The 142,360-nt window shown below is 43.6% G+C and overlaps 4 protein-coding genes and 1 pseudogene across 16 annotated transcripts; 4 read left to right on the plus strand and 1 right to left on the minus strand.

The window, feature by feature from the left end:
* The first annotated feature begins 2,552 nt into the window (after positions 1 to 2,552).
* LOC114100440 (S-phase kinase-associated protein 2 pseudogene) lies at positions 2,553 to 3,827 on the plus strand (annotated as a pseudogene).
* Positions 3,828 to 7,798: 3,971 nt separating this feature from the next.
* On the plus strand, positions 7,799 to 32,953 carry Sgk2 (serum/glucocorticoid regulated kinase 2). 11 transcript variants are annotated; one of them, XM_071608942.1, is made up of 15 exons: positions 7,844 to 7,920; positions 12,362 to 12,602; positions 13,725 to 13,783; positions 14,342 to 14,391; positions 14,886 to 14,943; positions 15,111 to 15,194; positions 16,332 to 16,463; positions 17,457 to 17,569; positions 17,836 to 17,872; positions 18,750 to 18,836; positions 22,448 to 22,543; positions 23,441 to 23,596; positions 25,113 to 25,202; positions 29,459 to 29,656; positions 29,922 to 29,984. In XM_071608942.1, the coding sequence occupies exons 3-14, from the start codon at positions 13,748 to 13,750 to the stop codon at positions 29,621 to 29,623; spliced, it is 1,104 nt and encodes a 367-aa protein (XP_071465043.1). In that variant the 5' UTR covers positions 7,844 to 7,920; positions 12,362 to 12,602; positions 13,725 to 13,747; the 3' UTR covers positions 29,624 to 29,656; positions 29,922 to 29,984. The 11 variants fall into 11 exon arrangements, with proteins under 11 accessions (XP_027801080.1, XP_071465043.1, XP_071465044.1 ...); XM_071608943.1 differs by lacking the exon at positions 29,459 to 29,656 and having other exon boundaries at positions 29,922 to 32,953; XM_071608941.1 differs by having other exon boundaries at positions 29,459 to 30,013.
* A 935-nt stretch (positions 32,954 to 33,888) lies between these two features.
* On the plus strand, positions 33,889 to 72,673 carry Ift52 (intraflagellar transport 52). Of its 3 annotated transcripts, XM_027945326.3 has the most exons (14): positions 33,889 to 34,038; positions 36,052 to 36,176; positions 38,067 to 38,154; positions 44,531 to 44,660; positions 44,954 to 45,029; positions 48,865 to 48,936; positions 52,940 to 53,066; positions 55,002 to 55,088; positions 56,581 to 56,649; positions 61,131 to 61,285; positions 66,179 to 66,266; positions 67,479 to 67,587; positions 70,609 to 70,754; positions 72,419 to 72,673. In XM_027945326.3, exons 1-14 carry the CDS (start codon positions 34,018 to 34,020, stop codon positions 72,464 to 72,466), a joined length of 1,341 nt encoding a protein of 446 aa, XP_027801127.1. In that variant the 5' UTR covers positions 33,889 to 34,017; the 3' UTR covers positions 72,467 to 72,673. The 3 variants fall into 3 exon arrangements, with proteins under 3 accessions (XP_027801127.1, XP_027801128.1, XP_071465047.1); XM_027945327.3 differs by lacking the exons at positions 33,889 to 34,038; positions 36,052 to 36,176 and adding an exon at positions 43,106 to 43,182 and having other exon boundaries at positions 38,068 to 38,154; XM_071608946.1 differs by lacking the exons at positions 33,889 to 34,038; positions 36,052 to 36,176; positions 38,067 to 38,154; ... (1 more) ...; positions 44,954 to 45,029; positions 48,865 to 48,936 and having other exon boundaries at positions 52,994 to 53,066; positions 54,999 to 55,088.
* Positions 72,674 to 84,907: 12,234 nt separating this feature from the next.
* On the plus strand, positions 84,908 to 119,378 carry Mybl2 (MYB proto-oncogene like 2). Its single transcript, XM_034636445.2, has 14 exons — positions 84,908 to 85,121; positions 88,788 to 88,881; positions 93,812 to 93,883; positions 94,662 to 94,754; positions 96,335 to 96,555; positions 101,619 to 101,781; positions 105,766 to 106,053; positions 107,306 to 107,731; positions 109,726 to 109,865; positions 114,452 to 114,551; positions 115,852 to 115,965; positions 116,863 to 116,967; positions 118,238 to 118,384; positions 118,852 to 119,378. The coding sequence occupies exons 1-14, from the start codon at positions 85,102 to 85,104 to the stop codon at positions 118,978 to 118,980; spliced, it is 2,112 nt and encodes a 703-aa protein (XP_034492336.1). The 5' UTR covers positions 84,908 to 85,101; the 3' UTR covers positions 118,981 to 119,378.
* Positions 119,379 to 129,388: 10,010 nt separating this feature from the next.
* On the minus strand, positions 129,389 to 129,838 carry Gtsf1l (gametocyte specific factor 1 like). The gene is made up of 2 exons (XM_027945140.1): positions 129,560 to 129,838; positions 129,389 to 129,484 (listed from the first exon to the last, which is right to left on the minus strand). Exons 1-2 carry the CDS (start codon positions 129,836 to 129,838, stop codon positions 129,389 to 129,391), a joined length of 375 nt encoding a protein of 124 aa, XP_027800941.1.
* Between the last annotated feature and the right edge of the window lie 12,522 nt (positions 129,839 to 142,360).

The following is a 142,360-nucleotide window of genomic DNA, read 5'->3' on the forward strand; positions in this document are numbered from 1 at the left end:
CCTCTGCATGACCCTCTGGCCCGCATTCATCCTTCCCTCTTGCTCTCCTATCACAGCAGAAGAGCTGATCATCCCACTCCTCAGAAGCTAATCTTTTATCAGCCATGGCTGCCACAAAAATGGAGGGCGAGGCACTGGAATGTATGAAAGGGCTTAAAATGTGATTGCAGAAATGAAAACACATTTTTTTTTTCTTTTTTTGTACGAGGAATTGAACTCGGGGGCACTCAGCCACTGAGCCACACCCCCAGCCCTATTTTGTATTTTATTTAGAGATAGGGTCTCACTGAGTTGCTTAGCGCCTCGTTTTTGCAGAAGATGGCTTTGAACTTGTGATGCTCCTGCCTCAGCCTCCCCAGCTGCTGGGATTATAGGCATGTTCCACCATGCCTGGCAAAATACAAGTTTTGTAAGATTAAAAAAATGAAAAATAGGAAAGAGTTAAAAAATTCCAAAAACTAGTTGGAAATCTAATACACAACAAATAGGAATTCCAGTGATAGAAAATAGAAAGCAAATTATTATTTTTTTTTCTCAGTACTCCAAACCCAGGACTTGGGAACATGTTAGGCATTCTACTACTGAGCTCCATGTCCAGCACAGAGAAAGCAAATTATGTTAATTAAAAACCAATGTAGGGGCTGGGACCGGGTCGCTCAGTGGTAGAGCGCTTACCTAGCACATGTGAGGCACTAGGCTTAATCCTCAGCACTGCATATAAATAAATAAAGATATGTGTCCATCTACAACTAAAAAAATTTAAAAACAAATGTAAAGCTGGAGGTGCACACCTGAATCCCAGAGACTTGGGAGGCTGAGGCAGGAGAATGTCAAGTTCAAAGCCAGCCTCAGCAACTTAGTGAGACCCTGTCTCAAATTTAGAAAATAAAATAAAAAGGGGTGGGAAGGCTGGGGATGTAGCTTGGTGGCAGAGTGCTTGCCTAGCATGCATGAGGCTCTGGGTTTGATCTCCATCACCACAAAAAAAAGTAAATAAAAAGGGCTGGGGATGTAACTAAGTGGTGGAGTCCCCTGAGTTCAATTTACAGTACCAGAAAGAAAAAGAAGAAAGTAAAAAAAAAAAAAAAAAAAACTCCTCCAAATTGAGAGATCACTCTGAATGCCTAGTAAAGATATGAAAGGAATGACACCAAGATACACTGTTGTGAAATGTCAGAGTAATGAGAATAGAAGATCCTAAAAGCTCTCATAATAAAGGGACATGAAGTACAATGACCCTGTACAATCCTAAAGGAAGAGATAAGCCAAGTTGTCAACCAAGTGTGAAAGTAGAGCATTTTCAAACACAAGATTTGAGACCTTGTATGCATCTTTCCTTGGGAAGCCACAGAAGAATGTGCTACATCAAAATGATTTTTATTTTTTATTTTTTGCAGGGCTGGGTTTGAACCCAAGGCCTTGCACATGCTGACAAATGCTCGACCTCTGTGCTACATCCCTAGTACCCCCATTTTACATTTTATTTTGAGACAGGGTCTCACTAAGTTGCCAAGGTGGTCTTGAACTTGTGATACTCCTGCCTCAGCATCTAGAGTATTCAAGAAAATTGAATATACAATCATGCATCCTATAATGACTCTCCAGTCAATATTGGACTGCACAGAAGACGGTTGGTCCCGTAAGATTAAATCAGCTTATGACATCACGGCCATCTAGTTTGTATAAATGCTCTCTATGACATTTGTATGACAAAAATCCCCTAATGTCTCACTATTCAACATATACCCCCATTGTTAAGCAACACACGACTATTTATGTATGTTCTATGTATGTACTGAATATGTATTTATGTTCTGTATACATATGCATTTTCTCAAACCTCCAAATGAGGCAATTATAAATTAACTGCAGGGAAAGCAGAAGTGTGTGTTTGGATGGGCAAGATCTAAATATTCTCTCCTGGGTAGGAAGGAAAGCCTTTGAAAATATATTAAACTGTATTAAATTGAAAGATGGAAGAATACAAGGATAAGCATATTATTTAGACACATGGAGGTAAATACCAAAAGAAACATCTAAAAAAGTTGAGGGATGACTGCTGGGCACAGTGGCTCAGATCTATAACTCCAGCAACTCAAGAGGCTGAGACAGGAGGATCATAACTTCAAAGCCAACCTGGGCAACTTAGCAAGTAAGACCCTCTGTCAAAAATAGAAAGGACTGGGGATGAAGCTCAGTGGTAGAGCACCTCTGGGTTCAGACCCCAGTCTCTCTCTCTCTCCTCATTCTCTCTTTCATAAGTGTGCTTGTGTGTGCGCATGCATGTACACACACATTCAAGGAATGAACAAAGGACTGATTTTTTCATTATCTACCTAGTAGGCCTATTTGATTTTTAACTTTATGCATTTTTCACTTTCTAAAATCTTTTCTTTTTTAAAAAGAAAACTCGGGGCATGCTGCAGGGATGGAACGTTGCTAGAGTTCGCGGGTCTGGCTGCTGGGGGCTGGAACCCCCAAAGCGGGAATCTGGGAGGCAGGCAATTGTGCAATTAATGCAGGTATTTAAAACTCCTGAACCTGTGGACGCCATGCACAGGAAGCACCTCCAGGAGATTCCGGACCAGAGTAGCAAAGTTACCACCAGCTTCACGTGAGGATGGGATTCCAGCAAGACATCTGAGCTGCTGTCAGGCATGGGGGTCTCCGTCCTAGAGAAGGAGGAGGTGGACAGTGAGAACATCCCCCAGGAACTACTCTCTAACCTGGGCCACCCTCAGAGCCCCACACAGAAATGGCTGAAATGCAGAGGGAGTGACAAAGACTTTGTGGTCACCCGCAGGCCTAAACTCAATTGAGAGAACTTCCCCAGTGTTTCGTGGGACTCCCTCCCACATCAGTTGCTCCTGGGGATCTTCTCTTGTCTCTGCCTCTCATCTGCTGAAAGTCTCTGGTGTTTGTAAGAGGTGGTACTGCGTTGCGTTTGACGAATCTCTCTGGCAAACCTTGGATCGCACAGGTAAAAATCTGCACTCAGATGTGATTGTTCGTCTGTTGTCTGGAGGCTTGGTGGCCTTCCGCTGCCCCCGATCATTTGTGGGCCAACCCTTGGTTGAACATTGCAGCCCTTTTCATGTTCAGCATTTGGATCTGTCGAACTCAGTTATAAACATATCTACCCTCCATGGCATTCTGTCTCAGTGCTCCAAGTTGCAGAATCTAAGCCTGGAAGGCCCTATAGCTTTCTGATCCCATTATCAATAATCTTGCACAGAACTCAAATTTAGTATGACTCGACCTTTGTGGGTGTTCTGGATTTTCTGAGTTGGCCCTGAAGACTCTGCTAAGCAGCTGTTCCAGACAGGATGAGCTGAACCTCTCCTGGTGCTATGAGTTCACTGAAAAGCACGTGCAGGTGGCTGTCGCATATATGTCAGAGACCATCGCCCAGCTGAATCTTAGTGGCTACCGAAAGAATCTTCAGAAATCAGATGTCTCTACCTTAGTTAGAAGATGCCCCCAACCTTGTCCATCTGGACTTAAATGACAGTGTCAAGCTAAAGCATGACTGCTTTCCAGAATTTCTCCAGCTCAGCTACCTCCAACATCTGTCACTCAGTCGGTGCTATGATATAATTCCTGAAACTCTACTTGAACTTAGAGAAATTTCCACACTAAAAACACTATAAGTTTTTGGAATCATGCCAGATGGTATCCTTCAACTGTTAGGGGAAGCCCTTCCTCATCTGCAAATTAATTGCTCCTCTTTCACCACCATTCCCAGGCTTACTGTTGGGAACAAAAAGAACCAGGAGATATGGGGCATCAGGTACCAACTGACACTGTAAAAGCCCAGCTGTCTATGAAGTTATTTCTTGCAGGATGGTGTCTCCTCTTTCTTTGGAATGGGGAAAGTAGGCAGGAAGCCCAATTACTGGAGCACTGGGCTAGTTTTTATTATTCGTTTTCCCTTAACCTTTATCCTGCAAGTAAATTAGGAAACCGTTTTCAAGGAAAAAAAAAATGAAGTATTACCCTTTTTTAAATGACTATAAAAGCTTCTGTCAATGCTATGCCCTTAAGAGCCTAAGTTGTAGGCCATCAGAAAGTTTAGGAGTTTGAGCCTATGATTTCAATTTACTTTTTTACATAGCAAAATTTATGCCATCTTTTCCAAGTGCTCTTTGGATTAAGTCTTATGTAGAATCAAGCTTAAAAAATGACTTAAGGCTAATGATTTTTAAAGCCTTTGTGATAACTTTTATCTATTTAATTTTTCAGTATTGTTTAATAAGACATAGTTTGGAAGAACAATAAGCTATGTGTAGGGTAGGCTGAACAGAAAGAGTCATAAGATAGTAGCATTTAAGGTATCTGGGAATTAAAAAAAAAACATTTCATTTTATCTTAAGATTTGAAATTAGCTTAACAGAAACATAGCCCCACATCTTAAACCCTCAAACAAATTAAACATACGGCCAGAGGTATAGAGTTGGTATAGGATGTAAAGGCTCAAGAAGTAATTTTCTATGCCAGATTAATCAGAAGTATCCTTTAATATCACTAAGGTACTGTGTTCCTGAAATATAATTATGGTTTCTAATTTTATAATCAACTTACATTAACATGAGTTGTTTACCTTTTAAATGAGTTGCTTTGTTTCAGGAAGGTGATATTAACCTAATCAGTCTCTATTCTTGAAAAATTGGAAGAGTTCTGAACTGATACTGCCTGCTGTTTTCCTTTAGTGCTAAGTTTATTTGTATATTACTCTGGAATCAAGTATTTTAAATTGCCTTTTTAAAAAGCGGTCTTTCTCAATAATTGTTTGAAACTACCCCTTTATAGGGTTACTGATCCTAAGAATTGCTTGTTCCTATAAATCAGAAGTACACACTAGAAGCGCGTGTATTTTCCATACAGTTTCAGGACAGTCTGCACTGGCACGTATGTAAGAGTTAGTACTCAGGTGTTGAACCTTTTGGTAATATGAGTGGGTTTGTTTTTTAAAAAAACCTCTCATCGAGGCAAAAAAGATCAAGTTCTGCTTTTTAAAAATCACAAAAACACTAGTTTTAAGTCAGTGACCTCCCCATATGTGCAAAATGTTACAAAAAGCCAAAATCCATCATTTTTTCTCTTAACTGGTTTTACTTAAATCAAAGATTTTAAATGTTAGAAACAGTAGCATGATGTGCCCTTATCTGCTCAGACCTAAGGAAGAAAATTTTAAAGTAGTGTTACACAAGGAGATGATTATGTGTCTATTTCTTATTAGTTTAAAAGTGCTAAATACTACTTGAAATTATTGTTTACAGATTAGTGACAAGGGCTGGTGTAGGATCCGGTTGGACTTACTTCCAGGTGCCCTCAAACATACAGTGCCTGTACTTCCAAACTCAAGTCCAGCCATAGGCTATTTTGCCAACGTGTCGGAGTAATCTGTATTTTTGTATATGATTTCTACTTTTATAAACTTGTTTTAAAATAAAACACATTTTTATTAAAAATAAAGTAAATAAAAAAGAAAACTCGGGCCATGTCTCACCTCTCTGTGAGTCTGTTGACTCAAGGGTCCTGCTTCCAGCTCATATGAGTAGCACATTTTTCTGTTCTGACCCCAAGCCTGCTATTTACTCTGCCTATGGACAAATTCACAGGTGGGGACAGTGGTGGGGTCAGAGGACAGAAAAGTGGGCTGAGAATGTCAAGGTGGAGGGAATCTTCATGGAGGTGGGTTCCCAGTGGTTCAGTCCTTTGGCATCCTTCTTCTCATCCCAGAGAATGTATTTGACCTTCAATATTCAAACAACGGAGTCTGTCCAAGACCCAGACATCCATCAGAAAAGGAACAAAACACAAGGGTAGTGAGTTAATCCCACTCTATCCAGTGCAATGTGGCTGTTAAAAAAATAAAGTGAATCACTCTGTGTTAACATGGAAAAATGTGAGAAAAAGAGTTGCTGAAACTATGTGTCATAAAGCCCTATTTTCTGGGGGGGAAAACATTCCAATGTGTAGATCAGGGCATAGACCAAAGTCTGCAAGGATTGGTACTTACCTCTGGAAATGAGATTGAAGGTGGGTTTGGGGAAGGGAAGGTTTCACTTGTTATTTGACATTCTTCTGTCTATTGAAATTCTTTGATACAATTTGTGCAATCACACCATTGTGTGGGTTTGTTAAAACCAACTCTGGAAGTTCAGGGAGGAGGAGCTTGGTGGAGTGCCAGTGCAGAGGCAATGAAAGGTATGGGACCCTGGCTGTTGTCCTCATTTGCTCTGTGCACTTGGGCCAGTCACCTCCCCTCTCCAGGCCAGGGCCAGACACGTGCTTATGTGTGTGTTGGTGGAGGTGGAGAATTCAACCCTGCAGGACATCAGAGCGGTCCATTTTAAAAATAACAGACTTGACCATGAAAATTTACTGAAAAGTCACTGGTGGAAGCAGAGTGAAAGTCAAACTCTGAGTTGCTTAGAGCAGAAGTTACTGGGCGAGGCTTTTCCCACGTGTCCAGGGGGCCAGCCCTGCCCCTGCCCTGAGTTAGAACACTTGACCCGCACATCTCTCGGTCATCACAAGAAAGCCTTCCTCCCATGTGAGCTGGGACTAGCTGTGCACTGGTTTCTAAGCCTCAGTCTCCAAAGAGCAGAGCAGGGCATCAATCTCGACTCAGCTGTGATTCTCCTCCCAGGATAATAACAGGGCAGGGGCAGGGCAGGTGAACTCTGGATGTCAGGCATTGACTCAACACAAGAGAATGCCAGCTCAGGAGGGAAGGAGCTTCCTGTCTCTGCAAGTGTCCATGGGAGGGCCATCTAGAGACTTGTACCACTCACAGCCCAGTTGTGCAAGGGCAGGGGAACAGGTTGCCGAGAGAACAAAGAAAGTACTCGGAGCCAGTGTGTAAGACTTAAGAGCTATTATTTTCACAGGGAAGGCCCCATGGTGACAGGCTGGACAGATTACACCTCCATCCCTCACTGGGCTTCACCAACTAGCAATGCCATCCCCCACAACACCTTGTCCAGTGGCAACTGGCTGGACAAGTGGTACTTGTCCTCTCCACAGTGCCCTCGATCCCACACCAGTTACTGCTGGGAGAGGAGTTTTATAAGCTAGTCTACAGAAGCAGTGACATCATTAGCTTAGCTTGCTTTGTCCCACTGTATGACCAGCATCCCAAAGAACCTGACACCAGGCAAGAAAGCAGCTCTCCACGGATAACACTGACTTGCCCTCATTCCCAGTGTACATGAGAAAAAGTCAGTGTCCTTCAAGATATTTATGGACATCCCAATCCAGGCGTAACTTGTTTGGGTTCATGGGACAGAGAGGGACACTTTGAGGACATGGTGTTTTACGTCCTTCCATTTCTCCAAGGTGGCCCCCATCAGGGAAGCAGCGTGAGAGAGAGTTGTATGAGTCTTTCGATTATCAGTCCTCTGGACTCTGAGAGAAGAGTGGTTCAGCCACTACGTGGCTACGTGGAAGTCGGCCTTGAAGCAGAGCTTGGGAGGACATTTCAGAGAATGGACATATGACAGTGTTGAAGGGGCTTCAGAGACCTTCCTTCAGGAGGTGCATACACCATCCCCAGTCCACATGAGGCTCTGAGAGCTAAGTCACTTGCCCAAGGTGACACACCTTAAGTTGTGCAGTAGCTTTTAAAAGGTCAGAAGATCCCCAGGGCGGGATTGTCCAGTAGCCAGTGGGCGCAGCCAGCATGATAATTCTGTCCAGTGGTTAATTAATAACCAAAGGCCCCAAAGCCAGCTCCCAACTGGCAAGGCTGGGAAGTTGAACTCCAGCCTGTTTGAGAGTCAGGCGAGTGGGTGACAGGTCGCTCTTGCCAGGGAAGGGTGCTCACTCGGCAAGTTGGAACTGAGTTTCAGAAGGACCATGCCAAGAGAGAGGGCAGAGCTTCCCAGAAGCAGCACCGGGACCCAGAGTCTTCAGGTGAGAGGCGGCCCCTGAGCAGACGCCTGCCTGCTGGCTTGTTGATCTGCCGAATGGACTAACTAGCTACTAACTAGTTTCCTCCCTAACTACCTGTTTCCTTTCCTTTGTTCCTTAGGCCCTCCCCTCTTTTTTTCCTTTCTAACCTCTCTCCTCCCTCCCTTTCTTCCTTCCTTTCTTTTTCCCTCGTTTTCTTTCCTAACCTCTTTCCTCCCCCTTTCGTCCTGTCTAAGCTAGCCGCCTAATTTCAGCTGCCTGCTTTCTTCTTCCCTCACGAACCTTTTACACCCTCACGAACCTTTTACACCCTCACTTCTTCCCCACTTTCATTCCACCCTTTTCTCTTTGGAAAGTCCAGACCACGGTTGGGAGTGGGGACTGACCCGATTCAAATTCTAGTTACATAATTTATTGACTTCGCGTCTTGATCAAATCACTTCCCTTCTCCATGCCTCAGTTTCCTCCTTCGAGCAGGGACAATGACATCTTCTAACCCACAGGGTTGTGGGGACAACATAAGAGCCAGCTGGCCTTGAGCTGGACAGGGAGGCAAATGAATAAATGATAGTGGGGGGCGGGGGGCAGGTGCAGAAAAACAGAAGGAAGGAAGCGCTGGTGAGGCTTCTGGTAAGGCCATCAGGCCCTCGACAGGGTTACCCAAACAGACCAGGTGGAGGGGAATGTTCCAAGGAAAGAGAACTCTGTGATGCCCCTGCCCCACCCCATTCTGCGGCCCACAGTGTGATAGGACAGAGGAAGGCAGGTCTCCGCTGTGGCAAGTCGGGGGGGGGGGGGGCGGGCAACAGGCTTAAGGGCTCACGGGGCCCTTCATAGCAGCTGCCACAGGACAGAGTCAGGAGATCTCAGTGCCTGACCTCCAGCCAAATAATCAGATGGTGGTGCAGCCAGGAAGTAAGCTTAGGCAGAGAGAGATGCCCAGGAGTGGGAGTCATGGTCAAGGCGATGGGAGAGGATGGTGGTGGGCAATGGGTGTGTCCAGGTTCCCACAGGGACTTCATATTTAAATGTTAACTGAACAGTAACATCTGGAGAAACTTTACACAATCGGTCAAAAGTAAAAGTAAAACAACCTAGGAATCTACAGTCATAGCCTCCCACCTTCATGTGTGCGTGAAGTTAGACACACAGATATCCATGGACGTACTTGTATATATGGGTCATTTTGAAACTTGCTTTTTTGCTTGAGATTGCATCAGTTACAGGTTCCCATTTCGATTTATGTAGCTTATATGGAGTTTTTGATTGTGGAATTTTCCACTTTATGTATATACCATGATTTATCAAGCCATTCCTGATTTCCTTAGTTGAATATGTCCTGAGCATCTATTAGTTCCAGGCCTATTCTAAATGACGAGGATTCAATAGTGAACAAAAAAAGTATTTGCCCTTGTGAAACTGATGTTCCAGTTTGATACAGAAAATAAAACCATTTAAATAGTGGCTTGATAAGGTGCCAGTGAGATGAGTGTGCTACAAAGCAAAATATAAACAGAAAAAGAATGTAGGGAAGAGGTGGCCCTGCTATTGTTAGTGACCAACCACCCTCGTGTGCCCAGGACTATACTAGTTTTAGCACTGACAGCCCGGAGTCTCAGAAAAACCATGACAACCTGGCATCTATAATCAGCACAGGCCTCTCTGGGAGGTGATCCTAAAGCAGAGACCTCTGTGATGTCTCGACATGCAGATGTCTTGGGGAAGAACTTCCTAGGCAGAGGGAAAAGTAAGTGCAAGGGGCCAGAGACCAGAGGGCACTTTGTGTGTTTGAGGGACAGAGAGAGGGAGCCAGAGCAGCTGGGTAGGATGAATGAGGCAGGTGGATGCCCTGAGGATAGTCAGGGGGTGGGGGGAATGGGAAGCAATGAAGACAAGCTGGAGATGTGGAATCTCTTAAGAACTTGGCAGAGACTCAGAACTTTAATTCTAAGTTCAATGGGAAGATACTGGAGTTTTTAGCAATGAAGACACGTGATCTGATTTCCTTTTTTTGGTGATATTGGGGATCAAACCCAGGGGTGCTGTACCCCTAAGCTATACCCCCATGAGTCTCACTAAGTCACTGAGGCTGGCCTCCGATTTATGATCCTCCTGCCTCAGCCACCACACCAGGCTTGGTAGCCACTATTCTACTCTCTATTCTCTAACTCTTATGACAACTTTTAAAAATTTCACAAATGAGTGAGATCATGCACTATTTGTCTCCCAGTGCCTGCCTTATTTCACTTAACATAATGTCTGCCAAGTTCATCAGTGTTGCCAGAAATAACAGGATTTCAACCTTTTTATGGCTGAATAGTATTCTATTATACATAATCCATTCATCCACTGATGGACCCGTAGGCCGATTCCGTATGTTGGCTAATCATGAATAATGCCACCATTCACATGAAGCGCAGGTGTCTCCTCCCCTGCAGGTATTATTTCTGGACATATTTTGATGGGATTCCATGAGAGAGTGGGATTGGGATGAGGGTGCTAAGTTTCCCGGATGACTTCCGAGTTGCTAACTTGAACTTTTAAATAGGCAGTAGAACCCAATGGGAGGAGCAGGCTGGGGCAGAGTAGAAGGAATGGAAGTCCTGACTTTTTTGGGCCATTTTAAGACTGAGTTCCCTCTGGATAGCTAACTAATGAAGTGTCAAGGAAGCAATTGGTTCAGAGTTCAAGGGAGAATCAAAGCTAAAAAGAGAAATTTGGGAGCCTCCGAATATAATCAGTGAAGCCATTAAACTGGTTTTGATCAACTAAGAAATGAGTACAGATAAAGATCCAAGGCTAAGACAGGGTTGAAGGATAAAGAGGAAGGAATTCAGTGTCAGAGACGGAGAAGGAGCAGGCAGGAAGCTAGAAGGAGCCCCAGGACCTCTGAGGTCAACTTCTCTCAACGGCGGAGAAGTCGAGGAAGAGGAGGACCCAGGATTCCTCTCTGGCTTTGGCACATGGAGGCCTCTGTCCACCAATTTACTGGACTGTTGGGACGGAAGCCTGTTTGGAGTGGGTTCAAGACTGAAAAGAAAAGGGAGCAGAGACGCTGAGTCAAGACAGCTCCTTTGACGAGTTTAACTGAGAGAACGGAGAGATGGGCAGTCTCTGGACAGAGGTGGAAGGTCAGGAGCAGGAGCCTGAAGTGCCCGTGGGAACATTTAGGCTGCTGCTGTCACAGTTATTTTGTTCTGATAACTAGTGCTGCTGAATGAAGGGCCATCAGGGTCCTATTATTGGAAAGAAATGCCCTTGTTCCGGCTTAGTGTTTTGTCAACGCGGCCTCCTGCAGGTCTGTGTGTCGGGTCCACGTTTCTATTTTGTGGGAGATGAAAGACTTTGATACTATTCACTGGTGTTTTCCTGGGTCAACACCTGCATTTCACAGCTTGCAGAGAGCTCCTGAGGCCACTGGGCTTAGTTCCCTTCCTGACCAACAACCCCTCTGCCCAGCTCTGTGGGTCCCTCTCTTGGAGTAGGTTATAGCCACACAGAAAGTTCCAGAAGGACAGGGGCTGTGTTGGGCTCATCAGCTCCTTCATTCCCTAGAACATCAGCTCCCCCTTCAGGAGCCCCAGGGAGCAGATATTGTCCTGTGAGAACCCAATGATCACCCCTGACAGCAAGGCCTGTGTGTGCCAGGGTGCCCCCGGGACACTTTTTTACACATCAGGAGAGCTATGGGCCAAGCAGCCCTGGCCTGGCAGGGGTGACTCAAGGGCCACATGCTCAGCAGTAAAAGCAGGAAATCAGCTCTGCCTCTCTGAAACAGCTGCAAGTTCCTCGGTGGCAGAGCACTGTCAGCTGCCAGGGCCCAGGTCTCTGGGACCTCGTCTTCAGCCCACGTGATCTACACAGTGCCTGGTTAGGCTGCTGGACCATATGTTCTTACAGACAGGCCCCCTGTACATGTGTGCACACGTGCATATACACACAGAAATGTACTGCTCTCCACAAGTATGGAAGTCCACAGATGTTACCTGGTTATATCGTCACATAAACACACATAGGGATACAAACTTATACTCATCTGCAGACAAACAAGGAGACCCCACATAGAGACTCCCATCCACCCCCCCACAAACACACACAAGCACACTAACATGTATACAAATACACATGGACGCACACGACACGGTCATGTGGAAGCATACCACACACAAACACAAATGATACACTGACAAACTGACAAACAGACACACTGACAAAAATGTACAACTGCAGTCACATCAACACACACATTCTTACACACACACACACACACACATACACACACACGTACCTGAAAGACAGGGCCACATTGACGCACAGAGACACACGGGTGCACATCAATGCCCAGTACAATTCCTCATGCACATGACACAGTCCCATATATTCCAATAAGCCCCATGTCCAGGCTCTTCTGGGGCTGCTGCCCACCCCCTGCTTTCCCCCCCAGGGGAGATGGTGTCCATGAGGGAATAGAAGTCTCCTGTCTTGTCTTAAGCTCTGCTGGATCCCGTGTGACGTCAGCCAGCCCCTTCGCTGCTGCTGGGAGTTCTGAGCTCCCTGCTGGGCCCGGTCGGCACCAGGCACTGACACATCGGCCCTTGTTGGGAGAACAGTGTGGGCTCTCTTGTCCGCTGTGGTCCTCGGCTCTAGCCGCTGCTTCTCCCCGAGGCCTCTCCTCAGCTGCACAGGTATGTGGGGCCAGGGAGGCCAAGGGCTGGCAAAGGAGCCACCAGGGTGATCAGGGAAGGTGTGGCCCCGTCGTGGGCTGTCCTGGGGAACTCAGCCCTGGGTGTGGGCTGAAGTCGCTGCACTCCCTGTTCTGCAGCTCCCTCTCTCGGGGCATGGCAGGACGGGCTTCTCAGAGCAGCCTGGCTGGAGGAGTCCCTCCTTCCCCTATGGTCACTCTCCAGGGCCTCTCTTATACAGATGGGTGGTTTCTACTCAGAGAGACCAGGCTGTGGCCCAGGCCCCTCAGCAGGCCAAAGCTATGGTCTTGGCATGCACAATTTCCAACAACCCCCAGGAACAACTAACTGGGCTCTCAGGAGAGATCTTGGCTCTAAGCCTTGACCGTCCAGGTAGGAGGTGCAGGGGCTGTGGGGTCCGAGCACCCTGAGCTGGGTCTGAATGTGCTGGCTTCTTCCGTGCTGCAGTGTAAGGGCGGGGAGGACACTGCTGGTCACTCCATCCGTGGCCTGATCTCAAATCAACTGACTGGCCAGTCTTGCACCTCTCCATGGATTCAGTCCAAGGTCCCCAGGACAACTGCTGTTCCTGGGCACTGGGCAGAAGTCCTTGTGGCAAGGGGGTAATAGTCAGTATAGAGCCCAGTCTGGAACTATCCACAGAATCCAGGGTCGCCAACCTGCCTATATGGGAGTCTGGGGAGCACAGCCTGCCCCTCACAAACTGTACGACTCTAGAAAGTCCTTTGCTAGGCCTCAGGTGTCCACCTGAGAGGTGGGGGAAGATTTAAACGTGGGGCCTACTTGCGGCCCTGGCCATCCTGGATTTCCGGAGCTGCCATGACTTGCAGGGGTCTTGCTGCTCTAGCTGTCCCTGACCTTTGAAAAGACCCAGCCTGGAAGGGGCCACCCTGACCACCCCTACCCCTTCTGAGGTGTTTGGTGAGAAAGGCTGGGCCCAGGGGATGTCACTTCTTGCCGTCTCCAGGTAGGGGCTGCTGGACTCCGGGAAAGGAGCCACTCAGGCTGTGGCAGGGATTCAGGGTTGGGGAGGAGGGAGAAGGCAGCCAGGCCTGATGCTTGGGATGGGGCCTCTCTCACACCTGTCCCTCCCTGTGCCCCCAGAGCCACCTGATCACACCCTCAGAATGGCCTCTAGCCCTGACGGGATGCCTAGCCCACAGGTGAGTGTTCCTGGCCTCCCACCCAGCACTGGGAAGCTCACTTCCTCCCAAGGCTCAGGGAATCTGTAGGGACACCAGCCAGCCCTATGGGCTGTCCTAGACCAGGACTGGGAGGTGACAGGGTCATCGTGAGCTCATGGAGGTGGGCCATTTGCAGAGTGAACTGAGGAGAGATTGGGGCAAGGGCTTCAAGAAGTGTATGAGGTGGAGGAATTACGGCATTGATAGAGAAGACAGGGGGTTCAAGTCCCAGCCTGTTGCCTGTAAGACCTTGACCACAGCTCTTTGGCCTCGTTTTCTCACCCTTACATTAGCACACAATAGCCAGCACCTGTCCAAGGTTCTTGTGAAAAGCAGGTGGGATGGTGGCTATCTGGCTGGGGTGGACAGGGAGGTACATAGGTGAGTAGAATGGTGGAAGGGAACTGAAGAAAGGATGGAGGGAGAGATGGAGGGAGGGAGGGAGGCTGGTAGCGATGTTGGAGAAGGGACCAGAGCCAGGGCTGGGGAAAGGGAGGAGGTTGACCAATCTTACCCACCTCTTCCTTTAAATGTCAGCCCTCCAGAGCCAATGGGAATATCAACCTGGGACCTTCAGCCAACCCAAAGTGAGTTCTGGTCTCTCAAGTGGCTTTCCTGCCTGGCTCCCCTCAGAGCTGGCTCCTCATGTCTTGGGAATACAATCCAAACTCTCTGGTCTGGTGTTGAAGACCCTCTGCCATCAGGGCCCAGGGCCTCCCCCAGCATTGTCTTCTGCTAGTTCTCCAGCCTTTGCCTGTATTGAACCTTCCATCTGGAAAGCCCCCAGGACTTGCCCTGTTAGCAGCTCCCCAACTTCATGCCCTTCCTGGGCTGGGGGCCAGATGCCTGCCTTCTCTGCAGGGTGCCTGCTTTCTCTCCCTGCCTATTGTTAACTAGACCACGAGCTCCCAGCTCCGTGGGGTGAAGGGTGAGTCTTGCAAGCCTCTCTTGGCAGGGAGGACAGGATGTTCTCAGGGTCAAGGAGGTGTGGCTCCAAAGTTAAAAAGAAGCCTGGGTTTGCCCTTAGGAACTAGATTTCCTGAGCTTGCAAATGCCGATCATGTTCTTCCCTTGTCCCCAGTGCCAGGCCCACAGACTTCGACTTCCTCAAAGTCATTGGCAAGGGGAACTATGGGAAGGTGAGTGGGGAGATGGGGGTGGGAGGCCTCCTGCACCCCTGCCTGCCACTTGCATGATCAGAGAGAGAGAGCTTGCATACTGCAGAATGCAAGTAGGGTGAGGGCTGGAGGTCACCCTGGGGGCGTCCAGAGTCACCCAGAGGGCTTGTATTCCTGCTTCTGCTCAGGTCCTACTAGCCAAGCGCAAGTCCGACGGGATGTTCTACGCAGTGAAGGTGTTGCAGAAAAAATCCATCTTAAAGAATAAAGAGGTACTGGAGCTCGGGCAGGCATTTCTTCTCCTGCTTCTTGACCTCCTGAGTAGCTTCCAAAGATGGCTTCCACCTCCAAGGGGTCCAAGAACATTTGTGCTGAGGTGGTTACAATAGGGGGTCCAGCTGGTGTCCAGGATTATGGCCATTCTCCAGAAAGGCAGGTGAGGCTATGCACCTATAGGGCTTTTAGGAGAACCAGCCCAAGCCTCTGACTCCCCATGGAAACACAGGGCTCCATGACAGATACCTTTTCTTCCCTCTCTGGGCTCATACTTTATGTGGGGCCACACCTTATATTCTCCAAAGGCCCTTCAAGTCATGGCCAGCCTGGATTTCTAGGTACCTCAGCCGACTTGAGTCCCTTTAACACCCAACCCCATTAGGAGAACAGAGAGAGAGGATTGAGTATCCAGTTAGGAGACTCAGGGAGAAGAGTGATTAATGCACACAAGGATGTCGTGGGGGTTCAAGGGGAGGTCTTCTGGAAAAAGAAGTATTGAGTTGGCCTTGTCAGTAGCATTCTAGTAGTCTAAAAAAAGGATGGCTGTCCAGGGAGGGAAAATAGTAAGAGCAAAGATGTGACTATAGATAACACGTGGCTTTTTTTTTCCTTAAGGATTTTTCCCTGTAACTCATTTATGAAGGTCTCACATATAGTTTGCTTTCCACCCCGGGAGCAACATTTTTTGTTTGTTTTTGGTGATGAGGATCGAACCCAGAGGTTGCTCCACCATTGAGCCACAATCCCAGCCCTTTTAATTTTTTATTTTGAGACAGGGTCTTGCTAAGTTTCTTAGGGCCTCACTAAGTCGCTGAGACTGGCCTTGACCTTGTGATCCTCCTGCCTCAGCCTCCCTGTTGGCTGGAATGGGTCAGGAATTGCTGATTCAGGGGTTGAAGTTATTATACCAATAGGTATAATAGGTGGGAATGAAGCTAACCATGCTGAAGCCTGAATATTAGGCAAGGAGACTGGGCTTGGCTTGAAGGGCACTAGGGAGTCTTTGAGGGTGTTTGATAAAGAGCTTAAGAAAGTCCTAGGCAGGACAACCCCAATAACAAGGCCATGCTGGCTGTGCCAGTGAGGTAAGAGAGGCCTGGCGAGCTGTGACATGGACCCATCTGACCCCACAGCAGAGCCATATCATGGCAGAGCGCAACGTGCTGCTGAAGAACGTGCGGCACCCCTTCCTCGTGGGCCTGCGCTATTCTTTCCAGACGCCTGAGAAGCTCTACTTTGTACTCGACTATGTCAATGGAGGAGAGGTAAGGGGCCAGCTGTCGGCTGGAAGGCATCCACCCACACGCCCACTGTGTGCCAAGAATGGTCTCACCTCATCCTTACAACAGACCCATTTTGTAGCTGAAGAAACTGAGGCCCAGGGAGGCCGGTCACTTGCTCAAGGCCATCCAGCCCGCGCCAGGATGTGAACGTAGATCTGACTCCCAGCCATGCTGCTTTCTTGTCTTTCTCTCACAAAGCTGCCCGTAGACTCCCTTCCGTCAACCTGGGAAAGGTCAATGCTAAGAGATGCTCTGTGGTCAAGGTTTCCAACTCTCCCTTTGATACCACAGGCCACAGGATAGGAGGTAGCTTGTCACCATCATAAATGGAGCCAATGGTGACCCAGAAGCATGGCCGAGCATAAGCTGGGCTCCCTCTTGGACTTTACTCTGTTTCACTGGGCAAGTTGGCAAGATTTAGTGGGACTTGCCTCCATGACCCCAGATTGAACCTGTGACTGAATGACTTTGGGTCGATCTTCATCACCAAGCCAAGAGGGGAGTTTTTATCCTGCAACCCTAAGTAAAGGGCTTTGCGTGCCAATAAAATAGACAAAGCGTTGGTCCACGGGGAGATGTAACCTGGCCTCAGTGTGACCGCCATAATCATTGTATTGCTTGGGTTGGAGGAAAGGCACATCTTTAAACCACCCAGTTTCAAATTCCAGCTCTGCCAATTATGAGCTACATGACCTTGAGCAAGTCCCCTAACTGTTCTGACTCCTCCCATTTTCCTCTTACGTGAAACTGGCATCACATGGGTACCTTGGCTGTTGTCATGAGGATTAAATGAGATAAGATGTGAAGTGCCCGACTTGGAGCCTGTGCTTAATCAATGCTGGGAAATCTCTCCTTCCACGGTCACTTTGGACATGGTGACTACCCTGTGGGAAGGAACTGGCCTGCAGCTCAGGTGGGGTGACTGTGCCCTAGAAGTGGAACCAGGATCCCCCTCACACACCTCCTTCTCCTCAGCTCTTCTTCCACCTGCAGCGGGAGCGTAGGTTCCTGGAGCCCCGGGCCAGATTCTATACTGCTGAGGTGGCCAGCGCCATCGGCTACCTGCACTCCCTCAACATCATTTACAGGTGAGGACGGCCTGTGGCTCAGAGCCGGGCCCAGGCCCTTCCTGTCCCAACAGCCAGGGGGTGTATGGACCTCTAAACTCCAATGAGATCCCAGAGGACAAGGGCTAGGTGTCCTCCTCCCGGGAGCCAAGTGCCCAGCCTCCCTGGGCTTTCCCTCTACACCCTGGGAGCCTGCATGAATAGTCCTCCTGCCAGGACCCAGGGTCCCCAACTCTCTCATTATATAGTCAAGACTCCACCAGGCTATTTTCTCTTATTTTCTGCAGGGACCTAAAACCGGAGAACATTCTCTTGGACTGCGAGGTTGGTGTGTGTGTGTGTGCGCGTGCACATGTGAGCGCTCTGTGTGTCTGTGTGTGTGTATTGCACATGCATGCACACGGGGAGAGGGTGCACTTCTGTACGCATGTGCATGGGTGCCCACACATATGTACACGTGTATATATATGTGCACTATGTGTGCATGTGTGTGTGTGTGCACATGTGTACACAAGGTCTGTGAGACAGGAGGACTGGTGGATTTTATAGTCCTTCCTTGTCTTGGATCAGGAGGGCAGTCTGCCAGAAGGTTCATTGGGGAGATACAGGTTTAAGGGGTGAAGAAGACAGGACTGGGCAGAGGAAAAGCTCACCTGCATGGTGGCTGCAAGCAAGGTCTCACTGATTTCAGAGGGATGGAGACCCAGGCTGGGATGGATCATAAGGATTGTCGTAAGGGTTGTCCCAAATCGAGGCCCAGAGGCTGGACTTTAATGCCCTGCCTCAATCTATCACTGGATATGAATGTCTCTGGGGGGAAGAAGCAGGTCCCAGCTGTGGGGGTGGCAGCTTCTGCAGGGGAGATCTGGGCAGTTGCAGTACCCACCCACTCCACCCTCCCACCCAGCTGTCACAGGTCCCTCTCTCACGGGGCTGCTGTCCAGCCAGGACATCCTGGAGCTTTCACTGTCGTGAGTCTGGGGCTGAGTCCACGATGAACTAGGAAGACAGTAGAATGCCATGTGTCCACCCAGTGCCCCATGGTACTCTCCAAGCCCTGGGTCTGAGTGGAGTCTCCAGCCCATGTCTGGGCCTCAGACCCACAGCCACGGCCTGCTCGGTGGCATCTGGGCTTTGGGGTTTGGCCTGGACCTCCCTCGGCTTAGACCACCCTCCCATCCCTGCCGTCTCTCATCCTCAGGGACATGTGGTGCTGACAGACTTCGGCCTTTGTAAGGAAGGCGTGGAGCCCGAGGACACCACGTCCACATTCTGTGGCACCCCCGAGGTAAGTGTGTATGTCCTAAGAGAGTGCAGGCCATGAACAGCCAAGGCCACAGCTCCTAAGTAGAGCCATCAGGTTACAGCTGAGGGGCTGCTGCCATCCCCCCAGGCTCCCCTCCCCCCAGCCAGATGTGTGCAGAGCCTTGGTTTCCTCCTCTGTATAGTGAGAGATGCTGGAATAGGCCCCAGCCAGTTCTGGTGCCGCTCTGTGGCAGTGCTCTCCAAAGGAAATAAAATTCAAATCACATACGCAATTTAAAACTTCGCTGCAGCTTCATTTAAAAAGTCAAATGACAAGGCTGAGGGTGTAGCTCAGTGGTATAGCCCTTGGCCAGCATGTGTGAGGCTCTGGGATCAATCCCAGCACTGCAAAAATAAACCAAAATAAAAAGAAGCAGGTGAGCACTAAGCACAATAGTGTGTGTCTGCGATCCCTGCTACTTGGGAGGCTGAGGCTGGGTGGTCACAAGTTCAAGCCCAGCCTGGGCAACATAGTGCGGCCCCATCTCAAAAACAAAAATAAGCCTGGCATGGTGGTACATGCCTGTAATCCCAGTGACTCAGAAGGCTGAGGCAGAAGATTTCAAGTTTGAGGCCAGCCTCAGCAACTTTGCGAGGTCCTAAGCAAAATTAATGAGATCCTGTCTCAAAATTTAAAATAAATAAATAAAAAGGAATGGGGAGGTAGCTCAGTGGTAAAGTAACCCTGGGTTAAATCCCTAGTACAAACAAACCAAAGCCCCACCAACAAAAAATCCCCAGGAACATTGAAATTAATTTTAACTATATTTTATTTAACCCACTATGTCCCAAATATCCTCATTTCAACATACAATAAATATAAAAATTATTGAACAGTTCATGTTTCTAAGGCTTTGAGATCAAGCACATGTTTTACATTTGTCACACATCTGATTTGGATTAGCCACATTTCAACTGTCCAGTAGCCACACATGGCTAGTGGCTGCTGTACTGAACGGCCCTGCTTCATAGGGCAAAGTCCACATGCCACAGGCGGCCTGGCCTGAGAGTTAAGATCAGGGCTCACAAGAGTCAGGCACAGATCCACCTCCGTCTCTGGCCAATGAGAGCCTGGAGGGTTAAAAGTTGTGGGTCGCAGCAGTAATTTCACCTGTCTTCCATACACAGGAGGCCCAGGCCTCCCTGCAGCTGTGGGGTTGAGAACTTTCCTTGAACTTCCACCAGTCTTGGACCTTGGACTTTGGACCTTGGACCTGAAGGAGACCCCAGTGGCTTGGACAGGCATAAGGACTGAGGCTGTAAAGCTGGGCAGCTCCTCCTGACCTGAAGTGGGCCAAGACTTGAGCTGCTCTGGTCTACCCCATTTGCTTGGAAACCTGGGCCTCAAATCTCAGGTGAACCTCCTTGGTCTGGCACAGATGCCCTCTCTGAGCAGGAGCTATTGTTTATGTTTTGCATGGAAAGTGTTCCCTGAATAACGCTTGCCCTTCAAAGCCTGATAGCCAAGCCATCCAGTCCCGGACATGGCCGGGAGCTGGCAGCTGGTCACTGCTGATTCCTGAAGGAGACATATGGCCTCAACACATCCCTTCTTCCACAACTCCGCCACCACTGTGGTTTCAGAGAGTGCAGACAAGAGTAACCACTGTTGCTCCCATTGTTCAAGGGCCTGTAGGTAGCCTTAAATCAGCCACCAGGAGGGATTCTGCATCCCCCCCTTTTTTTTTCAATATATTTTTAGTTGTATATGGTCACAATACCTTTTTTTTCTTCCATTTTTTATGTGGTGCTGGGGATTGAACCCAGTGCCTCATACATGCTAGGCAAGTGCTCTACCACTGAGCCACAACCCCAGCCCTCTGCATCCCCTTTTATAGATGAGGAAACCAAAGTTCTGAGAGGTTAAATGACCTGTCTGAGACCACACCAAGGAGGGCTCAGGTCTGTGTGACTCTCTGCCCTTCTGCTGACCCACACAGTCTCTCAGGGTAGCTTGGCATGATGCTGAGATCACTCTCATCATTAGCATAGATTCCATGTTAAGAGGTCACCAAGCTCTGGGGTTCAGTAGAAGGTACAGCCTGGATTCTCTCTTTATGCCAGGCACAGATGCATGGCAAGCATTCCGAAGTGCCACCTCTTTCCTGACCTCTTCTCTGCCACTCAGGTTTCCAGTCCAAGTGTGTGCAACATGGCTTAGACTTTGTCCATTATTCTCCCCACCCCGTGAATACTCCCTGGTGCTCTTATTCCTAGGACACCAATAGCTCATTAAATAACTCTGTGCAAATTAGAAGGCACCTGCTCTGGGCCGACTAAGTAGAAAAGTCACCCCTGAAGCAAAATAAAGTTGCCAGATAAACTTCTGAACTAGTGTTATAGCTTGGTGAGTGGACCATGGCCAGGATTGCAGCCCTGTCCACATCTTTGGCTGGTAAAACTGTGCAGCTGTGCAGGACAGTCTTGCTTGATCTCTCTGTCCCCAGTACATGGCACAAGTCCCTGCACTACCCAGGCCTTTGGTGAATGGATGCCACATGAACACGGCACACCCCGTGAATATCACAGCAAGCTCCACCCCTGCTCATCTTCTCCTTTAAGTGCTTTGCTTACAGATGGAAACACTGAGGCTGAGCATCTTTTCTTATCTACATTTTTATTGGTGCATTTTAGTTGTCTGTAATGATGAGATTTGTTGTTAATTAGCATAGGCACACAGTATAACAATATAAATTGGCCAACATTGGTCCCGGCACTTCCCCTTCCTTCCTTTCTCCCACTTCCCGGTCCCTTTCCCCTATTCTACTGATCTCCCTTTGCTCTTCATGGGATCACCTGCCACCTTTCTTTTCCTTTTTCCTCTTTAGTTTCCACATATGAGAGAAAACATGCAACCCTGACCTTCTGAGTAGGAATTATTTCATTTAACATGATGGTCTCAAGCTCCATCCATTTTATTGCAAATGACATAATTTCATTTTCTTTATGACTGAATAAAACTCTATGGCATATATACATATCACATTTTCTTTATTCATTCCTCTATTGATGGGCACCTAAGCTGGTTTCCACAGTTTGGCTATTGTGAATTGTGCTGCTATAAGCATGGGTATGCATGGATCTCTATAGCATATGGTATTTATTTATTTACTTTTGGTACTGGGGATTGAACCCAGGGGTGCTTTACTACTGAATTACATCCTGGTCCTTTTTATTTTAAGTTTGTTAGGGCCTCATTAAGTTGCTGAGGCTGTAACTTGCAATCCTCCTGCCTCAGCCTCCAGAGTGCTGGGATTACAGATAGGTATGTGCCACTGTGTCTGGCGGTATGCTGACTTTAATTCTTTTTTTTTTTTCTTTGTGGTGCTGGGGACTGAACCCAGAGCCTTGTGCATGCAATGCAGGCACTCTACCAACTGAGCTATATCCCCAGCCCTGATTTTAATACTAAAGGCTAAATATGGAGGAGTGGTGTAGCTGGCTCATATGGTGGTTCCATGCCTAGTCTTCTGAGGTGCTTCCACACTGATTCCCAAAGTGGTTGGACTACTTTATAATCCTACCAACTGTGTAAAAGGGTTCCTTTTCCCCCACATCATGAGCATCTTTTAAATAAGTGTGTTTCCCCAACAGTACTTGGCTCCTGAAGTGCTTCGTAAGGAGCCTTACGATCGGGCGGTGGACTGGTGGTGCTTAGGAGCAGTCCTCTACGAGATGCTGCATGGCCTGGTGAGTGGGGAGCCCCTGTCTACAGGGGACATGTGTCTCTGGGGAGAGCTGAGGGGGGGGAAGTCTCTCCTTCATGTGGCTTGCTCAAGCTGTGTTCAGGGAACTAAATGAACCATCTCTCACCCCAGGTGAAAAACGGTGATGCCAAAGTGAATATGAAGATTCGATCTATTTTTTTCAATAACGTTAGTTCAGCACTTTACAGTTTATTACACACCATCTCACCTTGGCCATGTCGATACCATCTGGGAGCCTGATACCATAGAGCACAGAGTTGTTCTTATTTTACTGAGTGTGAAACTGAGGCCAAAGAGGTCACAGTCCTTCTGGAAAGATTGTGAACCCAGCTTAACTGCCTGGGTAGGTCTCCGCCTGTGTGGAGCGGGGGGTTCACCAGCACAGCATGGTGAAGCAGGAAGCTGTGGGGGTCAGGAGAAAGACCAGCTGGGAGGGGAACAGGAGGAAGAGCGGCAAGGAAGAGAAGCGGACCCCAAGTAGGGTTTGGGGCCTCTCTGTCTTCCTAGCTGTGCGGGTTATTGCTCTGAACTTTGTCTTCTCATCCGAAAAATCAGAGCCTCAGAGGATGGTTGTGAGCTGGCAGGAAGTGCCAAAGGTCCAGGTGTAAGCTTGGTGCACAGCTGGATTAGCAGAGCTGGGATGGGAGATGCCCCTGGGAGGTCCACGAACTTCCCACTGGTGGGAAGAGCTGTGTGACCTTCTCAGCAGCCCTGACTGTCGCCTGTGATGGGTTCCTAGAGGTCCTGTCTTTCCACATCTGCCATGTGAGCCATTGCACAGGATGCCATGGGTCCTCCTGGCAACCTGGTTGCTCTGGTTCCCTGAGACCCAATTCCACATTCTCATGGGTGATCTTCCAGCTTCTCCCTCTCTTACCAGCCACCCTTCTACAGCCAAGACGTGTCCCAGATGTATGAGAACATTCTGCACCAGCCACTACAGATTCCTGGAGGCCGGACAGTGGCTGCCTGCGACCTCCTGCAAGGCCTTCTCCACAAAGACCAGAGGCAGAGGCTGGGCTCCAAGGCAGACTTTGTAGGTGACCTGCCAGCTACAGCATAGGCCTCTTTGGGGGCTCTCAACTCCCTGAAGAGGCAGCTCAGTGGTACATCACCACGCTTCCTGCTCCCCTCTAAAATCAGCCTGCTAACACCTCCATTGGAAATTCACTACAGCTACCAGCTGTCTACTTTCTTTAATCCAGTTCCTTTAGTAAACCAATGTTTACTGAGCACCTACTACGTGCCAGACATTGAGCTAGGTGCTAAAAATTTAATAGTCTAGGTCTCTGCCCTTATTAAGTGGGGGTGGGGGGTAAAGGAGGCTGACAACAAAACAAAAATAAAAGCAAAGATTATATGCAATTATCACAAATGTAAGGAAGGAAATGATACCACAGGTGGACAATAATGGGAGGAAAAGGCTTCTAAGTGTTCACACCAAAGCTCGATGTGCCAGAGCCAGTGAATGTAACTTCTGGGGCATTTGCCTACCTTTCCTTGCTCCGCTTAAAGAACTGGAAGCTTCTTTCCCAGAAATTAGGTTCTCTCCTTCTAAGGGGAAGTTTGCATCTTCAAATTTATGTGTAATTTTTAAGATAAATTATTCATTCACACAGATTAAAATTCAAAATCTACAAAATGGTATCCAGAAAAAGTCCTTCTGCCTACCCGGTACCTACCTCAATTTAGAGGAAGCACAAATTACTAATTTCTTGGGTATTCTTCTGGAGATTTTGAGTCTGGCTTTTTAACTAGCTCAGAGGGCAGTCCTGATACAGGAGACTGGAGAATCATTTTTTGAGAAACAGCGTTAGAATTCGGATCCTGCTGGGAGGAAAGTTGGTGCCAATGTTTTTTCTGTTTGATCTTTTTCTTTTTGCTGCTGGGGATTGAACCCGGGGTACTTTACTACTGAGCTCCTCCCCCAGTCCTTATTACATTTTATTTTGAGACAGGGACTTGCTACATTGCTGAGGGTCTCACTAACTTGCTGAGGCTGGCCCGGAACTTGTGATCTTCCTGCCTCAACCTCCCCAGTCTCTGGGGATTACAGGCGTGTGCCACCACATTGGCCCAGTGTTGATTTTGATAAGGAAAGAGGTGGTGAAGCATGCCTAGGGCTGAGTCCTCACTTCTGGGTCTCTGGGAATTTGTGGCTTTTCTTGGGGCTTTATTTCTCAAACCTTCCTCTGGATTGCATTCTGGGAAGTCTCAAGATGTACTGATGCATCAGGGGTGGATCCCCAACTCCCTGCTCACTTTCTCACCACCACCCCCCACCTCACGGAACCAGTTCTCATTCCTTGACATTCCATTCAGACCCTAGAATGGTGTAAGTATTTAGAGAGGTACCCAGTTGCGGATGTACTTTAATGGGGGGTTTTGGATGATGGGGGGGGGGGGCGAGGCCACAGCCAGGCTGCAGAACACCCAGGAAAACAGCCAGAACTTCAAGGACTGTGCAGTTAAAAGCCAGTTGCTATAGAGTTGGGAGGATGTGGGGGTGGGGGAGAGGAGAGCTACTTCTGATCAGAACCTTCTTCTTGCAGCTGGAGATAAAGAACCATGTATTCTTCAGTCCCATAAACTGGGATGACTTGTACCACAAGAGGCTGACTCCGCCCTTCAACCCAAATGTGGTAAGAGGTCACAGTATTCTAGATTTTGTACTCCCAGCACTGGTCAGAGTTTGGAGAGTATCTGCCCCCCAATTCCCTCCCTCCTTCCCTCTCCCTTTCATTTGGTACCAGGGATTGATCCCAGAGGTAATTTACCACATCCCCAGTCTTTTTATTTTTTATTTTAAGGCAGGGTCTTGCTAAGTTGCTTAGGGCCTCACCAAATTGCAGAGGCTGGTCTGAAACTTGTGATCCTCCTGCCTCAGCCTCCCTAGCCACTGCAATTACAGGCGTGCTCCACTATGCCTGGCCCAACTCTCTTTATGCCAACGGAGACACTGAGTGTTCAAAAGGTTCAATGATTTATCCGAGTCACATGCTAAAATTAGAGGCAGAACCCTTTCAGGCACTTCCAAGTCCGGTCAGCAAGCTCAGCTCTGAGGCAGAAGCCACACTGCTGCATCTTCAGGACCAATAACCCTCATGGCAGGTCCCTTTCCAGTTTGTAAGCTCTGTGTCACACTGCATACCCAGGCAGAGCCACACCCTATGGAGATGTCTTTAGACATTTCCCTGATAATAAAAACGGCCTATATTTCTTGTGGAAAGTATGGAGAGCAGAGAAATTCAAAGTAGTAGGGAGGAAATGCTTTGTATCTCACCACCCAGGGACTTCCAGCCTTTGTGTGTGTGTGTGTGTGTGTGTTTCCATAGTTAAATCATACATTTTTTTGGGTGTGTGTATATGTATTGGTCTGTCTCTCTCTCTACTCACAGTTGCCCCTGTGGGATGCTCAAGTTCCTTATATAAAATAGCATAGTATTTACATATGACCTATGTACAGCCTCTTATGTACTTTAATTCATATAGTTTTTCTTACAATGTAATTTCTATGAAAATACTTGTTATGCTATATTATTTAGGAAATAAGTCTGTACATATTCAGTACCAATAGTATTTCCCCCAAATATTTTTACTCTTCAGTTGTTTAAATCCATGGCTAAGGATTCCCATGAATGTAGAGGCCTAACTATATACAAGTGTGTGTATATCTTTTCCCTTTTTATTGCTTATAGGCTATGCTATTATTTTTTCCACACAATATAAAACTTTATACAAACACCATTTTTAACGGCTGCATAATATTTCCATCCTATGTTAATAACCAGACTTACTTGGGGCTGAAGTTGTGGCTCAGTGGTAGAGCACTTGCTTAGCATGTGTGAGGCACTGGGTTCAATCCTCAGCACCACATAAAAATAAATAAAGATACTGTTTATTCATTTACAACTAAATAAATATTAAAAAGAAAATCCAAGGGGTGGCGGGGGTGGGGGAGGAACTTACTCAGCTGTGCTCCACATGGTGAACTTTAGGCCATTACCATTCATTTTAGTCAGCTTTTCACTGCTGTGACTAAAAGACCCAACCAGAACAACTTTAGAGGAGGAAAAGTTTATTTGGGGAATTGTGGTTTCAGAGGTCTCAATCCACAGACAGCAGGCTCCATTCCTTGGGGCTCAAGGTGAGGCAGAGCATCATATGGCAGAAGAGTGTAGTGGATGGAAGCAGCTCACATGATGATCAGAAAGCAGAGAGACACCACTTGCCAGATCCAAATGCATCCCCCAAGCCTCGCCCCCAATGCCCCACCTCCAGCCACACCCTACCAGCCTTCAGTTACCACTCAATTGATCCCATCGTGTGATTAAGTCACTGACTGGGTTAAGGTTCTGGTAACCCAATCATTTCTTCTCGGAACCTTCTTGTATTGTCTCACATGAGAGCTTTTGAGGGACACTTCACATCCAAACTATAACATCATTTTTTTCTTTCATAATGTGCTGATGAACATCTTCTAAGTATGTATCTTTGCCCAGAATTCTGGTTATTTTCTGAAGGTGGGTTTCAGAAGGTAACTGCACAGTTAAAGACCACCACCGTTTCCAGGCCCTTGGTTTGCACTCGCCTATTCACCACGCACAAGGGAGAACTATCTTCTTCCTCCTGTTCTGTCTTCTGGTGGGTTTTCATCTTCCTCACCCTCTGCAGCATGCTGTTCTTAACTCTTTATCACTTTGCAAATCTGATAAAAAGTGGCATCTCTTAGTGTTTTAATCATGTTTCTTTGATCCACAGTGGAGGTGTCGAGCGTTTAAATGTAACTTATGGTGGTCCCATGACTGAAAGGAGCTGTGTTCGAGGTGGATGAGGGAGGTTCTCTGCGTCACCTGTGCAGCACAGGGTCCCACTTTCTCTACCAGGCTGCATACTGAATACAGCCAATGTTAGTTCATTATTTACTTTTTCTCTTTGGTACCTGTTCATGAATGTGTCTTCGAGCACCAAATTCTTAACAATGGTTGTCATATAGGATACATTCAGTTCAGCACTTGAAAAGTTTTTTTTTTTTTCTTTTCCCCTTTGGATTTTTCTAACTTTGTGGTGCTGGGGTTCAATCCAGGGCTAGCCATGCTCTCTACCAGAGTCCTTTGCTAACCTCCAGCGCTCTTTCCTTGGGATTTTAACAGTAAGAATGATATCACCCATATACCTTAGAGAACGATACACAGAATTCTAGAAAGGAATGCAAAATGATGTAGCAATACAGGGACATCAGAGTGAGACGTACTGGAAATGGATTCCTGGTTCTGCTACCTACCACTCGTGAGACCTTGAAGAATTTTCTTTGGCATCAAATTCTTCATTTGTGAAAAACAGAAAATATCTGCTTATCTTGGGCTACAGGGCTAACAAGGGCCAGAGCTAGGATCCACATTCTGGTCTTGGAGCTCTGAGACCTATGGCTTTCTTTCTTTTTTTTTTTTTTTTTTTTTTTTTTTGTACTGGGGATTGAGCCCAAGGACACTCTACCACTGAGCTACATTCCCAATCCTTTAAAAAAAATTTTTTTTAGTTGTAGATGGGCACAATACCTTTATTTATTTTTATGAGGGGCTGAGGATTAAACTCAGTGCCTCACATGTGCAAGGCAAGCGCTTTACCACTGAGTCACAACCCCAGTACCTCCCAACCCTTTTTATTTTGAGACAGGGTCTTGCTAATTTGCCCAGGCTGCCCTTGAACTTGTGATTCCCCTGCGTCAGCCTCCCAAGTAGCTGGGATTATAGGTATGTGCCACTGCATATGGCCTGTGACCTTTTTGAGAAGTTGGAAGGTATGGCATGTTTATTTGCAGAGCCCAAGACTTACACGTGAAAGTAGATCTGCAGACCCCTCCACTTGCTCACCTGCTTACTTCATAACATCCAGAGGGTGTTATCTTCTCCTCTGACTGGGTCACCTCTGCAGACTGTATTTGTTAGTTCTAACTGCATAGCAAGTCACCCCAAAAGTAGGTGTCTTCAAATAATATTCTTTTCTTATGGGGTGCTGGAGATTGAACCCAGGGCCTCACACATACCAAGAAAGTGCTCTACCACTGAGCTATACCCGCAGCCCTAAACAACAATATTTTATCTTGTTCATATTCCATGGGTTGGCTAGTGTTTTTAAATCTGGGCCAGGCCAGTTATTCTCTGTAGAGCTCTCTCATATCTGTGGTCAGCAGTCAATTGATCTAGAACTGCCTCGTGTGTCTGGGAGTTGGCAGGCTGCCAGGGCACCTGGGTTCTCCTTCCTGCAGCCTCTCACCTTGATTCCCAAGGCACATTTTTTCAAGCCTCCACTCGAATCATTTGTCAGTGTTCCATTGGCATAAGCAAGTCACGTGGCTAACCCATATTTAAAAGATAGAGAACCTCCACCTCTGGATGGTAAATGGAGAATTTGTGATCATTTTTACAATTACTCAAATGGCTCTTCCTGCAAAATAGTTAGAGCAGCCCCAGTCCCTCTCTACCATATTACCCTCTTTTATCTCCTCCATCTGGGACCCTGAACGTTCTACTTGTATAAATGCTTTGTTCAATCCTCCTACCCTCCACATACTGCAAGTTCCTATAAGCAGAGGCTCACTCTATTTTGTTCTCCCTTATTTCCAGTGCCATAAACAATGCCTGGCAAGCATTCAGTGAATATAGGTTAACTGACAGACTTGTCTGAGGATTGGTGTAGAGCAGGCAGGGTGCCTGGGGGTTAGAGAAATCAGCCACGTGGAATAAGATGATTAATGGAGATGCATGGGAAAGTGACAGTTAAGTGTGGATCACCAAGAGGTACTGAGGGGAGGCCTGGCATCCCTCTCCTGGGCTTTCGGTTCCTTTGGCAGCTCTGATCCCAGTGCCCTCTCCTCATCATTGGCTTCTGTTGACAGGCAGGACCTGCTGACTTGAAACACTTTGACCCAGAGTTCACCCAAGAAGCAGTCTCCAAGTCTATTGGCTGCACCCCTGATACTATGGCTAGCAGCTCAGGGGCCTCAAGTGCATTCCTGGGATTTTCCTATGCCCCTGAGGATGATGACTTCTTGGACTGCTAGGAGAAGCACTTGTGAAGCCTCTGAGGCCAGCTGGTAATAGGAGGAATTACTTTCGGCTGCTAGTAAGACTCAACGTAATGTAATAAGTTTGATGGATTGAACAAGAAGTAGGGTCATTTTTTCCCCATCACAGAGGACATTGTTAGGTGACCTGGGCTGGTAGGACAGGTCATTAGATACTCAGAGGCTTTCCGTATTTCTATTGGGTCTCTTGACAAATAGCTTCTGATAGTAGAGTTGATATATTATCACAAGATGGTTACTGGTTCTCTCATCTCCACTTTTGTGTCCTGGACAGGCAAAAGGAGGAAAAGATGAGAGGGGACATCAAAAGGGCACTGTTAAAAGTGCTTTCCCAGCTGGATGCAGTGTACATGCTTATAATCCCAGTGACTCAGGAGGCTGAGGCAGGCGGATTGCAATTTGAGCCAGTCTCGGCAATTTAGCAAGACCCTCAGCAATGTAGCCGGAACTTGTCTCAAAATAAAAGATTAAAAAAAAAAAAAAGGACTGGGGAACTGGGGATGTGGGTTCGATCCCCAGTACTCTGCCCCCAAAAAGTGTTTTCCCAGAAGCTCCATCCAATGACTTGCGCTGATATCTCATTAACCATCCTTTACTGCTGTAATGGAGCCTGGGTGCACGAAGACCCTTAATAGCAAAGAGCTCTAATGCTAAGGGAGATGCGGAGAATATTGGGTGGGCAACTGGCATTCTTTACCAGAAGGCCTCTTGATGTTTGGATACTGAACTCAGTGCATAAAAAGACAGAGCTGTAACAAGCCTACAAGGTACTACCCAATCTCTCTTATTCTGTGTTGATAGTTTCTTTCTTTGTTGTGGGTAGTGTACTGGATGTGTACTCTTTGCTATTATTGGTTTGGCTGCCTGGCATCTAAGCCCCTTCTAATAGACAGGGAATTCCTTACTTTATGAGCCTCGATGAGTCTCCCTATCTCCACTCAAAATGCCATATATTGACTTTCCCCTGAGCTAGGGCCAGGAACGTGACCCAGCAATACACCCATGCCATGCTTTGAACCAAAAAGGGATCAGAAGCTCTCTTTCAGGTGGCTGTGGTAATGGTACCTACAAAACTAGGTTCCTGGTGTAGAGGTGGCAACAGTGCAAACTGTAGTAGTAATGAGTCCTCAGCAGCAGCAACTGGAGCAGTTTCCTCATCAGCCCAGTGCTGTAAGGTCTGTCATTCCTGGAAGCCTCAAGTCCCATTCTCAAGCTGTGCCAAGGACTTAAAGAGCATCTGACTCACCGTTACATACAACGATAATGCACTAATAAAAAATATGGAAAGTAAAGGGCTGGGGATGTAGCTCAGTGGTAGAGCACTTCTGGGTTCATTCCTCAGTACCACCAACATAAATAATAACATAACAATTGGGGGGCAGGTCTAGGGGATTGAACCCAGGGGTGCTCTACCATTAAGCTACATCCTCAGCCCTTTCTAAAATTTTGAGATAGGGTCTTGCTAAGTTGCAAACTTGCAACCCTTCTGCCTCAGACTAAGCTTCTGAGCCTTTTAACACTCCTTTTTTTTTTTTTTGGCTTAATTGGGCAAAGTCAGCTTCAGAATGCCTGTCTACGCTGAGCAAGTTTCTCTGTTAGACTCTTCATTGCCCATTAGCAATTTTCTTCCAAATAACCATAAGAAGGAATTATTACGATTTTATTTTTTGCCAATTGAGAAACAGAGTTGGAGAAGTTAACTTCTTGCTTGAAGGCTAGGCCGTTAATAAAGGCTAGATCTGGGATTTAGAGCCACATAACCTGGCTCCAGGGCTCTCACCTTTAACCTCTGTGAGAGTTTGCCCTTCACTCAGACTGTTAGGTCCAAGCAGAATGACTATCAAAATCTCTAATGAGAGCCAAAGTAAGAATTGGCTAGAATAAGCCAGGTGGTGAGAAAAAGAGGTCTTGTGGAAAAGACAGTGAACTGGACTCCCACTCATGGTCTTAGTTTGGTTGTCAAAATCATGCCCTGCCCCACTTCACATGGGCAGCTCAGGCCTTGGTGACTAGAGCTTCCTGGTCACTTATGCAGCTCTGTATGTTCAGTATTAGTCATTTCTAAAGGCAATTCATATTGGACAGAATGTGAACATGCACAACCTCAGGAATTCAAGACTGCTCTTATGGGATGAATTACACTGCCTTATTTTGGTAGAAAAGTGTTTTTTTCTTCACAAACCTGTAGTATGTACTTCATGTGGCTTTATTAGTTTTTTGATTTGGGGACAAGGGGATCGATGTGCTGGCAATTTTATTGCCTTTGCCTCTGAACTCAGTCCCACTCTCTTCCTTCCATTTTGTTTCCCTCAATCTCCTACCCCAGGAATTATGGGGGTGGCCGGGAGAGCATGGAAAGAACACTAGGGACACTGACCTAAAGCTGGGTCAGGAAGAACCAATGTTAAGTTTTGACATGTGCTGAGAATATTGAAAGAAACTGATTTCCATCTTAATAGTGCTTGCTAACTGCCAAATTTGGAATGTGAGGACAAAATCCCAACTCATCAAAGCAAAAATCAAGAGTGTAACTATCAGACATAATAGTACTGTTAAAAGTACACAATCAGCTATGAATTGTGAAGAGAGTGGTTCTATCCAAGATTGTAAAGTCACAAAAATTTTCACCAGGACAGAAAATAAAAATGAAGAAAAACTATGCTACTGAATTGATCGTGCTACACCTATGTTTATGGAGCACATTCTAAGTTTTATATGTATATTTTACAATTCTCACTATAAGCCAGCATTTAGAAATTATTAACCTCATTTTATAGGTAGGAAACATTCACTCAGAGATTAAGCAACCTGCCCAAGTTCTTGCACCCAGCTGGTGCAAGTCACAGCCAGGAACAGAACTTGGTGGCAGGTGACTGAAAAACCTTGTTATATGACAGTGAGAGAAGTGCTTTTGGGCAGGTGCTCTTGGTCTTCAAGCAATTACTGACTGCACAAAAGGCAGAAGGATCAGAAGGATCCAACTACATGACTTCCATTTTTATCCCTAACTGCAGACTGTATTCATCCAACTGTGCACCAGTAGCAGCTTCTGTAAGAGAATTTGTCCAGGAGATACAGCTCAGTGGTAGGGCATTTTTGCACGTGGATGCCCTGGGTTCCATTCCTTTCACAGGGGGAAAAACAAAACAAAACAAACAAAAACCTCTCATTCACCCTCTTCCTCTTTTAAATCTGCTGTCTTGGTAGTTGTGAAAAACCAACTCAAGTTGTGTGTGTTTTAATACCCGAAACCCCCAATACTCTGTATATATTGAAGACAAACATAAATGTAAACAAAAACTGTCAGATGTCTCTGCACTCATCTGTTTCAGCCTGGTGGCTGCCACAGCCCTGTAGACAACAGCACAGCTCTATTAGGGCAGACACAGAGAGCTCCTCAGGGGAGAAGGGTGGATGGTTTGTGGTTGTGGCGTTTCCATTCCCATTTTCATGGCGATATCAGGGCAACCTATACGTGGTGATGGCTCTTTTGCACAAGCAATTCCTTCTGTCCACAACTCTTTTCCCCATTGACTTAATGATTGCCCCTCTTCTTTCAGATCTCTGCTGAGGAAGGGCTCCTTTCTAACCAGCTCGGGCCCCTCACAACTCCCTAAGACAGTTTATATTTTTACATTTTGCTAGGACCTGGCCAAGGTCTAAACCCCCGCCTGCGGACGCCTAGAGGGCAGCATGTCACCGCTATATCCCCGACGCTCAGGCCGGGCTGGTACTGTGGTGCTCAATGATGTGCAGTTAATAAAGGGGAACATCTGGGGGTACTACTCTCACCGTTACTCTTGCCCACCCTCTTCGAGGAACTCGTCTCTGTCCTCTCAATCTCCTCGCATCAGGCATTACACCGCCAGGGAGGTGCTTCCAGCAGCCGGCGATCAGAACTCCTGACACACACCCCCACCTTCCGGCCCAGACGTTCTGCGCCTGCGCCCTGGGGACCCAGGCTGGGGGGCGCTCCGACACGCCTTCCTCCGCCGCCGGAAGCCTCCACTATTTTGCTCCCTTGGAGTGGGGCGAGCTCTAGGTCCTTGGGACGTGCCATTCTTATTAGTTTTTAATAGCAGTTGTTATTAAGGAACAGAATGAAATGGACTTCTTTTTGCCGAAAAGTTAATCCTCGTTGGGTTTGTATTTACCCCTCCTCCCATAGTAATGGTATAATCCCACATTAGTCCCGCCCGCGCCTGAGGCCCGCGGCAAACGCGCAGCTGCCGTTCTGTCGTCATCACGTCGCTGCGCTCCACGCGGAGTTCCACGTCCGGGACACGCCTTCTCGCGCGCGGGAGCGCCTTCGCAGTTGCTAGGCGGCCTTGGATGCCTGTCCGCGGGATGTTGGGCGACGTCAGGTGAAGATGGTGGTCACTGGGCCTCAGGTAGGAAGGACTCCGACTGGAAGGGGTCGGCCCGGGCGATGGGGCGGCTTAGGGGCTAACGGCGGCCTAGCCAGACTGCCCACGAGGCTCCTGGGCCAGCCTTCAGGAAAATCGGAGGTTGGCCGGGGTAAAGGAACCGAGCGCGCGTAAATAGGCCGGGTCCTGGATCTCGGACTGGGCTCGAATCTCCATCGCCTCGGACTGCGCGGGTTTTTAATCGTCCTGTTGAGTGTGAAAGCGTTGGATGAGCAGACGTATGGTGTAGGTCTCTTTTCATTGCTGCCACCCTTGGTCTCTTCATCACTCTTCTGGGAAAGTCCTGATTGGACTAGTAAGATTATTGAAAAGAAGGCTAGAGAATAGTTGGGGAGATATTGTTTTAATGTTATTATTGTTGTGTTAAAGTCCTTTCCCATCCTCAAGGAAGCTCATTTCTGAGTCTTTTTAATAGGTCAGCCCCTCAGGTCTGCTGCCCTCTCCAGGGATGCAACCACAATAAGCCGTTAACTGAAATTGTAGCTTTCATTGCACTTTCCCTTTAAAAACCATAAAATGACAAAAGAAGTTTAATGCCTTTTCCTAGGTTTTTGTTCTTTGCCAGAAAATAACCAGTGGCAAAAGCAGAAATATGTGTCATTAGTACAAAAAAGGTAACTTGAACACAAGCACTGCAGTATCAAGACAATCAGTCTGATACCTGAAGCAGCTTCTAATTGACCCAACAGCTGGGTAGTGTGTAAAGCATGGGTACACTGGACTAAGGGATGATTCACATCCAGGGTAGAACAGAGAGAGAGAGTGTGATATTTCATCATGCCACTCTCAGTGGCTCACAATTTAAAACTTACAAATTGGAATTTTTCATTTCATGTTTTCAGATCACAGTTGACCTCTGGTAGCCAAAACCTGAGAAAGAAAAACCATGAAGGATAAGGGAATGCTGTATTTTATCAGCAAAGTTGACAAAAACTGGAAATAGAAAGGATTTGTCTGAAAACAAAAATCTATTAGTGTTAATGGAAGTACAAATGATTACAGTTTTTTGGAGGGCAATTTGTATGTTGACTTAGCCATTCAAAAAACAGGAATTTATTCTACAAATGTACAGAGTTATAAAAACATCTTGTTCAAAAATTATGTTTTTAGGGCTGGGGGTTTAGGTCAATGGTAGAGTACTTGCCTAGCAGGCACAAGGCCCTGTGTGATTCCAAACATTAAAAAATAAACAAAGGGTATCTTTAGTATTTTACTAGCAAAATTTTTGGAAAAAATGACAGATACCAATCAGCATATAATTCATAAAAAAATTGTGGTACATCCACAAAATGGAATTTGTATAGCTATTTAGCAGAATGTGATACGTCTATATGTATTGACATGGAAGGATGTCAAATATACAAAGTTAATTGGAAAAATTGTGTTGGACAATAGTGTGTATGATCAGATCCTATTTAGTAAAATAAAATTGTTAAAAAAATATATGTATATATGGAGAGAGAGAGAGGGAGAGATATTTAGAAGGGTATATTCCACCCTAGTAGCAGTTAGCAGTGACAAAACAATTTGGAAATGTGGTCTCAGGCCCACAAGAGCAGGGTCATGGTGGGCAAAGTGATGGAAGTAGGCTTGTTGGAGGGCCAGGGTAAGAACATGGAAGCAAAAGCCAGGAATAAGCTGGGTTTGGTTTGGCCTTTGGTTTCTGTAGCTGTAATTCTATATTTCACTCTCAACTTTTGAGATTGTAAGAGTGTCCTAGATAGGTTGAAGTTGTAAACCTTTCTTTGATAAATTAGAAATGGAAGGCTAGGGATGTAGCTTACTGTTGGAGCACTTGTCTAGCATGTGTGAGGCCCTGGGTTCAATCCCCAACACTGCCAAAAAAAAAACCCAAAAAGCAAAAGAGAGAGAGAGAGGAGAAAGGGTGAGAGAGAGCTGGAAGGCAACTATTTATTTCTTTTGGGGTCTTTCTTTGTAATATTGTTTATTGTTTTTCTGATATCTTTTTCCCATAAGGTAACCATGGATAAGGAGGTTCGGAGCACCATTCTTTTCAATGCATACAAAAAGGAGGTGTTTACCACCAACAATGGCTATAAATCCATGCAGAAAAGACTTCGGTGTAATTGGAAGATTCAGAAGTGAGTTGAATCTTGTGTGCATTATTTTTGCTTCTAAGTAATGTTTGTCTACTGGTGAAACTGAAAAGTCTTGATTTTCTTATGAAAGATAGATTGGTTAGGTGTAAAGAACTCAATTTAAAGATTGTTCAAAAGATTGGGCATAGTGGGGCATGCCTATAATCCCAGTGGTTAAGGAGGCTGAGGCACGAGGATCACAAGTTTGATCCTCTAACCAACTTAGGAGACCCTGCCTTAAAAAAAATAAATAAAAAATAAAAAGAACTGGGCATGTAGCTCAGTGGTAAAGTACCTCTGGGTTCAATCCCTAGTATCCCTCCCCTCAAAATATATATGTATATTTTGAGTATATATTCAAAAGTAAATGAATTATTATTAAAACATCTTTCAAAAAATTGCCAATTACCATATTAAGTTGTCCTAAAAATCAAAAACAAAAAGTTTTCTTATTATATACATATAATAAGATGTTGAAGGTTAGGGATGTGGCTCAGTGGTGGTAGAATGCTTGCCTGGCATGTGTGAGGTCCTGGGTTTGATCCCTGGCACTGGGGGGAAAAAAAAGTTTAGTTTAGGATGTAGCTCAGTGATAAAGGGCTTATGAGTGAGGCCTGGGTTCAATCCCCAGCACTGCCAAAAAAAAAAAAAAAAAGAGAGAGAGAGAGAGAGATGTTGAAGCCTTTCTCCATATTTTAACTTGAATTGATACTTCAGTTTAGGGAAAGGAAAAATGGGAATTAAATGAGAACATCTCTGTCTTTATGTGTGTGTATTTGTGTATGTATTTTTTAATTCTAATTTGTTATATATGACAGCAGAATGCATTATAATTCATATTACACATATAGAACTCAATTTTTCATATATCTGGTTGTACACAGAGTCATGCCATTCATGTTTTCATACATCTACTTAGGGAAATGATGTCCTTCTCATTCTACCATCTTTCCTACCCCCATTCCCCCTCCCTTCACCTCCCTTCTCTTTGCCCTATCTAGAGTTTGTTCATCTATTCCTCCCGTGCTTCCCCACAATCCCATTATTAATCAGCCTCCTTATATCAGAGAAAACATTTGGCATTTGGTTTTTTGGGATTGGCTTACTTCACTTAGCATAATATTCTCCAGCTCTATCCATTTACCTGCAAATGCCGTGATGTTATTCTCTTTTAATGCTGAATAATATTTCATTGTGTATATATACCACATTTTCTTTATCCATTCATTTATTGAAGGGCATCTAGGTTGGTTGCACAGTTTAGCCGTTGTGAATTGTTCTGCTATAAATATGTGTATGTATTCTTCATGAGTATGAATGTATTAAACGGTCATATAAACTAATAGATGGAAGAGATAAGAGATGACTGAATTAGTAGTTGGAAAACTTTTTTTTATGTGTGTGTGTATGTATGTGTGTGTACATGTGTATGTATGTGTGTGTACATGTGTACGTATGTGTGTGTACATGTGTACGTGTGTGTGCAGTCCTGTGAATTAGCTGCATCCTCACCTCTTAAATTTTTTATTGTGAGACATGACCTTGTTAAATTGCCAAGGCTGGCCTGGGACTTATAAACTTGCAATCCTTCTGCCTTAGCCTTGGTATTTGCTGGGATTACAGTGCTACCACCCCTGGCTGGAGGACTTCTTCATGTCTTAGCATTGTTTAATTTGAATACATTTGCTTATTGGAAGTATTTTAGAGGCTGTATGACTCTGGCAGGCTGAGGAGGGGATTCTCACTTTGGGAGGGAGGCTGCTTGATGTACCTCTAAGCTCCTGCATCTCTTGACCTCTGTGGCCTTGGTTCCATACAGCCAAGATGCTAAAGTAGTTCATAAGTTGGTTTAAATTATGGACCTAACATTTACTTTTAATATCATGTTTCCAGTTTAAAAGATGAAATCACATCTGAGAAGCTAATTGGAGTGAAACTATGGATTACAGCTGGGCCAAGGGAAAAATTTACTGCAGCTGAGGTAAGAAGTATCCATAAAGAAGAAATGTCGTGGTGTTAGGAAGAATGGGCTCTGAAACCCTGGACTTACATCCTGCTTCTCCACTTACTGTGTTGCCTGAAGGTGGTCACTTCATCTTTGACTTCATCATGAAATTGTGGTGATAACTGAGATAATCCATGTAAAGTGCCAAACACATAGAGAGGGCTAATCAAATATTAGTCATACTTCTTTGCCATATTTTTGTTTGAAAATAGTAAAACTTCATTTAAAATTAAACTTTCTCAATTCTGTTGTATGGACTAGATAAAAAATGATAAATATAAAACCCATGCTAAAAATTGTGTTGATGAGGATATGAAAAAATTGGAACCCTTTTATACTGTTGGTAGCAATATAAAATGGTGAAACTATTAATGAAAAACAGTATGGCAGTTCCAAAATGAGATTTTTGAATGTTCAAAATTGAGAAAATTGAGTTCCACAATCTCATTTCTGGATATGCATCCAAAAAAAATTGAAAGCAAAAGCTCAAAGAGTAATTTGTACACTCATGTTCATAGCAGCACTTTTCACCATAGCTAAAAGATGGAAATAGCCCAAGTGTCTGTTTATAGATGAATAGATAAGCAAAATGTGGTATATACCTGCTGGAAATATTATTCAACCTTAGAAAGGAGTTGGAGCATAGCTTTGTGGTATTATGTATGAGCAAGGGCCTGGCTTTTATCCCTAGTACCAAAAAAAGGGGTGGGGAGAAATTCTGACAAATGCTACAACATGATGAACTTTAAGGCCATTATGGCAAGTGAACTAAGGTAGTCATAAAACGACAAATACTGGCCAGGTGCTGTGGCACTTGCCTATAACCCCTAAGAATAAGGAGGCTGAGGCAGGAGGATCACAAGTTTGAGGCCAGCCTCAACAATTTGGTAAGGCCCTCACAACTTACTGAGATCCTATCTCAAAATAAAAAATTAAAAAAAGAACTGGGGATGTAAAGCACCCTTGGCCAGTGCAAAAAAAAAAAGGGGGCTGGGGTTGTACCTCAGCGGTAGAGCACTCGTCTAGCATGCATGAGGCACTGGGTTCGATCCTCAGCACCACCTAAGTGTAAAATAAAGATATTGTGTCCACCTAAAATTAAAAACTAAATATTAAAAAAAACCAAATATATCATGTGATTTCACTTACATGAGTAGTTGAATTCACAGAGCCAGAAATTAGTGGTGGTTGCAGGCCTGGAAGAAATGAAGAATTGTTGATAGGTATAGAGTTTTAGTTTTTTTTTGGTGGTGCTGGGGATTGAACCCAGTGCCTTGTGTATTCAAGGCAAACACTCTACCAACTGAGCTATATTCCTAGCTCTAAAGTTTTAGTTTTGAGAGATGAAAAGAGTCTGGAGATTGGTAACATGACAATGGTAGTGTGTTTAACATTTAAAAATGGTTAATTGTATTTTACCACAATTAATAAAAATTTAAAAACCCAGAACACATCAAGTACCTTTCTAACAGAGACTTGTAGGAAGTGCCCTGATGCTTGTGGAGGGTGTGGGGAGTAGGGAAGTTGAGGCAAGGCCGGGCTTCTCCTGTGGAGGCTGGCTGGGGTCTCCTGTTGTTACTCTAGGTGGGGCCAGTGGGAGGAGATTTGCAAGGGTACATTTCTAGAATACCTATTTTCTCAAGTTTTTATAAGAATACTGTTTTTATAGAGGGCTTTCAATTTTTCTCCATTTAGAATGACGTTGTACAACCAGAAGAATGAGAAATTATACTCCATTTATGTAGATGTGTCAAAGTGCATTCTACTGTAATGTACAACTAATTAGAACAACAAAAATAGTCAAGGCAAGGAAAAGAAAAAAATAAATAAATAAAATAGGTTAATGTCTTAAAAAAAAATGTTTCTAAGAACCAAGTCTGCCTCTCAAGGATTCATGTCTTTTAGAAGCATGGAGACATAACTGATCAGGTTAATTGAGAGAAGGAATAGGAATTATTGTTGAGATTGGAGGCAACCAGCTGCCTCTACCCACTGAGACCTTGAGGGAAATATATCACAGAGGGCAAAAGCCTGCAAAGAAGAAATACTTTATAACTTGTTGGGCCACCTCCCTTCTGTAGCTAAGGAAACCAGAGGTCCTTGCCTCAAAGGAGGCAGTCTCAGGAAAGCACGCTGTCCAGAGGGAGGATCAGAGCCTGGTGAGTGGGCCTTTTTCCAAGTGGGGACAGACACCAAGCCATGCCTTACTTCAGGCTTCCAAAAGACATGAATCCTCGAGAGGCAGATTTAGTTCTTTGGAACTTTTTTTTTAGATGTTAACTTAATTTTATTTATTTGTTTTTTCTTTGCCTTGCCTTGACTTTTTTGTTGTTGTTCTGATTAGTCATACAGTACAGTAGAATGCATTTTTCACCCATTTACATAAATGGAGTATAATTTCTTATTCTTCTGGTTGTACAATATCATTCTAATTGGAGAAAAATTGAAAGCATTTCCTTTAAAAACTGGAACAAGTCAGGCATGCCCTCTTTCACCACTTATATTCAATGTCATCCTTGAAACTCTAGCCAGAATAATTAGACAGGAGAAAGAAATTGAAGGGATACGAATAGGAAAAGAAGAACTCAAACTATCACTATTTGCTGATGACATGATTCTACATTTAGAAGATCCAAAAAATCCCATTAGAAAACTTCTAGAACTAATAAATGAATACAGCAAAGTAATAGGATATAAAATCAATACCCATAAATCAAATGCATTCCTATGTATCAGGATGAATCTACTGAAAGAGAAATTAGGAAAACTACCCCATTCACAATAGCCTCAAAAAAAAAAAAAAGAAAGAAAAAAACTTGGGAATCAATCTAACAAAAGAGGTGAAAGACCTCTACGATGAAAATTACAGAATAGTAAAGAAAGAAATTAAAGAAGACCTTAGAAGATGGAAAGACCTTCCATACTCCTGGATAGGCAGAATTAATATTGTCAAAATGGCCATACTACCAAAAGCTCTATACAGTTTTAATGCAATTCCTATTAAAATCCCACTGGCATTCTTCATAGAAATAGATAAAGCAATCATGAAATCCATTTGGAAAAATAAGAGACCCAGAATAGCTAAAGCAATCATTAACAAGAAGAGTAAAGCAGGAGGCATCACTATACCAGACCTTAAACTATACTACAGAGCTATAGTAACAAACATGGCATGATATTGGTACCAAAACAGAAATGTAGACCAATGGTACAGAATAGAAGACACAGAGACAAATCCACAAAAATACAGTTCTTTGGAACTTTAGCCTAATAAAATGTCCTCTTGCCAGACCATTGCTGGCACCATACCTTTTGTTTGGAGCTAGAGTGAGGAGAGATGGAAAGGAAGAGAAGAGCCTTTGACTTCTTTCTGAGAACCAACATCCCCTGTTTTTATTCTTCTAGAGGGCTGATCCCTGTGGTGGCAGGGATCTTCCTCAAGAGAAAGGATCAATTCTTTCCTGATCATTGCTGGCCTCCTAGAAAACTAATAATGGGTAATTGGGTGACACTTCCTTGATACTGTCCTTCAGAAGCTTTTGTATCAGGACAGACATCTATGTCTGGTCAGGCTGAAGAGTCTTCCCCATTTCTCACCTCAACTACCCTAACTCACTTGGTGATAGTATTTGGCCACCACCAGGTGACCACATGACAGCTGAGTATTTTCCAACGTGTCAGAACAGCATCCATAGGGCTGGGGATATAGCTCAGTTGGTAGAGTGCCTGCCTCACACGCACAGGGTTATTTTGTTCAATCCCCACACCACAAAAAAAAAAAAAAAAAAAAAAAACCAGGATTCACCATTGTATCCTGATTATAAATACTATCCTAAATTGTAATGCATAGATAATATAACCCACTACTATTTAAAACAAGTCAACACAGTAGCCTAACTATAATAAAAAGAAATTAAAGGAAGATGATTTATGAAAGAATATATGTACTTTGTATTGTAAATGTTTCAGCATGTATACACTAAAAGAATGCATATTTCAGTTTGTGAGTATTTGGGCATGTGTCCACTAGAACACTTCTTTATATTTGACATTTTGAATAATGGCTAAACATATACATAGAATCACCATGAACAGGACAGGTACAAAACTGAGCTGATGCAGGTGTGTTGTATTGGTAATTCAGATCATGAGCCACATTGCCACTTGTGATGTAATTTGCCAAAATATTGTCTAATTCTTGGTAAATTGCTGAGAAAAATAAAGTAAACTTCTTCCCTTAATTTACATGGTAGTTGTATACCTGAGAATTTGGTTTGTAAAAATATTTTTTGTATATAAATTGGAGTTAGATTCTAGGATCAGTTTATGTTTTGTTGTTGTTTTATTTCCTTAAACCCATGTGACATTCAAATGTTGTGGGTTAGTTCTTCACTATGGGGAGGACTGGTCTGAGCACTGCAGGGCCTTGGCATACCTGCCCACCACCCACTAAAATTTTCTTAAGTATTAATGTTAGGACAATTCAAAGTACCTGCTAAATGGTTTTAATGCCTCTGCTGAGAGCCATAGGCCTGGATCATACGATGTCAGTTATATAAAATATCCCACATTTGCTTCCACATTGCATCGTGGAACTCATTATTTACATACCAAGTCTTTCATTTATCTTTCTCAAAATGCCAGTCAGTGAGTAGGACACAAAAGATACCAATACCAATTGTTTTCCCACTGCATTTAGATACCATAGACAAATTCTAGAACCACACAGTAATAGGTTCCAAGTCCCAGTATGGTTCCCCAAGCAAAAACTATGTTCTGAGCATATAGAAAACAAAACATGTATATAGATATACGCATATTAGAGTGCATATTTATATATATATTTTTTCTTTTGTGATATTGGGAATTGAACCCAGGGTGCTCTACCACTGTGTTACATTTGTACCCCTTTTTGTTTTTGAGACAGGATCTTGTTAAGTTGATGAGCATGGCCTTGAGCTTCCATTCCTCCTGCCTCAGCCTCTGAAATAGCTGGGATAACAGGTGAGCACCACAGTGTCCAGGTTCTTTCCTGGTGGACTATTTAGTGAAGAAAACTAAAAGCTATTGGTCTGTGCCAGGTATGGTGGTACACGCCCGTAATCCCAGAACTCAGGAGGCTGAAACAGTAGGATTGCAAGTTTGAGGCCCTCAGTAACTTAATAAGACCCTTTCTCAAAAGAAAAAAATAAAGCTGGGCACATTGGGGAGCCCAGCTTTATTTTTGTAACCCCAGCAACTTGGGAGGCCCAGACAGGAGGATTGCAAGTTTGAGGCCAGCCTCAGCAACTTAGCAAGATTCTGTCTCAAACTATTGGATTAGATAGTTTCCTCAGGATGGATCAGCAAGATCGACTTCAGATTTTCTTGCCTCTTCAAGCTTTTTGAGAGTGAGAGAGCTTTCCAGGAGATAAGCCAACAACTTGAATTTTTCACTGTGGTTTGGTCAGTTGATGACCTTGAACAAAATTCCTCCCTGATGAGGTGTGAAATGGCTTCAGCCTGATATTCTTGGCAGGCAGTGAAGGGAAGGTATGATCTAGATTTATGGTTCTCAGCTGGGATAGTTTTCCTTCTTTTTTTTTTTTTTTTTTTTTTTAAAGAGAGAGTGAGAGACAGAGAGAGAGAGAGAGAGAGAATTTTTTAACATTTATTTTTTAGTTTTTTGGCGGGCACAACATCTTTGTTTGTATGTGGTGCTGAGGATGGAACCCAGGTCGCACGCATGCCAGGCGAGCGCGCTACCGCTTGAGCCACATCCCCAGCCCCCCCTTCTTTCCTTCTAATGGGACATTTGGCAGTGTCTAGGGACATTTTTAGTTTTTGGGAGAGTAGGTGTAACTTTTATCTAGTAGTTTGAGACTAGGGATGCACTAAATGGAGATCTGTGAATTTCTTTTAATTAATAGTTTTACACTTTTGCTTTGTTGTCCTAATGGTCAATTTTGAAAATGACAATTCAATTTGAGTATTTTGAAGCATTATGTTCAAAGATAAGCCTGGAAATCTTTTATAAGGAGTATATTATCCCTATATTATTATCCTGTGTGCATTTATATTTACATGTTTCTTTTTAAATTTGTTTTTAGTATTTATTTTTTGTTGTAGTTGAACACAATACCTTTATTTTATTTATTTATTTTATGTGGTGCTGAGGAGCGAACCCAGGGCCTTGCACGTGCTAGGCAATTGTTCTACCGCTGAGCCACAACCCCAGCCCCTATATTTACATGTTTTATAAAAGGTTTGAAGTGTTTATTTTTTAGTAAAGTTTTACTTGTAGTAAAAATGTTTTGGTCAGAAGTCTTTTGAGTATGTGTACTCAAAGATTGATTTTTTTTTTTTTGTGTAGTTTGAGGTCCTGAAGAAGTACCTTGACAATGGTGGAGATATCCTTGTGATGCTAGGAGAAGGTGGAGAAACCAGATTTGACACCAACATTAATTTTCTACTAGAAGAATATGGAATCATGGTTAATAATGGTGATTATTATTAATTTAATCCTTAATAGAGGCAGTGATTTTCTATTTATTGTTTGTAGTGGGGTCCTCTAGGCCCACTGGTCCAATGGAAAAAGGTCTGGGCTGAAGTCATATGTTCAGCATTCTGGGCTCCCCAGCAGTCAGCTTTCTAGGCCTACCTAGGCTTCTTCCATTGATAAAATTCAAGGGATTGCAACAGAGTTCTAGGTTCTTTCAGGTCAAAATTTGTATGAGTCTATAACATCAAACTTATTTCTAATCTTAAATGCATGTTTTTCTCTCTTTCCTACAAGATGCTGTGGTTAGAAATGTATATTACAAGTATTTCCATCCTAAGGAAGCTCTAGTTTCCAATGGAGTATTGAACAGGTAAGCATGTTGAGAAGCCAAGATAGATGACTCTTATCTCTTCTCACCTATTTTCATTGCCCCATCTCTCTTTCTTGGCTTTTTGTTTTATTCTAATTTATTTTATTTTATTACTACTACTTATTCATTGAATTATATTCCTCCATCTTTTGCAACCTTAGTTCATGTTCTCTTTTTGTGAGTTAGGATACTTTCAGTTACAATTAACAGAAAACCCTGTCCAAATGGGATTAAACAAAAAGATTGTTAACTCATGTAGTTGAAAAAGCCCAGAAATAAGGCAGGTTTGGTTAAGGATTGACTGAAAGATTCATGTCAACAGGGCTCTAATTTCATTTCTCTTCAGTTCTTTTGGCTTTACAGTTCATTATGCTCAAAGATAAGCCTGGAAATCTTTTATAGGGAGTATATTATCCCTATATTATTATCCTGTGTGCATTTATATTTACATGTTTTTTTAAAAAAAAATGTTTTTAGTATTTATTTTTTGTTGTAGTTGAACACAATACCTTTATTTTATTTATTTATTTTTATGTGGTGCTGAAGATCAAACCCAGGGCCTTGCCTATCCCTAACCCTAACCATAACCCTAACCTAGAAGTTCTATATGTGTGGGCTGATTTTTTTTTTTTTAAACAGGTTCTGCATGCTGTCTAGGGCAAGAAAGCATTATTTGGTCTGAGCATTATCACCAAGAATAGTCATGAGATTGAATCTGTTTGATCTGGCCTGAGTCAGTTTTTTTCTCAGCTGTCTAAAACAGAAAGCAGGAAATGAATGCAGTGTCCCTGTGAGCTTTTGTTCACATTCAAAATTATTCATTCCACACCTGAACATGTCATGTGCCAGGTACTCACTCTACTGACCCTGAGGATAGTCTAGAATGTGGGTCTAGGGAGATGCACTCTTTCCTCAGGACTCAAGAAAAAGAACTGATCCTAATATTTTAATCTTAACTTTTGCAAGCTTCCTGAAAAAGGTGTGGTTGTGTAGGTATACTTTAATTTTTAAAAAATTGTGTCCCGGAGAAGTTTCAAGATGGTGGAATAGAGAAGGTTGCTTTCTTGGCTGCTTTGTGGCGTGAAGCCAAGAAAGCAGAGAAGCAGTGGACTAAGACTTGGCAAATGAGTGGAACACAGGGGGATCCCTGGGGTGCAGTCTTCCAGGGTAGACTGGCAATTGCTAGGCCCTGGAGTTGCTTTGATTTTAAAAATCCAAAGCAATTGGCATTCCGCGAAGATTCTGGAGCATTCGTAAGCCTAAACTCTGCCTCCAGATTACCTCTTTGACTTCAACAGTCTACCTGGAGGGTGAAGCATCATGCTCCAGATTACCCAACCTAATGCTGCTGAAAAAGAAGCTGAGAATCTTTTGAACTCCAAGAAAACAATTCTTTCACTTTCTGTCAGGATTTTTTTTTTTTCTGTTTTTTTCCTCTCTGTTTAATTGTTACCTTAATGGTTCATGAACATTTATACATATTCATGTTTTTTTCTCATTTCTAGCATTTTTTGTAATTTTTTTTTTTTTGTTATAGTTGGGCACAATACCTTTATTTTATTTATTTATTTGTATGTGGGGCTGAAGATTGAATCCAGTGCTTCGCATGTGCTATGTGAGCACTCTACTGCTAAGCCATAATCCCAGCCCCCTAGCATTTTTGAAGCATATTTTTCATGTTTTTTTTTTTTTTTTAGGATAGGATTAGTATATTTCAGTTTTGTTTTGTACTCTTTTATTTTTAATTTTTAAAATATTTATATATTTTTTTTCTCTCATCTGTTTCACTCAATTCTTTCTTCTGCTAACAGTCAATCCCTACTATTGTCTTTTCCTTCTTCCTTTAGTTTTTTCTTCTATCTTCTTTCTTCCTCCCTCATATTCATCACATTCTATATTCTATATCACTTATTTTTTCTCCCTGTCTACTATTTGAAACTGTAAAAACTCTTTTACAAACTTACTGTCTTTATTTTAGGCAATAACTACCATATAATTTCTATTTAATGTGACAATTAACATTGTAGACGTCATAGCAGGAATTGTTTGGTTTAATGCTGTATATTGTTTGCATTTGTTGTTGTTTTGTCTCCCCCTTACTGCTGAGGTACTAGAAACCTTCAGGGACACTAAATCCACAGGGTAGAGACTTACTGCCTCAGATCCCCACCGTTAGATGGTTTGATACACAAACAATATGAAAAAGCAAGGAAAAAATTGCCCAAACAAACCAAGGTATTCCAGTAATAGAATCCATCGACACTACAATGGAAGAAATGTCAGAGAAGGAGTTTAGAATATACATAGTTAAACTTCTCTGCAAGGTAAAGGGTGCTGTAAGGGGAGTGAAATCAGAGAAAATACAGATTGTGAAAGATCATTTCAATAAAGAGATAGAGATTTTGAAAAGAAATCAAATCCTCAAATTGAAGGAAATAGTAAAACAAATTAAAAATTCAATGGAAAGCATCCCCAACAGATTAGATCACTTGGAAGACAAAGAGTTTCAGGCAATGAAGACAAAATATGTAATCTTGAAAATAAAGTTGACTGGACTGGGGTTGTGGCTCAGTGGTAGAATAGACGAAGGCTTGGAGATACAAACCAAAGAAATGCACAATCTTTTCAATGAAATGCAATATCAGAAAATTTCCCAAACTTAAAGAATGAAGTGGAAAATCAAATACAAGAGGCCTATAGGACCTCAAATATACAAAAGTAAAACAGACCCACACCAAGGCACATTATTATGAAAACACCTGACATATAGAATAAGGATAGAATTTTAAAGGCTGCTAGAGAAAAACATCAGATTACATTTAGAGGGAAACCAATCTGGATCTCAGCTGATTTCTCAACTCAGAACCCCAAAGCTAGGTGGCCTTGGATAATACACACTAAGCTCTGAAAGAAAATGTATACCAGCCAAGAATACTATACCCAGGAAAATTAAGCTTCAAAATTGACAGTGAAATAAAAATCTTCCATGATAAACAGAAGTTAAAAGAATTCACAGCTGAAAAGCCTGCACTACAAAACATACTCAAAATATTTCTTGCAGAAATGAAAAAAAAAGTGAGGAACTACACTAGAAGAATAGTCAAAGGAGAAACAGTTCAAATTAAAATAATTTGGAAATAAAATGACAGGGAATAAAAATAATTTTTTAATAATAATATCAAATATAAATGGCTTAAACTCGTCAATCAAAAGACAGACTGGCAGATCGGATTACAAAAACTAGTCCCAGCAATATGCTGTCTCCAGAAGTGTGTGCGTTTCCAAATATTTGGAAGTATTTCAGATATCTTCCTGGTGTTGATTTTTAATTCTGTAGTAGTTAAAGAATATGCTCTGAATAACTTGAATTATTTCATGTTTTCATTTTCGTTCAAATTATTTTCTAATTTCCCTTGTGATTTCTTCTTTAATCCACTGTTATTTATTAATGTGTTAATTAATTTCTGTGTGTTTTCAGATACCTTGAATTTTCTTCTGTTTTTTCGGATTTCTTATTTATTTCATTATGGTCAGAGACTGAGCTTTGTATCATTTTAACCAAGTCTTGTTGCTTTTTCATGCAATATCTGAATTTTTAAGACATTTTAAAATTACTTTTCCCTTACTTTGAGTTGTACAGATTTTTTTAAATTCTGAATGCTGTATTTTACTATTCATAAATCCATATTTTATCTGTAAAAAAATTTATTGGCTCAAAAAAATGTGTCACAAAGTGTACAAAATCCTCACATCTGGTTCACATTTCCTATTAATGAATGCAATATGAGATTCTCCACTTTTTTTATTTACCAGGTTTTCATTTTTTTTCTTCAAGGGAAATTAGCCGAGCTGCAGGAAAAACCGTTCCTGGAATCATTGATGATGAGAGCAGTGGAAACAATGCCCAGTGAGTGTGTTTCTCAAGCCATTTGAGGAGGATGGATTTATCATTTCAAAGGATTTTCCTTTTGAAAGTGAAAAGAGTTTCCCAATTACAAAAGTAATTCTCACCAATTAATAAATAAAAACAGTTTAAACAGTTCAAAAGGAAGAAAGTAGCCAGGCAGTGCGGTACCCCTGTAATCTCTGCATCTCAGGAGGCTGAGGCAGGATGATTGCAAATTCAAGGTTAGTCTCAGCAGCTTACTGAAGCCCTAAGAATTTAGTGAGACCATGTCTCAAAAAAGAGGGCTTGGGATGTGGCTCAGTGATTAAGTGCCCCTGGGTTCAAAACCCAGTACAGAAAAAAAAAACAAAAGAAAGGCAGAAAGTAAAAGTTCTGCATTTTAAATCCATGCCCCTCCCTTGAAGATAATCTGTCTCTTTTTTTTTTTTTTTTGATTGGGGGAGGGTACTAGGGATTAAACCCAGGGGTACTTTACCACTAAGCTAAATCCTCAGCCCCTTTTAAAATTGTTTGATAGGGTCTCACTTAAGTGGCTTAGGGCCTCACTAAGTTGCTATGGCTAGCTTTTTAAAGATATTTTATTGGTTGTTGGTGGCCCTTTATTAATTATTTTTGTGATGCTGAGAATCGAACCCAGTGCCTCACACAGGCTAGGCAAGCGCTCTACCACTGAGCCACAATCCCAGCCCCTTTAGTTTTTATTTTGAAACAAGGTCTCAGTAAGTTGCTGAGGCTGGTCTCAAACATGTAATCCTGCCTCAACCTCCCAAGTTGCTGTAATTCTAGGTCTCTACCACTGTGCCTGGCTAATATTTTGCCTTAATAATACTACCTAACATTTATTTGAGCACTTACTGTGTAATAGATATATATTACTTCATTTAATATTCACAACAACCACAGACAGAGATGAAATACAAAGAGGTAATAGCCCAAATTTACCTGAGTGTTAGAACTTTGGTTAAACCTAGGCATTTGCTCCAGAACCTGTACTTTTTTTTTTTTTTTCTGAGACAGATTTATTTAGGAAAGCAAATGCACCTTTAGGAGAGAATGTAGGCTATCTCAAAAGAGAGATGTCTTTGTGAATAAAGTAAGAAATACGCATCCAGGGGAGGGTGCCAACCAACTTGACAGTGAGAAGCTTTTGGGATAAAGCAAGGAACACACATTCAAGGGAGAATGCAGCAGTTGACCTCTGCTCCATATGGTTATAAACAAGTTTTTATATGTTACAAATAAAAAGCACATGTGAATATCTTGGTATAGTTTTTGTGCACTTTTGCTAGTATTTTAATAAGGTAGCATTGGAATTTCTGAGTCAAAAGTCATCTTATTGACACATTGTCAACTGTGATACATTGCCCAGTTGCCTTCAGGCAGTTGCCAGCACTTAGTTCCTATGAACACGTCCCCTTTTCCTCTCTTGCCAGCATGGAGTATTCTAGTAAAAATGGTATCTCTTTTTTCTTTTTTAGTTTGCATTTCTTTGATTATTAGCACATGGGAGTAGGTTTTTCCTATCCTAAGATTATGAAATATTCACATTTTTTTTGTACTTTTGTGGTCTTGTTTTTGAATACATTTTTAATCCATCTGGATATATTTTAGGATGTGATATAAAAATGGATATATTTCTCCAAGTAGCTGAAATTATGCCATCCATCTCCAATAATTTGAAATATTTACTTACTATATATATAATTCACACCTCGCATATATATTTGGAGTTTGATTCTAATCCATATTATTTGTTTTTAATTCACTAGTTCTACATTATTTTTTTCATTTATTTTAATTAGGTATATATGACAGCAGAATGCATTTTGATTCATTGTACACAAAAGGAGCACAACTTTACATTTCTGTGGTTGTACACTTGATGTAACATTGCACCATATGTGCAGTCATACATGTACCTAGGGTAATGATGTTCATCTCATTCCACCATCTTTTCTACCCCCATACCCTCTCTCCTCCCCTCTTTCTCCTTTGCTCCATCAAAGTTCCTCTATTTTTCCCATGTTCCCCCCTGCATTATGGATCAACATCCACTTAGAATATTTGACCTTTGGATTTTTGGGATTGACTTACTTCACTTAGCCTGATATTCTCCAGCTCCATCCATTTACCTGCAAATGCCATAATTTTATTGTTTAATGCTGAGTGATATTCCATTGTGTATATATATATATATATACCACAGTTTTGTTATTCATTCATCTATTGAAGGGCATCTAGGTTGCTTCCACAGTTTAGCTATTGTGAATTGAGCTGCTATAAACATTGATGTGGCTGAATTACTATAGTATGCTGATTTTAAGTCCATTGGGTCTAAGCAGAGGAGTGGGATAGCTGAATCAAATGGCAGTTCCATTCCAAGTTTTCTCAGGAATCTCTATACTGCTTTCAAGATTGGTTGCACCAATTTGCAGTCCCACCAGCAATGAATGAGTGTGCCTTTTTTCCCACATCCTTGCTGACATTTATGGTTGTTTGTATTCTTGATAACTGTCATTCTGACTGTCCACATTACTTTAATTCCTTGATTTTTGTAACTTTATGTAAAGTTCATCTTTTATGGGGTAATATTCCTGAAAGTGAATACGTAACTGAGAAAAATTTGCAGTACACAGAGTTCTTATAAATGATGAGAAAAAAAATTTTTAATGGTCAAAAATCAGTAACAAAATTCATAGAAAACATACAGTCAGCTTATCTCCTTTGAGTGAATTTGGGGGAAATGGTGGGGATGGTGGTAGAATTCACACTGACATTCATGTGACTATTTCTTCCACTTAAATGTTATTCCATGGTCAGCTGGTGATTTCCTTCTGCTCCTGGCCTAGAACTCAGGGCTGTAGTCTCTACTTAGTCGGATGCGGCTGCGCTAGGGGCAGATGGAGGAGAATGGAGAATGTGGGCAGGTATTGGCTTCTCTCCCATGGCGTGACCATGGAAGTCATAAGGGTAGACAAGACTTTACTGAAGGGTTGGGGAAAACTAACCCTGGCAGGAAATAATTTTAAAGTTAAGGTAGGAAGAGGTTTCTCATGGTTCAAAGGAATAGGAAAATTAAAATCTTGATTCCTCATGGATGCTTTCTCCATGATTTCCCCTACCCAGCAGTCTCTAATTTATGCTCTGAATTTAAGATTACTGTTTGTCTCCATTCTGAGATCACTTCCTTCAAACAGCTACGTTAGCAGAGCTCCAACTTTCAGTAAAACCCTAACCCCTCCTATATGGGTTAGCCTCACCTCAGGATCTGCACCCCATAGTTTCTAGAAGTACTTTGCCCTTGGTCACGTGGGGATTGAATCCAAGGTACTTTACCACTGAGCTGCTTTCCTAGTCTTTTATATTTTTTATTTTGAGACCAGTCTCACTAAGTTGCTGAGGCTCACCTTGAATTTATGATCCTCCTACCTCAGCCTCCAGAGTTGCTGGGATTATAGATGTGTGCATCTGCATCAAGCTAGATGCTCTTAAGTCTGTGTTAGTGGAGAGTAGAGAAGGGACTCCAAGGCAAGTCTTTGTAGCAGTGTCCAGTGTGAAGTACATATATGCCCCCCAATTCATGTAAGCATTCACCTGGTGACATGCCCTCCCATGATAGACATTCTTAGAGATTGTAGCAGCCAAATCCGAGGAAGAAGAAAATATATATTTTTAAGACATTATTATGCAGAACAGGCTCATGTGAAACTCTAGATCATTCTTAGATGAGGCCCCTGGTTGCTTCCTGCTCCGTTGGGGCTACTTTACTTTTTCCGGTTATAATCATTTGCACTTTTCTGTTAGTTCACATTCATATTTGCTAAGATACCACATTAAACTTGTAACTATAGTTGTCTCAGTTTTTGAGTTAACTAACCCAAGCTTAGGAAAAAAATTGTATTTGATGGTGAATCAGTTTTGCTCAAGAAACACTTAAGTTTATTTTCAGATTTTAAAAATATATTTCATAAGCATTTGTATGTGTTCCTCTAATTTCTTACAGGGCTCTCACCTTTGTCTATCCTTTTGGTGCCACCTTGAGTGTCATGAAACCAGCAGTGGCTGTTCTGTCCACAGGCTCTGTCTGCTTCCCACTTAACAGACCCATTCTGGCTTTTTATCACTCAAAGGTACAACTTTCGTTAAATATGGATGTGTATGTTATTTTTATTATTGAAATACTAAAAACTTCTTGTCATTTTGTATATGAATTTCACATATTTTCTCACTGATCTTTATGTCAATCCAATGAAGTAGTTTTTAGGTATCCACATTTTATTCATGGGAAGCAGTGGGTCATCTTATAATCAATGGTGTCAAATCCTAAACCTACCCCTTATTTTAAGTCTAAAGTTTTTCCACAATAGTGTGAGGGTATCTGTTTATAACTCTCAACCAACTTTGTCCTATTATTCTGTGTCCTCACTCTCAGAGTACTGAGAATCCATTTAGGAAAAGGGGGAGTTAACTACACAAAATTGGCTAGAATTATGCTGCTTTTGTTTTGGTTTATCCCAGGAGAACATATCAGAAGACTAGTTGTCTAGTTCTCATTTGGAGAAACATGGAGTGTGGCAACAGTGGTCCAGAGGTCTCTATGTTATACTGTCATTTTCCCACTGCCTTTTAATTCACATTTTGCTGAATTTACCTTCATCTGTCCATAAGACATGGAATTCATCAGCTGACCTTTCTGTTTTTTCAAGGGACTTAAATATCCCTTGGTCTACACATTCCTAGTTTTTCTTTGTGAGATCTAGTTTTATCTTTCCTCTTCTTATTTAAAGCTCTCATTTTTCTTAGGAAGTAAATAAATGTCTATGCTGTGAAAGATTTAACCAAAATTCATGTGGCTATTATGGTAGTTTTCACTTCCAAATAGCTGAAATATTATTTTAAAACTAAAGTGTTATTTTTGAGATGTGGAAATAGTTTATATAAACTGTCAGTTTATACATACAAATGAAAATGAGATAGTATTTTAAGGGGCCCTGGTGGTTTAATACTGCAAACTATGATTATTTGATTTCTTTTTTTGTTGTTGTTTTGTTTTTTCTTGTTTTGACAATTTGGGGGACTGAATCCAGGGCTTCTTTTGTACTAGGCAAGTGATCCACCATTGAGATACATACCCAGCCTTTTTAAACAATTTTTAAAAATTTCAAACAAGGTCTAGTTAAGTTGCCAAGGTTGTCCTTGTGATCCTCTTGCCTCAGCCTCCTGAGTAACTAGGATTACAGGTGTGTGCCACCACTCCTGTCTCCTTTACCTTGTGTTTCATTTGCATTTATTTCTAATTATTTGTGACATAATTAGATATAGTTATGGATATAACATTGCAGGTAGACTTTTTTGTGTATTTCAGTTTGTTTTGTTGCATATGTTGACAGTTGTTGCAGCAGTGTGTGACAGTTTGAGCAGCAGTGTGTGAAAGAACTCATTTCACTAAACCTGACCAACACTTTATAGTCTTTTTTATATTTATTAATCTGATAGGTACTTTTACTAATATTGAAGTTTTTTCTTATGAACCAGTTGATATTTCTTTTTGTGAACTTTTCATATTGATAATTTAGTTTTCTGTTTGAATCTTAAACTCTATTTTTTTTTTTTTTTTTTTTTACTTATAAATGTCTTTGAAATTTGAATAGAATATGTTTGGGTTTGCCTTTTCTCCCCCTTTAAAATTGTTATTGGTCTGAGAGAATAGTTCAGCGGTAGAATGCTTACATAGCATGTGCAAGGCTTTGGATTCTATCCCCAGCATTAAAAAAAACTATGATCTCCATTTATATGATAACATTGGGAAAAGGCTGGCAAACCAATTTATATTACTTTTTGTTAAAATTAAGTGGGAAAATATAGATATGTCTAAAATGAGAGGCCAAGTAAGTTGTAGTTGTCATCACAGTGGATATTGATAGACTGTTAAAATCCTAATGTGAATTGGCACTTTTTAGTATGTAAGACAGTTGCTGACATGATTCTGGTGGTAAATGTTGAGGGACTAGGATTCATGCAGTGTTTTGGGATCTGAGTATCTGACAGTGCTTTGTCATTAGTAGAACCAAGGCGGGAAGCTGGCAGTGCTTGGCTCATGTCACATGTTCAGTGACCAGTATTTGGATAAAGAAGAAAACAGCAAAATCATGGTGAGCTTTTCTCTGTCATCAAATTGATGTATTAATGTTGGTAAACACCTTTACTGATTTAAAACCATCTCTTCAGAATCCATTATATGGTGGCACTAAGAATACAGAGATTCAGGCATAGTCCCTTGCTTAGAAAAAGTTTATAGTACATGAAGAAAAAGAATGACATTCAGATTAATCCAGAAATATATTTCTAAGCATGCCAAGTAGGGATGGGAGCCAACCCTGAGAGGAGCAAGCTTAATAAAAGGACCTTAAGTGTAAAGCCCCAGAACTTGAACTTTATGCCAGAAGCTATGGGGACCCCTTTAGGGTTTGCAGCAGCCTTGGGCATAGTCAGATCCTTCTGTCATTTGTGTGGAATGAGAAAGGGGCAGCCAGAGCCAGTTAAGAGGCTGGTGAAGTCATCCGGGTAAAAAGAATAAAGACTGAATCAAGGAGTGAAGGGATAATGGAGAGGAAGGGCTGAGAGTGTGCATGGAAGTTAGGAACTTTATGTACAACATTGACTGAGGGCAATGAAGTAAAGACATTGCAGTTATTCTATCAGAATAGTGTAAAGGACAGCAGAGTGGGAAGCAGATACCTTCACAGAGCTGTACATTGTGGGATTCCAGTGGCTTACTTGTCACAGGAAGGTATACGCATTAATGAAATTGACTCCTTCCATTTTAGAAGGGTTGTATTGACAGTCTTATTAAGGTCTGATTTATGTAGAATCCTCATGAAGTTCTAGTGCCTCTAGATGTAGTCTTGGAGAGCTAGATGTTCTTTTTTATTTCCCTGTAGTACTGGGGATTGAACCCGGGTGCTCTATCACTGAGCAACATCCCCAGCCCTTTATTGTTAATTTAATTTGCCTAGGCTAATGTTGAATTTGTGCTCGTTCTGCCTCAGCTTCCTGGGTGGCTAGGATTACACACATGTTGGCATACTACCTTGCTCTTAGATATTCTGCTTTTTAGTAGCTATACTTTTTTTTTTTGGTACTGGGTATTGAACTCAGGGCTCAGGGGCACTTGACCACTGAGCCACGTCCCCAGTCCTATTTTGTATTTTATTTAGAGACAGGGTGAGTTGCTTAGCACCTCGTTTTTGGTAAGGCTGGCTTTGAGTTCACCATCCTCCCAAGCTGCTGGGATTACAGGCGTGTGCCACTGTGCCTGGCTAGTAGCCATACTTTTTAAGATCAGACTGCCATCATATTAAAAGGTTTTTTCAGGATTGTGAACAAGTTTTAATAAATTTTGGCTTACGGTTAAGTATTAGAGTGTCCTAAGGTAAATGATGAATTTCTGACAATAAAGGTTGCATTAGGAGAAGAAAACCTTTAAGTTTTCATATGATATCACCAATAGAAGTCTCGTTACTTTTCTGAATCATTGGTTTAGTCTTTTTCCTTTATTATTTTTTCTTGATTGACTTAACTCTCTGACCTTTAGCTTTTCCAAATAACCAGGTATCTAATTCTGTGTTTATTTTTTAAATCCAGGATGTTGTTTTCCAGTGGCTCACAACAGGAGACATTCACCTAAATCAGATTGATGCTGAGGACCCAGAGGTAGGAAGTTGTGAATCATTAGAAACTTAAAAATGAGCCTGGCATAATGGTACATGACTATAATCCCAGTGCCTTGGGAGGCTGAGATGGAAGATTGCAAGTTCAAAGCCAGCCTCAGCAACTTGGGCCCTGAGCAACTTAGCAAGACCCTGTCTCAAAATTTAAAAAAACAGGCTGGGGATGTGGCTCAGTAGTTATGTGCCCCTAGGTTTAATCCCTGATGTCAAAAAAAAAAAAAAAAAAAGAAGAAGAAGAAATTTATAAATTAAAAAATGGATCCGCTTTTCACTACCACTTCTAATAGTTCCAAAGGAACAAATGTCTATCTTGTATATAAGAGGGAAAAAAGTGATTTTGGGGGGTAGAGGAAGACCTCCTACCTCAGCCTCTGGAGTCACTGGGATAACAGGTATGTGCCACGACCTCCCAGCTAAATTATATAATTAATCATATTATTAATTAGGGTGGTAGCCCATATATACATATAAGAACTAAAATTTAAAATATACTTTCTGGCTCAATCTTTTAAAATGAGTTATTAGGCTGGGGTTGTGGTTCAGTGGCAGAATGCTTGCCTGGCATGTGTACGGCACTGGGTTCAATTCTCAGCACTGCATATAAATAAATAAACAAATAAGTAAGTAAATAAATAAAGGTCCATCTATAATGAAAATATATATGTATATATTAAAAACAAAACAGAATTTCTCTAAAGTATAATTGTGAAAAAATTTAAAAAAATAAAAACTTCTACACATCTCCCATTTTATTTGCAATCTAAATGCATATGTAATAACTGTGAAAAAAATTTAAAAAAATATAAACTTCCACACATCTTCCACTTTCTTTGCAACCTAGATGCATATATAATTCATATATTAAAGACAGCTATGGGATTGGGAGTGGAGCTCAGTGGTTGAGCATTTGCCTAGCATGTTTGAGGCCCTGGGCTTAATCCCCAACACAGGAAAAATAAAATAAATTTTAAAAAATAAAATGAGTTATCTACCTCTGCTTCCCAGCTATCATGAGCTGAGTAGCTTTCCTCTGCCATACCCTTCTACCATGATGTCTACCTCCCCATGGACCCATAACAGTAGAGTCAGCTGACCAAAACAATTTTTTTTCTTCTAAATTGTTCATTTCAGATATTAAAAATAAATAAATATCTGTCAAAAAGGATTTCTCTTAAAAATACAAAAAAATATAATTTTTTTTCATGAAAAAATTCATATTATTAGAATTTAAGTTTTAAACTGTAATTTTGTTGTCTTTTAAAATAATTCTAAAAGGCAGTATGGTAATTGAGACAAGGTAATGTGATCATTAGAATGGAAACCAGTAACCTGAATTCCAGGTCTGGCTCCACCACTGATCTTGGGACTGTAGCAGATTCTTTTTGACATCTTTTAATTCTGGAATCTCATCTGTAAAGCAGGAATTCTGATACCTGTGCTGTGTATCTCACAGGATGATTTTGAGGACTGTTTTAATGGATGGGAATTTATTTACTAAACTAAATTCACTTACTATACTAAAACCATGCTATGTAAGCTATCTATCTATCTATCGACCTATTTATTTATTTATCTATTAACCTATTTATTTATTTATTTGTTTATTTATTTATTTATTTTTGAGGGACTGGGGATCAAACCCAGGACCTCACACATGCTAGGCAATGCTCTACCACTGAGCTACACTCCCAGCTCAGCTTTTAAAAATTTTCACATTTACTATATTCCCAGCCCCTGTATGTCATACACTTACACATAGATCATTGTATTAATTCTCACAATAATCCTGGGAGATGGATGGTCGCATTCCCATTTTATGGATGAGGAAACTGAAATTCTACAAGTTTGCAATGTGCTCTAACAGTAGGCAAATGCAGAGGTAGGACACAAACCCAGGTCTTCCTGATTCAAAGCCTGTTCCTATTTAATTGATTTTCTGTTTCTTAAACTCTGAAATGAAAAGAAGATGATTTTTCAGCTGTGGGTAACAGTTGTGGCAAGAAGGTATTCTGTCAGAGATGGCCGTCCACTGACTGCTTCTTCCCTCAGCTGTGGCTTTTTAGAAGCTGTTTGCCTTAAGAAACACGAGAGCCCCTGAGATATTCCCTTATTTGGGTACATTAAGTATATGGATATTTTACTTGAATTTCTCTTGAAAAATTATATATGTCCCCAAAGTTAAATGACTGGGGTACAGCATGGAATTCACTTTTCAGCTCTCACAGTACCTAGGCCAGAGTGGGCAGTATCTTTGATAGCTGCCAATCCTAGTGAGATAGTTGGGTCAATGGAGCTGTGCTAAGAGAGGCTGCATCTGTTCCTTTTCTGTGTGACACCTTGCTCCTGCTAAGTTTCTGTCATTCCTGGTTTTTAGCCAAGAAAACTAATTGGGAAATCCTTTAAGGTCTGCAATTAGGTCAATTCCAGGTCAGGCTGGTTTTGGAGCCTTTCCTTTCCTGCTGCCCTGTTCTTCACTGTCCATCACACCTGACCCAAGACTAATTCAGAAAGGAGGCATTCATATGAAACCAGGGGAAGATTGTAGTGTTAAGGGATTTCTCTCAAATCATGCCTGTATCTTCCAGATGTGAGACCTGGTGACAATTGTGCTTTGTATTGTATGACTTTAGAAAGGTAAATGCTACATCCAGTAACATTGTAAAGAGAGAAGTTGTGAAAATCTGAACTTCCTACGATTTTAGATCAAACCTTATTATATTGCAATGGATTTTAAACTCAGATATTATCTCATTGTCAAGTAGTATTTGGTGAAACAGAAGATCAATAAGAAGCTGGAGGAGTTGACCTAACAAGTTTTAACCTCAGAATCTGCCAGGAAGTCAGGAAAGCCAGTGGTCACAGAAGCACTCTTACATTTCTTTCTTTCTGTACACCTAAGGCCTTAATGATTTTCTGAATTAGGGTTTTGTGGAAAGGCACTATGCAGAGAATTAAGAGAATCCGCTTCAGGATCTTTGGGTTGACTGGCCCAGGCCTGGACTCTGTTGCATTCTAGTGTGTCTTGGCATATTGGTACCCTTGTTATTGCACTTGTCTTCCTGTTGTCGGGAAGGATATTTATTTGTTTATGCTCTTCTCTCATTTATTGTTTAAAAAAAGAGATTGAAGATTGGAGAGTTTTGACCCTTAGGCTACAGAAAAGAATGAGCCAATTTATTATTTATGTAATGTTCAGGCCTATCTCCTGCAGTGGTGGAGCTAGAGAATATAGGAAACTGTACATTGCAGATAACTTCAGAGGACCCATTTTTAAACTATTACCAAGTTGGCCTTGTTTGCTAATTACATTTCAAAAGGCAATAAAAAGCAAATTTCTTGTTGACAGCATTCATTTAGTTAAATTTGAATTTATTTTTTGAATAGGTAATATATTCACATAGTTCAGAATTCAAAAGCATACACAACAAATAGTCTTCCTTCTATCTTTCAGCCTGGCCGCTCTGGTCCCCTTCCAATGACCACAATAGTAGTAGTGTCCTACATGTTCTTCCAGAGATATGTTATAAAACCAAGTATGTGAGTGTGTGTGTGTACTTTCTTTCCTCTTCTTTTTGCAAATAGTACCACATTTGCTGTGTATGCATACTATCCTAGCACCTTACCTTTTGATATTATCAATATGACCTGAGAACTTTTCCATGTTCTTTAAAGAGCTTTCTTCTCTTTTTCTGTTCATTTTTAAGAGTATATTTCACATTGTTTGAATGTACTATACTATATTGAACAACCTCCTATTGATATTTAGGTTTCCCTGATCCTTTACTATTATCAGCACTGAGCATATGTTATCATTGAGGACTCTCAGCAATGTTGGAGGATGTCTTAGGCTAAAAGAGAAGGGCTAGGATCTAGTGTACAAAGGAAAGGGATGTCTGTGCTGGCATTTCTGTACTTGACAGGACAGAAAACAGTATGGCCCAGATGCTAGTGTAGGGTGCATATTGTAGTGGGAGTTGATGGACTTTCCTTTATAATTGCTTCTATTTTCTCACTAAAATAGAAAATAAAGTCACTCACTAAAATTGAATAGATCAAAATTATTTTGGATTGTTGATTTGACAAAGGGAAGTATTGCCTTGGATGTGGGAATGGAAGTGGACTAGGGAGATAGAATTGAGTGCCTGGTAGTCAAGATGAGACATCGTGAAATTAAAAGAAGAATGACAGCATGATTGTATGTTTCTGCAGCTATGTTCACCTATGTTAGTATCTGCTTGAATATTTGGAGAGTTGGACTTCACCAGCCTTGGGCTTTAGCCAAGAGAGTTTTGTTCCTCTTTCCACTTAAAATGGCTTAAGATTTAGTTGTCTATGATCATGAATAGTGAAATCTCTTGGCAAGAAAGTTTAAGTACTGCAGATTTGAGACCTCAGACAGTGGAGACTCAACAAAATGAACTCTTGTTCCTGCTTTGCTGAAAGGAACCCTCTTATGGCTTTCAGATCTCCGACTACATGATGCTACCTGACACAGCCACCCTGTCAGAGCGTCTCCGAGTGTGTCTCCAGGAGGGCGATGAGAACCCACGTGACTTTACCACCCTCTTCGATCTGTCCATTTACCAGCTGGATACCACCTCCCTCCCCAAGGTTATCAAGTCAGTACCTGGGGCTCTTTGAGCTACACTTTAGTTCATTTATGTTTGTTTGAAAACATGAGCTTGGGGACAGGAATTAGGGTCACAGCAAAGGTGGCAGACAAAAACATGTTCTCAGATCTATGATGAGGCCAACAGAGAAATTGGGGTTGGGGATGCAGAGCAACTGCCAGCAGTTATTAGCCACTGTGTATTCCAAGCTATGTACCAAGCACTTAGAATGACTGACCTTTTCCATTTTGCCCAGGACTTTTCTAGGTTTAACACAGAGAACTTTAAGACCCAGGAACCCCCTCAGTAAACTGAGGTACTTATACTGTTAATGCCATTGAAAACTTTTCCACGGTCCTGAGAGTTATTAGCCATGTTTCCACATGAGGAACTGACATTTAAAGAAGGAAGAGACAGTATTCCCTCCTAAGAAGGAAGGGACAGAATTTTCCGAAGGTGAGCAGGGATTTAAAGTCTGTCCTGAATGACTTTCAGGCCAGTGCTTTCTCCTGTTTTATTGCCTGCTTTATTGTTTTCCATCCCTGATGGTCAGAGAATAACATTTTTGAGCAAATTTTGCCTGGCTCAGGATCTATATCTAAATAAAAATATCTAAATACAAAGGTGGAGTGTACAAGTACAGATACTTGTCTTCATACGCCTGTCCTTATGTTCAAGTTAACAAATACTGAGTGCCTGCTGTACTAGAAACTATCCCTGAAATTTCCTGTTTATGGAGGAGACAGACAAGCTCCGATTAAGCTTATTATATAAACCCTAAATGTGAAGTATAAACTAAAGATGGGCATAATGAATATAGGGAATTTGATTCTGACTGAGGATCTTATGAAAAAATTGCATTTTTAGCTACATGTTGATTCTTCAACAAACATTTCTTCAAGGCCTTGTATCTACTCAGCACTGTGTGTATTCGTAGAAGGATTTCAGGAGATGAGCTAGGGACATTGAGAGTGAGGTTTTCCGTGATGTCCTTGTATGAGCAATGTCCAGATAGGCATTAAGACATTTATATATGTGCAAATGTAGATTAAAGAATATGGTAGAAGATGGTACAAACTTCAAGTGGACTACTGGGGATTGGAGTACTGGGGCAGTTGCATTTTTAATAGGATGGTCGGAGTGTTTTTGTTTTACTGGGGACTGAAGCCGGAGGCACTTCATTACTGAGCCACATCCTTTTTATTTTTTATTTTGAGACAGGATCTGGCTGAGTTGCTTAGGGCCTCACTAAGTTGCTGAGGCTGGCTTTGAGCTCCCAGTCATTCTGCTTCAGCCTCCTGCGTCACTAGGATTACAGGCATGTACCACCATGCCCAGCTCAGAATGGCATCATCTTGAGGTGGTGATGCTTGAGCAAAAATTTGAAGGAGGTGAGCAAGTGAGCCATGTGGGTATCTGAGGGAAGAACACTGGGCAGAGTGTTCTCAGAGTGACCAGTATAAAGAGAACAAGATGGGAAAGTGCTTGATTATTCAAGGAAGAGCCAAAAGACTGTTGGGGCTGGAGCAGGAACAGGAATGGTAGGAGACTTGGTGGGGCCTTGTAGACTTTTTTTTTTTTTGGTACTGAGGATTGAACCCAGGGTGCTTTACCACTGAACCACATCCCCAGCCCTTTTAATTTCTTTATTTGAGACAGGGTCTTACTAAGTTACTTAGGGCGTCACTAAATTGCTGAGGCTGACCTTGAACTTGTGATCCTCCTGCCTAAGCCCCAGTACCTGGGATTACAGGTGTGTACTACTTTGCCCAGCTCCTTATAGGCCTTTGTGAGGACCTAAGCTCAGCCTTGACTGAGTGAAAAGTTTTGAGGAGAGGTATGACATGATGACTAATTTCTTTAAAGTGAAGGATCAAGGACTGGGGGGTGTGACTCAGTGGTAGAGCATATCTAGAATGTGCAAGGCCTTGGGTTCCATCCCCAGCACTACAAAAAGAGAAAGGGAAAAAAGTACATCTGTTCTGTCATAAAATGAGGGGAGCAAGGGTGGAAGCAGAGAATAAAGGCAGATGATTCCAGTAATCCAGGCACAAGATGATACTCCAGCCGGTGTTAGCTGTGGAGGTGGTGAGGAGTGGTCAGATTCTGGATATATTTTGAAGGTATAGGCAGCAAGAGATACTAAATGGGTGGAATGTGGAGGGTGAGAAGAAAAGGGGTCAAGGATGACTTCAAGGTTTGGTCTTAGCAATTAAAAGGATAAAGTTGCAATAACAGTTGGGGAAGACTGAGTAGATTGGACAGGAAGAACTGAAGTTCAGTTTGAGACATATTGAGTTAAGATGTCTGTGAAATGTCCAGATGCATGTTGAGTGGCAGTTGTACATGTTATCTTATGATCAGCAGAGAAATTTGGGCTAGAGATTTAAATTTGGGGATTTGGGGGCACATCTGTATTTCATCAAAAGAACACACTTGATTCAGGCATGGTGGTGCATTCCTGTAATTCCAGCCCCTCTCCCCACCAAAAAAAAAGATACCAAGGCTGGCTTTGGAATCAAAATCCTCCTGTCTCAGCCTCCTAAGCCAGTAGGATTATAGGTGTGGGCTGCTTTTGGACAACTGGCTTTGGACAACTCTTAAATGTATTATCTTTTTTTTTTTTTTTTTGTACTAGAGATTAAGTCCTTTGAACCATATGAATTTGGAAGCTACTTAAAATCTTTATATCTGTTTCCTCTTCCTTAAGAGATTATGCCCATATTCCAGGGTTGCTTTGGTGATGAAATGAAGTGAGTTTAAGTACCTAGCACAGGGTCAGGCACAATATGTGGCAGGTAGTTGGTACTCAATAAATTATTTCTCTTCCCTCTGTGGGGATCTGCTGCTCATTAACCACTGAGCCATATCCCCAGCCCTTTTGTATTCTGTTTAGAGACAGAGTCTCACTCAGTTGCTTAGGACCTTGCTAAATTGCTGAGGCTGGCTTTGAATTTGGGATCCTCCTGCTTCAGCCTCCCGAGCCACTGGGATTACAGGTGTGCACCACTGTACCTGGCTATTAATTCCATATTTATTGAGGCCTAAGGGATATGAGGTAGAGGTTGAAGGTGTAATGACCTGTTCTGAGAGTTCATGATCTGTTGGGTTGGGGATTGAAACATGGTGATGAAAGTGTAGTGTCAGAGGTCAGGCCAGAGTGTTCTGGAAATAAATGGAGATACATAGTTCAGTCCCAATTCACATATATGTATTTAGTTTTGTCATTTATTCTTCCCCTTCTCCCATACAGATCGGCCTTCCGAATTAGATTTTGCTTAGTTTGAGGATCAGTCTCTTTACCCCCAATTCCATCCCATCAAGCACATGCTGATTGCTGGCAGGAGGAAGATTTGGGCACGTGGCAAAATGAGTGGATAAAGGGAAGACCTAACAAAACAGAATATTTGCTCCTCCGCAGTCAGCTTTCCAGGGACAGAAATCAAATCATGGCAGGATGGCCAAAGACCAGGACTCAGCAGGCAGGATTCTTTGAGTATAGATGATAGGAACTTTAGCCAAAAACTGCCCCTGATGACTTTTGCTTTCTGGGTAGACAGAGTTGGAAGGATACTTTTGGCAGGGACTGGTGAGCTTCTGTGTTCTGATCTTGCTCTGTCCTTTGAACCATATGAATTTGGAAGCTACTTAAAGTCTTTATATCTGTTTCCTCTTCCTTAAGAGATTATGCCCATATTCCAGGGTTGCTTTGATGATGAAATGAAGTGAGTTTAAGTACCTAGCACAGGGTCAGGCACAATATGTGGCAGGTAGTTGGTACTCAATAAATTATTTCTCTTCCCTCTGTGGGGATCTGCTGCTCATTGCTAGGAAGGGTTCTCCCCAAGCACAAGGGGAGAACTTTCTGACATCACTGCTTTCTGACATCACTCATACATACAGCCTTGTCCACTCATTGGTGTTTACTTTTGTAGCTTAATTTTGAAAGCTCACAAATATGTATAAAATTTAAATTGGGTGAGTATATTTTAATTAGCATCTTCTGCGGGGGAGTTTAGCTAGCTTTCAAAATTAGGTAAAATCCAAAAAGACAGAATAAGTGTTAGAATAGAAGCAAAGGGAAAGCCACAGTAGCCCAACACCACAGGGTATGATTCCCACTGCTCTATGTACCATAGCCCCTCTGGTCCCTGTGCTATGTGACAAGGCCTAGCCCCCTCCTACCTTTTTCCTTCCTCTTGCCTCTGCCAAGGACACTCTTGAAGAAAACTGTGTGACTTCCTCCCTCTCTCACTTAGGGCTCCTCTGACAAGTCACTTGCAGCCTTTGTCTCTGGATTTGCGGTTTTTTTCTTAATACTTATAGATAACTAGCATATTGCCGGTTTTTTGGGTTGTTGTTGTTTTGTTTACTATCTCTCCTCCCCAAGAATGTAAGTTCCCAAAGGCCTCCTTGCTCTCTTCTTTTCACTGCTGTTGTACTTGTGTGTATAAATTGCCTGGGACCAGTAGATATTCAGTTAGAGTCTGTGGAGTGAAGGAGCACAAGGAAAGGCAGAGCATGCAAATCTGTTGATTAGCCAGAAGCAAACTAGATTGGACTCCTGTCTTTTGATGGTAAAAGTAAACAAGGAAACAGAGTTATAATGATCATTGTGCATCCTGTAAAAACCAAAAGCCTATTTATTTAGGAAATTTTTTTTCTGCCTGATGAGAAATATGAAAGAAAGTTTTCCTTTCAGTTCTCAATAAATAATACTGTATGATGCAGTAGAGAAGATTCCTAAAAGAATCATTACATTAGATATAACAATATATTTTGTTTTTTAAAAATAGTCCTGAATCACCCACCATCTTTGAAGAGAACAGCACAGTGTGTTGAGCTAGATGTGCCTTGCTACAGTGTCTCACCTTGATCCTAGCTTTTGTTTTATTAACACAGGGCTCATGAGCAGCTAAATGTAAAACATGAACCACTTCAACTCATTCAACCTCAGTTTGAGACGCCGCTGCCAGCCCTTCAGCCTGCGGTGAGTAGGTGTACTTGTGGGCCACCCCTGCAGAGCCCCACTTTTTACTTTGATTTTGGACCCCTCTGTGTGCTGTTTGTGGCATGCCTCACTGAGTCAGAGTGATCTGCCTCTGAAATGCATAGGTAGGCAACCTGTTAGTGTTCTGTAGGGATGAACATGGGAAGCTTCCTGAGGGATCAAGAAAGTGGACATTTTTGGCTATCTTATAGAATTGTAGGGCATACTGTGAGACTGCCTAGTAAGAAGGAAAAAAACACTTGTGCTGTCTTTCCAGACATTGGATACTCAGATTGATAGCAGTTCTAAAAGCCCAGGGTAGCTGCATATGGTGGTGCACACAGATAATACCAGCAACTTTGGGAGACTGAGACAGGAGGATTGTAAGTTCAAGGCCAGCCTTAGCAACTTAGTGAGGCCTGGGCAATTTAGCAAGATCCTACCTGAAAATTAAAACACGTGTTGGGGATGTGGCTCAGTGGTTAAGCACCCCTGGATTCAATCTTTGGTAGAATAGGATAGAATAGAATAGAAACAAGAACAGGAACAGGAATGGCATGGCATGGCGTGGCCTGGGGATAGTCAAGTATAGACAGGCTTTTCTTCAGCTTTTTAGTCCAGTATTAACTCAACCTGCTTAGTTTGTCCTGTACATTCTGGAATGTTATGAGCCAGTTGGCTTCAGTTTGCTAGCTTGAAATTGGCCGTGATAGAGTATTTATATCATAGAAAATAGCAAGTGCTACAAATCAGATATTTTGTTTTGAGAATTCATAGTTAAAAGTATACCAGCAGATTACTGGTTCATAACTATGAATTCTGACCTAGTTCAGCATTTGCTATACTAATCTGCCTCCCCAAATAATTTCTGTTCCTAAAAATCTCATGATCAAATGAGAAATGAGTTGAAAAATCAAATGTTTAGCCCAAACTTAAGCCCCAACCTTTGCATCGACGTGCCAAGTTAGTTGGCATTCATATGTCAGCTTGATCAGTTTAATAGTGTTGTTAGAGCTGGTTCTGTTTGGTTGCTTTCAGAATTCTCAAGTCTGGCTTGGCATGGGTCTGTTGGGTGAGGGCAGGAGGAGGTGATGGGAATTTGGGTGGTTCATCCCCAGGGAAGGGCTGAGTTGGCCTCTAATTTCCGGTGCATCTCATTATTATTAGTTATGGTTTTTGATAACTCTTTCAGGACAGACTGTTTCCTTTTAGGTTTTCCCTCCTAGCTTCAGGGAGTTACCACCTCCTCCTCTGGAACTGTTTGACTTAGATGAAACGTTCTCATCTGAGAAAGCACGGCTTGCTCAGATCACCAATAAGTGTAAGTTTGGCCAATTTTTCAATTTTGTATTTTTTTTTTTAATATTTATTTTTCAGTTTTCAGTGGACACAACATCTTTTATGTGGTGCTGAGGATTGAACCCAGCGCCGCACACATGCCAGGCAAGCGCGTTACCGCTTGAGCCACATCCCCAGCCCTCAATTTTGTATTCTTTATGACTTTTACTTAACTGTGAACTTTTGAGATTTGCTGAGGGAGAACAAATATGTACAGATGTAAGAAGTTAAAATTTTTTCATCTCATACAAATGATACTAGTTGTTTTTCTTGAGGCCAGTTAGCTCAGTGATTTAGAACACAGTGCTAAGAAGGAAGCCAAAAGTCGTGACTCTCATCCTTGTAGGCCTTTAGTTCTGACTTGTTGATAACCATAGGCTGAATCCTGAGCTGGCTACTATCTAGTAAATCTAGGCCATTGGTCATATGAAGAGTCATGAAGAAAAATGAGTCATGACCAAAAGAATATGCCGTAAAGAGCCTTCAAATTGGGAGTCAGATGAAATGAGGCTCTAGGCCACGCAGCTCCATGATGAGTGGTATTGCTGACATGCCCAGCCTTCAGCACAGCAAATAGGCCTGTACATATATGTCCAGGAGCATAATCCACAGTGCAGCACTTGCCTCTCTCCTGGGAGTATAATTTAAGGAGATGGATGAAGGATTACAGATGACTTCTACATGATTTATTTTAAAAATGTATTAAAATTGGGAATAGCCTTACTGTCTACTTGCAGGGGAATGGTAGTAAATTGTGTCCCATTCAATCAGTTGGACAATCAGTAGTCATTATGAAAGAAGTTTATAGGCCAGGGAGTGATGGCAGAATTTAAGAGGCAATCCTAATGAAGCAAGATATAAACTGCACACACAGTAGGATCCCAACTGTGTGAAATCTGTATGTGTCTGAAGACCAGAAAGTTATGTGAAAAAATGGAAATAGTTCACTGAAAAATAGAGCACCTTTACTACATCTCTATTCTGTGAGAGGCATTGTGGTAGATATTGGCAGTGAAAGCTTAGCAAGAAAGGGCTGGGGTGCAGCTCAGTGTTAGAGAGCTTACCTAAAATGCACAAGGTGCTGGATTTCATCTCCTGCAACACCAAAAAAAAAAAAAGACATAATGGTTAGTGTAGAAGGAATAATAATCTGTGAAGAATCAGATGGTTTTAACCAACATCCCAGCATTTCTTTTTTGCAATTTATTCTATGAAAATTCTTATAGAAATGTAGAATAAAAATGATACTGCTATGTAGATATTAATTGTACCATACAAAAAAATTGGAAGCAGTCTAATGGTTCATCCTTCAATAAATAAGAGTATGAAATCAAGTGGAATATTATGTCTTTTAAAAGTAAGATGTAGGGGGTTGGGATTCTGGCTCAGAGGGAGAGCGTTTGCCTCATATTCGTGAGGCACTGGGTTTGATCCTCAGCACCACATAAAAATAAAGATATTGTGTCTACCTATTATATATATATATATATATATATATATATATATATATATATATATATATATATTTTTTTTTTTTTTTTTTAAGTAAGATGTAGAACATAAGCTTTGACATGGAATTTCTGTGGCATATTATTAAATGATGGCAGCAAGAAGAAGGGCTGGGCTGTAGCTTGGTGGCAGAGCACTTGCCTAGTATGCACAAGGCCCTGGGTTTAATCCCCAGAACCACAAAACCCACACAAACTATGGTGATAATTTATAGAACTATTATAGTTTGATTCCACTTTTGTGAAAACTTGTATTTACACACAGAGGCATATATAGCAATAATTAGGTAGTCTTGCCTTGGTGGGGCAAGAGTCTAGGATGAGAGGTCCTGATAGCTATACATTTTAATTAATTTATTTTTTTTTATGGTGCTAAGGATTGAACCCGGGGCCTTTTGTACTATTCAAGTGCTGTCCACTGTGCTATATTCCCAACCTCTTTATGTTTTCAAAACTTATATTTCTATCATAACTTTAAAAAATGTGAATCAGGGCTGGGGTTGTGGCTCAGTGGTAAAGGGCCTAGTGTTGCATTAGGCACTGGGTTTGATTCTCAGCACCACATATAAATAAGTAAATAAAGGTCCATCAAAATCTAATAAAAATATATATATATATTTTTAAAATGTGAATCAGAGGGGGAAGAATTAGTATAATGAATGATGGGCAGTAATTACTGGAGCTGGGAATAGCTTCACAGATAAATGTTAATGATGGGTTATGGGTGATTTTTTCTTTTCTAAAATAATCTTATAATAAATGCTATTTAAAATACCCACCTGCCTTTTTCATAGTGGTTCTTGTTGCAGTCCAAGAATGGTAGCTTGAGTTCCCGCTGGGTGGTCCAGAACTTATAATGTCAGAATGCTGGGGACTAAGAAAGCCAGAACCAAGCCAGATGCGATGGCACATACCTGTAATCCCAGCAATATGGGAGGCTGAGGCGGGAGGATAACAAGTTTGAGATGAGCCACAGCAACTTAATGAGGCCCTAAACAACTTAGCAAGACCCTGTCTCCAAATGAAAAATCAAAAGGGCTGGGGGTGTGGCTCAGTGGTAAAGGGACCCTCGGTTTAATCGCTAGTAAAAAAAAAAAAAAGGAAAGAAAAGAAAGCCAAAACCAATCCAGCCTTAGTCTGATAGTATGTCACTTTTGTCTTAATTATAAAAGTAGCACATCTGAGATCTCAAGTTTGTCACTGTTTAAGTCTGCATCACCCTAGGAACCAGTGAGTTAAGATATGTAGGATCTTTTTTTTTTTTTTTTTTAATTTATTTTTTGTTGTAGTTGGACACAATACTTTTATTTATTTTTATGTGGTGCTGAGGATCGAACCCAGGGCCTTGCACGTGCTAGGCGAGCACTCTACCGCTGAGCTACAACCCCAGCCCAAGATATGTAGGATCTTGATAGGGAAGATCTAAAATACATTAAGTCTGTACTTAGGAAAGGGCAGAAATTAAGGGTGAATCTAACTACTCCAACTGTGTGTAGGTACTGAAGAAGACCTGGAATTCTACGTCAGAAAGTGTGGTGACATTCTTGGAGTAACCAGTAAACTACCAAAGGATCAACAGGATGCCAAACATATCCTTGAGCACATTTTTTTCCAAGTGGTTGAATTCAAGAAACTGAACCAGGTATAGAGCCCTGGAGGTCTACTGAAGTGGCAGCCCATCAAGTGACAGTGTCATCCATAGACAGTGTTTTATGATATTCATTGGTATTTATTAAGTATCTATTGGGTGTACAGCATACAGTGATCCCTGTATTTATGGAACTCATATTCTAGCAGGAGTGTCCTGGCAATAAACAATATACAGAATATACAAGCAAGTCCCTTAGTGTGCTGGATGGTAAGTGTTCTGGTATAAACAAAGTGAGTAGGGCAAGGAGGGATCAAGTGTGCCAAGTATGGTGGTGGTGACAGGTATGAATAGAGTGGTCAAGGTTAGCCTCACTGCACAGTTAATGTGATAATTGAGAATAATCTTTATCAGAAAGGAACTGATTAAGTATCCTAGGGTATAGTCATAGATTAAAGGTTTTGGGGAATTTAGCCAGGCAGATAGCTGGAGGAGGAGTGCTCTAGGAAGAGGGAAGACTTGTGCACAGTCCCTCAGGCTGAGTTGCACTTGGCTTGCTTCAGGAATGGCACTGATGCCAGTGTGGCCAGAGGAAACTGAGCAAAGGACAGAACAGCAGCACATGAAGGCAGCACCTTGTGTTAGAAATCCTCTCTCTCAGCCAGGTATTGTGGCACACACCTGTAATTCCAGCAGTTTAGGAGGCTGAGGCAGGATGATCACAAGTTGAAGACCAGCCTCTATAACTTAGGGAGACCCTGTCCCAAAAATAACATTCAAAGGGCTCGGGGTGTAGCTCACTGGTAGATCACTTGCCTGATACATACAGGAATGTAAAGGTATCTGTACAGGTTTGTAGGATTTGAAGGATTTTAATTTTCCTTGACTATTAAAATTTCTATAATGAATATGTTACTTATGTAGAAAAAAAAGAGTATGTTTTATATTTTAATGTAAGCAGGCAAAATAAAAGCTTGGGATTTTAAATGCGGAGTTGAAGGATCATTTAGGCCAGGTGCAGTGGCACATGACTGTAATCTCAGCAGCTCTGGAAGCTGAGGCAGGAGGATCGCAAATTCAAAGCCAGCCGCAGCAACTTAGAGAGGCCCTAAGGAACTTAGTGAGACCTTGTCTCAAAATAAAAAATAAAAAGGACTGGGGATATGGCTAGTGATTGAGCGCCGTTGGATTCAATTCCCAGTACCAAAAAAAAAAAAAAAAAAAAAAAGACAATGACCAGTTATGTTCTGATTCTGTTCTAGAAGGGGGCTGGCTCTGCTAGGTACTCATTTGACAGTGTTCACTGTACATCTAAGATGTGCCTGGCATAGGGCAAGAATTTGGGGTCATAGCAGTAAGCAAAATGAATGCAGTCCTTGTTTCTCAGAGCAGTTACAGTGCTCTGGGTGCCATGAAGGGAACCCAGAAAAGAGGTAACTGAGATGCTGCTCAGCAGTGACGTGTGCATTGGTGGGAGCAGGAAGGTGGTTAGATTTCCAAAAGTACTCATCTTGGTAGCATGGAGGACAGGCACTGAGGCCAAGGTAAGGAGTCTGGTGCAGTCTTTGCAACTGTACTTGCTATCATTCATTACTACAGGTGGTGAGCAGTGTCCTAATTAATAGTCACAATCTCTTCATAAAAAGTTAAAAAAAACAGTTCATATTTCAGGCTCTGTACTGAAAAATTAAAATTATGTATTTTATTTTCTCATCCAGGAACATGACATCGATACGAGTGAAATGGTATTCCCGAACAATTTCTGAGGACCATGCCTCTTGAAGCATTTTCTGCCTCCTGATTCTTTCCATTTTTTAATTCCTCAACTCCTTACCAAAGTGTCTGTACACTCTTCACAAGTTGTAGGTCTGTGCATCTTCTATAGTATTCAGATAGGTAAGATTTCTGACTTACAAAATCCTTTTGGAAGAAATGTTTCTGTTTTTAAAATTAAATCTATGATTGAATCTGTACTTTCATGATTTATAAAACAAACAGTCTGTCATTGAAGTCTTTTTTCCCCTCCGACTCCAGTTCAAGGTTTGAGCCTCCTTTGTCAAAGACTTACAAAACTCTCAAGCTTATTGATATACTGTACGGCTTTCTGAACTAATTCACAGGAATACAAAACAGACTTAACCCATAGTCTGTTTGCCCCACTATACCTAAGGAAAAAGATAAAATAAAAAACATCTTCCTTAGATGTTTCATTAACCCTTAGTCTGCCAGCTGTCCACAAGACAGACCACTTAGAGGCTGTAGTCTCCACCTGTTCATTTCCTCCCTTCTCTGAACCTTGAACTCTATCTCTTTTTTTTTTTTTTTTTAAACTACGGATTGAACCCAGGGCTGCTTAACCACTGGGCCATATCCCCAACTCATTTTATTTATCTGTCTTGAGGGTCTCACCATGTTGTTGAGGCGGCTTTGAACTTGGATCCTCCTCCCTCAACCTCCTAATATGCTAGGATTATAAGTAGGCGCCTTTATAATTTCAGCCTCCTCTGAAATCTTGAAGCACTCAATGCAGGGCAAAATGTGACACTCTTTTCCCAAAGAAGCTATATAGTGTGTCCTGGAACAATAAGAGAGACTGCTTCTGCCTGAATGGTCAGTTGATGTATGGAAATGCACAGCAGTGTACTGGGATATACTGGGAACCACTTTAGGGAATACTGAAGCCGACAGAAGATTGCAGAGCCACTGAAAGTGTTTAAGAGATGTGGCACAATGGGAATAGCTTAGCTGGTGTGTTCCATTAGATGGGAAAACAGAAAGAGGGGGCTGGGGATGTGGCTCAAGCGGTAGGTAGCGCGCTTGCCTGGCATGCGTGCGGCCCGGGTTCGATCCTCAGCACCACATACAAAGATGTTGTGTCCACCGAAAACTAAAAAATAAATATTAAAAAATTCTCTCTCTCTCTTTAAAAAAAAAAAGAAAACAGAAAGAGGGCCATTTAGGGGATAATGTGATAAACTCCAAGAGGAAATAATAAATGTGGACTAAACTGCTTTTGTTAGACAGAACAGATTAGGGCTGGATGTGGTGGCGCGCTCTTATGCTCCCAGCAACTCAGAAGGCTGAGAAAGGAGGATCACAAGTTGTAGGATACCTTGAGCAATTTAGCAAGAGCCTGTCTCAAAATAAAAACTAAACAGGACTGGGAATGTAACTCAGTGTTAAAGTACCCCTATGTTCATTCCCCAGCACCAAAACAAAAAAACAGAAACAAAAACAGATTTAAGTCTTGTGTTGAATGTCAGATTGGCAAGATTTGTGCCCTGATTGCCATAGAAGAGGAGATCCTGAAGGGTGAGCAGTTTTAGAAGATGTTCAGTCCCAAAATATGAATGTTCACATGGAACTGATCATTCAAGCCACAAAACTAATTTGTCAAGGAATTGACATTTTTAGAAATTTAAAACTTTGGGGTAAGGTGGGGGCATAGCTCAAGGTTAGAATGCTTACTTAAAATTCACAAGGCCCTGGGTTTGAGTCCTAGTACCAAAAAAATAATATAACCCTTAATTAAATGAAAAACATAAAACACATTTTGGGGGCTGGGGTTGTAACTCAGTGGTAGAGCACTTGCCTTACATGTGTGAGGAACTGGATTTGATCCTCTAAACAAATAACGGTATTATAGGGCTGGGGTTGTGGCTCAGTGGTAGAGTTCTTATCTCACATGTGTGAGGCACTGGGTTCAATTCTTAGCACCACCTATAAATAAATGAATAAAATAAAGGTCCATCAACAACTAAAAAATATATTTTTAAAGAAAAGGTATTATGGACTGGGAACGTGGCTCAAGTGGTAGCGCGCCCGCCTGGCATGCGTGCGGCCGGGGTTCGATCCTCAGCACCACATACAAACAAAGATGTTGTGTCCGCCGAAAAACTAAAAAATAAATAAAAAATTCTCTCTCTCCCTCTCTCTCTCTCTCTCTCTCTCTAAAAAAAAAAAAAAGGTATTGTGTCCATCTACAACTGAAAATATTTAAAAACAAATCATTTTGGGGATAATTGGGGAATATGCATTTAATATTAAGTGATAGTAAAAATGATAATGCTTTGGGGCTGGGGTTGTGACTCAGTGGTAGAGTGCTCGCCTAGCATGGGCAAGGCCTTGGGTTCGATCCTCAGCACCACATACAAATAAATAAATTAATTAAAGATATTGTATCCAACTACAACTAAAAATAAATATTTAAAAAGTGATAATGATATTATAGTTATGTAATAAAGTATTTATGGGTGAAATAGTAGCATGTAAGGGAACAAGCTCTTTACCAACTGAGCTGCATATCTAGCCCTTATTTGTCTGGGTTTTTTTGTTTTGTTTTCTTCTGGTACTGGGGATTAAAGCCAATGGTGGTTCTCCACTGAACTACATCCCCAGCCCTTTTTATTTTTTGAGACAGGGTCTCTCTAAGTTGCTGAGACTGGCCTGCAACATGTGATCCTTTTGTCTCAGCCTCCTGAGTTGCTGGGGTTATAGACCTGCACCACCACATCCAACCCCTATTTGTCTCATGAAATTAGGAAAAGTCTCCTTCTTTCTTTGTTTCTTTCTCTTTTAAATTAACATTTGTTGTTTTTATTTTTGCTATGCTGGGGATCAAACCCAGGTCCTCAAGCAGGCTAGGTAAGCACTCTACTATTTACTGAGCTACACCTGTAGCCAACCATTGAGATTTTGAAGAGATCAAATTAGGTGGTGTGCCAAAAAGCCCACATTCTGGATTTATCTGGTTGTTTCATCATGATGTCTGTTGTTCCTTTATTTTCTTTAAACTGAAAGTTCAGTCTAAATGCTTGACTAACTTTAAATTTAACATTTTTGGCAAGAATATTTCATAGGTAGTATTGTGTACAATGTCAGATTGGTCCTCTGATAGTGAATTAAGTTTAATCAACTAGTTAAAATCATAAGCATGAGTGTTTTTAAATTCAAATGTGATTTATAAGAATGTCCCTCTAGCACACCTGTAATCCTAGCTACTTGGGAGTCTGAGGCAGAATTTCGAGTTCAGGGCCAACTTCAACAATTTAGTGAGACCCTGTCTCAAAATAAAAACTAATGTAGCTCAGTGTAGAGGGGCCTGGGTTCCATTCCCAGTCTTGCAAAAGAAAGAGAAAAAAAAGATTGCCCCTCTATTTCAGTGATTGTTAACTTGGGGCACAGTCTTTTCCTAGCACTAAAACCATTTGAGAGGAAAAGTAACTAACTTGAACAAGTATTTCAACCTCACTCTTAAAAATAAAAAATCAGACAGGTATGGTGGTACATGCCTGTATCCCAATGACTTGCATGTCTGAAGCAGGATGATCATAGATTTGAGGCCAGCTTTAGCAATTTAGCAAGACCCTGTCTCAAAGTAAAAAGTACTGGGGTTGTAACTCAGTGGTAAAGTGCCCTTGGGTTCAATCTGTACCAATAAATAAACATAAAAAAACAGAAGCAATAAAACTGATGGTATCAGTCCTGGTAGATAGCAGAATAAAAATAACTGGAGATTTTGTTGAATTCAGATGTCTCTGATAGAGAAACATAAGTGTCAAAATGAAGAGGACAGGGGTTGGAGTTGTAGCTCAGAGGTACAGCGCTTGCCTCCAATGTGTGAGGCACTGGGTTCGATTCCCAGCACCACATATAAATAAGCAAATAAAGGTCCATCAAAAACTAAAAAATATTTTTTAAAAATGAAGAGGACAAAAGATCATGAGAAAGCGGGAGGTAAATGAAAGTGAAGGAAACTCTATCCTCTCAAGGGGGAAAAATTGTGCTTGTTTTTTTGTAATGGGGATTGAACCCAGGGGCACTTAACCACTGAGCCACGTTCCCAGCCTCTTTTTTTTTTTTTTTTTTAATTTTAAGAAAGGGACTTGCTAGGTTATTGAGGCTGGCTTTGAATTTGCAGTCCTCCTGCCTCAGCCTCCATGCCTGGCCAGTTTGTGGCATTTTATGATTCATGGATGTGGGTGCCTTTGATAAGTTACTTCTTATTTGTAAAACCAAGTATCAGGACAGTTTAAAAACTTTCCTGGGGCTGGGGATGTGGCTCAAGCGGTAGCTCGCTCTCCTGGCATGCGTGCGGCCCTGGTTCCATCCTTAGCATCACATACAAACAAAGATGTTGTGTCCACTGAAAACTAAAATAATAATAATAATAATAATAATAATAATAATAATAATAAATATTAAGTTCATTTAAAAAACTATTTCCTAAAAGGTCCTAGAGCAGCTACATATGCCTTTCTGAAATTAAATTTTGTCTTTAATTTTAAAAATTTAACCATTGAAGGGAAAGAACTCTACCCTCAGCCTCTAAAACCTGTGTTAGCGGTTTTTTCCCGTGCCTTCAAGAGATAGGAAGAAATATATGCTTTGAAACGAATCGCCTTGCTCATGTACATAAGAGATTTTCACGTGAAGCCTAACAAGGTTTCATCCTAGGTACCCTCCGGCAGTTCACAGTCTAATTGCAGAGAGAAATTAACTAGTCAAAATCTCAGGGCTTGACGAATGGCTTGAAAATCTGCGGTGCTGGTAGCCTCTCAACCTCTCCAGTGCCTATGACCCAGCCTGGGCGGGATGAACTCTCCAGGCCCACGTTAACGTCGGAGGCTGCCAGGGCCAGAGCTGTGGCCAGGACTCGGTAGATGACCCCGACCCCGCGCGCAGGCGCTCCCTAGTGACGTCAGACGGCGCGACTCCCGCGATGCTCTGCGCGGTACCATAGCGCGGGCTCCTAGTGCGGATCGCTCTGAGTGACGCTTAGTGCTGTGGGTGCTCTCCGTAAGCGGCGGCCTGGGGCTTCTGGATTCCACCTACACGGGAGGCCCTTCGAAACCGGCCACGTCACTGGCCTAGGATCATCCGCTGGTAGCGGCATTGCCGGGTTGACTCCGATCCCGGGCTCCCTTTGTGTCTTAACAGAGGAGGTTGTAGACGCCGCCAGCTGCAGCTGTGGAGATTTCCACCTGCCTCTGAGGAGGCCTTGGCGACCACTGCCATTCTCCCTGACTTCGACTCCCTTCCCTGCTCGTCTGCTGAACTGCAAGTGACCGTGTTCACAAAACTGGAAGAAATAAGTTGAAAGGCTAAGAGTTGGCGGAAGCTGATGCCCCCGAAGGTTCGGGGTAGAGGTCTGGGCCGGGCCTGAGCGTGGAGTGTGTGTAAATTAGCCCGGGACCCCAGCTCTTGTCGTGGGTCTCATCTCCCTCCTGAGAAACCCAAAGGATCTGAATTAGTTTCTAAGAGACTGAGGTTCTCTGATTTCTAATTGCATTAATGAAGGCACAGCCCAGGACTGTAGGAGGTAGAACAAACCCTGGCAGTGTTCATGGTGCTAGTTGTTGACCAGTGCCTCCACACTTCTTACAGTGGCTCAAGAGAAACCCCTAGAGTCTTGAAAAGGCACATATCCATCACTTGCCAAAATTTTGTTATCCTTCTCCCTCCTCCACTTCCATTGTCACTTTAGGTTGGTTTCTACTATTGTGGGTTAGTTTGCAATTTCTAGAGTTTTATATAAATGGAACCATGCAGTGTGTTCTTTTTTGCTTCTTTCAGCATAATTATTTTGAAATTAATTTATATTAATAATTAGCTCCCTTTTATTGTTGATTGTATGGGCATATCTGTTTTATGTCCTTCATTCTCTTTATCCAATAGTTGTTGAAGGCTGTTCTTTTCCAGATTGAAGCTATAAAACTATGTAAAAGTCTTTGTTCATGTGTGCATATGCATTCGTATTTCTTGGAATGTTGGATCACATTATAGGTGTATGATTGTACTTTTTTTTTTTTCCCTTTGAGATGGGGTCTCCCTATGTTGCTCACACTGGTCTTGAATTCCTAGATTCAAGTGATCCCTCTGCCTCAGCGTCCTGTAACTGGGAATCTATAGGCATACACCATAGTGCTTGGATGTTTTAAGTTTTTATTAAGAGACTATTAAACTGGGTGGGGCTGGGGATGTAGTTCAGTGGTAAAGGACTTGCCTAGTGTGCCCAATCCAGGTTGGTACCCAGAAGGACCAAAACCAAAAACAACTGAACAGTTTCCAAAGTGGTCCTACAATTTTTTTTTTTCATTTCCACTAGCAGTATAAGAATTCTAATTGTTTCTCATTGTTACCAGCAAATAACTTCTCAAACCCTAAGAAACAATCTTTTTGGCCAACCAGTGTTCTGTTCCAGAGTTTATATTCATCAACATTTGACATCCTGGACCTCTGCTGCTACTTGGAAACCAGATTCAAAATGGAACGGTAGGGGCTGGGGATGTGGCTCAAGCGGTAGCTCACTCGCCTGGCATGCGTGCGGCCCAGGTTCGATCCTCAGCACCACATACAAACAAAGATGTTGTGTCCGCAGAGAACTAAAAAATAAATATTAAAAAATTCTCTCTCTCACCTCTCTCTTTAAAAAAAAAATGGAACTGGCAAAATCAGTTCCAGCCATGAGGGATTGCCTGTGAACCTGCTGTACATCCCCAGATTGTAGTATAGGACCCTAATAAAACTCCCCTCTAGTATCTTTATTTTGGTCTGTTCTGCTTCTCACCCAGGTTGAAACTGGTTGATATAAGGATCAAAAGAAAGGGGCCCCTTATTTCCAGAATGGACCCAACTCTCATCCCAGAAGTCATGAATAATAGTACTCCTTAACTGAAATGTGCCCCACCTCCTGTTTTTTCTTTTTGCAGGCTGAGATTGAACCTAGGGCCTCATAAATATCAGGCAGTTTTTACCAGTATATCCCCAGTCCCCCAACTTTTGATCTTGAAAAGATTTTTTATTTTATTTTCATTTTAAGCTTCCTCACCCTGCCCTTTAAATTTTTCATTTGGAAACAGGGTAATCACTAAATTATCTAGGCTGTCTGGGCATGGTGGTGCAATTTGTGAGGCTGAGACAGAAGAATCCTTAGTTTGAGGCCAGCCTCAGCAGTTGAGCATGTCCTTGTCAAAAATAAGAAAAAATTATCTAGATGACTGGCTTAGAACTCCTGCCTCAGCCTCCCAAGTGCCCGGGATTATAGCATATGCCACTATGCCTGGTTTTGGTATTAAGTTTTTTATTTTTTAAAAATATATTTTTTTGTAGATGGACATAATACCTTTACTTTGTTTATTTAGTTTTCTTATGTGGTGCTGGAGATCGAACCCAGTGCCTCAGCGTGCTAGGCAAACACTCTACCACTGAACCAGAACCCCAGCCCTTAAGTTTTTATTTTGAAATAGTTTGTGGTAGAGTTGCTGAGGTTGACAGTCATTCTTTTTCCGTCTCCTGAACTGCTGGGATTTACAGGTATGTGCCACCATAGCCAGCTCCCTCTTACTGTGGTGCTGGGGATTGAACCCCAGGCTTTATGACTCTACTAACTGAGCTATATCCCCAGCCCTCCCTCTTCATCTTAAAAGGACCCTAATCCTTTGTTTGGTTGAGGAGCTCATCTTGGAGTTTTATCCTGGCTTCTCTTTATTCTTTGGCAGAAGAATAAACTTTCCTTTGCTGTATAATTAGCCCTCAGCTTTGTTTTTGGTTCCAAGATTCCAACAAAGAAAGAATCCACCGTGGGTACAAAATTAGTAAAATACCAACATTAGTCTTTCTAGTTTTAGTCATTCTAGTGGGTAAACTCACTGTGGTTTTAATTTACATTTCTCTAAGGATGTAATATCGAGCTCCTTTTCATGTGCACTGGATATATTTGCAGTTTGAGGGTAGAGTGAATAAGATTTATGGATAGATCAGATAGGTTATGTGAAAGGAGTCTAGAATGACTGAACTCTTGCCAATCACTGAAAATTTTCTAATCTTCCTCCTCCCTGTCATACATTCCTTGTTCCTTGTGCCATCCTTTCTATTTTTTCCCCCTCAGGTACCAGGGATTGAACTCAGGTGTGCTTAGCCACTGAGCCATATCCCCAACCCATTTTATTATTTTATTTTGAGACAGGGTTTGCTAAGTTTCTTAGGGCCTCACTCAATTGTGGAGGCTGGCTTTGAACTTGTGATCCTCCTGCCTGGACCTCCTGAGCCTCTGGGATTATAGGTGTGTGCCACTGTGCCTGGCTTCTTTTAATTGTTTTCTACATTGTTCACCTTATAGATTCCTAAATCACCCAGCTCTGAAGAGCCTTCAGTGACCCACTTAAGTGTGAGTGTGGGCACTCAAACCCTTGCAATTTATCTTTATCTCACAGAGCTCTTTTTCTGCTTATTCATTGTCTCCACTACCAATTGGTGAGTTTTGGAAGCATATGGATGTTTGGATTGACTCCTGACTAGCCTCCGGCTTTCATTCTCAGACTTTTTAGCATTTTTTCACGGAATACACCAAATTTACATTTCAGATTGTTATTTTCAAATTATGATTGCTTTGCTTCTGACTACCAGCCCATTAGTTGTGTGATCAGGGTAATTTACTTCATAACTTTTGTGTCTTATTAGTTTTCTTATCTTTAAAATTTGGCTGCCTCTGGATGCCGTGACACACACCTGTAATTCCAGCGGTTCTGGAGGCTGAGACAGGAGCATCATGAGTTCAAAGCCAGCATTAGCAACATCGAGGCGCTAAACAACTCAGTGAGACACTGTCTCTAAATAAAATACAAAATACGGCTGGTGATGTGGTTCAGTGGTTGAGTACTCCTGAGTTCAATCCCTGGTATCAAAAAAAAAAAAGTGACTGCCATTTTAGCTTAGTGGTAGAGAGCTAGCCTGGCTTCTAGGAGAGCCAGGGTTTGATCTCCACAATTGCGAAGAAAAGAAACGTAATTCAGTGAAGAGAGAAAACTCCAGGCAGAAGATCAGGTGATCCTACTTATCATTTACCAGTCAGTGTTTGTCTCTCCCTCCCCCCCCCCCCAGCCTGTGCAGGGACAGGCTCTGAGTCTGGAGTCTGGGGTGGGGCAGATTATGGAATGAGTATGTAGTTGGAGTGTCCCTATCTAAGGAGGGCTCTTGTAGGAAATGTTTCCCAGCAGAGTTCAGAATGTATGTTATCTCTCCTGAGTCTAGGGACCACTCCCAGGTGTGGCTGCACCAAGGATGCTGCAGTATTCCTAGGGAGTGTCTGTAGGCAAGATGATAACTGGAGAGGACAAACTTGTGGAGGTCACCAGATTTCATCTGGTATACCTGCCTGATTTAAGGCACTGATTCCCAGACTGCCCTGGCTCTAGTGTATAGGCCCCAGTTTCGGATTCCAGATGGACTTCTGCATCTGCTCCCTCCCTGCCTCTGTCTTGGGCAAATATCTTCCCCAAACTGCCAGGTCCTGCCTTTTCTGAAATGGGATTAATAATCTATGAGAGTGTGTACTGCATGCAAAGCGCTTTCTGGACCTCAAAAAGACAAAATGTGAGGGCAGCTGAAGTCAGAATAATAATGCCTAACAACAAAAACTGGGTTAGTTCAGAGATAGTGCGTGTGCTTAGCATGCAGGAGGCCCTGGACTCAATCCTAGCACTCCCCCCGCAAAAAAGCTGATAGTAATAATAGTACTTATGTGCCAGACTGTTCCCTCTGCTTTATACATATTTATTTAATTTGATAAGAACCCTACAAAGTATATACCAGTGTAAATATTAACAGCATGATGTTGGGATTCAGGACACACAACCCTTAAACATGACTGTAAGAGACCAGAATGTGTCACCCCAAAATATATAGTGCTTGGGCATATTTTGAACTGGTTATTTTGATAGACTGTAGACACCGGGAATAGCTCTGGAAAAACTATCCTTTTGAAAAAGAAATTTACATCTATAAAGAAAGTCTACATTAGTAAAGTTTCTGTATTAGGAAGAGGGTTGCTCCTGATAAATTTTATTATCTGAGATTTTTATCTGCATCACAAGAAAATCTTTGTTCACTATATAATTCCTTTCCTCACCCTTCAGTGACTGTCTCACTGCCCACCCCTCTTTATAGCTTTGGAAGCTTCAATTATGTAACACTTCTTCATATGACTCCTCCATTATTTATTGTGACTTCCGTGCATATGTAAGTAATTAAATGTTTTTTCTCCTGTTAATCTGTTTTATATAAATTTAATTTGTAGCCCAGGCAAAGAAGGCAGAGAGGCTGAGAATGGTGGAGCTGTCCTATAATCCCAGTGATTTGGAAGGCAGGAGGATTACAAATTAAAGATCAGCCTCAACTATTTAGCAAGGGTCTAAGCATCTTAGTGAGACCCTGTCTCAGAAAATTTTTAAAAAGGGCTGGGGATGTGGCTCAGTGGTTAAGCACCTCTGGGTTCAATTCCCAGTACAAAAAAAAGAGCCAGAAGGGCAGCAGAGGGAGGCTATTTTTCCCTACAATAGACTCTAGAACTAGACAGCCCAGGTTTGGGGAATCTGCTTGTTTCCTCTGCCAAAGAGGAAAATACTAGGGTTGTTATGAGGATTAAATTAATTAAAATTTATACACAAAACAGTGACTAGTACAGAGTAAAATAAATAAAAGATTTTGATAAAACCCGTTTTCACAGATGAGGAACCCAAGGCACAGGGGATTTAGGTAATTTGCTTTAGATAACAACTCATTGCCTGGTGTAGTGGTGCATGCAAGTACTTGTAATCCCTGCCCCAATGGGGGCTGAGGCAGGAGGACCCCAAGTTCCAAGGCAGCAGTTTAAGCAAAGCCCTAAGTAAATAATTGAGACCCTATCTCAAAAAATTTTTTAAAAAGGGGACTGGGGTTGTTGCTTGGTAGAGCACTTGCCTAGCATGTGTGAGGCACTGGGTTCTATACTCAGCACCACTTATAAATAAAGGTCCATTGACAACTAAAAAAATATTTTAAATAAAAAAGGGCTGGGGATGGAGCTCAGTGGTAAAGCAGCCCTGAATTCAATCTCCAGTACCAAACAAACAAAACCACAAAAAATCCAACCTAATAACAATGAGTGGTAGGCTGGGACTTAAACCCTAGCAAGTCTGGCTGCTGAGCTTAACAGGGGATGTCCATTTGCATTACTTCTTGAGGCTCCAGAGTGGGTGGAAGAAGTCAGGAATTAAATGACATGGAAACTTCTAGCTCTTAAGTCTTCCATCTCCTGTGGTAAATGAGGTTTGCAGAGGCTAGCTGAACCGTACCCACGTGGCCAGCAGTTTCTGGAAGACTCTGAGGCCTAAGCCCCACTAAAAGGCCCAAGTTTGCCACATTTGCCCCAGACTCCTTTCTCATAGTTCATTTCCAGTTCCTTCCCACTCCTCCCAGGGTGACACTTAGATATTTGGTTAGTGACAACCTAAAATGAAAAATTATTGCTGAACCTCTAGAAATTTGTTAAGTACAAGATAAACTGAATTTAAAAGTCAAAAAAAACTTTAAGCAGTACAGGGGTGGGGGGATGGGGGGCTTCCTGTATCAGGTATTGTAATGGCTTCTGGGATGAATTGAGAGGCTGTTTGAAACTCCTTTCCCTATGATCCTAGCTTGAAGGGGGAAATGCATAAGTCAACAAACAGATGGTGGGCAGAGGACCCCTGGGATAAGTAGGAAATAGTCTGATGGGAGGGGAAGGGAGTTCCAATTCAAATGGCCCAGGCAAATGCAGAGGCCAGGCCAGTTCCCTTGGCCAGGTCCTGTGTGGTTATCTGGTGGAACCCTATAAGCCCTGGTACGGAGTAAGGAATTTACCCTAAGGTGACACAGGGAGAGAAGAGAAATTTAAGGTCTGGAGACATTTCGTTTGCATTTTAGGAGGGAGGCTCTGAATCTGAACAATAAGCAGGTCTGAGGACCCAATCGGTCTAGGTAGGTAAAGCACCAGTTAAGTGGGGGTGAGAGCTGTAGGGACAGAGGAGTGGCTTAGCCTAGTGATTTTGCCCAGGTGGTATTTCCAGCCTGACTCTCCCATCCTCATGCCTCATGGCCTTCCCTCAGTTTTTGCTACGTGGGCTGTTCCTTTGCCGCCCAGGATCCGCACGTGGCCTGAATCTGGTCTAAGTCACGTGGCACCCTGTAAGGACGCACGTCTCCCAAGGCGATGCCTCCGGCGCTCACCGCTTGGGGCTTAGGCAGTCTTGGCCAGGTCCTGCCCCGCCCTTCCCTAAGGTCTGGCCCGCTCCTCCCTAAGGTCCGGCTCGCAAGCTCCTCCCTCCTGGAGACCCCACCCCTGCCTTAGGCCCCGCCCCTGCGCTCGCGCGCCAGGCCCGGGCGGCGCCGAAGCGCTTGGCGGGAGATAGGAAAGTGCTTCTGTGCGCGCCGGTGGCGGCCACAGTTCCTGCGAGCGGTCGGCGGGACCTGCGGGTACTCTGACACCTCGGAGCACGGCCCAGGGCCCGGAGCGGCCGGAGCAGTTCGTGTCCTGACCCCGGCCCGGCTCCCGCTCCGGGCTCAGCCGCGGGCGGGCGAGCGCGGCGCGGCCCGGGCCGGGGGGATGTCTCGGCGGACTCGCGGGTGAGCGGAGCCGAGTGGGCTGGGGTCCTCCTCTTCCCTCGCTGCCTCGCCAGGGCCGGTACGACCGCGACTGGATGGTGGTGGAGGGGTTCCGGCGGAAAATGCTGCGTCCCTGTCCAGTCGACACTGGGTCGCGCGCAAAGCCAAGGGGCTCTTGAGACCCCTACCTCGGTCTTGGGCCTTCTGGGCCTGGGAGCTGGAACAGGCGGGTCTCCAGAGACCAGGACCAAGCCCCGTGTGATGTCATTTTGTCTCCCGCCTAATTTCGGGGTGGGGGTGGGACGCCCGGTGTCGGCTGGAAAGTCCTTTATTGGGAAGGGAGGCCATGGGGAGGGAGAGTGATTAGCCAAGTCACAGCGGATGGGGGCCAAATACTGGGGTACACTTGTCGTTCAAGCCCAGTTGTGGTTCACATTTGCCCATAGGTATTTCTTCTCACATTCCGGGAAGCACAGAGCCCCCGAGCCCTCTTCCCCAACTGAGGAGTGTGCCAAGTGGGGGTTCCATTGTCTCTCCCACTTGGGTCACGCGTCTGGCTTGGTTTAGTTTCAGACCTCTCTCTCTTCCGGTTCCACACGAGTTTTGGGCAGCTGGGGTTGAAGGTACAGAAACTGATGAGTATCTGGACCGCTCTGCCAGCAGCCCCTGGGGCAGTGAGAGGAATTGCGGCTCCATTTTACTTATTCTCTAGAGAATAAGCAATAAGTGGCAGAGTCGACCTGGACCTGAGTTCTGGTCTTTTCAGCCTGTCTGAGAGAGGGGTCAGTGGGATCCAGCCATGTTCCCTCCCTGGGTCTGTGCAACCCAATAACCTTAGCTTGGTCTTCAGATGGGTGATGCTGGCCTTCACAGGCTGAGGTTACATATCTGAGAAGCCCTTTTTGCTGACTTTCCCCAGAGTTCCTCCCCCCTGGGAAGCATATGGTTCTTGGGCAATGGTCAGGATATCTGGCACAGGGACTGTCTTCCTCGGGCTCCAGTTTGCCAGGGCAGCTCCAATGACCAGGAAGAGTTTTTCAGGAAGTGTTAACTCCAGGAATCACTTCCCTAGACCATCTCCAGGTCCTCTGTAACTTCTCTCCTGGTACCCACTTCCATGTGAGGAATGGCTGCTGCACAAGCCTCGGCTCTTGGCCATGCTGGCTGTGACTGTCCTGTGCCCCAGTGCCCCATTTCTCACTCAACATTCTCATTTGGCCCTGGAGCAGAGCACAGTACATCCAAGGGCAAGAGAAAGGTTATATTGCACCAAAATTTTTGTGGTTGTCACCACAAACAAGCTTTTACTTTTAAAGTGGAGATTTTAAGATGAGTACTTTGCAGTTAAGGAAGTTCAGACCCTGGCTGTGGATTTGGCAAATGGCATAACTCCTATGAACCTGAATTTCCACATCTGTTACTTGGGTATAGTGAGAATGGGAAGTGGATGGCCAGCACCTGTGGGTGACAGAAGTATTTTATCTCACACACTTCTCCTAGTTCTGAGATGCTGTCCTCATTACACCGAATTAGAGCACTAGAGTGTCCACACACTGGATAGGACATTGGACAGGACATTGGCTGAGCTGGGCCTTTTGCTGGTTACTGGCGAAGCAAAGATTATTTCTGTCAGCAAGGAGTTTTTGTGGGCAGTTGATTTTAAAGCCAATTTCATTCTGTTATTAGAATCTTATAGATTTTGTCTATACTACCAGTGGTGGTAGACTTGTGAATTGGGTCAGGAACGATAGAGCAAAACTCAATGCCAGATCCTTCTGTGACCAATATATTATGAGACTTAAGACACTTTTCTCTACCAACTGAGCTATATCCCCAGCCCCAAATTAGCCATTCTTAATGACCAGTAGGCAGCAGCTTTACACATTTATTTATTCATTTCTGTATCCAGTCATGCCCTAGGCAAACATGTCTTCAAGGTCTTTTAGTGACAAATTCCAGGATACGAAGGTGGAGCTGACCTTTGTGGTTGGTATAAGCACAGGCAGTTGCAACTAAGGGTCTGAGGGTTTCTTCATTCTGTGGGACTGTGAGAGTGGCTAGGAAGTAATGCTGAGTTCTGGGGAAGAAGGGGAAGGAATAGAGAGATTAAAGGAAGCCTTTTAGGGAACAAGAGCTGTTTTGCTTTGTTTGTTTGGAAATCTGTAGGCTTTTCTCAGTTTACAAATGCTTGACCTAGGAATGTACCTGTTAAAGGTAATTTAAGGCAGGTTCTGCTACGTAGAGCTAGGGGAGGTCACCAGCTTTCTGTGAACACCTGACATAACTTGGAGGTATGCATCATCTCCAATTTTGTAGCCATTAAACTAGATAAATACGACTTTTTGGAGCAGGAAAACTGCCTGTTAGGAGTAAAATCCCTAGAATGCAGATGCTTATACTGATTTTTCTCTCCGTTAACTGTGTAGGCCAGGATTAAAAAGGGATATACAAAAATGGATTTAATTACTGAGAATATGTTTAAAATGTTTTTCCCAAGTAATTAATAAAATTAATAGTCTCTTCTTTTTTTGGTACTGGGGATTGAACCCAGTGGTGCTTAACCACTGAGCCACATTCCCAGCCCTTTTTACTTTTTTTTTTTTTTTTTTGTAGTTGTAGATGGACACATGCCTTCATTTTATTTTTTTATTTTTATGTGGTGCCAAAGATCAAACCCAATGCCTCACACATGCTAAGCAAGTGCTCTTCCACTGAGCTACAGCCCCAGCCCTACTTTTTATTTTGATAGGGTCTTGCTAAATTGCTTAGGGCTTCCCTAGTTACTGAGGCTGATCTTGAACTTGGAATTCTCCTGCGTTAGCCTTCTGAGTTGGTGGGATTATAGGTGTACACCACCACACCCAGCTTCCAAGTAACTAATATTAAAATTCTGGTGCTTGATGATTGCATACATTATCTATATCCATCTATCTATCTATCTTTAATTAATTTATTTATTTTTATGTGGTGCTGAGGATGGAACCTGGGGCCTCGCCCGTGTTAGGGGAGCGCTCTACAGCTGAGCCACGATCCCAGCCCCTGCATACATTATCTTTAAAATATCCATTGCAAATGTAAATTCATTGAAAAGAAAATATTGACTGGAAATCATGTTTGTGTGTTACTGGAAATTGAACCAAGGGTGTTCTGTTGCTGAGCCACACATCCCCAGCCCTTTTTATTTTTTATTTCTAGATAGGGTCTTCCTAAATTGCTCAGGCTGCTCTGGAACTTGTGATCCTCCTGCCTCAGTGCCCTGAGTCAATAGGATTATAGGTATGCAACCCCATGTTCAACTAGGAATCTGGTTTTGAATATCATGAAATTCTTTTATTTTTTTGGTGGTGCTGGGAGTCAAACCCAGCCTTCACACATGCTTGGCAAACACTCTATCAATAAACTTCATCTCCAGCCCTTAATTATTTTCTTGTAGCTTTTGAAATCATTAGAGTGTTCCTGAAAATAAAGAATAAGGAAGAAAATAAAGCAAACCACAACCTTATTTCATTAAAAAAATTTTTAAAGAGAGGAAAGTAAAAGTGTACCTACTTTTTAAAAAGCAGAGTAAGTAAAAGGCTGCCTCCCCAAACCTTTCTCTAGAGTTGTCTGGCTGCTGGCCACACAGTCCATTCGTGATGTAAAAGCATGTGGACACTGTCCTTGACCTTTAGCTCACTCTTCCTGCAGTGAGGAGCTTGATGAGCTGCACTACCAGGACATTGACTCAGACGTTCTGGAGCAGAAAGACAGCAAGTGCAAGGTTAAATGGACCCATGAGGAGGTGAGTGACATAGCAACTCCTTAGAACTGGGAAGAAGGGGGTTGATGGCAGCTGGGTGCCTGGCCAGACAGCTGAGTCTGGGTTTTCTACCTGATGTCCCCACTGATGGGATGAAGAGGAAGAGCCAGTGGAAGAAGTGGCTGGGTACTCTGCTTCTCCCCTTTACCTCTTCTCAGAGCATTCTTGGGCAGTCTTTTATGAGGATGGGGTGGATGGGGTATGTGTTTCAGACCTCAGGGCCAATAGTTCCTTTTGTGTTGCCTGAAAGTCTGGTGTATCCTGCATCATGTGTATTATGGATATTGATTGTGCTTATTATCCTTTTTTTCGCCCCCTGGTACTTGGGATTGAACCCAGGAATGCTTTACCACTGATCATCCTCTTTTTTTTTGTAATTTTGAGCCAGTCTCTCTGAGTTGCTTAGGGTCTTGAACTTGGAATTCTCCTGCTTCAGCCTCCTGTGTTTCTGGGACTGCAGATATCTACCACCTTTCCCGGTACTCTTTGTCTTAATTTATTGTCCGTTGTAACCTTATAACCAGAGACTGGGTAATTTACAAAGAATAAGGATTTGTTAACCTCACCATTCTAGAAGCTTGGAGATTGAGGATGATTGGTTGTAGCTGGTGAAGACTTCTTGCTGATTTGGAGTTTGCTTGCCCTGAGGTAGTGGAGGGCATTCACATGGCAAGAGAAGGGCCTCATACAAGAGACAGTCAGTTGGGCAAGACTGACAGAAGGCTGAGATAGAAGGATTGCAAGTTCAAGGCCAGCCTGGGCAACTTATTGAGATGCTGTCTCAAAATAGAAAAAGAAAAAAGGACAGGGTGGTACTACCCCTGGGTTCAATCCCCAGTGCTGAAAAAAAAGATTTTTTTTTTTGACAGAGCTACTATCAAGATGTTAGCCCATTGATTCATTTATCCATGAATTAATTAATAATTATTAATAATTATCAATTAATAAGTTAATCCACTTATTAGGACAGAGACATGACCTAATCACCTCTTCATACCTCACAAATATAAATTTTCTCATGAGGTTTGGTAGGAACATCTGACACAGCACCTTTGGAATGCAGGAGCACCTGCCAAATCTACCACCCCCTCTTTATTTTTTAAATTAATCATATTGAATCTTATAACGTGAAGCTCTGAATTGATTTTCTACTAGATATATTTTTTATTCTTTAAAAGAAGTATTGAAAGTATAATTTATTATTTGTGTTAATGAAGTATAATTTGTATATAATCAAATGAAGAGTCTTGCATAAGGTTTTTTTTTCGAAGGATGTGTTTTTATTCTGCTTAGATTCATAGATAATTTTCATTGGGTGGGTGAAGGTTTGATTTTTATAGAAATGTCAGGCCTTTTCTTTTTATTTCTTTGTGGTTTTTTTGGTAATGACGGTGGGAACTAGGGCCTATGTACACTAAGCACATTGTATATAATTGAATTGTTGTTGTTGTTTGTCTTTTTTTTTTTTTTGGTGGGTCAGGATGGAACCAGGGCCTCCTGTGTGCTAAGCAAGTGTTCTACCACTGAGATACACCACCCCCACTCCAGGTGCACCTTTTAAATTAAACAATTTGACTGGTATTGGCAAATACATACTCACGTAAACACCACCCTTATTATCCCAAAAGTTATCTTGTGTCATTTTGTGATCAGGCAATTACTGATCTAATATCTGAGTTTGTGCCTATGCTTGAACATCCTATAAATGGAATCATACAGTTGTATTCTTTTGTATCTGACTTTTTCTCCCCTAGTAGTCAGTATTGAACCCAGGGGTGCTTTACCACTGAGTTACACCCACAGCCCTTTTTATTTTTAAACAGGATCTCACTAAGTTACCAAGGCTGGTCTCAAACATGTTACAGTTTCTTTCTCTTTTTTTTTTGTACCAGGGATTGTACCCCAGGGCTCTTTAGCAACTGAACCATGTAGCCAGTCCTTTTTATATTTTATTTGAGATGGGATCTCAGGATCTTGCTAAGTTGCTTAGGACCTTGCTAAATTGCTAAGGCTGGCCTTGAATTTATAATCTTTTCTCCTCAGCCTCCTGAGTAGCTGGGATTACAGGTGTACACCACTGTGCCTGGCTTATATCTAGCTTATTTTGCTCAACACAATGTTGCATGATTGAGTAGTTTATCCATTTTTATTACTGGGTAACTTCCATTATTTGTGTGTACTTTTTTGGTTTTTTTTAATTACCAGGGATTAAACTCAGGAGTACTGGATCACTGAGCCACAACCCCAGCCCTATATTGTATGTTATTTAGAGACAGGGTCTCAGTGAATTGCTTGGTGCCTCCCTTTTGCTGAGGCTGCTTAGAAGTTGTGATACTCCTGCCTTAGCCTCCAGAGCCGCTGGGATTATGAGAGTGTGCCACCGCGCCCAATTTGCATGTACATTTTACCTGTTTGTGGATGTTTGGACTTCTGCAGTTTTTGCTAATTGTGGATAGTGCTTATATGAAGATTCTATATGAAGATTCTGTTTTTTGCTTGTGAATGTATGTTTTGATTCCTGTTGGAAGATTAATAAATAGTGTTCATATGTTGGGTATTGGTTTAATTTTATAGAAACCACCATACCTTTTCTTTTAACTTTCCTTTTTTTGTGGGGGGGGTATTGGCAGTTGAAACCAGGGGCACACTAAGCACATACCCTATCACTGAGCAGTATTCTGTAGCAGACCTTTTCCTTAATTGGTTGTTCCATTTTAGACTCCTGTTCTTATCTTTTTATTCCACTTCTGTTTTCCTTGATGTGTTTAGTTGTAGGCCTGTTTGTTTGTTTAAAATTTGCTTTATAAGGCTGGCATGGTGTCCCAGGCCTGTAATCCCTGTTACTCTTGAGGCTGGGGGATCACTTGAGATCAGGAGTTTGAGCCAGACCAGGCAACATAGTTGTTCCTCTTAGACAAACCAACCAGCCAACAAAAATCTTTTTCTGTATGAGCTATAAATCCCTTTTCAATCCTCCAAGATGTTTCTTCAGTCAAATACTAAACATGCCTTTCTGTTCCTGCCTCAGGGCAGCACTACCCCTGGGCTGGAGAGGAGACTGTAGTCATCCCTGTGGGCAGGGTCAGTGTTCAGCTGCTGCTCACCACGGAGTTTCCCCTCTGTCTCACACTGAGGCTCCTAGCACTTGGAGGCACTTGCTGATTGTTGAATGAGGGGATGTTGTACCTTTTAAAGGAGAAATTACAGCTGCCTGAAAGGTTAGGGAGTGCTTGAAAGTGACCTTTGACCTTTGAGCTCAGGGTGAGGATTTGGAAATTCATCTGTGAGGGAAGACAAACTGGAAAAAACTGGGTAAGTCAGAGTAGGAAATGGTTGTGGATAAAGAAAAGTGAGTTCAGGAGTCCAATTCGGCTGGAGTGACAGGCTTTTGAAGGGGAAGTGTTGAGTGAGGTAGGTGAAAAGAGATCAGTTCCTAGAGGGCCTTGAATTTGGGGCTCAGAAACTCTAGGAGTTTCCAGTTTGGAGCCATGGGAGGTTTTATTTAATTTTTTTTTTTTGGTTGAGAGGTACAGAGGATTGAACCAGGGGTGCTTTACCACTGATCTACATCCCCAGTCCTTTTTATTTTTTATTTTGAGACAGGGTCTCACTAAGTTGCTGAGGCTGGCCTAGAACTTGGAATTCTCCTGCCTCAACCTTCCAAATCTCTGGAATTATTATAGGTGTGTACTACCACTCTTGGAAGATTTTTTTTAAAAATCAATTTGAGGAATGCTTCATGTAAAAACAACCACAGCCTTTTAAATACAATTCAATGAGTTTCCACAGGTACTTATATTACTGCCATGAATCTACTAGTATTGTCATGTTTTAGAATATTCCCATTACCCCCAATAGCTCTCCCTCCCCGACTGGCCTCAGTCAACAACTGACTACCTTTTTGTTCCTTTAGCTTAGATTATGTTTTCTAGAATTTCACATGCATGTAATTATATAGCATCTTTTTATGTCTGACTTCTTTGACTCATCATCATGATACTGAGATTCATGTTGTGTGAATTAATGTTAATTTTCCGGAGTACCAGGGATTGAACTCAATTGAGTTGAACTCAATTGAGGAGCACTCAATTACTGAGCCACATCCCCAGCCCTATTTTGTATTTTATTTAGAGACAGGGTCTCACTGAGTTGCTTAGTGCCTCACTTTTGCTGAGCCTGGCTTTGAACTCGAGATTCTCTTCCTCAGCCTCTCAAGCCGCTGGGATTATAGCCGTGTGCCACCATTCCTGGCTGAAGAATATTTTGACAGCTTCTGTTTTGCCTTCCAGCTACTTTTTTTTTTTTTTTTTTTTTGGTGCTGGGGATCAAACCCAGGGCCTTGGGCATGCAAGGCAAGCACTCTACCAACTGAGCTCTATCCCCAGCCTATCCTTTCAGCTACTTTTGATTCTGCCATAAACTCTGGTCTTGGTATGATAAGGGCTTTCATATACACTCTGCCTTCTTTCAACTCTTTTCCTTCTGCAGCAGCCAAAGGGAACTTTGTAACAAGCACATGGAACCTTAACTGTGCATTGCCCAAATTGTACCAGTGGCTTTAGGAGGTAGAGGCCTAAATTCTACCTGTGGTCTGGCTCCTGCCATCCCTTCTAGAACCATTCTGCATTCCAGCTATACTGCATTTCTTTGGAACCTTCCCTTGGTCTTCCTGGTTAGGCAATCACTACACCCCTGTATAGAGAAGGGGGGCATTGTGGGCAGTTTGATTAGCATCTGCCTCATTCTAGATTGTAAGCCTTATGAGGTGCTGTCAGATTTGTTGCTGGCTATTGTTGTGACTAGCACCTGGCACAGAGTAAGTGCTCACTTCCAAGAGTGGATAAAAGAGGCTGTATCAGGGGTGGCTTCGAGACTTCCTGTACATATGAGCTGGTCTTCCTTTCATTGGCAGGATGAGCAGCTGAGGGCTCTGGTGAGGCAGTTTGGACAGCAAGACTGGAAGTTCTTGGCCAGCCACTTTCCCGTGAGTAGGCCTCTCTGGAGCCCCTTTGTAGGACAAGGGTCTGGGTAACCAGTGTGTCCCAGGACTTTTCTTCCCATACCAGTTTGAGGAAGCCTACCAGAAATGTTTCTCAGCTACTTCAGGATGCCTGGGAGCCTTTAGGCTCAGAGACATTTGCAGTATGTGGTCGATGGCCTATTTGCATTTCTTGCAAAACTGGAGAGAATAGATGCTTCATTTTCTCTACAGAGGGGAAGTGATACTTGCAGCAGATTTCACAGTGGGGGCCCTGGAGAGCTGGCTGGTCCCTCCACATCTGAACATTTAGAGCCCCCTGAGGATGAGGGGCCCCCGCTGGCACCCCTAACACCCAGGTTGTAGGTGACTGGAGGCAGGAGTATCACTGTAGCTCCCATCTGGCTGACGGTTGGGGTTCCTCAGACAGCTCGGGCAGAGTCAGCAGTTCCCTCTCCCGCTTCAGCTCCCTGTCTTGTATGTTATCAAGGAATAAACATGCTTCCCCAGAAAACAGGGATTCCTTCATGCCCCACAAAGCTTCTGTAGAAGGGTCCCCTGTGCTTAGGTGGTGGGAAGTGGCTTTCCACAGGGGCCTGAGTTCATCCTGCTTTATAGTAAAGGGAAAGCACCCATGTTCTGTCGTGTGGGAGTGTAGCATGTGATGGGTGCATGGGGTAAGTGCACCCACCTGAGGCCCCAGGGCCCTGAGCCCAGTGTTCAGCCAGAGTCCAGTTATCCTAGAAGTTTTCACAGGTTCCTGTTCTGCCTGTTCCCGTCCCAGAACCGCACGGACCAGCAATGCCAGTACCGATGGCTGAGGGTTTTGAATCCAGACCTTGTCAAAGGGCCATGGACCAAAGAGGAAGACCAGAAGGTAACTGTTGACCTGGCGCTGCACACAGGGTGGGATTTCACTCACCACCAGTGATCTGGGCATTGTGAGGCTGCCCTGCCTGGTGGCAGGGGTGTCCAGTTAAACGGTGGATGTGACTCATCCTGCTTGTCAGTCTGAACTGGGCCACACTATCCAGCTCTGGCCCCAAGGCTCAGAGCCTCAGAGTGTCTAGATCTCCCCACTCCTTACGTATGGGCTCAGGGCTGCTGGACGAGTTACCCAATTTTTTCCCATTCATGAAAGGAAACAGCTGCGGTACCTGCTGTAACAGTGAACAGGTCATGTGCATGAGGGGCTTGCTCAGCAGGCAGTGGTTGCTGATCTCCTTTATTGTGATGTAAAGGAACTCAGAGCTTCTGGGGTGCCTTGTTTGTTGGGAGCACCATAGTCCTTTGAGATGGGCAGAAGATGAACTCTCAGTCCCATTTTATAAGTGGGGAGACCCAAGGCTCAAAGAGGGTTGAGGATGTGTCCACCCTAGGAAGGGCAGCACCATGACCGTCCTGGGCTGTTTTTTGGGAGTCCTCATGTGGGTCTTCTCCCCCACGTCAGTCCAGAGATTCCATTCCGTGGTTGTAGGTACAGCCCCCAAAGAAAGCAGGAAGGAGAAGGAAGCTAGATATGTTAAAATTGCTTTTAAAATCCTTTCTTTTTTCTGGTACTAGAGATTGAACCCGGGGTGCTTTACCACTGAACTATATCCCCAGTCCTTTTTATTTTTTTATTTTGAAACAGGTTTTACCGAATTTTGGAGGGTCTTGCTAAGTTGCCCAGCTGGCCTCAAACTTGCAATCCTCCTTTCTCAGCTTTTTTCATTGGGATTACAGGCGTGCACTACCAAGTTCAGTTCCTTTTTTTTCCTCTTTAATCAAGTGATGTGTGGTTGCTCTAAATGTTTAAACTACACAGAAATAGATTTGAATAATTCTCACCCAAATCCCTTTGCCCAGAAGGGTCTGTCTTTCTTAGTGTGCTGTGACCTATGTGTACATGAGAATGTACATAGAGAGAATTTGTGAGGGGCCTGGTCTGATTCTGGTGGCTACATTTGTTGTGGTTTGTGTTCTGAGCCACGGGGCCTGGCTGAGTGGCAGTTGGGAACTGAAATCAAGCCATAGTTAGTTGTGCCTTGGGGTTCTACCCTCTTGATCTCCACAGAAGTGCTGCAGGGGATTGTGGCACCTGAGGTGTGTCTGGCAGGAGGAAGACATGTCTCTTACACTTAGTTCACATGGCTCTGCAGTGGCAGAGATCCTTGGGTACTGTGGGTTGGAGCCTTGTAGGCTGGCTTGAGCTCTAAGGAGGAAGGCAGGAAGATCTTGGGGATCCTTTTCCTTTGTTTGGTTTATTCAGGCCATAACTGACAGGGACATGGACTCAGTCACATGGACTACACAAAGTCCTCTGAGCAGCATCCCCATTAACTCCCATGATACTTGAGGGGGTGCGGCCAGTGGTGCCTCTCAACAGCCACAGTGAGGCTCATGTGGATGTGAAGATACTGAAGAGTGGGTGAGGGAAGTGCTGGTCCTGCTGGTTCACAGAGACTCTTCTCTAAGGTCATTGAGCTGGTCAAGAAGTATGGCACAAAGAAGTGGACGCTGATTGCCAAGCACCTGAAGGGCCGGCTGGGGAAGCAGTGCCGGGAGCGTTGGCACAACCACCTCAACCCTGAGGTGAAGAAGTCCTGCTGGACCGAGGAAGAAGACCGCATCATTTGTGAGGCCCACAAGGTGCTGGGCAACCGATGGGCCGAGATTGCCAAGATGCTGCCGGGGAGGTGAGCTGCCTTCTGGGGGCTTAGGGACTGGTGCAGGCAGGGTGATGGTCCAGGAGGCAAGGCCCGTGCTTCCTTGAGTGTACTGAGGTCCTATACTCTGTTCTGTACTTTCCATCCAGCCTTGTCTCCAGGTAGCCCAGAGGCATCATTGTCAGGAGAAAAAATGCGTCCCCCAGGCTTCCTGATCTTAGAAAGACAGACAGTGCCAAGGGAGGCCACAGCCAGAAATCAGTTTGTGCTACAATCCACTGGAAAGTTGTAATGAGAAACTTCAGTTCTCTTTCTCCACCTTCTACTGAAACATATCTTTTTTTACTTCTGGTTTTTACCTCTACATTTATTAACGATGTGCTGGTTTCTTTTTGAATCTTGGTTTTCAGCTATAGGAGAAAATTTAGATTTCTTAGACTTTTCTACCCTTCAAACCTCCCTGTTGCCCCAGTATACTATGGAAATTTTTACTTAAAGACAACGTGCTTATAGTATTCTAATATCTAAGGTGTTTCCTTCTTGTCTGACATTTGCTTTTCCTGGAGTTAATGTTTGCCTTGTTTTTTGATTTACACAGTTTCTAAGTCTTATAGCTCTTGTGTGTTTCTTAGTGGCCCATCATGTCCTTAGAGTATCCATAAGTGCTATTTTTCAAAAGCTTAGAATGAATCAGGCAATATTTTTTACTGTTTTTTCTTCAGAGAACCAATCAGGGATTTATCTTTGCTTTTCCATTTGCCAGTTTCTTTCCAGGAATCCTGCCCTGTTGTGACCTTGGAGCATTCCTTTGCCTCCCTCCTGTTGTTAGCTCCCTCTTCTTTCTTTATTTCCTTCTTTGTTTTGGTGAAGCACATTCTTTATTAGGATCCTGAGATAAGTACAAGGGAGGTAAATTTTTGGTAATGGCATGGCCAAAGGTGTCTCCATTCTACCTCACGTTTGATTGATAGCTTGGATGAATACAGAGTTTGGAAATAATTTCCTTCAGAATATTGAAAGCATTTGTTCTAGTCACTTTTTTTGCTATTGTGACTGAAAGATCTAACAAAAAAAATTTTAAAGCAGGAAAAGTTTATTTGGGGGTTCACAGTTTCAGAGGTCTCAGACCATAGGAAGCTGGCTCCATCCCTTGGGGCTCCAGGTGAGGCAGAGTATTGTGGCAAAAGAGTGTGGGGGAGGGAAGTGGCTCTAGACTTGATGGTTAGGAAGCAGAGAAAGAGCTCAGCTCAGCTCAGGAAATATATCTCCCAAAGACATGCCCCTGAGAACCTCCCTCCTTCAGACACACCCTGCCCTACTGGCCTTTACTCAGTTAATCCCTATTAGAATTAATTCACTGGTTGGGTTAAAACTGTCAGTTATGAACTATGTTCCATCTCTTGGTTTTCTGGGAGATTTCTTTGATCTTCTTCTTTTTTTCCTCCTATAACAAGCATTGTTTTTATTGGTAGATTATTAGGATTACAATATATTTTGGTAAATACATCAATGTGTTCTAATTAGAAGTCTTTTACAGAAAAAGCAATAAGGTATAATAAAACTGAATTCTACTCTTCCTCCTTTCCTGTATTTTAAATGTCCTCATTTAGGGGGTGGGATGTTGCTCAGTTGTCCAGCTCTTGCCTAACAAGCATAAGATTTCTGGTTCAATCCCCAGCATTACAAAACAACAAATCTCTCTATATATTTTCCTTATCTATAAAATGAATGTGATAGTAAACTCCTTTAAGAATATTTTAGGAATAAAGAAATTCATGAGCACCACTTGAAACCTCGTAATGACTGTATTATGAGGTTATTAATAATTGTGGCTTTTATAATTGCCATTGTTATTTTTATTCTTTTTAGACATACATGACAGAGTAGAGTGTACTTTGGCATATTATCCATCCAGTGGATTATGGCTTATCCTAATGAGGATTCTATTCTTGTGGTTGTACATGATGCAGAGTTACCCTTATCATGTATTCAAATACAAGGAAGGATAGGAAAGTTATGTCATGATTAACTCTACTGTCCTTCCTATTCCCCTCCCTGCCCCCTTCCCTTCATTCCCCTTTGTCTAATCCAGTAGACTTCTATTCTTCCCCTCCTCACCCTCTCTTGTGTGTTAGCATCCATGTATCAGAGACAACATTTACCTTTGGTTTTTTGGGACTGGCTTATTCCACTCACCATAGTGTTCTCCAGTTCCATTTGTTTACTGGAAAATGTCCTAATCTCATTCTTCTTTATAGCTGAGTAATAGTCCATTGTGTATATGTTTTGTTCTTTCTTTCCAAATCCTTCTTTGGAAATCATTCTGATCAAGAAGTCTTACCTTATAAGGTCACACTTTTGCTTACTTTTTTGATACTGGAGATTGAACTCCGGCACTCAACTGCTGAGCCACACCCCTAGCCCTATTTTGTATTTTATTTAGAGACAGGGTCCCACTGAGTTGATAAGCACCTCGCCATTGCTGAGGCTGGCTTTGAACTTGTGTTCCTCCCAAGCCACCACACCTGGTACTTTTGTTTTCATTTTCTGGCCCTGTTTTTATTTTGTATTTGTAACAACTTATTTTACAATTGGTGTTATGTTTTTTGAAAATACTGCTCCCTTCCTACATTGTCTGCTTTTCCTGTGTTTCTATTTGTTTTGCTAGTTTTCATTTCATTTTGGAAGCTTCTTTGAAAGTCTGCTGATCCTTGACTGGCTATTAATCTTCAGGAACCAGTTGTTAAAAGTGGTTTGGAAGCCCACTGCACACAGGCTGTGCTTATCTGCTGGTGGGCTCTGCGTCATGGAGTGACTGAGTATCCACTGGCCTTGTAGAAGGACATTCCAAGAACTGATGAGTTTTTACTGGGTTGTTCCTTTCCCCAGAGATGCATGAGTTCTTCAGATTGATGCCCTAGGGCTCCAGAGGCTGGTGGAAATTCTAGAACAAGGCATAGGGAAGGTATAGGGGTCTCCCCTCCAGTGTTAGGATTTTCGTTCAGTCCCAGTTTCAGCCTGGTGCATCATCCCAGTTCTTGGCTGTGGCCAGGGTGCCCAATCATTTCTTCCCTGAGAATAAACCTTCCTTCTGCTTGCAGGGACTTGTAAAGGTCTGTTTGCTGCTGTCTTCTACCCTGGTCTCATTCTTGGGCATTTTTGCCATATTGTGTTTTGTTTCATTCTGGTTCCTTTCTTTGTCATGGCAGTAAAGTCCTGGGAGGGAGAGGAAAGAAAGTTCCAGGTCACGTTTCTCCTGAAGTCAGGAATTTTGTTTTCATAACTCAGTTCCTGAGTATATCGTCTTTTGGGGGTGATATACTTGGGTTGGAGATGCAGGCCTCTTACGCTGAATAACCTGGTTGGCCTTGCAGATGCCACCAGCCTCGCCTTGATCTGCCGGCACCCTTAGTCACGTGGTAGTCGTTAGCCTCTCTCTCTCTCTCTCTCTCTCTCTCTCAATCCCTCAAACACCATAAACTCTTCCTGACAACTCTGCTGCTCTGTGGGCCTGGAGGGCCCTGCCGCCTTGTCCCTGCTGTGTGGCTCCTGGGTTCTTGTCCTTAATTCTCAGCAGGGTGGGGGTATTACTTCTTTAGTGAATTTTTCTCTGTCCTTCCAAAACTAGTCAGGTCCTGGTGGCCTCTGTGTGGTGCAGTGCTCTACCTTTCTTCCAAGGAGTTCTACCTAATTGCAGGTAGATTTAATGCCTTTCTCCTCCACTTTATGAGACGAAATGGCAACCATTCAGTCTCATTGGCTGGCGTATCCCCAGTAACTGGAATGATTCTCGGTGTACCATGGGTGCTTCATAAATACCTGTGAGCAGAGGCATGAGTTTGGAGCACCCTGGACTCTGACCTGGTGGGTGGGAGGGCTTGGGAGATGTTGTAGTTTGGGTTTTCCTAGTGGTCAGGAACCAGAGACAGAGATGCAAGTACAAGGAATTTACTAAGGAAAGGCTGTCACTTGTTAGGGAAAAAGTGGAGAAGAACAGGGAAAGCGTGGAGCAAGAATGGGTCTCTGGTAAAGTCTGGTCTTGGCCTGAACGAGGCCAAGATGTGCCGGTGGGGCACATGAACAGTAGGGGTGTGTGTGTGTGCAGGGGTTGGGTAGCTCCTGGACATCTCTGGTTGTCTTCCAAGGCCATTCTCTAGAGAAAAAGTCATAGGTAGAAGCTGTTGGCAGCAAAACAGCTGCTGGGGGCTGGGTGTACTGTACACTTGGGGGATCTGGGCGAAGCACCAGCATCCCATGCCCCACATGCTGCCCAGCCAGCACTGTCCTGTAGGGCCAGAGCACAAATGGCCAGAGATACAAACCCTCCTTAGACTTCTTGCTCAGTTAAGCTGTTACTCTCTTCTGGTCACATCTCAGCGGAAAAGCACTCTGTTCAGAGCCCAAAGAAGGCAGTGCTCTGTGCTGCTGGGACACTGCTGCACAGCTGGACTGCCACGGGCACCATTCGCCTGTGCACCACAGTGTCCTGTGTCTCTATAGCGCATGCTGTGTGCTTCTGTACCTCCTCATGCTGGTTGTACCAACCCTGTCCTGCTCTGTGCTTTTCCTCTATCGTCCTCCTCTGTATACTATTTATACCTCTGCTGATGTGTCCTCATCATCCATTAGTGATGGAACATGAAGTAGTATATTTTTTTAGATAAAGAGGCTCAGAGAGGTAGACAGTAAGTGGTCTTTGTACCCTCTCTGACCATTCATAAGTCTGTGAGCTGAGCAAGGCTTGCATGCCAGGTGATTGTGAGACTGATGTCAGGAGTCAGTAGTCAGTAGTTTGCTTATGGTTTTTGCAGATTCAAAATGGCCCAGGGGTTGGGGGGAATAAGAGTTGCAAATATATTTTAGATTTTGCCATTTTGCCAGAGCCTAAATAATACATTTGTTTACTTCATAGAGATGGGTGGAAATTCTTGAGGGCTAGAAGCAGACATTGCCTTAGAGCTGTGACACCTTAGAGTTCATCCAGATATACCTTCATTTACAGAAGTGAAACTCAGTTCAGGAAGATTGCAGTGTGCCTCAGGGTGCACCAGCCAAGAGCTTGGGGTTCAGAGGTCCTTGGTTTTCCCCTGCAGGACAGACAATGCCGTGAAGAATCACTGGAATTCCACCATCAAAAGGAAGGTGGACACTGGAGGCTTCCTCAGTGACTCCAAAGACTGCAAACCTCCTGTGTACTTGTTGCTGGAGCTCGAAGACAAGGACAGCCACCAGAGTGCCCAGCCTGCAGAAGGCCAGGTGAGATGGCTGTACCATAGCCCAGCCTTGGCTTCACCTCCAGTTTGTTTCATTTGACGTTTATCTGATACCATCTCGTAGAACACCTTATCTACATCAGTTATCCAGGTTCTGCTACAGGGTTCAATGTGGCCTGTGTTTCTAGGACCTTTTCTTGTAATAGACATCCACACATATTTCTGTGCCTGCAGGCGAAGGAGAACAGATCTGTCTGGTGTGGAGACTGAAACTTAGGCTGCGGAAGGGGCGTTCTCAGTCTCCTGTCCTCATTAGCAGCTCCTTCTTACCTGTTGCTCTTTCTAGTCCTAAGATTGAAAGCATTTTTGCAGTTAAAAAAAGAGAAAACAAAGCAAAAAAAAAAAAAAGCGTGCAGTCATGTTTAGTTTCCACCACAATTGAGACTGAATTCTCTGTGCTGCTGTTGGTTGGCCTTTTTCCTATCCCTAACTTCCTAATCTGTTTTTCCTCTCTGTAATTTTGCCTTTTCTGGACAGTCATATAAATGAAACCATAAAGCTTTACATTTAAAATTTAAAAACAAAACCAATATATGCACATGTTAATATACCTCCATCCCACACCTCAGACCAACTGTTTTTACCTGTACCTCCAGTGATGTTCCTGGGTGTGTGTGGTACTGGGAATTGAACCCAGGGGCGCTCTACCACCGAGTTATATTCCCAACCCTTTTTATTTTGAATTTTGAGACAGGGTCTTGTTAGGTTGCCCAGATTGACCTTGAATTTGCCATCTTCCTCCCTTGGCACCCTGAGTAGCTGGGATTATAGGCGTGTATCACTGCACTGGGCTCCATTTTGTCCTTATGGTGATAATGTGGGACTGGTTATTTCACACATTGTTGTTAGTGCTGACTGTGGTTGCATAATATACATGCCAGTTTTATGTGCACCAAGAAACATTATCATTGCTTTAATTTTAACTTTAGTTTATGCTTATTTTTGAGGTTTTTTTTTTTTTTTTTAATTTCCTCCCCCTTTGTTAAGACATAATTGACAGGTCTGGGGGTGTGGCCAAAGTAGTAGAGCACTTGCTTATGATGAGCTAGGTCCTGGGTTCAGTCCCCAGCACTGCAAAAACAAACAAACAAAAAGTCATAATTAAAAAATACAAATCACATATATTTATCTGTCTACAATGGAATATTTGTGTGGTATATAAGCTTTTATGTGTATACACGCAATGTAATGTTTTGACTAGTTAGGGTGACTGTTTTCCCTTAATGTGTTCATTTGCCTTGACTTGCTTTTTGTTTGTCTTTTTTCTTTTTTTGATTCTGGGGATTGAACCCAGGGTGCTTTACCACTGAGCCACATCCCCAGCCCTTTTTATATTTTATTTTGAGTCAGGGACTTGCTAAATTGCTTAGAGTTTCACTACGTTGCTGAGGTTGGCCTCAAATTTGTGGTCCTCCTGCCTCAGCCTCTTGATTTATAAGGGTTATAGGCCTTCGCCTCCATACCTATTGTGGTTTGTCTTATTTCTTATTGATTTCAAATGTATTTATTCTATATATTAAAATTCTATCCCTTTATCTTGTAGTAAATTTCCCATTGTGTTGGTAGCTTCCTCATCTATTTATTTTATAAAGGTTAGAAAGGTAAAACAGACATCAAGTCACCCTGAGTTGGGAGTTCTGCTGTTTTTGATAGTGTATGTAGTTACACGTAGTCATTAGCACAATCAATACTAAACATTTTATCAACCCCAAGTCCAAAGTGTAGTTGCCCACTCTCTCTGATCTGGTCCTCTGAAGCCATCTGCCTATTGTTTGTAATTTTGCCTTTATAAGGAGGCTGTACACATGGAACCATATACATAGTCAGCTCTCTTGTACTTTTTCACTTGGCATAATATGTTTAGGAATTATCCATGTTGCTGTGTTTATCTGTAGTATTCCCTTATATTGATGAGTAATATTCTGTTGTAGGGATGTACTGCAGTTTATCAATTTACCAGCTGAGGGACATTTTTTTCAGGTAGTGTTTACAAATAAAGCTACTACAAACATCCCTTTATGGGTTTTTGTTTTTGCTGTGCTGTTTGTTGAACCCAGGGCTTTGCGTATGGTAGGCAATTGCTCTGCCTCTGAGCTATATTCTTAGCTCTGGGTATAGGTTTTTTCTTGAATAGGGTTCCGTTCCTTTTATATAAATATAGTATTTTCCTAACTTTATAGAAGCTACAAAACTGGTTTCCTAAGTGATGTTCTTGTTCTTTTTCTTTTCAATATTTATTTTTTAGTAGCAATTGAACACAATACCTTTATTTTATTTATTTATTTTTGTGTAGTGCTGAGGATTGAACCCAGGGCCTTGCACGTGCTAGGCGAGTGCTCTACTGCTGAGCCACAACCCCCCAGCCCTGTTCTTTTGGTTTTTTGTTTTGTTTTGTTTTTGATAATGGATTGAACTGAAGGGTACTTTACTACTGAGCTACATCCCCAGTCCTTTTTATTCTTTATTTTGAAACAGCATTTTGTTAAGTTGCAGAGGGTTTCACTAAGTTGCCCAGGCTGGCCTTGAACTTGCAATCCTCATGCCTTAGTCTCCCAAGCCAGTGGGATTGCAGGTGTGTGCTTGACCCTAAGTGGTGGTGTCTTGATGGCAGTTTTTAAACAGTGTTTTTGGCATCTCATCTGCCCCATTATAGATAGCATTTAAAAGTTTTTAATCTGACCTGTTATCCATCTTCTCTTTTTTTCTGTGTCAAACTGTTTTCATTGCATTCACTTGACAGCAGTGAAATTAACAGCTACCATTTCAATCAAGAACTTTAAGCGTCCTTGCTGATCTGCATAATGTCCTTGCATGGAGAACCTTCGTGTCCTCATTTTACAGGCATCGAGGTCACACTACATGCCCAAAGTCAGCTATTCAGGGGCAAAGCTGTGTCTGAATCCAGGGCCTGTGCTCTCTGCCTAGCCTCATTGGTTCCCTATTAATGTGGGATCCTGCTCCTTGTTCTTCACATGGCCTTGGTTAATCCCATATGCCATTTTTTTTCTTTTTCCAGAATTTTTATTGTAGAATCAAGAAGAGTACTGTAAACCACCATGCACCCAGCATTCAACTTCATCTTTGATAGTTGCTAACGCTTGGCTACCCTTTTGTCTGTACTTCTGCTCATTCTCCTGGATTGAATTATTTTAACCCCTAGATTTCACATACTTAAGGATGTATTGTTATTAGATAGGTTTTTTTTTTTCCTTAAAAGCATAATCACAAATCCTTGCACAATTATTTTCTTAAGATCATGATAGACTTAACCAGTTATGAAAAACTATCAATAATAAGCTTATAATGAGGTAGGAAATGAATATAAATTCATGTGAAAGAGCATACAGTATGACGACAACTGTGTCACAAACTTGCCATACAAAAGATGAAATAGAAGCTGGGCACATAAATAGCATATGCTTGTAATCCCAGCAGCTCAGGAGGCTGAGGCAGGAGGATCATGAATTGAAAGCCAGCCTCGGCAACTTAGCGAGGACCTAAGCAACTCAGTGAGACCCTGTTTCTAAATAAAATACAAAATAGAGGATGTGGCTCAGTGGTCAAGTGTCCCTGAATTCAATCTCTGGTCTGTCTGCGTACCCCACCCCCACACACACAAAAAATAAAAACATTCACTTACAATAGTATGAAGCTATAATATAGCTTCAACCAGTTCAGGGACTTTGACATTGATTCTGGACTTTTACGTCATGCACAGTCCATGTGCCACCCTTTCCCATATTCCTTCTGGGACTGTGTATTTAGCTGTTCTGTTGCTTTCATTAGCCTTCTTGTCTCACAACATTGATACTTTTTGAAGTGTGCAGTGTGGCTAGTTATTTTATAGAATGTCTCTCATTTGGGGTTCATGTGAGTTTGCTTGTTACTAGATTGAAGTTGTGTATTTTTAGCTGGAAACTGCTACATAGTCTATATCATAACAAAAATATACCCTTGTGTCTACCAGGAAAATCTCATGACCAGCTGGCCCTCAGCACCCATTACCATAAAGGAAGAGGAGGGTAGTGAGGGGGAAGCTGTGGCAACTGCCATGTCTAAGGAGCAGGAGCCTGTTCCTGCAGAGCTGGATGGAGTGCACACCCTGGAGCTGCTGGAGGAGTTCCCCAAGCATGAAGACCAGGAGGGCTCCCCTCCAGAAATCAGCCTACCCTACAAGTGGGTGGTGGAGGCTGCAAACCTCCTCATCCCTGCTGTGGGGTCCAGCTTCTCTGAGGCCCTGGACTTGATCGAGTCGGTATGTTGGCCAGAGCAGCTCACAGTGGGCACAGAGCATCCCCATCAGGGAGCATTTTCCTCACGGACCTGTATCTTTTCCTTCACTCTGTCATCCTACTGCCATTTACTGACCTGATGTGAGTAACCACCCTGAGCAGGGCCTGAAGACACTGACTTGGTCACCATGAAATTTTCGCCTTCTGTTATGAGCATCAGGGTGTGCAGGGTGCACCTGACCCCTGTGGACATCACCGGGTGGGATGGGAAGGCCTTCCCAGAGGAGAGCACTACATGAGTCCACAAGGACGAGTGGCAGGTTAACAGCACAGGGCACACGTGGTTAGGTTTCCCTCGAGACGCCCAGGAGGTGCCAGCTTTAGGGCTGCTTCTGGAGTGATAGGTGGTCTGTTGCTGCTCAGGGTAAGCAGCCGGTCTCCGTGTAAGGTTGCCGCATGAGCTGGGGCTTGGGCTCCTTTGTGGAGAGCCCCTCAGTGGGGGCTGCACCTCTTGCATCATCCAGGAATCCGGCTGAGCTGTGTGGCCCAGAACTCAGGTTCTTTCCATAGTTACTCTCTGCTGCTGAAGGGGAATTGCAACCAGTGAGAAACCTGCCGTCCCCCTGCTCCAGGCCAATCCTGTGGGATGTGCTTCTGGTCTACCAGATGCTGTCAGTTCCAGGATCTCCTTGAGATTGGGGTGTGGGCCTGAGGTCACCTTGCCCTGAGCTGGCTTCCACCTTTAAGAATGAACCTCCTCTGCCTCCAGCAAGTCCCAAGGACCAGAAATGCTGCTAGGCTGAATCCTACTGAGGGCCACACCTCCAAGACCAGAGCAGAACCCCCTCTCTAGAAGCCTTTGGGCTTGCACTGTCATTTCCTGGGTAAAGGTGGAAAGACTTGAGGTGACTCGGCCCAGTGCCAGTTTCTTGGTCTGAAAATAGGAAAAGTCTTGTTTCCCCAGCAGGATTGTTGGGATTGAAACTACTTTAGAAGTGCCCCAAGGAGGCCACTGTGATTGCCCTTCCATTGCTCTATATTGATTTCTAAAAGTAACTATGAAAATACAGTGCTGGGGATATAGCTCAGTGGTAGGACACTCACCTAACATGCACGAACGAGGCCCTGGGGTCAATCCCTAGTGCCACCAAAGACTCTTTGAGGAAATGCATTGGTTTGGGGCTGAGGGACCATGTTTACTCCTGAGTATCTTCCTTTCTGAATGGTTGTACTGTATTAAAAGTAGTGTAATTCCTAACCTTCCTCTCTGGCCAGGACCCCGATGCTTGGTGTGACCTGAGTAAGTTCGACCTCCCCGAGGAGCCCTCTGTAGAGGGCAGCGTTGACAGCAGCCCGGGGCAGCCCCAAGCATCATTACAGCAGCAGCAGCAGCAACAGGCACTGCCAGTCCGCCAGCCCGCTGCCTCGGCACCGAACGTCACAGAGTACCGCCTGGACGGCCACACCATCTCAGACCTGAGCCGGAGCAGCCGGGGTGAACTGATCCCTATCTCCCCCAGCACTGAAGTGGGAGGCTTGGGTATTGGCACACCACCCTCCATGCTCAAGCGGCAGAAGAAGCGGCGAGTGGCTTTGTCCCCTGTCACAGAGAACAGTGCCAGTATGTCATTTTTGGACTCCTGCAACAGCCTCACCCCTAAGAGCACACCTGTAAAGACTCTCCCCTTCTCACCCTCCCAGGTATGTATCCCTGGCTCAGGGCCTGACACATAAGCATGCACTGTTCAGCCAGTATTCACTGAGCAGCTGCTGTGTGCCTGGCCCGGTGCTCCATGTTCAGAACTCAGGGATGTGCAGAAACAGATTTGGCCCTGCCCTTGGGGAGTTTACACTGTGGCAGGAAGACTCAACTGTGATAAGAGGTATGAGGGAGGTAGCTTGTGGTACTGTGCATGCATCTAAGCTGGGGGGCCAGGAGGGCTTTCAGGAGGTGGAGCAACCAGCAGATGACTGCTGGGAGAAGATCCTGCTCTTTGACCACCTGTTCCACAGCAGCTTTGCCAGTACCCCAGGGAGCTGAGTTGCAGATGACAGCCCCCTTGGAGAGGTAGTCAGTACTGGGGACAGGCTCAAGGTGAATTAACCAAACTACAGTGTAGAAAATGGGGAATGCTGAGTCATCAAGAGCTTGCAAAGAGCTAGCCAGGTCCTGGGTCTGTCTCCAGGGGCTTTGTAGTATATGTTGAGTGTTGGGGGAGCCAGGAAGGACGCCAGGTCTTTTCTAAGGGTCTGGGGAGGCACCCAAGCTTCCTGAAAAGCCGTGTTAGAGCTGGGACTCCTTTCCTCCATCACCTTGACCAAGAGTGAAATTGCTGGAACAGGTGGGGGCAGGATGGGCCTTAGAGACTGGGTGTATCCTAGGTTACGTGCTGCCCTGGGGCAGTGGGAGGACAGGTAGGTCCTGTGTGCCTGGCCCCTTGCTCCATGTTCAGAACTCCCTAAACCTGACTGGTTGAGCTGAGACATGGGGTCTGGCCCTCTGTGAGGCTGTGGGGGCATTCAGGCCCAACAGTGGCATAAAGCAGATGGGCCTCTGTCCTGGAGGGATTGAGGCTCAGATTATGGTTCAAAATGGCTGATGGTGTTTCTTGGGGAAGTCCTGTTTCAGTTTGCCAGGTGTGTCATATTAAAGTACTATAGTCTGGGTGGCTTAGATGGCAGAAATGTGTTTTCCTTCAGTAGAAGCCCAGGATCAAGGTGTGAGCAGCCTTGGTTCTAAGGTCTCTTTCTGTCTTAACCGTTCCTCCACTGTGTGACACTGTCTAATCTTTAGTCTTTTTTCTTAAAATCCCTTATTTTATAATTTTCTTATAAGAACACCAATTTTATTGGGTTAGAATGGGTGAAGGCCCACCCTAATGTCTTCTTAAAAAATTAATTACCTTCTTAAAACTTGCATTTCCAGGCTGGGGTCCAGAAGTCAGCGGTAGCATATATGAGGCCCAGGTTTGATCTTCAGTACTGAAAAACAAAACTTAAGTCCCCATCTCCAAGTATAGTCCCATTCTGAAGTGCTGGGGTTTGGATGTCAATATGTGAGCCTGAGAGGGACATAGTTCAGTCCATGACACATTCTTGAGTGGGGGCCTGGGTGGAGAAGGAAGACAGAAGAGCTTTGGGCTGCCTAAGTAGCCCTGAGGGATGGGAGTGTGGCCGCTGTCCTCTGGAGACCCTGCCTGGGCTGGTGGGCCTAAGGCTACCTACAGGTAGCTCTCTAAGCTGGTGACAACCTCTCGGGCAGGGAGGGCTTAGGTGTAGATGTGCTTCAGATCACAGATGCCAGTTCTAGCTAGATTTGAGTCTGACGTGTACAAGTATTTGATTTTCAAAGGGTGCTTGTGTCTCAGGATTCACAGGGACTAATAACTGTATCGAGTCTTAGTCTGTGCCTCCACAGGCCATTTCAAAGCTGTGTTTTACTTCTGGAAAGGAAGCATAGTCAGCTTTCTTTGTCTTCACTGCATTGTGTCCCAGCTATGATTTGGGTGATTGTGAGCCCGGGCCTATACAGCTACTTAATGGGTTCTTGTCCACCTGTGCTGGTCTTTGCTGTTCAGCTGTATTGGCCTTAGGGCAGCAGTATTATGGGGAGGGGCTTCTGAAGGTTGCTCCTCCAGTCCCAGGGCCCCAGGGCCCACAGGTCATCCTGTCCTATGTTCTCTTTTTCCTGGCAGTTTCTGAACTTCTGGAACAAACAGGATACTCTAGAGCTGGAGAGCCCCTCACTGACGTCCACTCCAGTATGCAGCCAAAAGGTGGTAGTCACCACACCCCTGCACCGGGACAAGACACCCCTGCACCAGAAGCATGCTGCGTGAGTGCTGGCGTCCACCTGCCCCTCCCGTAGCAGTGGACGGTGTGTGTGCCTGAGGCAGTGGGGAGGACTCCTGGAAAAGCACATCAGTTTCAGAAAGTGTTCTCCCTCTGACTCCACACCTCTCCATGTTTGTCATTCTAGCCTGCTATTTTATCTTTTCCCTCCCTCATTTAAAAAAATTTTTTTAAATAAATATTTAAAAAATATTTATTTATTTTTAGTTGTAGTTGGACACAATATCTTTATTTTTATGTGGTGTTGAGGATTGAACCCAGGGCCTCACACGCGCTAGGCAAGCACTCTATTGCTGAGCTACAAACCCAGCCCTCATTTTTTTTTTTTAATATTTTTTTAGTTGTAGATGGACACAATCCCTTTATTTTGTTTATTTAATTTGTTCAGGTGGTGCTGGGGATCAAACCCAGTGCCTAATGCATGCTAGGCAAGTGCTCTACCACTGAGCCACAACCCCAGCCCTATCATTTTAATTTTTTTTAACTTGATAGTTTTATAATATCAGGAGCATAGCCCAAGTTGACACAAAAACGGTGATCTCTTCCCCCCTTTACAAACTTTAAGTGCAAACCTGGAGTGTTTGACAGCCTTGCGTGTGGGCTGGAAGTGGCCCTGGCCCCTCATATCTGGGGCTCTGTGCAACCCTGGCTCCAACAGCCTGCAAGGGCTGCCCAGCACCTGCCTTTTGGAAGAGCTTTCTGTTCTTCACTCCATGGCTCAGGTAACTAAATTCCACATGTAGTTGTTTCCTTGCTGCTCTGCCTGTTGCTTTTGCTGCAGGAGAAGCTTGCTGGTGTCCCAGAAGAAAGTTGTGATTCAGGAATCAGTTCATGAACTTAGCCCTTATGATGACAGGTGAATTTAGAAAGAACTCATGCATCACTTGATTAGAAATCAGTCTCAACAGTGGATTTTAAAAAATATGTTTTAGAGCTGGGATATAGCTCAGTGGTAGAGTGCTTGCCTAGTATGTTCCAGGCCCGAGTTTGATCCCCCGTACCCTAGTAAATGAGTAACTAAACACATTCTCTCTCTCTCTCTCTCTCTCTCTCTCTCTCTCTCTCTCTCTCTCCCTCCCCCCCCTTCTCCCCCCTCCCCCTCCCTCCCTTCCTCCCTCCCTCTCTCCCTCTCTTAGTAAAAAGATAGGTTTTGTGAGAAATGATTCTCCATTCAAACCAGAATTCTAGATTTTATATCTAAGCCCTTAAACAGAGATGCCGAACTGCAGAAGTCATTGATACCTCCCTTCTTTTCCCTTCTCAAGCCCAGGAATATTTGTTTACATGCCAGGCACGTTTTTTTAAGCAGGTTTTTCCCGCTGTCTCTGGTAGTTTCCTGACATATGTGCAGGTTAGCGCTCTCCTGAGTACACCCCTGGCTCCTCTGCATGTCTCTGGGCTCTCTCCTTTGTAGCTCTCTCCTCTTTGGTACTATGCCTTGTGACCTCTAGCTGCTGGGGACTCCTTGGACTCAGTAATTCTCTGCAACTCCAGGGTCTGCCAGGCTTCACCTGGGTGTCTTCTGCCAGTGCTGTGGCCAGCAGTCGCTGGCTCACTCTTTTGCCCTTCACCCCCATCCCTCAGGGTTCACTGTCCTCTGTTGCCTGGTGTTGGGTCTTAAACCTTGCCTGTTCATCTGTTGCATCTTGGTTTCTTTGCTCTTCCAGGTGGGAGGGTACATCTGGTCCCTGACAGTTTGTTTTGAGCAGAAGTGGAAGCATGATGTTTCATCTTTAAATTAAAGATTTTTTTGGTTTGCTAATATTCTCTTTGAAAACTTCTTTTTGATGTTTGCCAAGACATACTAGGCAAGAATGATACAGCCTTAAAGTTCAGATTTTATTGGTATCATGTTGTTGCCCACTGATTTTATATCTCATCTTTCTTTTTTTTTTTTTTTTTGTTTGGCTTTTTTCCTCTCAGAGGTTGTGGTTTATTGGAAGGGATGTTCACTAACAAATTTAGATTCCTCTTTGCTTACCATGGGGTTATGACCCCTTAAGCCCAGTGAGAGTTTCACACCAGGCCTCCTGAATATCACAGCTGAGCCCCACCTGTTTTAAAGGTGGTAGAGCACTTGAGCCGATGGTTGGGCAAAATCTAACCTGAGCCTATTCTACAATAAAGTTCTTGAAAAGTCAATATTTCTAAAAAGTAGAATGGGTAAAGTCCAAAAATTGTAAGTCAAACGGTCTTAAATCCAGGACCTGCTATAAACAGAAACCAGTATGTGGTCTTTCAGATGGTGACAAGTACTCGGAGAAATTATACAGGCCTGTGGAGGAGGGTGATGGTGAGGGGTTTCTGACTGGTGGAGGTCAGAGGTGGCCTCTTAGATGGCTGTGAAGATGGCTGTGAGGAAAAAGCACAGTTCCGAGGTAGACATGTGCCTTTGTGTTTATGGAGCAACAGTAAGGGTTTGGGGAGAACCAGGTGGAGGGAACTGTGGAAGAGGAGGTAGGAGGTGTCTGGCCCTGTGCCCCTCACACATTGTTGACATGGCCCTAGGGTTTAACTGCTGAATGAGAGCAGGACTTCCCTGGGTAAAAATTTGATTTCCTTAGTTGATTCGGGATTTTTTTTTTTTTTTTTTTTTAAGAGTTCTCAGAGATGGCTGGGCAAGGACTGTGCTCTTGCGATCTGGGCCTTCTTCCTGTTTCTTTTCTTTTTTATGATTTATTTTACAATAGAGTGTATTTTGACGTATTATACACAAATGGAGCATGATTTATCATTCCTCTGGCTGTTTATGGCTCCGTCTGTCCACTAGTGGAACCATACAGGTATACAGGGTCCTTCTTCCTGCTTCTCAGCAGGGAAGGCGGAGACGGAAATCCTGAATAGCTGTGGCCTCACCCTGTGGCCTCTACTTGGCTTTCCTGCAGTACTCAGGTAGTGGAAACATCTGAGGCCCAGCTAGCTGCTTCCTTTATTGTCTTTGTCTGTGGATCCTTCCTTATAGGATTTTTGTTTTTTAGTTACCTCTTCTTTTTTTTTTTTTTTTTTGTACTTTGGATTGAACTTAGGTGCTGTACCACTGAGCTGCATCCCCAGCCTTTTTATTTTTATTTTGAGACAGGGTCTTGCTAAGTTGCCTAGGTTGGCCTCAGACCTGAATCCTCCTGCCTCAGCCTCCTGAGTAGCTGGGATTATAGGCAGTGCCACCGTGCTCAACATTTTTTAGTTACCTCTTCAATTTGCTAAGCTCTTTATGAGTGTGTGTTTATTTACCTTTACTCCTGCCTCTACTGCCCTGTTTCAGAGGAGGAATCCTGGGCTCCGTATGTGAGGCAAGTACTCTGCTGCCGAGCCACACCCCCAGCCCCTTTTCACCTTCCTTTTCTTCTTTATGTTCCTGTTCATTGTTTTAAGCCCCTGTGTTGACCTCTGTGAGAACGTCATAAATTGTCTTCTGATTTACTGGTGTGGTTTTCTGTGGTCTCCCACCCATTGAGCCCCCTGGCTTACAGCACTACACGTGCCACTTCCTGGCTGCCTTCCACATACCTCTTCACTTCCACCCTCCTGAGTCTTCTGACACGCACGTGCGCTTAGTCTTGCTGATGCGGTGGGTTAAAGAGACTCTGGAGTTCCCAGGTAGATGGAGTGTGGTTTGCACTGTGGGGTATGACATTTGTCCAGGCATGGATGTCTGTCTTCACTCTTTCTTACAGAGGGGAGCTCAGTGTGGGGGAGGATAGAGGAAGGGAAGAGATTGTGGATCCCTGTTTGAGCTTTGAGTCCTGAGAAAGGAAGGAAGAGTGACCTGCATTGGGTCTGTCATCTCCCAATGGAGTGGTTCAGGCTAAGGGAAGGGGCCAAAGAGGCACAGGTGGCCACATCCAGGAGTTGGCCTGAATTCTGATGAAATGTGTCTTCTTCCTACTGTCCTGGTCAGTGGGCAGTATCTCCAGGTGACCCAGGCCAAGTGGGCTTTGCATAGGAGTGTCATGTTCTGGGAGTCTGGTACCTGCTGCCAGAGTTGAAGTTCCTGTTGCCCACCCTGGCCTCTCTCTGTTCCTGGCACTCTGGGGTGTGAAGTGCCACTTCTGTCCTCTTCCCCTTCCCCAGCAGGCTTCTCTGTCATAGGCAGAGAGCATTCTTAGAATTCTGTGTCTGAGGGAAGGGTCACAGTGGTTCTGCTTCTGGGCCAGGCTGTTTCTAGGTTTCTCACTACTCATGTGTTCCCTCCATATTTCTGTCCCCACCATGATGATTTTGGGGTGAGGCTCTGGCCTTACAATGTTGTCCTGAGGCTATGCAGGGATGTGGATTCATAGATTCCGGTTTTCCCACCCCACACCACCATGCCTGAAGCATGGCCACAGACTTGTTTCTGGAAAGTCCCAAGTCTGGACTATGACTGAGCATCATTCTTTGTCGCTGTCTGGGTCTCCTAGCCCCCTTAAGATTCATTCCTATCCTTCCTGTTTCTGAACATGGCCCTTCCTCTGGGCCCTGACCTGGACCCGAGGGGCAGGGAGCTGGGCGGGATCTCTAGCCACTGGGCCCAAGGGAAGGTGGAAGTCTGCCCCCTCACTGAGCCTGCCTCTCTCTGGTCCCTGGCAGGTTTGTAACCCCAGATCAGAAATACTCCATGGACAACACTCCTCACACGCCAACCCCGTTCAAGAACGCCCTGGAGAAGTATGGACCACTGAAGCCCCTGGTATGTGGGTGGTCACTGTTCTGGTCTTTGAGTGGTGGGCTCATCCAACGTGTGGGTCACGGGGCCCTTCCACTCTGAGATCTCCGGATTTTTCTCTCCTAAGATGTGGATATCCTGTTTTTATCGATGAGGACAGCAGGGCTATCTCTAATCACCTTGATGACATTTCCTGAGCACCTCCAGTGTGTTGGACAGGTGCTGGGATTTGTGACAGTGTCCTGGTGATGCTTAGTGTGTAGATCGTGGAGGAGGGTGGTACACATGTGACACATGAATGGCTGCATTGCTTTCAGTGTACAGTGCAGGCTGGGAAGAGAAGGGCGGGTACTGGAGAGCTGAAGGATGTTTCAGGTCCCGTGCCTGCTTCTGAGCAGGGGCAAGTTGCCCCCACCCTGGAGCCTGTTGCCTGCAGAACACAGGGAAGGCACCAGGGCTGCGATGGCAGGCGAGGAAGCCCCTGCTGGGTATTTCCCCATCCTCCTCCAAGTTGATGGCTTTCCCTGGGAAAAAAGAAATAGCCGGCACCTTTCAGGGGCTTTCTGAAACTAGAGGGTAGTCGGGAACTGGGGGGAGGAGAGAGGGGTGGCTGCAGAGAAGCCTTCGTCTGTGAACAAAGTCTGCAGCACCTCTGGCCTCACTGTGTGCAGCCTCCTGTGAAGCCTGTGGGGCTGGGGTCCCCATACTGCGATGGAGGACTCCACTGAATTAGGTGGAGTTTCTAGGGACCATGTGGCATGTACGAGCCAGCACTGCCCTCTCCTGCTGCAGTAGAGATGTACTGGGCCTTTTTATTTTGAGACAGGGTTTTATTAAGTTGCCCAAGCTGACCTCAAACTTTTGATCCTCCTGCTGGGGTCAGGCATGTATCACTGCGCCCTACACCCTCCACTTCCAGGAGGCTGGAGAGATTGCTGAAACCTCAGGCCTGAGCAAGGGAGATGGATCCGCATGTCCCTGTTAGTGTGTAGCAGAGGCAGATGGCCTTGGGCAGGTGCTTGACCTCAGGCCTGAGTTTCTGCTGTGGGGAGACCAGTTATTGCATAGGACTGTGGGAGTTTCTGTGGAGTATGTGGCTCCTCTCAGCCATGGCATCCTTGGGGACTGAGGTCTCTGTCCACTTGTCCAAGGCAGGACAGTTAATGGTTGAGAATGATGTGCGAGGTTAGCGTCCTGGCACAGGCTTGCCTTCCCGTCTGGCCCAGTTGTGACTGACCCCACTGTCCTGTGAGCAGGCTGTGTCCCATACCCAGACAGCCTGTGTGCAAGACCTCACACGGACCACCTCTGCCCCTGCCCACAGCCCCAGACCCCGCACCTGGAGGAAGACTTGAAGGAGGTGTTGCGTTCCGAGGCTGGCATTGAGCTCATTATTGAGGATGACACGAGGCCCGAGAAACAGAAGAGGAAGCCCGGAGTGAGTGGTGGGGGTACCCGGTCCCTGTTCCCAGTCTAGGCATGGGGAGCTAGAGCCATGGGGAAGAACTTAGGCCTGGGGACACTTGGTGAAAGTGGGGTGACTTATTGATAAACAGACAAGTGAGGCCCTAGAATTTTACCTGGACCCTCCCCTTCCCCCTGTGAGTGGTAGACTTGTTTGTCCTGTGTTGTGATAGGACTCTTCTGCTGTGGGCCCTAGGCTGGCTGTAGTGGCTGTAGTAGTGACAGGACCTAGTCACACCTTCATAGAGTTCAGCAGGTAGAGTTGCATGCTCAGCGGATATCCCTTGACCATCTGAGACCCTGTGGGATGAAGGGCAGTAGAAGGGGACTCAGATTCCTAGGGCCTTCTTCAGATGGGAAGAGCTAGCCAGGCAAGGGAGAGGGGCCATTGACAGGATGGGGCATTGTTTCAGGGAGGCAGAGCAGGGAGACACACCTGGGTGAGGGGCAAGAACTGTTCTCAGGCTGGCACAGATGCCAAGCTTAGTCAGCCTCCTCCTGCTGCACTGCCTGTCTCTGCCAGTCCTGTTTAGGGGCATGCTTGGTGTGATGGAAGCTGGGGTGGGGAGGCTGTGTGTGGCCTCTCAGGGTTGAAGAGCAGGCTTCTTAGTAGGCATACGTTCATGTTGTGTCCTGTTCACTATCGCAGTGTCCTGCAGGACGGGGTCCACGTGGGTATGGAATCTGTACCAGGGCTGAGGGGTCCACCCCCCCCACCCCCCCCCGCCATGTTCTTAACAACAAGTCCCCACCAGCTAGACCTCACTCGACTCCAGTGTGGCAGTGCCTGGTTCCATGAAAATCTCTGACAAGGGCCATCAAGGTGCAGACTGTAGGAATCCCTAACCACCTCCTTTCTCCCCAACCACAGCTGCGGAGGAGCCCCATCAAGAAAGTCCGAAAGTCCCTGGCTCTTGACATTGTGGATGAGGATGTGAAGCTGATGATGTCTACACTGCCCAAGGCTCTGTCCTTGGTAAGGGGTCAGCTGTGGCCATTCTGTCTCAGGGCCACAGAGGCTCTTCTGCCCTGGGGAGGGTAGTTTCCCTGGGAGCCTTCTGCCTCTGCAGCTGTTTGGTCAGTGTCAGTTGCAGTTGCGGTGGTCTGTGGATCCTCAGACTGGACTTAGAAGGGCGGGGCCTTGCAGGAAGGGGGAAGGCAGGGAAGGGTGAGTCTGTTTTCTCCCCAACCCCCCGCCCCCTCTGCCCTCCCTGGCTGCACTGGCAGCTCTCTCTCTCACAGGTTTTATTTGGTGGGAGTTGCATTGCTAGAATACCATGGTTTCTAAACCATGAGTCTGGGGTCCCCAGCACCCTCCCTTGCATTATGTAACCCTGCAGAGGGTCAATGATGTGTCTCAAGGCATGGCCAGGTGATTGGGACACATCAGCCCTGGGGTGGGTGCCATCTGGTTCCCAGGCCAATGGGCTTCCTGTGCTAGGTCTGGCTGACCTCAGCTAGGTTAGTGCTTACACAGAATATGGGTCCCCAGAAACCATGTTGTGCTAGTGACCCTTTGTAGCTGAGGATAGGGTGAGCCTGGCCTGTCCTGATCCCCAGTAGGGAGACAGAATAGTAGTGGGTCATGACCAGAGGTTAAGAATCAACTGATCGTGTCTTGAAATTAGACTCTGCTCCTGTGGTCCTTTTCCTGGCAGAAAAGTCTCACTGTGTCTGGGTATGTCTTTTTTTTTTTTTTGGTGCTGGAAAAGGGCCTTATGCACGCTGGGCACATACACTATACTGAGATAGGCCTGTGAAATAATTTCCCAAAACACCTGCATCTGGGGTGGGGGGTCCTGGGCTTGAGTCCTGATGCCATCACTTATTCTCTGGGGTCTTCCCTGTAAAAGGGCACTGTACAAGACCAGGTGGACTGTTGGGAGCAAAAGGCCAAGCAGACAGTGAGGCTGGATAGGTGGGAGGGGGGCTTGGTTTGCTGCATCTCTTTGATGTTGGTAAATATTTTTGATACCAGGAAAGCTAGATGGCATGTTGGCCCTGGAGCTCCACAAGACAGGGCCAGCATTTCTGTTGGCTGGGTGCAGGGCTCTGAGAGGGCACTTTGCAAATGCCCTTAAAAGATTGGGTGGATTCATTAAACCACATCTGAAAGAGGAAGTTAACGTCCTTCCCAGAATCTCAGCAGCCAGGAGGTGGCGGTGCCAGGCTGTGATTCTGGGTTTTTCTTCCTGGCTCACTAACAACTTGTAGCTAAATGGTGACTGACTTGGTTTTGATTGCAGCCAACAAATGTCCCATCCAGCTCCTCCAGCCTCTCCTTGCCAGGTGTCAAAGAAGACAACAGCTTGCTCAACCAGGGCTTCCTACAGGCCAAGCCTGAGAAGGTGGTAGCCCAGAAGCCCCGAGGCCACTTTCCAGCCCCTGCCCCTGTGAGTGCTAATCCACCTCCTTTGGGTCTGTTCTGCTGCCTTCTTCACCTCAGGCCCTTTGCACAGTTCTTCTCTCTGCCTGAGTGCTGCCCTGCTGTATGTCTGATACCTTAATGCTGTGATCTCAATCCAGGCATCACTTCCTCGGGGAAGCCTTCTTCGACCTCACTCTGGAGAGACTCTCCTGCCCACAGTCCCCCCTCTGACCTGGGTCTCACTTATAGCTGAGTCATTGTTTGGTTTGCTTACTCTTCATCTCTATCCTCACCAACCTCCTGCTTCACAATTGAAACCCACAGACAGGGAGCCACTAACTCAGGGCCCCCCAGGAAAGTCTCAGGACGAGGTGGCTTTCAGATTCTAGAGGGAGAGTCATAGAAATGTCCCAGACCCCCTGACCAGGGCCCCAAAGGTTTGCTGGGAGCATGCTGTCCTGCCTGGATGGTAACCCTCTTGCCTTCTCCCAGATGACCAGCGCCTGGAAGACAGTGGCCTGCGGGGGGACCAGGGATCAGCTCTTCATGCAGGAAAAAGCCCGGCAGCTCCTGGGCCGCCTGAAGCCCAGCCACACATCGCGTACCCTCATCTTGTCCTGAAGGGCCTGGAGGGCATGTACCTGTTTCTCATGTTTACAGGGGTTGGAGGTGGTGGAGGGGTCTGGATTCAAGAGTCACATTTAAGTGAGACCAACTACGGGGAGCCTTCTGCCACCAGCCCCTCCTCTACTGACTGCTCAGGTGGTGACAGGAGGGCCACACACTATCCTGTCACCAAGTCCTGGTGCTAACAGAACAAAGTCCCACTCCTGGGCCTTCCTGTCCCCTCCCCAGTGCCACAGGGAGCAAGCCTTATTGCCTTCTCCCAAGTTCAGGTCTAGGTCAGGCCTGGCCTCATCTCAGACCCCTGCGTGGGACAGGGGACAGGGCTGGGTGCTCTTTTTCTCAACCTCTGTTGGTACTTTTTCTTGCAAAAATAAAATTGCCTTTCTCCTTGTGCTGCTCTGGACTCTTCTTTCTCTTGGGCCCTCGTCCTCAGAATGCAGTCTTGCCTGTACATCCTGGGCCTAGGTGCTCTGGACCCTTTTCCCCAGAGGGTCTCAGTGATCAGGAAGCAGGTTCTCTTGGCTTTGCTCCCAGTGGGCATCTCTGCCGAGCTCTCAGAACTCTTGGCCCAAAATGGGGTGGGATTGGACAGGATGGGAGAGTGCAGTGGGGTGGTACATTTGAACCTTGCATGACACTGGCTGTGAATTCACCTGGTATCAAACGAGCCATTGCTTTAAGCTGAGCCAAGGATCCAGGTGCTGTTTGAGCATGACCTGGGGCACCTCAGTTCTAGTGGGACTCTGCAGCCATGAAAGAACTTGGTCATGGGGATTGGTCCAGGGTTGGTGTCTTCCTAGACCAATGTGATGTGTCATCCTACGTGCTGAGGGGCAGAGGCTGGGAGTAGGGGGTAGGAGTGCTGGGTTCTGCCTGGGAGCAGGCAGGTGTTTTCTAGTTAAGATTGTGGATGATGAGTGCCCTGACAGGGTCCAGGTGCTGGCCTGGCATTTGATGGCTAACATGTTCTCCAGGTGAGGCTGAGAGGCCAACACAAAAGCCGGGGGCTAGTTCATTCAGTAACGAATAAGTAGCCCAGTGAGTCACTGCTTCCTGCAGCTACATGCTTGGGTGAGTCATATGACTTGCTGCGCCCAATGGGACTTGGAGAATCTGCTGAGGGAGACAAGAATTCCCACTGTCCCAGCTGAGAATGGGAGCAAGGCCATCCCAAACCACCAGTCTCACTTGATGTGGCAGGCCAGAGGGACTGCCCAGCTGATCACAGACTTAGGAGAAATGGTACGTCTGTATGGTTTTGTCTGGTGAAGTTGTGTTGTGGGTGGCTTGTTACACAGCAGAAACTGATAACAGATGCTGGCATGGGGGCTGGGGTGTGGGGCACTTGTGGGGCCCAGGATCAGTCAGTCAAGAGTCTTGGCTTTCCTGGGTCAGGAGAAGACCAGAGCTGATGGCTTGAGCCTGGGTTTGGGCCAACATGGGGAGGGGGGAGGCTTGGCTGTGAGAAGCTTGCCTGGAAGAATGGTATTCACCGAGGAAGTCTCCGGGCTTGGTGAAGCAGGGAGGTGACACTCTGGGGGGCTGTTGGGGATAAATGTCAAGGTGTAGGGTATTGGTTTAGGGTAATGTTTGAGACATTGGAGCACATTTCCTTGCATATCTTTCTTTTATTAGTGTTTTTTGTCATGTTGGGGATCGAACCTAAGACCTCATGCATACATTTGGTGTTTCAGCCTACCCTGCTCTATATTTGTCTTTTTTTTTTTAATTATAAAAAAACTTACATGGAATTTAAATGATATTCATAAATATATAAATCGAAATGGAGAAGCTTCCTCTCAACCTCCATGCCTGTTTTCCTCAGAGGGAAGAACAACTAAGGGCTAATGAGATACTGGATTGTGCAGATGGATGACTTTAGACCTCGGTCAAATGCAGCCTGCGACTCAGGACTCAGGTCTCAGTTCTCAGGTGGCCTGAGATGCTGCATTTCTGAGAAGCTCTTAGGTGGTGTAAGCTGGGCATGGCACTTGGTGAACCACTGAGCCAATGGGCTCCCATCCCTTCTGCAGGCTGGGCTCAGTTTTTATGTTCTGTTTTCTTCTTCTTCCTCTTTTTTTACTACTAGGGATTGAAACAGTGGGGCTTAACCACCGAACCACATCCGTAGCCCTTTTTATTTATTTTTTTAAATTTTGAGACTGGGTCTCACTAAGTTGCTTAGGGCCTTGCTAAGTGGCTGAGGCTGACTCTGAATTTGCAATCCTCCTTGCCGCAGCCTCCGGAGGGATTACAGGCATGCATCACTGTGCCTAGTTTATGTTCTGTTAATTGTGGTGAAAACACATAACAAAAAAATTTTAAAACACAACAACAAAATTTTTTTTTTCTTAATACTGGGGATTGAACCTAGGGCCTTGTACATTGAACCTAGGGCCTTGTACAGGGCCTTCTGTTAATGGTAGAGGTGACTGTTACTTGATGTCAAGTCCAGTTGATGTCAAGTGCTCTACACCTAAGCTACTAACCCTTCTTAAGGTCTTTATTCTGAGACAGGGTCTCACTGAGTCGCCCTGACTGGCCTTGATACTCCTGCCTCAGCTTCCTTAGTAGGAATGTGGGACCATACTGGAGTGTGTGACCATACCTGGCTTCCATTTTACTCTAAGTAAAGTCTAGTTCAGCAGAACTCAGGGCAACCAATCTCCAGACCATTTTCATTTTGCAAAATTGAAACTGTACCCATCTAAACAATGTATGCCTGCTCCATCTTCCCTCAGCCCCTGGCAACCACCATTCCACTTCCTGTCTCTGAGTTTGACTATTTTTTTAATTGATTTTATTTTTTAAATACATGACAGTGGTCTGAGTTTGACTATTATAGGGACCTCATGTACATGGAATTGCATAGAATTTGTCCTTTAGTGACCGGCTTATTTCACTTAGCAATGTCCTCCAGGTTCATTCCTGTGATAGCATGTATCAGAATTTTCTTCCTTGGGCCAGTTTTATGGCTCAGTGGTGGAGCACTCGCCTAGCACTGGTGAGGCACTGAGTTCAATCCTCAGCACCACATAAAGATAGATAAATAAAGGTATTCTGTCCATAAATAAATAAATACACACACACACACACACACACACACACACACACACACGAACTTCCTTCCTTTGAAGGCTGAGGTTTTTTTTGTTGTTGTTTTTTGTTTTTGGTACTGGGGATTGAACCCAGGGGCACTCAACCACTGAGACACATCCCCAGCCCTATTTTGTATTTTATTTAGAGACGGTCTCGCTGAATTTCTTAGTGTCTTGCTTTTGCTGAGGCTGGCTTTGAACTCTCAATCCTCCTGCCTCCACCTTCCGAACCCCTGGGATTATAGGCATGGGCCACTGTACCTGACTGAAGGCCGAATCTTATTCCATCGAATGGATATATCACATTCTTGTTTATTGGTCGATCTGTCAATGGCCCTTGGGCTGGTTCAATATTGGGGCCAATGTGAGTAACACTGCTATGAATATGAGTGCACAAATGTCGTCAAGATGCTACTTTTGATTCTTTTGGCAATCAGAAGTCAACTGGTGGGACAGAATAGTTTATGCTTTGCTTCCATTCTGTTTTCAATATTTGCAGGAACAGCTACATGCTGGTAGATTAGGCTATGCCTCGATGGTGACTCTCTGAGGCCACCTGGTGTCCACTGGTGGCCTTGCAGCAGCAGATTAAACAGGCCATAGAAAGCCCTTGAAACATTTTCCTGAATTTTAGGCCCCCCTCTTCAGCATTCTTACCAAGAGTTTTCTGGTCTTTGCTTTAACACTTCTGTTAATGGTAGAGGTGACTGTTACTTGATGTCAAGTCCATTTCTGGAAATCAGTTGTGAATTCTATGTTTGGAAGGAAAAGAAATCTCCCGCTTGTAATGTCTAGAACAGCAGAAGTAGTTAAGGGTCACAGGAAGCTGGTTCATAGGGAAACTGCTTCCCAGGACAGGTAGACCAGGAGTCGCTTGAGAGGGTGAGCCACTTTCTCAGGGGTCCCCAGAGCAAGTCTGATCTGTTTTATTGTCTCTAAAGATGACAGCAGTGTTGTTTTAAGGCCCTCTAGGTTGAGTTTTGGGTTTTCACCTTTAGCCAGATGTGTTTAAAAGCAATTAAAATTGAGTTTCACTGAGTTGGGAATCAAACTTTTCATTGCTAAGACTAGTGGTCTCACCTAGTCAGGACTAAGGTATGACTTGTGTATTAACTGGTGCCGACCTGCAGGTGTGCAGGTGAAAGTTATGTAATGGTCTCTATCAAGGATGGGCAAGCCTGAGTCACATGCCCCTTGGGAAGGGGTAATTGGAAGGATGTCCGTCTTCTCCATGAGAGCCCCTGCACCCTGCTCAGCCAGCATCAGCACAAGCCTAGTACACAGTCGGTGCCCAGTAATGGTTCTGTCCTGCTAATGGGGCAGAGAAAGTCCTAGGGCAGCCAGGACCAAAGTGGTGGAGAAGGCTTTGTTATTTATTGTTATTAATTTTAAACTTAATTCTACTATAGTCAGGAGACATGGTCTGTTTAGATCCCAGTCTAAAATTTGTTGACATGCTTCATGGTCGAGCATATGATCAATATTTTAAATTTCTTTTATGCCTCTGAAAAGAATGTGGCTAGGGAAGTGTCCCCTTTTTTTCTAGGTTAGGTCATTTGTTCATGCTATGTTAAAAATATTCAGTATCCTGTGTTTATTATTTTTCTCTGCTTGTTTTTGGGGACTTAGATTAGCCAGACCTCGAATGATACATGATAAGAATGTTGTTTTAAAAGATTGTATATTGGGATGGTTTTGTTACTTGGCATTATTGTCACAATAACTAGCTGATACAGAAGAGAGACTTGTGTCAACTATAAAACCCTGAGGAAAATGCAGGATGTGTCCTGGGCTCAAACAGATGGGGGAGGATCTTAGGAACCTTGGGGGTTTCTAGAACTTTGCTAGAAACAAGTGGGATAAAGGATTCTGGAATCCAAAGCCATTGTGACTATGCTGTGTCTTGGTTGTTCCTAGGGCTGGAGGCACCTGACGAAAGCAGGGGTCCTGGCCTCTGGCACCCTCCATGCTCCTCCTGGCAGCCCCAGACAGAGCTCTGACTCTGGATCCCATAGACCTGGGTGTGAATCCCAGTGTGGCTATTATTAGTTGTGTGTCTCTTCACTGCATTAGTCCTTGGGTCCTCTGCGATAAAATGGAGAATCCCTAAATTTTCAGAGCTGTTGAAGGGATTTGAGAGAACAGTGACACACACTTGGTTCTCAGATAAATCATAAAATAATTTCAGATAAATCATAAAATAAGTTCTAGATATTCTAGATATTAAATTCTAGGACCTGCCTTGAAGGGCAGGTACTAGAATATGGCAAGTCAGGACTTGAGCCCAGTCTTGGACCTTAAGGCCAGCACCCCAGTGGGCCCTGTTCTGTGTCATCACTTGTGTCATAGTTACCAACCATGCAGGAGTGTGGTGAAGCAGGAAAACATAAGCATTAAAGGTTCAGTTTTCAAAAACTTTCTGTGGAAGTGCAACATACATACTGAAAACAGTACCAGCTCCAAGTGGGTGCAGGTAAAGGTTCACAAAGTGAACAGACTCATGTAACGTTCCCAGACCAAACCCCAGAACTGGACCAGCGCCTAGGGACCCTCTCCCCACCCACCAGGGGTAACCACCATCCTGACTCCAACACTGTAGATTTCTTTTTCTTAAGTGTGTGTGAACTGAATTTCACATGATGTGAGGTTCAGCCAAGTTATCTGGGTAGTTTGTTCATTCTTTGGTATCCGTTTTGTTTTTGACAATAATTGTAAATATTCATGGGGTATGATGTGATGCTCTGATGTATGTACATATTGTGGAATGATTAAATCAAACTAACATTTATTACGTCACATACTTATATTTATCCTTTTTTTTTTTTTTTTTTTTTTTTTGGTGGTGAGGATATTTAAAATTTTTCTTCAATTTTGAAATAGACGAAACTGCCTAGTATTCTTCCTATGACTTTCCCCCAGTTTACCCATACTCCCCAAGGGTGGGTGGCTTGTGTCCAGCCTGGCTATTATATGAGCACCCTGCCTTCATAGTTTGGGGAGCTCTTGTGCTCATTACTGGATTCTACATATCTGAGAGTGAATTGCTGGGGATGGGTTCCATTTATGTAGGACTTGCCACTCGCCAGCTTTGGGAACCACGGCAATTACTTAGCTACCCAGACTCACTTTTTGTATCTGAATTTGGAACTTGCCCCTCAAGTATTGGGGCCAAGGACTTCATATAATAATTTCTGTAAGACATCTGGCCCCAGGGAGCTCCTCTTTCTTCTCTCCTTCCTCTGCCCTAAGATTCAGTTTTCCACCAGGAACCTATTGTAGAGAACTTGCCTGCTACCTAGGACCACGGCCTGTTCCCTAGCTCTCCTGTGTGGTCAGCTGCTGGGCAGCCTCAGCATTCGCCACGGACAGTCACTGCTAAGATTTTGTGATTGTTTTCCTGGGAACCAGCCGGCCAATTAGAGGCACGGTATGAAGAATGAAGAGAGGAGGGAACACTTGGCTGAGCTCCAGCTCAGGAATTTTAGAACTGACATTCCTTTCTTGCCAGGTCATTCCCCCAGGTCTTCAGAGGAGAGTTTTATGCCCCTGTTTTTCCTTTTTTTTTTTTTTTTCTTTTTGGTACTGGGGATTGAATCCAAGGGTGTTCAACTACTGAGCCACATCCCCAGCCCTTGTTTTATATTTTATTTAAAGACAAGTTCTCATTGAATTGCTTAGAGCCTCATAAGTGGCTGAGGCTGGCATTGAACTTATGATTCTCCTGTTGGAGGCGCTGGGATTATAGATGTGTGCCACCATGCCCGGCATGCCCTTACATTTCTTTTCTTTTCTTTCTTTTTTTTTTAAAGAAAATACCACCAACTCCAATTTTATTTTTTTAATATTTTTACTTTATTTTTATGTGGTGCTGAGGATCGAACCCAGGGCCTCGTATGTACTAGGTGAGCATGCTACCACTGAGCCACGGCCCCAGCCCCTGCTATATTTCTTGACTATTCCTTAAACACCCTGAGTCAGGCCAGAAGGTTTGTTGAGTAGAAGCTGCCCACAGGGAGCTGTGGCAAGATGGAGCTTTCTGTCACTGTGTGTGGTGGCCTTCCGCATTGTGTGGAGGATTCTGAAGGGTATTGTCCAGGCTCCAGAACTGTGATTGATTAGTTATGGCTGGGAGAGCTTGGTGGTATTTACTACTATTTCTGGTTCAAAAGTATTGGCTATTGTGGATCAGAATTGACTTGTATTTGACTTAGTGCATTAAATGGAATGTTTCTAAATAGGTGAGTTAAATCCTTTTTTACGTTTATATGATTTATTGATTTTTGGGGATAGATATTTTACCATTTTATTTGGTGTTTTCTTTTGACTATTGAATTTATCAAATTTTCTGTAATCCTCTGGTCCTTTTTCTCCTCTTGCCTAGTTTTAGAAATATAAAATATTTTATTTTAGAAACTATTTTAAATTTTAAATATATGCATTTATTATGTTTCCATCCTCCTGAATGATATCCTCTCCTAGTGTTTTTTTTATTTTTTTGGTCTAAAAGTTTTAAAAATCATTTTAATTGCAAAAGTTGATTAATTTTTCAGATGACTAAATTTGCTTAAGTTTTTTATAAATTCATTTTTTCATCATTGACTCTTACCCCTTACATTTTTTGGCTGAATAATACCACCATTGTGACAGTTGTCAGCACTGAGGGCTTTTGTGATAGTTTTACATGGGTTGAATTATTTATTCCACCTCACAATCATAAGAATTCATTGTCCCTATTTTTTTTTTTTTTTAATATTTATTTCTTAGTTTTCGGCGGATACAACATCTTTGTTTGTATGTGGTGCTGAGGATCGAACCCGGGCCGCACGCATGCCAGGCGAGCGTGCTACCACTTGAGCCATATCCCCAGCCCTCATTGTCCCTATTTTGTGGATGAAGAAACAATCAGAACTTAAGTAACTCCCCAAAAGAAGTCCAGCAGGCAGCAGGCAGCAGAGCTGGGATTCAACTCAGAACAGTAGGCTCAAGAGTCCATTCTGGTCCTGTTGCTCTTTACTCTCTGCATTTAACCTTTTATTTTGAAATCATTTTAGACATACAGAAAGCTTGCAGAGATCATGTGCATAGTACTCACGTACCTTTTACCCAACTACCCCTAACATTCGTATTTACAAAACAATGGTGCATTAGCAAAACCGTGAAGCTGGCTGGGGTCTAACACTGTTAACTCTAGACTGCAGATTTCACCAGCTTTCCCACCCGCATCTTTTTCTGTTCTGGGATCCAATTGAAGATACCTCTGCATTTTGTATATATTTAAAACGGTTCTTACCAGGGGAAATTTCAAACTGAGGTAAGAGTAGATGGCTGGGGTGTGGCTCAGTGGTAGCGTGTATGCTTAGTATGAGCAGAGCCGGGGGTTTTTATCCCTAGTACCAAAATAAGAAAATAAATGTGAATAGAGTAAAAAAGTAAATTTGTAAAAAAAAAAAAAAAAAGTAGAGAAAATGGTAAAATGTACCTGTCACTCATCTTCAACAATGATTAATTCATGACTGATTTGTTTCCTTCATACCCCAAACAAGATTAATTTCTTTCTCCTGGTCCTATTGGCTCATAGTTTACAGATACATATTCTCCACATTGCTGTTTGTCCTCTGCTTCTTCTATGGCAATTGTATAGTCCATGTACTTTTTTTTAATCATGCAGTTCCTAAGGCCAATGCCCAGAACTACTTTCTCTGTCCCTCTCTTTTTCCCCCAAAGAAGAAATCTTAATTTCCTTCTTGGGGGAAAAAAAAAGTATTAATAGAATCAGGTGAAGTAGTAATAGTAAGTGTGGGGTTGTCGGAAAGTTGTGATTATTTCTTCAAAAATTAGCAGTTAAGGGCTGGGGATGTGGCTCAAGCGGTAGTGCGCTCGCCTGGCATGCGTGCGGCCCGGGTTCGAGCCTCAGCACCACATACAAACAAAGATGTTGTGTCCGCCGATAATTAAAAAATAAATATTAAAAAAAAAATTAGCAGTTAAGGTTTCCTCTTGAAAAATTTTAAAAAAGAAGTCTTCTGTCTGCTAGGGTTTTTTTTGTTTGTATTTTTCTGTTCTTGGAACTGGGAATTGAACCCAGGGGTGTTCTACCACTGAGCTCCATCCCCAGCCCTTTTTTTTTTTTTTTTTTTGAGGCAGGCTCTTGCTAAGTTGCTCAGGCTGGCCTTGAACTTGTGGTCCTCCTAATGCCATAGACTTCTGAGTAGTGAAACCACTGTGCCTGGCTTCCATCTGCTATTTTTAAAAACACATATTTTAATTTTTTGACCAGAGAAATATTCACATGTATTTTCTTCCCCATCCTGCGGTTCCCTAGTGGTCCTCCCCGGAAGCAACTGGGCTTAGTTACTAGGGAAGAGATCAGCAAACTTTTTTTCTTTTTTTAGTTGTGGATGGACACAATACCTTTATTTTTATTTATTTTTATGTGGTGCTGAGGATCAAGCCCAGTGCCTCACAGGTGCTAGACAAGTACTCTACCACTGAGCCCCAGCCCCAGCCCAAGGTTAGCAAATTTCCTACTGGGATCAGATGGTAAATATTTAATGCCTTGCGGGCAGAGAGCCCTGTTCTAGTGTATTCTTGAAGATCAATTTTATGCACCTATAAGTACAAACACAGTCCCATCCCTCCCCCCACTTCAACTCTGCAAAAGTGGTGGCATATCTACAGATCGCCCTGGATTTGGTTTTTATCAGTTAAACTCAGGGATTGGGAAACTGTTTCCCACCAGCCAAATCCAGCCCACGGCTTGTTTCTGTAAATAGATTTATTGGAACCCCCTTCCCTCTTTAACACACCATCTGTGACTGTTTTTGTGCTATGGACAGGGCCGAGTTGTTGCCGGGTTTAGTCTGGCAAAGTTACAGAACTATTCAGCCAGCCCTTCCTTGTCAGTACCCAAAGAGCTTCTGCACTTGGCTCACGGCAGTGTACTCGCTCTCTATAGGTTGCACCATAACTGACTTAGGCAGGCCCTCCTGGTGGACCGTCAGGTCATTCCTGACCTTTCTCTGCTGCGCAGGACAGCTCAGTGATAGCAGTACCTACCCCATTTTCTACATGTGTGAGTGCATTTCCAGGATGGAGGCCGAGAAGCAGAACTGCTCCATCAAAGCCCATGTAGCTATTGCCACCTTGCCCTCCATGGAGGTCGACTTACATTCTAACCATAACAACCTACTAGGTGATGGGGGAGAAATAGCATCCGGGCTTTTACTTTGCATGTCTTTTATTCTGATGAGCTGCATATCCTTTCATGCATTTGAGAGATGTGTGTTGTTCCTCCTGCTGGCAGTTTACTCTCCTGGTCTGAGGATCTTCTGGGGGTTGGTCTCCTCTCTCTCTGACTCTCTTGTGTCACTTTCACAAACAAGCTTTTGGGGAACAAAAGTCTTAAGGACAAACATGGGGTGGCAGTTAGCACCATCGACATTCCAGATATCTGGGTTGGAAAGCCAGGGAGAGACCTGCAGGGGGTCGTCATTTGGCTCTGAACTCGGAAGACTCACTTTCAGAGGGCTCAGGGTGTCCTCCTCCTCCACAGAGCTTCTGTTGACACAGGCAGCCTCGTGCTCCTCCAGCTTTTTGATGGGGACCACGTGGCAGGCATTGTATTTGCAGCTGGCCATCTTTTTGGCTTTCTTGGGGTTCTTTCTCCTGCATGATGCCAGGTGGTACTGGAATCTGCTGAGTGGGATTCGGTGGTGAGGATTGTAAGGGCAAATTTCTAAGGCTTCTGGCTCCATGAGACTTTGTTCTTCGAGTTGAGTATCCCACTGCCCAGAATCTAAATGAGATGCCCCTTGTGGAAAAGCCCTTTCCTAAGAAGGGTGGAGCTGTCCTCTGCCCTGCGGGTGGCCCTTAGAACTCTGTAGGTGAAGGTCTGAACCTTTGAGGTTTGTCAGAAACAGCTCTGCAGAGAACAGAGTTCACACAGGCCGGTGAAACAGAAGAACTACACAAAGCAGACGCAAGAGCCCAAATCACAGCAGCCGTGCAGGGAGGTGAAGAAGCTATGTGACCGCCCCCCTTGACTCAGAGGGATGAGATATGCTGTGTGATGTCAACGGGTAGTCACAATGGCGCTGAAGTCATCAGGAAAAGGCTGCTTCTTGTCCATTGCTTGGGAGGGGTGCCTGGCTTTGGAGGAAAACAACCAAATTCTTCATGGCATGTATATTATCACTTGAGTCTTCTAACTCCACACATTAGTTTACTAAAAGTCCCTAAATATTTACCATCTTATTTTATGCTTTCTAACTCATTCTTTGGCCTATTTTTTCTCCTTCCTTCCCCTTTTGGCAGTGCTGGGGACTAAACCCAGGGCCAGGTGTATGCTAGTCAAATGCTACCAATGAGCTACGCCTGACCCCCTTCTCTTATTTTGTTTATTTATTCATTTTATTTGGTACTGGGGATTGAACCCAGGAGAGCTTTACCACTGAGCACATCTCCAGTCTTTGTTTTTTCCTTTCCTTATTTTAAATAGTTTTAAAAAATCTTTCCATTTCCCTCTACAATTTTGCATACTTGCTAATGGTTTGGTGATTACAAATTAAAACATTCATAGATAACTCATTAAAGTTTGAAATTAAATATTTTACCCTCTTCCTGGGTGGGGGTTTTTCTTTATTTCATCCTCTCTTGATTTATTATGATTTTATTCCCTGTGTTTTAAACTTAATTTAAAAAGCTTATACATATTGTGATTGTCATTTTGTATTGTCAGTTTATTTCCATTTGTCCTTATTTCCTCCTGTCTTTGTTGTTCTGTTTTTCCTTGCACCATAGACCTATCAGTGGGATCTCCGTCGTTCTGCTTGACACTTAACTTTTATTTCTATTTCACAGTACTAGGGATTGAACCCAGGAATATCCTGCCACTAAACTACATCCCCAGCCCTTTAAATTTTTTTGAGACAGGATGTCACTAAGTAGCTGAGGCTGGTCTTGAACTTGCCATTCTCTTGCCTCAGCCTCCTGAGTAGCTGGGATCACAGGAATGCACTACCATGCCTGGCTGAAGTTTATCATTTAGAATCTCCTCTTGATAAACTTCTGATTCTGTTTGTCTGAAGATGTCTTTGATTCACCCTCTTTTTTTTGGTACTGGGATTGAACCCCAGGAGCACTTAACCACTGAGCCACATCCCAGCCCTTTTTTGTATTTTATTGAGAGACAGGGTCTCACCAAGTTGCTTAGGGCCTTGCTAAGTTGCTGAGGCTGGTATTGAACTTGTGATTCTCCTGTCTCAGCCTCCTGAGCCACTGGGATTACAGGCATGTGCCACCAGGCCCAGCTGCCTAACTTGCTGTCTGTTATAAAGAATTTTTTTTTTATTATTTTTGTTTTTTCTACAGTTTCATTAAGGTATTGAGCTGTAGATTTTATTTATCTGTTGGCTTTCTTGGATCTGTAGATTGTTGTCTTTCATTAGTTTTGGAAATGTGCATCCACTGTCTCTTTAAACTGGAGCCCCAGTGGTAGGCCTTCTCTCGCTATTCTCTCAGCATCTCACACCCTCTCTTCTGAATATTTTTTTCTCTGTGTGCTTCATTTAGGATAATTTCCTCTGATCTATACTTTAGTACACTATTTCTTCTGTAGAGACCAATCTGCTGTTAAATAAACCCATTGGTTTTTATATTTTGTATTTCTAGAGTTCTGGTTGCTTTTCTTTTTCTTTTGCATTTTTTATTTGTTCTTTTTAGTTATACATAACAGTATATATTTTGACAAATTTATACAAACATGGAGTATATCTTATTCTAATTAGGATCCTAGTTTTGTTATTTTTCAAAATTGCTAGATTACTTTTTATAGTTTCTCATTCCCTGAAGGTATTTTCAAGTTTGTCATTTTTTAAAGCATGGTAAGTCAAGCTGTTTTCCAGTCTGTGTCTGAGCCTGTGTGGATCTGTTTTTGCAGGTTTTCACTGTCCCCTTTAGCACTGATTGTCTTTAATGACTTACTGTTTGTTGTCCTTGAGAACTTATTTGTGGGGTTTTCACAAAACCTGAGAGAGATGAGCCTTTCTTCAAAGGGACTTTGCCAGGCAGAGCATCCCTCAACCCACATCAGGGCTTCCTTAGCTAAGCCAGGCTCCTGCACCTGGTTGATATTGGCATGTGGCCTGATTTGCAGGCAGGATCGCCCGGCTTATCTTCCCCCATCCTGCTGCAGTGCTGAAGACCAAGGTGACTTTTCACAGTCTCCTTGGGGTGAGGAAGGATTTAGATCTACCCACACATCCCTGAAAATGGAGCCCTTTGGTGTCCCAGCTTAATGTGGGAAAGATTTCCTATAAAACTCCTCATATTGACCCTCTTGCTCCACACAGGGCTGAACCAAAGTCCAAATGTATACTACTGGCAACATCTCTGGGTGTAAGTGGTTTTGGTGTGCTGACTTTATGATCATCTTTCTAGTTTCAACTTTTCATCAATAAATTGTCACGGGGGTGACAGTTAAACTATTTGTTTTGAAAAAAAAAAAAAAAAAACTATTTGTTTTGTTTTGTTTCTATTTATCAAAATCTAAGTGGCAGTAGAAATACCATATTCTTGATTGGGAAATACAAAATCATAAATAATATATAAGCATCCTCTTCAAATGATATAAATTACATAGTCAACTTAATGTATATAAATATAATGCAGTTCCGAGCAATTAACTGTGGTAGCTTTGTTTTAGCTTGGTCTTTAGACCAAATCTCTGTTATTTATTTAAAAAAAAAATTGTCAGCTGGGTGTGGTGGTGCATGCCTGTAATTCCAGCAACCTGGGAGGCAGGAGGATCATAAGTTCAAGACCAGACTCAGCAACTTAATAAGGCCCTAAGGAACTTAGACCCCGTCTCAAAAATAAAACCCCAAAAGGGCTGGGGATGTGGCTCAGCAGTAGATCTAGCGGGCTAGGTCTCTAGTTTAAAAAAAAAAGCTTGACTATCTTCAAGAATTAGTTCTTTTCATCCATTCCTCCCTTTCCTATAAGGGGCAAGTGTGGAGAGGGGAGGGCTGCAGCCACGGGATCTCCAGTCTTCATCATGTAGATACCTCTACTGTAAAGATGGTCAATGTACCTAAAACCGGAAGGACTTTTTGTAAAGAGTGTGACAAGTAACAGCCTCTCAAGTGACCCAGTATAAAAGGGCAAGTGTTGAGAGCCACAGCCGAAGGGGCCCCAGCAAACTTCCAGCTGCCAGCAAACTTCTAGCTGCCAACTGATTGGCTCCTCTGCGGTGATGCTCATTGGGCTGTTTCCCCGCCCTTTCAGACCATGGAGCTGCTCATTGGGGGACTTTTTTGGCTCCGCCCATGCGACCCAGCCAATCGGCCTCAAGAGCAGGAGGAGTGGGGGAGGTTGAGAGGCTTGTGGGAAGCTGGAGGTGGCAGTTGGGCTCTGAGGGTTTTTCCTGAAGAGCTCTATGATGTGGCCTGTGTGTTCTAAAAATAAAGTTCCTTTCTGCTTGATAAGTGGCTCCTGAATTGTGCCTAGCCAGACTGCGGCATTTGGTGGCTGGCAAGGGGAACGACTGAGGGTAAGTGATAAGGTAAACTGCTCGCCCCTGAGGGCAGGGCGAGAGGATGGGTAGCCATTTTAAGATTCTTCTTTTGTTTTGCTTCACTTTTGTTTTAAGTTGCCTGTCCCTGGAGATGAGACGGAAGAAAAACTGCTCACATCTGAGTAACAGATAGGGAGAAAGGACGGATGGACATTTCAGGAGGATAGAAAGGCTATTATAATGATTTTTTGTTGTTCCAATTTTGTTTCACTCTGTTTCAGTTTTGTTTGGCATTATCTTGTTGGGTTGTATTATAGTTATAGTAGTAATATTCAAGTAAAAGAAAAGGTCTCTCGAACTAGTCAGACAGAGAAAAAAATTCAAGTAAGAAAGAAGGTCTCTCGAGCTAGTCAGACAGAGGAAAAAATTCAAGTAAAAGAGAAGGTCTCTCGAACTAGTCAGACAGAGGAAAAAATTCAAGTAAAAGAGAAGGTCTCTCGAACTAGTCAGACAGAGGAAGAAAGTTTAGAGCAGAAAAAGCCATCAGGGGAAAAGTTACAACAGGAGACTGCTACTAACACCTTTCTATCACCAGAGGACGTAAGTGTCCAACCAACAGCGCCACCTCCATATGCTGGGAGGCCCCCAACCCCCGCAGTTGATAGATGGGATCCTGAGACAAGACCTCAAATATTACCATGCCCTGTATTTGAGCAGGCAGGAGGGCAGCGAATTCACCATGCTTTAAATTTCAAAACAGTGAAGCAGCTAAAAGAGGCTGTAACAACCTATGGTCCTCAAGCACCCTTCACTGTAAGCATGGTCGAATCCATTACCAACTTGAACATGACGCCAGCAGATTGGGCTAGTATGTGTAAAGCTGTGCTAAATGGAGGACAATACCTGTTATGGAAGGTTGCCAATGAGGAATTTTGCAAGGAGACGGCTAGGCGAAATGCAGCAGTTGGTTATCCTCAGAGAAATCTAGATATGTTGTTAGGAAAGGGACCTTATGAGGATCAGCAGCAACAAATTGCATATGATCCTGGCGTATACTTACAAATTGCTGTTGATTTGGTTAGGGCATGGAAGACTTTACAAGAACATGGAGGTTTACAAGGTCAATTATCTAAGGTAATACAAGGAGCTAATGAACCTTACGCTGAATTTGTAGATAGGCTTATTCAAACAGCTACCAGAGTTTTGGGGAATACAGAACAAGCAATGCCATTAATAAAACAACTGGCTTATGAGCAAGTGAATCATTGGTGCAGAGAAGTCATTAGACCATGGAAACATGAAGATTTAAACACATATATTAAATTATGTAGAGACATTAATGAACAAGGGCAAGTCGTGGCAGCTGCAGTACAACAGGTTTTAGATGCCAGGCCAAAAACATGCTACAATTGTGAACAAACAGGACATTTTAAAAGGAATTGCCCCATAGGAGGAGGGTTTAACAAAACAAAAAAGTCTATATATTTCCACTATACAAAGTCTAATCTGGGACAGAAAAGATCCATTCTTTATAGGACATATCAGGGCACATACAGGACTGCCTGGAGCCCTTAGTTTGGGCAATGATTTAGCAGATAAAACTACACATGACATACATATTTTCTCTACACTCGAAGAAGCTACAAATTTTCATAAAAAGTTCCATGTCAATGTTAATACTTTACAAAAGCATTTTAAAATAACTAAGGAACAAGCTAGACAAATAATAAAACAATGTCAAAATTGTGTGACCTTTTTACCACAAGTTAACCTTGGAGTCAATCCTAGAGGACTGCTACCTAACCATATTTGGCAGATGGACGTCACACACTTGCCAGAATTTGGAAAATTAAAATATTTACATGTTACAGTTGATACTTCTTCAGGATTTTTGTTGGGCTCCCTTCATGCCGGAGAAAAAACTAAAGATATTATAGCTCATTGCTTACAAAATTTTGCCACTGTGGGTGTTCCAAAACAGTTAAAAACAGATAATGCCCCTGGTTATACTTCTACCTCTTTTAAACAATTTTGCTCATCATTTGGCATTACTCATATAACAGGAATCCCATACAATCCACAGGGACAAGGCATAGTTGAAAGAGCTCATCAAACTATTAAAATGTACTTATTAAAGCAAAAAGAGGGAATTGGGAAAAGGTATATATTCCCCAAAGATAAACTTAAAATAACCCTTTTTACTCTAAACTTTAAAAATTTGGATTCATCAGGACTTAGCGCTGTGGAAAGGCATATGTGTCCAAAAAATGTACATAAGCCCAAGGTGCTTTGGAAGGATATTCAAACAGGACAATGGAAAGGTCCTGACCCAGTAATTGTCTGGAGTCGGGGGTCTGTTTGTGTGTTTCCACAGAAGAACAGCAACCAATTTGGATTCCAGAGAGATTAACTAAGGTCCTGACCCAGTGATTATCTGGAGTTGGGGGTCTGTTTGTGTGTTTCCACAGGGAGAACAGCAGCCGATTTGGATTCCAGAGAGATTAACTAAAGCGATTTCTACAGACCAAAAAGAAGATGGCTGAAATCCATAACAGCTGATATCCAAAACTCCAGTTTGGCTATCCTTATATCTGCGACAGAACCAGGATGCTTTTTTCAATATCTATTTTATTATTACCCTTTCCCACATCATGAAGTTCTATTTTGTTTTTTGAGCTCATACAGACCTAGGTTAATGTTTTGCTGATCAGTTCTATTTTTTGACTATAGAATTTTTAAACATTGCAATGGAGATTTCACCTGTAAAAAGTTATAAGGCCTTTATTATTATGTTATGTGTTGTATGTATTATATTATTTGTGCACACTTGTGTTTTATGTTGTATGTTTGTATGTACGTATGTCCATATATCATATATGATGAGCGCTCATGAAAAAATGGATCCAAATATATATTTTTTATTCACGTGATTTAAATGGTTTAATTTAAATTGGGTAAACAGCTGTTGAGGATTGTTTTAATATGTGAACAAAAAAGGAGGTTAACAGATCTGTTTGTTTACTTTCACCTTTCCTTTTCATTATATTTAATAATTCTGTTCAAGATAATGTAAATTGTTCAGAAAATTGTTTTCTTTTAGTGCCTTCTGGAATGTTACATAATTTTTTCTTTAGCCATTATTGCCAGAATTCCTATCTTTATCCCAGTGCCGGTGAAGACAAAGATAAAACCAATCTACAGCTTCTGCAATAGCTATCACTGAACTGCTTGCAGAACTTGCCTGGACTATGTATCACTTGTATGCATTGTGAACTCACTTGTATGCATTGTGAACTATCTGTTGGTGCAGCGACTTTTGGTAGTGTTGGGGTATTTTTGCTGATGGTGTCATCGGTGGTACAATTTTTTCAGAAGGAGCCGTCAATTGGCTTGGTGTATCGTCCTCCCTTCTTCTTGTGATGGTCGTTCAGCTAAAATTTGGGGGCCAACAGAGGTGAGGCAAAGAACCTCACCCCCCCGCTGGTACAAAGACCTATCCACAGGTGTGGCTGTATGCTGGACCGGTAGTCAATGATGGGTAAGATCCAATTGCAATGGTACCAACCTAAGACAGGAAGCTGACGCCTTGAGGTCAGCTCATCCGATGATAGGTAAGGACCATATGTAGTATTGGACAACCTAAGGCAGGCACGGTCCCTAAGCCACATGCTTGTTGTTTAAACAGAGAGGGGGAGATGTTGAGAGCCACAGCCTAAGGGGCCCCAGCAAACTTCCAGCTGCCAGCAAACTTCCAGCTTCCAGCTGATGATTGGCTCACAGCGGCCCCAGCAAAATTCTAGCTGCCAACTGATTGCCTCCTCTGCGGTGATGCTCATTGGGCTGTTTCCCAGCCCTTTCAGACCACCGAGCTGCTCATTGGGGGACTTTTTTTGGCTCCGTCCACGTGACCCAGCCAATCGGCCTCAAGAGCAGGAGGAGTGGGGGAGGTTGAGAGGCTTGTGGGAAGCCAGTGGTGGCAGTTGGGCTCTGAGGGAATTCCTGAAGAGCTCCTGTGGTGTGGTGTGTGTTCTAAAAATAAAGTTCCTTTCTGCTTGATAAGTGGCTCCTGAATTGTGCCCAGCCAGACTGTGGCAGGCAAGGATTCCCTTTACACCCATGGAAAGAGGCGCTGTGATCAGAAGCAGAGCAGCTACGGTGGGCAGACAAGGCCAATTTTCTGCAAGAAGGCTAAAACCACAAAGAAGATTCTGCTAAGACGTGAATGCGTTGATCCAAACTGCAGATCCAAGAGGATGCTGACCATCAAGAGATGCAAGCACTCTGAACAAGAGGAGACAAGGAGAGAAAGGGCCAAGTGATCCAGTTTTAAACTTTCAATTTTTTTTTTTCATTTAACTTTGAGGGGAAAATATTGAAACTAGAAAAATTACCTGTAGGAAAATAAGTAACAGTGATATAATCATAAAAAATTAGTTCTTCTAGGTCTGGTATCAAGAAACTATGGCCCATGTTCTGAATCCAGGTAACTGTACTTTTATGAATAAAGTTTACCTACTGTCTATCGGCTATTATCAAACTATATTTGATTTCCCTTTTCTCTGCACACACATAACATATGCTCTCCTCTCCTCAAAGGAGAAAACCCAAGTCCCAGCTTGGAGCTGGCGTTCAAGAGCTTGGTCAGTGCTCATGGGGGCCTTCTAGAGACTGACAGGCCCTTGTCCCAGGCTGGTGGGATTTGAGGGCCTCCAGCTCAGCCAGCTTCTCTGGGGGAGGGAGGAGGCCAAGGAGTTGTGTCTGTGGTGTCCCAGCCTACTCACAGGGGTGACAGAAGCTCCGGTTTCACTCTGCTGAGAAGGTGCCCTTGGTAAGTTGTAATTCATGTCCTATGTGTGACAGAGTACCCATTTTCTCCAAACCTGCCACCCAGCCCCAGAGGCATCGTGGCCTGGCTCTCCCGGGAGTCAACAGGCAGGTCAGCATCTTTCTTCCATACAACCCCAAAGCTACTCTATTCCTATTCCACAGCCTTTCCATCAGGTGGCCTGCGATGGGGTCCTTGGGGCCCTGAGAGTCAGCCTAGGGAGGCGGAGATGGAAGCCCTTTGTTGTTCGTGGAGATCACATCACAAGGAAGGGGCATTAGGCACTGCAGGATTCTCTAAGGCCAAGCACCCATTAGTGCCGCAGGCTGATATTAAGCCCATTATGTAGAGAGGAGACGGGGTTGTTTGTGCTTTTAATGGACATCTTGAAAGGTCCTCAAGCTGGCAGCCTGTTCCCAGCATCTGCTCGGAGCCTGGGACCTGACTGGTTGCTCACCATGGCAACCTGAGCAGAGAGAGGGATGCACAGACACCTGTCTGGGTGGCACTTCTCAGGCCTGTCTGCATGAATGTGACCAATAATGCAAATGAGACCAGGTCTGCTTTCCTCTCACTGAGCCCTAGCCCGATAGGTGCTGACGATGGAGAGGAAAGTCCCCAGGCGTGCAGGTGGTGCTTTCTAGAAACAAAAACTGGTGTGTCCCGGTCAGCGAGTCAGCAATCCTTGTCATGGAGTGGAATGGAACCACTGGGGGATTTGAGTTATTAGGAATCTGAATTCTTCAGGCTTGGAATAAGTCTGATGCATCAGGCCAGTGTCCCCTCCAGAGCACACCTAGAGGACGGTCCTACAGTTACAGGCAGTTTAATGGTTAGGTCTACACGGAGCTCACCTGCCTTCCGGAACCGTGTAGCAGTTACAGGTAACACGACACCCTCTTCTGGATGTCAGGATATTCTAAACATGCCACACTCTAAGTACACCATGTGTAGGTGCCACTAGGGTTGGCGTGACCACTTCATAATCTCCCTGCTGTGTCCTGAAGGCAGGTCGACTGCAAGGCCGCCTCAGCATGCACTTGAGCTCTGGCCTAGGACTTCTCTGCACACCGCCCTTGTCTGTGGGTTGCTCCTGTCTCAAGGCTCCTCTGGTCTCAGCTGGTGGACTCCTGATAGCCTCTTTGATTTGAGGATCAAATTTTATTTATTTACTTTTCCATATTTCTATTGATGCATTATAATTATACACAATGGTGGGATTCGTTGTTACGCATTCGCACATGCACACCATAGAAAAATGTAATTTGGTCAGTATCACTCCCTAATAGTTCCTCTTGTCCTTTCCTCCTCTCTCCCTCTGCCTTTACTCTATTCTATTGAGCTCCCTTGGATTTTCATGAGTTTTCCCCCACAACCACCTTTCTTTTCAATGTTCCTCTCTAGCTTTCATATAAGACAGAAATGACCCTTGACCTTCTGAGTTTGGCTTAAATTTCACTTAACATAATGTTTCTCAAGTTCCATCCATTTTTCTGTAAATGACATAATTTCCTTCTTCTTTATGACTGAATCAAACTCCATTGTGTATATATATATATATATATATATATATATATATATATGTATATATACCTATTTGCTACATTTTCATTATCCATTCATCCATTGATGGACATCTAGTGTTCCATAATTTGGCCACTGTGAATTGTGCTGCTATAAACATGGGTGTGCATGTGTCACTATAGCATGCTGACTTTAATTCTTTGTGTGTGTTGCTGAGGATTGAACCCAGGGCCTAGTGCATGCAAGGCAAGACTTATTCCTAGTGCATGCAAATGAGATACCAACAGAGCTATATCCCCAGCCCTTGACTGTATATTTAGGATAAATACTGAAAGGTGGTATAGCTGGGTCACATGGTGGTTCTATTCCTAGTCTTTGGAGGAAACTTGTGGTTGCACCAATTTGCAGTCTCACCAATAGTGTAAAAGTGTTCTTTTTTCTCTATATCCTCTCCAGCATTTATTATTGTTTTATTCTTGATGACTGCCATTCTGACTGGGATGAGATGAAATTTCAGCGTGGTTTTGATTTGCATTTCCCTAATTGCTAGGATGTTGAACATTTTTTCATATATTTGTTGGCCATTTGTCTTCTTTTGAGAAGTACCTATGTAATTAATTTGCCCATTTATTAATTGGGTTATTTGTGGGGTTCTGGGGGTGTTTTTTGAATTCTTCATATATTCTGGATATTAATCTTGAAGATCTTATTTTGAAAACTCTTTCCATGGTATGACATTCAAGGTAGCATCCTGTGGCTCCTTAACCTATGAAGTGCACATTCATCACCTGGCATCTTGGCAAAGGCCAACTGGGTACCGTTGGTTACCTGGGCCGGGGCAGGTGTCACCGTTGTGCTAGATTTGTAAAGTGAACCAGGCTGCATTCTGTTTTTTATTTGCTTGTTTTCAGGATGGTTGAATTGCCCATATACATCCTTTGAAAGTTTGAAGGAACTTGTCTCCTAATTTGCCAACTACTTGACCCATATCCTTTTTGGAAATGGTTCTATGTCAGTCTTAGTTAATTCTTATTGCCTCACAGCCTTTTGGCTAAGGTCAAGCGTGAGGTTGACTCCAAGGCTTTCTAATTTTTTTCTTTTTGTAATTTCCATTTCCTAGAAAAGCATCCTGTTTGGGACTGAATTATGTCCCTCTCAAATTCATATGTTGAAGCCCTACTCTCTAGGTGACTGTATTTGAATATAAGGAGATCAAATTAAATGAGGTCATAAGGGTGGGGCCCTAATCAGATTCGACTGTTGTCCTTGTAGGGAGAGGAAGAGACCCCAAAGCACTCTCTCTTTGCACACAGAGGAAAGGCCCAGGACACACAGAGAAGCTGATGTCTGCAAACGAGAAAGCGATCCCCCCCAGAATATACCCTGCTGGCACCTGGACCTTGGGCTTGAACTGTGAGAAATGCACCCAGGCTATTTGGTGATGGTAGCCTGAGCTAAGACACCTGTTCACCATCAAATTTTCCAAATGATGGGGAACCACATGTACTTAGTATTCTCTTGGGATCTGAAACATTCTCTGCACCTTGGGTTTAACTTGCTTTCCTTTACTCATGTTGTGTGTGTGTGTCTCACTCACTTTCCTCCTGAGCCCCTCTCTTAATTGGATTTCCACTAATCTGGCTATCTTATAGCTATTTACCAGTAGCCATGTCTCAGTTTGGTTAGTTCTACTGTTTTTTATGTTTTCTCTTTTATCTATTATTATTATCATTATTTGGTTCTGAAGATGGAGCCCACAGGTCCTTTACCAATGAGCTACATCTACAGTCCTTTTTTGTTTTTTATTTTGAGACAGGGTCTTGCTAAGTTTTGGAGGCTGATCTTGAAGTTGTGATTCTCCTGTCTCAGCCTCCTGAGTCACTGGGATCATAGGCTGTACCACTGCACCTGGCTCACCAATTTTATCTTTACTTTTACTTCTCTCCCTAGGTTTATCTTGCTGCTTATTTTCTCGCTCCTTGGGTTCCACTCTTCATTTACTTTGAGACTTCCTTGGTTAATAACAAAAACACTTAGGGTACTGGGGAGCGCTTTGGTGGCACTCCCTAAGTTTTGCTGTGTGGAGTTCCAGTGGCCTATAACTGGAGTATACTTCCTTTCTTTGATTTGAATTATTAAGGAATAAATTTTCAAGTGATTTGATTTTTTTTCCCATTTTTGGTTTATCCTTTCATTTTAAATTTCTGTTTTTGTTGCATTGTGGATAATATGGCCTGAAAATCAATTGATATTGGCCCTGCTGAGGGGCCCTTTGTGGCCTACAGGGTCATCAGTTTCTGTCACTTCCTGACACACATTTGAGTTAAATGTCTTTTCTGTTTGTACACATCTTTTGAAGGGAGCTTAGTCTTCCCAGCTGACATTTCTTGGAACATGAGTCCTACAATTTGTTCT

Source organism: Marmota flaviventris, chromosome 2 (assembly GCF_047511675.1).
Source record: "Marmota flaviventris isolate mMarFla1 chromosome 2, mMarFla1.hap1, whole genome shotgun sequence".
In the NCBI taxonomy this organism is placed as follows: domain Eukaryota; kingdom Metazoa; phylum Chordata; class Mammalia; order Rodentia; family Sciuridae; genus Marmota; species Marmota flaviventris.

Excerpts from the sequence above, each read along its gene's own strand:
- Gtsf1l (XM_027945140.1), bottom strand. The coding sequence starts at position 129,838 with ATGGAGCCAGAAGCCTTAGAAATTTGCCCTTACAATCCTCACCACCGA. Across the intron at positions 129,485-129,559 it reads CAAATGACGACCCCCTGCAG|ACTTTTGTTCCCCAAAAGCT; the intron begins GTCTCTCCCTGG and ends TTTGTCCTTAAG.
- Sgk2 (XM_071608937.1), top strand. The coding sequence starts at position 13,748 with ATGGCCTCTAGCCCTGACGGGATGCCTAGCCCACAG. Across the intron at positions 14,392-14,885 it reads GGACCTTCAGCCAACCCAAA|TGCCAGGCCCACAGACTTCG; the intron begins GTGAGTTCTGGT and ends CCTTGTCCCCAG. Across the intron at positions 23,597-25,112 it reads TGGGCTCCAAGGCAGACTTT|CTGGAGATAAAGAACCATGT; the intron begins GTAGGTGACCTG and ends TTCTTCTTGCAG.
- Ift52 (XM_027945326.3), top strand. The coding sequence starts at position 34,018 with ATGGTGGTCACTGGGCCTCAG. Across the intron at positions 34,039-36,051 it reads TGGTGGTCACTGGGCCTCAG|GTAACCATGGATAAGGAGGT; the intron begins GTAGGAAGGACT and ends TTTTCCCATAAG. Across the intron at positions 70,755-72,418 it reads AATTCAAGAAACTGAACCAG|GAACATGACATCGATACGAG; the intron begins GTATAGAGCCCT and ends TTTCTCATCCAG.
- Mybl2 (XM_034636445.2), top strand. The coding sequence starts at position 85,102 with ATGTCTCGGCGGACTCGCGG. Across the intron at positions 85,122-88,787 it reads ATGTCTCGGCGGACTCGCGG|TGAGGAGCTTGATGAGCTGC; the intron begins GTGAGCGGAGCC and ends CTCTTCCTGCAG. Across the intron at positions 118,385-118,851 it reads ACTTTCCAGCCCCTGCCCCT|ATGACCAGCGCCTGGAAGAC; the intron begins GTGAGTGCTAAT and ends GCCTTCTCCCAG.